The sequence below is a fragment of the Astatotilapia calliptera genome, chromosome 19 (assembly GCF_964374335.1).
Source record: "Astatotilapia calliptera chromosome 19, fAstCal68.1, whole genome shotgun sequence".
Lineage (NCBI taxonomy): Eukaryota > Metazoa > Chordata > Actinopteri > Cichliformes > Cichlidae > Astatotilapia > Astatotilapia calliptera.
In genome coordinates this window covers 30,062,295-30,203,369 of record NC_137440.1, presented here as the reverse complement: position 1 = coordinate 30,203,369, position 141,075 = coordinate 30,062,295, and the positions used below count along the sequence as shown (strand labels likewise).

Here is a 141,075-nt window from a genome sequence, read left to right as displayed (position 1 = left end):
ACTTTGTTCAAAACTGCGTGTGGATACAGCTCAGCTGAGACACACTTCCTGACAGGAGAACTGACTGGTTTAATTAGCCAATAGTTTGTGGCGTTCCATAGCTAGGGCGGGTTTAATCCAAAAGCTGGAGTCGTGATTGGACAGAAGGCAATCTCGAGAACCCAATCACGCTGCGTTATTAGTGAGAGGGCGAATTTGGAGCCTTTAGGAAGCCTCAATTTCCCCAGAGCCCGCCCACAGGTGATTCACATCTGTGGGGTGGAAAGCTGAATGCTGTCTTCTGCTGGCCACCGCGCTACCTGCCTGCACAGTGGGTCAAATCAGTTCGGCGTAGCACATGATATCCCAGAATGGCGTCAACAGCTCTGAGATCAGCGTTCAGGACCAAGGTAAAGTGCAAGTGGCAGCGTGTGGTCAGCTCTGATTGTTGACACAGTGTCCTGCAGAAGTTATGTCCGTGCATTCCTTTACAGGGGAGGAATAACGTTTTTCCTCAGTTCAAAAATCTTAAGAGGATTAAAAGTAATAATAATAATTTTATGCCTTCAAGAGCTGATTTATAACATGAAGAAAGTTTTTCTACTCGTGTTCAGCTGCAGGTGCATTTAAGCGCAAAGAAGTCTACCCGTGCACCTGCAGCCTGGACCGCATTCCTTCTCTCAGTCCGCTTCACTCAGCTTGACTTTGTCCCCATTTTCACAACTCCACACTCAGTAGTTGCACATTAATCTAATCGGCCAACAGGCTGCAGCTGGTTGACAAAATGTGCAAATGAAACAGCACGTTGTACTTCTAGGATGGATAAATACTGCAGTTTTTGCTACTTTTAGCGATTTGACTCCCTGCTGTGCCGCTTTCACAGGTTCCATTTAGAGTCGGCCGACTGTGCTACTCCTCCTCCTCTGTGGTGAGTGCTTATGAGTAACTGTTAATCTGGTAATACATTTCAGAGATAATCAACCCTACGAGTAAATGCTGATATCTTTCCTCACAGCCCACCACCAAACTGTTTATTGATGGGAAGTTTGTTGAATCCAAGTCCTTGGAATGGCTGGATATTCACAATCCTGTAAGTACTTCTAGTATTTCTTGGCAACATCCATTATTAGTTGAGGTGAATGTATACTGATGCCTCACCACACTGTGCTTGTACAGTATGGAGTTGCTTAACCTGGACATACTGGTCCAGACTGGTTTGTGTAGATGGGCATCCCACGTCAACATTTAGATTCAGATTTGGCATTATTGAATGAGCAGTATAAATTAGCACTTATTTTTAGTGTTTAAAAAAAATCCAGCTTAGAGATCATGACTTTTTTCCACTTTCACAGGCTACCAATGAGGTGATCACCTGCGTGCCCAAAGCCACCCAGGAGGAGATGCTGGCTGCTGTAGACTCATGCTCCAGAGCCTTTCGCTCCTGGTCTGAGACCTCCATCTTGGCTCGACAGCAGGTTTTTCTGCGCTATCAGCAGCTTATCAAGGACAATATTGTAAGTCACCGTAAGGTGCTCTGAAAGTAAAAACACATTCAGCCTTGTTTAATTAATGAATCAAACAAGAGCGTGGACTCACCGTTGCCTCACAGAGAGAGGTTCTTAGGTCTCCCTCTTCTCTCTGGGTACTCTGGCTTCCTCCCAAAGTTCAAAGACATGCGTGTTAGGTTAACGGGAGATTTTAGACTGGCTATGTCTCTGCGTTAGCCCTGCAATAGGCTAGTGACTTGTTCAGAGTGCACCCCACCTCTCACCATATGACAGCTCGTATCCAGCCCCACTCCAGCCGTGGGCTTGGATGGATGAATGAACAGATGGACAGACAGCATGTTAGTCCGTCCACAGTAGTTCAGAGCTCTTGTTTGAGTGAAACTTGACTTTAGGCTATATAGCTGATACAGCGTCCTCATGCGTTTCAGAAAGAACTTGCCAAGGCCATCACAGTGGAGCAGGGGAAGACCCTTGCAGATGCAGAGGGAGATGTGTTCAGAGGATTGCGTAAGTGTGTCTGACACACACACACATGCACACAATGTCCTTTTTGTCATTGAGCAACAAGTGGTTAAATATTTGCATTTTGTGTAGGCTCTTAACTCATTTACAGGAATCTGTTAATCTGTTTCATCTTGTATATGGGACAAGCGGGACAGAGGGTGGTTTATTACATGACTGATTCTGTGGAAGATTAAATTTTGATATTTTTAGGCCTTTCTATGATAGTAAATAACATGCAACAATTGGCCTGGGACAGTAAGGAGATGAGTTTTTAGTAATATGTGAACTAACAAAGTTGCTCCTGAAAAAATTATTAGTTCAAATTCAGTGATTTGATGTGGTTTGTTATGTCTGTTATTTCTTTCATGGAGATGATGTTTTAGATCATCTTCATATGCCCGGTTTTTTTATTGACGTAGTTGTATAAATTGGCTTAGAATAAAAAATAATGTATCTGTGACAGCTGGAGTTGTCATTATAATAAAAATATTTCATGTTTACATCATACTTGAATCATCGTTTTAATAAAATGCAGATCACGATATCTACCTTTGCTAACTTTATCCTGGTGTAGCAGCTGACACACACATGCTTTTGTTTAAATGTCGTGCCTGTGCACATAAATAACCAACTACTGCCAGGGGTGTTGAACATAAGGACAAAATCTCGTGAAATGAAAAGATGCCAGTCATCCTTTAATTGCTAAACCTGACCATACTATGGTTCATACTTCTTTCTGTGCAGAGGTGGTAGAACACACCTGCAGCATCACCTCCCTGATGCTCGGGGAAACCCTGCCCTCCATCTCCAAAGACATGGACACTTACACCTATCGCCTTCCCCTTGGGGTGTGTGCCGGCATTGCCCCCTTCAACTTCCCGGCCATGATCCCCCTGTGGATGTTCCCTATGGGCATGGTATGTGGCAACACGTACCTGCTGAAGCCCTCGGAGCGTGTGCCCACATGCGCCATGCTGCTGGCTAAGATGCTGCAGGATGCTGGCGCTCCAGATGGAACGCTCAACATCATCCACGGCCAACACGACGGTAAGAGCTGGTGGCTGTGTAATGTTACAGTAAGATGTAAAGATGTTCGACAAATAAGCTTAAAGCCTCAAATTACCGCCAATAAATCCTTTTTTTTTTTCTTTTTTTTTTTTTTAATCCATCATTCAGATAGAAAATGTAGTTATCTTGGCAGAAAAACAATGTGTGTAACAATGAAGATATCTACATTTGCTCTAAATCATAAACCGTAATCACCTGCCATTACTTAAGTCATCTCTGTAACTGTCTTCCTCTTACAGCTGTGAACTTCATCTGTGACCATCCGGCCATCAAGGCTATCAGCTTTGTTGGCTCAAATCAAGCAGGGGAGTATATTTATGAGAGGGGCTCTAAAAATGGCAAAAGGGTGCAGTCCAACATGGTGAGCAACAGTTTTAATGTCTGACATGTGCTTTAAACATCCAGAAGGTGGCAGCATTGGCCAACAGTTTCAAGTGTTTGTGTCGCCCAATGGTACTGAGGAGTGCATGTGCATGGTGCAGCTGTGCATCACATTTAAAAAGGCCCAGATTGCGAACTGGAAATGTTCCATTGCCTCACGTGGACTGAAATGTGGACCAAGTTTACAATGTGAAATTTGTAGGTCGTTTGTTTCTAATCTAATTCCCTGATTTTTATGTCCCTGCTTGTGACTAACCAGTTGCTGTAATGTGGAGATCAAACGGCAAAGGGCTAACCACTTCTTGTGTACTGTAGGGAGCCAAGAACCATGGTGTGGTGATGCCTGATGCCAACAAGGAGAACACTCTGAACCAGCTTGTGGGCGCGGCGTTTGGGGCAGCGGGACAACGCTGCATGGCTCTGTCCACAGCCATACTGGTGGGCGAGGCGCATAGCTGGCTGCCGGAGCTGGTGGAACGTGCCAAAGCTCTGCGCGTGGATGCAGGTACCACGCCCCATCGCCTTCACCTCGGCCTCTCCTGTTCTCCTGAGCGCGTTTCCCCCAAGGTCCTTTTTGGTTTTATTCATCTCGGGGCCACCCACACCGCCCTAACCTCACCTCTCGCCTTATGGCCTGTTGTAACTTCACATTGGGAGTCAGCTGGGCTTGTTGAGTCAGCCATGCTGCAAATTTGTGGCCAGATCTGCGGCTCGGGCCTAAATGGCGGTCTAGAGGATCAAATCCTATGAGAAAAGAAGTTGATGTGAAGTAAAATGGAGAATGAGTCTGTGTGTTTACAGCGATATGAAGTTTAATTTGTACATTACACAGGAAACCCGCAAGAATCCATTTTAGAGGGAGTGCCTCAAAGTGCCCCTTGTCCTGGCTTTTGTGGCCAACGAAATGTCAGTGCCCATAGTTTGTTCGCATCAGTCAAGTGACAGAACGTGTAACCTTATAGCTGTTTGTTTTTTGGGGCCCTGCTAGGAGACCAGCCTGGTGCAGATCTGGGGCCTCTGATCTCTCCCCAAGCCAGGAACAGAGTCTGCAGTCTGATCCAGAGCGGCGTGGAGGAGGGAGCAAAGCTGCTACTGGATGGCCGAAATATTAAAGTCAAAGGTTACGAGAACGGCAACTTTGTGGGACCTACCATCCTTGGCAACGTCACAGTATGAGGCTTCATGTGTTAAAAGTACTTGCACGTGAGTGATATTACAAAGATGTCTGCAGTCTGTGAAAGTGCTCCGTTGTGCGCTCTTTCAGCCTCAGATGAAGTGCTACACCGAGGAGATCTTTGGGCCCGTGCTGGTCGTTCTGGAGGCAGACTCCCTGGACAACGCCATCAGTTTGGTTAACAAGAACCCCTATGGCAACGGTACAGCCATCTTCACCACAAACGGTGCCACCGCACGCAAATATACTCACGAGGTGGATGTGGGCCAGGTGAGTGGCCGCTGCGTCCAAATGTGCAGCTCGTTCAAGGGAGAAAGGAGACATTCACGCCGCTCTGTCGTTTCTATGCACCATCTCAAGCGGAGAGAACATCATATTTGTTTGAAAGCCTTCACACATTAAATAAAAACAATTATTTTCCATGTTGAGCATACCCTTATTTGCTCCCTACCCAAAATGCACACCTTAAGCAACCCCCTTTTTCCCCTCCACATCCACACCCAAGAAAGTCGCAAATAGCAACAGCAAATATGCTTCTGTTAAATAAAAATAGGGATGCATAGAAACTTTTCCAGGTAGTATTCAGGGGAAGAGGGGAGTTGGTGGTGAGAATTGTTAAAATTAAATCTCAAAAGGGATTTCTAGGTGCGTATTTAACAGTTAAGTAAAAACATGGCCATCCTGTTTGTTTGCCTGTGGAGCCTAGTTATGCCCTGTGTTTGCTGTTCACATGTCGGGGAATGTTGTGCAGGCCATGTGCCGTACTCGTCTCCAAACCTCCATGCAACAAACATCTACTTTTCTGTTTTTTTTCTTTTCTCCCATGCACCTTTGCCAAAAGGCCCAAGTATGCAAACCTATTCCCGTTGTTTAAAACACACTAAACCAACCATGCCGTGCCTCTTGGTGTTTTCGCAACAAAACTTTATTTTTATATATTTTTTGTTTTCCTCCCTTTTTCGTAAGAGCACGCTTTGTTTTCACACATCAAATAAAAGCCACAGGTTTATCTCTGTTTTGTGCGATCGTGTAAGCTTGCTTTGTAAACAGCACGCACGTACCGCATCTCTCATCAGCTGAGTCTCACTTGTCCCTAGCAATTTAGGACCTGAGGGAATTGTTTTACAAACCTTACACTTATGGAAATGAAAGGGACAATGCTTGTTTTCTGCAGGTGGGAGTCAATGTTCCAATCCCGGTGCCGCTGCCAATGTTCTCCTTCACTGGATCGAGGGGATCCTTCAGAGGGGACACGAACTTCTACGGAAAACAAGTGAGTGGCAACTAAAACAAACGGATCCTGTCGTTGGGCCTGTGAGAGTAAAAACACAGCAGCTGTCTTAATGTGACGTAAACGCTTTTATTTTTGCTCTTCAGGGCATCCAGTTCTACACACAGATCAAAACCGTCACTGCACAATGGAAAGCTGAAGATGCCACCTTAAAAAGTCCTGCCGTTACCATGCCTACCATGGGACGCTAAATGCTCCATCCAGTCGCTGCTGATTACTCTTGTAAACCAGGAGACGTCAAACGCTCCACTTGCAAAAGCAGATTCATATGTCACCTGTGAATAGCTCATAAATACAAGTTATAAATAAATAATCCCCAGATTAAAAGGCTTTATATTAGATATGTATATGTGGCTATTGTGTGAGGGGACAACACTAAGGCAATCCAAAAGTTCTGTAACATTATTGGGTCAATGTCATTTCCAGAAATACAGCACCTGCTGAAACTCTTATACACTTGCTGTGTTTGTGTTTCACAGAAATGAAAGCTGCCTGGAGTCACACCGGTTGCCTTTGATTATGCTATCTTACACCTCTCCTCCCATGACCCCCTTTTCTCCTCTGCCACAATGAGGCATCTTCCTGTAAACGTGCCTCATGTTTATCCATTCATCAAGTGTCTTAATGTGCAAATGCTGCACCTGCACTGTACTGATACTCATCAAGCTTACGTTCTAGTATTGTGTATATGACTTATCAGATAAGAGAGCGTCAATGTGCTGACACTTTATATCAAATCTATCAATACACAGGCAACACTATAGCTCACCGGATTGAGCAACTGACCGATAAGCTGTAAATTTTACAGGCCTGGGTTTGAAACAGCCCTGAGCCATTTGCTGCTCTCTTCCAGCTTTCCAATCTACTTTCACCTTTTCTATCATAATAAAAGCTAAAACCCCTCAAAAATGACTTAAAAAAACATCTATCCATCCATTCTTTTTAACCACTTACCACACGGGTGAGTGTGGGTGGGGGGTCATTTGTACAGGTGACCCGGCTATTCAGCTTATAAGATGCTACTTCTGTTCCAACTGCTTGTCACATCCTTGCTGGAAGGCGCAAAGAAAGCATGTAAGTGGATGTAAGGTGTGTGGGCAAACTGAAATCCTCATGTCACCTGGTGCATATGTTCTTATCAGCACTCTGTAGTCACAAATAGATTTTCTTTCTTTTCTTTTTTTAAACTGAGGTACAACAGACAGAACGTGCAAAAGCACTCACATGCCACACCGCACATGCGTGCACGGTAAGATATTTTGAACAAGCACAAACAAACATCCTATATTCTAGTTGTGTTAACACTCTTGAGGAAACACGCAAGCACAGTTTAATGTGAGACACAGAGGCCACTCGGAGGTCACGTGATGTGTGTATCTGGCTGGGCGGCTGGCAGCGTGGACTCTGATGGCGCCGGGGTGCTCATGGTCGGAGGGGACAGCTCCTCTCTAATTCTGGAAGAAAGTCATCATCATGCCACTGTGTTGATAAATCACATGTAGGCACTCATGTTCTCACAGCCGCTGCTTTTTTGGCTAAACATGGAATGTGGGGACCAATAAATCTTAAAGGGCTTCTTAATTGCAAGGATGAGGCACAGTTTTTATTCTTGTGCATTCCTTCAGCGTCTTACCCGGCTACATCGTTCTCCGTGAAGCTCCTCTTCTCAGTGGAGGCCGGCAGAGCCACCTGTCGGCTGACTTGGCTGTCAGGAAGATGCGGAGTTGCGGTTAAATACAGAACCTCACAGTGAAAAGTCATGTTTTAGCACAGTGGTGTCTTTTCACTGAGGCCTCCAGCCTGTCTAGCGAAGGGGTTACTCCGGGTCAGCACAACGCACATGGATTTGCATGCTGCAAACTTCAGCTGCCAAATGTTCTGTGTTATTCTGCTGGTCTAGCTGCCAGACCGAGGTTAACCTGAATATACTTCTCCTCATGCCTGCCTTGCCCCTATACATCCAGCTCTCCTGCACACTCCTTCCTGAAAATCATGTTACCAGCTGCTCTCTGACCACAAGTGTTCAAAGAACAAAATAAGCTGCGAGTGCACGTGAAGAGAGGCCAATAGGGTGAAAGCAAATCGACGTGACCAGATGTTTGTTTCCAAGCACACGACTCTGCGGCCTGGGCCTATTTTTACTATTGTGCCCAGACTCTTTCTTCATTCTTTTTAAGCAGCTGCATGGAAAAGAAAATTGCTTGAAGCCTAACTGATGTTTTATGGTATCCTCTTCTGCTGAGAAAATGGCTGTTTAAAACATTAAAAAGAGGGAGGAGTCATCAGAAGCTGTGACTGAACCTCTGCACAGTGTCACTGCACTTTGTTCTTCAGAGTTAATTGCCGCAGCAGTGTCAGTTCATTCTGGGGGATTACAAAAGGATTCGAATGTATTAAAATCGGGATGAAGTCAATGAGCGAACAAAGCGTCCAGCACGACTTTTGCTAAGTCAAACATAAACAAATAATTGCAGCGTTTCATTACCTTTCTCTGCATCCATTCATTTTAGCAAAGAGAAGCCGGAGCACTTGTTCCTTTTGCTCCCAAGTGAGATCAGAGATTTCAACTTCGCTCCCCGGTTGATCCGTCCTTCAAGACAAGCAGATGAAATCACATTTCAGTGTCACTTTTGTTGTGTAAATTCCTTTACTCAATGAATATGAACCACAAAGATGTTTGCTGACCACTGAACAAGCTGGGAATCAGCACTAGTAAACATAAGGAATTAAAAATATCAGGAAGATACACACACCGTATGGAAATGATGAGAAGGGCAGGACACCTACCATGTCGCAGCCGCCTCCATGTCTGAATAGACAGAGTTGGTACTGTGGGCAGTTTTATGGAAGGTGCGGATGGGTGGGAACTTTATCTTTCCTGCTGTGGCTTCTCTAAACCTCCTACGATAACTCTGCAGTGCCTCCTGTCTGTATTGGAGCCTGCTGTCCTTGATCTCCTTCCTCACATGACCCAGTGCTTCATGGAAGAACTCCTCCAGCTCTTGGCGCTTTGCTACAATGGTGCTCGCCAGTTGCTTCACATGCTTCATTTCCTTTTCTCGCATCGCGAGCACTTTCTGCAGCTTGTCCAGCTCCACCTGGCTGGCCTGGATGGTGACCAGGTTCGCCTTCTCTTTCTTCTCCTGCTGCTCAATCTCCACGGCTTTGAGCTGCAGGGCCTCCTCCAGGGAAGCCACCTCGGCCCTCAGTTCAGTTAGCTTCTGTTTTTGAGTCCCCATCTGTGCTGCGTTGTCCTTTACCGTCAACTCCAGCATGCTCTAGGTGAGCAGGAAACGGATAACACAGAGTTAATTTTAGAAAATCCTCTCACTTTTATTCCAGTGTAGAACAAGGAACAGATATTGACTTGTGTTCCAGCCTGTTCTGCTCAGTGAGTGGTCAAAGTTTCAGTAAGCCAGGTTTACTCTACTGATTAGCTGTCATCATCAGAGGTAAGATTAATGTGCCCAGCATTTATTTATGTTTAAGAATCACAGCCAGAAAACGGCCAAGGATAAGCTACTTTATTTGAACCCAGACACCAGTGGAAACTCACCACAACCACTGACCGCTGAGAGGCTGGATAGTAGTCAGAAGATGAGGGGGGTGGGAGTGGGACCACAAGCAAAATACACAGGATCAGCACAAGTAAACAACACAAGGGAAAAACCACCTGAAATATATTCTGCACAGATCTGACAAGTGTTTCATAACTGAAAGTGATTTAAAATGTCTTTATGGAGATGAATGGCCTCTGTCCAGGGACTGCTGATGCCTAATAGCTACTCTGGTGTTTGCTGTCCTTTGGTTTAAACATACCTTGTCCAATGCCAGTGAGGTGTTTTCCTCAGTCAGTAACTTTGCTAACTTCTGCAGATCCTCTGCCTCCTTTATGTGATATTTCAGCTTGTCAATGAGGCAATCGCGCTCCTTGATCACAGAGTGCAAAGCATCTTTCAATCGCCTAAACAGTTTACAGCATAAAAGAGAGACACTGAAAAATGAATCAACAGTTATGAACACGCACCAGTCTTGATATTGTGTTCAGCAGTATTTGCAGTCAATTCCTAGCCTGCTGCAAAAAAAATATTCATTTATTTATTTGTGAAATACAGTCCAAAAAATGAAAATAAAAGTATAAACCCTGTCAGTTCTAAGATTTTGTGCATCAGTGTTTAGTCTTTATGAGCACTTAAAATTAGATAAACACAACCTCAGATGATCTATAAAACATGGCATATTATACTGAGTCAAGAACAACTTGGCTGATGAAGCAGTGTATGGGGAAAACTAAGTACTAGTTACACAGAGATCACGAGAGCAACTATCAGTCAGATGCTGCTACTCAAATGATATGAAATGTGACCATGTTCACAGAAGCAAAGGTTTTGGCAGTTTGTTCATCTGGTGCATTCAGATGTGTGTAGACACAATTCCAATTAGGAAAAATATCGGCAATGATCTCAGAGAATCTGGGAACGGTTATTAGCTCATTTTAAACAATCTGAAGTCCTTCTACAGTGAAGGATTGTTCACAAGTGGAAAACACTCAAGGAAGTTGCCAATCTTTGCAAAAGTAGATGTTCCAGCTAAGAGAAATTAAAAAAAGACTACTAAGGCCCCAGTTAGCATGTAACTTCTGTACAAAAACAAACAAACAAACAAAGTATTGCATCTTTGCCTCGTCTTTCTAAAAAAAGACATGTCAGTATGACTTCGGTTTGCAAAGATGCATCTTAGACAAACCACAAAACCTCTAGAACAATATCCTTTGGAGAAACAAGACCAAAATTGAGTTGTTGCCCATAATTTATAGTGCCACATTTCATGACAAGCAAACACAAGATATCAGCACAAATACCTCAAACCGACTGCCAAGCATGGTGGTGGAGGAGTGATGGTTTGGGCTTGTTTTACAGAACCTGGGCACCTTGCAGTCATTGAGTCGACCACGAACTCCTCTGTACACCAAAGTATTCTAGAATCAAAATGAGAGGCCATCTGTCTGATAGCTAAGGCTTGACTCGGTCATGCCAGTGGTCAGGACAATGATCCCGAGCACAGCATCAAATCTACAACAGAATGGCCAAAAAAAAGAAAAAGACTAACAATGACCTGGTCAAAGCGCCACCCGAGTGAAATGATCTTAAGCTGCGCATGAATAATTGCTGCAAACCTCAATAAACTGAAGCAAAATTGTAAAGAAAAGTGGGTCAGAATTCCTCCACAATGATATAAGAGGCACACGGTCACACAGTAACGTTATTTCTGCTAAATGACGATGGCAATTTTATTCATACAGCACATTTCATTATACTTCAGCTCAGTGTATTTTAAACAGACAATAAAGGTGGATGTACTTAGTTTTTCACACACTGCTTCTTTGTTCTGGCTTAGTTTTTGTTCATTAAAGGATGTCCTTGACGAATATGTCATCTGTTGATGTCCTGATACACAAAACTTGAATGTAATTCAAAGAAAATATTATTTTTACCATGACTGCATATTTCAAAGTTATTAAGTAGTGCATATTACAATAATATAATAAGGACATTTTCTTTTGTAAGCCTCGTAAAGTGAATTAACTGAATGACTGCACTTGACTTTTTAAGATCACCCACATGTGTCCAAAATTAAATCAATTACCGACACCAAGACCAAACCGACAGGACCACACCAGTATCAATGTAAATGTTTTATGAGCTGTAAAAAATAACTAAACACAGCAGAGGCAGTGCACATCTTATGGCCTCAAAAGTAATAAACTATGGTCTTCCACACACACACTTTACTTTTTCCTCGCTGCAGCATGGCTGAGGATGTGTTCCTTGGAACATGACGAGCCGGCGTGGTCAAAAAATAACATCAGTTCTAGCGAAATCTATTTTTATACATAATCACTCATATGAGTAAATTATTTTCTCTTTGCACTTTGCATGACAGTGCAATTTATAGAGCAAAATTAGACTGTAAAGTGACAGCAAAACAAACAAACAAACAAACAAAGGACTCACACAATGGCTTCACGGTGGTCCTCCGCCATCTTGGCCATTGTTTGACTACATGCCTTTGTTTCTTTCTCCAAGTGTTCCTGAAGGGAAATTTACAGCTTTTTCACTCTTTCAACTTTCAATATTAAAGCTTCTTTTTCACCAACATCTTTTGCACTTAGACATTTGTACCTGGTCAAACCGAGCATCAGATGGGAAAAAGGTCATTTAAGTGACTTTGACCATTTGGTACCAAATGGTTCTGAGTGTTTCAGAAATTGCTGCTCTGCTCAGGATTTTTCACTCTAGAGTTTACAGACAGCAGCCAAAAAACGAGAGAATTTGCAGTGAGCAGCGGTTCTGTTGGAGAAAATGTCTTGTTGATACCAGACATGAGAGAAGAATGGCCAGACTGCTTTAAGCCGATAGGAAGAGCACTTTTGGGACAAGGTGGAACGGAAGATTCACATCACAGATCTGCAGAAACTGTGTTGCTGTCATGTCAGCACCTTGTTAAATCTATGCCGTGAAGAATGAAGACATTTCTAAAACCAAAAGGGGGTCCAAGCTGGTCCTAGGAAGACATAGCTAACAAAGTTGACCAGTAAGTGTGGTTCCAAACCCGGGGGAGAATTTTTGGATTATATTCCTGACTTCCTACCATTTCTTTTAAGAACTGATCCTCCTTCTCTCTTAGGTGTTGCATTAGCTTCTTGTAAGCATCATCGCTGCTTTGTTTCATCTGGAATATGAAAAACCATGGTTACTGGTCACATTTTAATATCCTTACATGTAATAAGTATTTTTTTGTGTTTTTTTTTTGTGTGTCCTCACGTGAACGATATCCTGCTCCCTTTGGACTTCTATTTCTTTCATCTTTCTCATTTCTTCCTGGATCATGTTAAGCTCACTGACCTTTTGAATTAGACAAACACACACACACAGACACAAAAACAGAATCCTGGGTATTAAATGCCATGTCTCAACTGTACGCATAAATCCACTTAGACTGGATCTGGTGCAAACATCCCACAAGTGCAGCTTGTAATACTTAGGAAGATTTCATCGTGGAGTTCAAATGGCCAATGCTCTTTTGCAAACTGACTTCAGCACAGATCACTCGTGCTAAATACCTCAAGATGCTACTGTGGAGAAGCCAGTCTGAGCAAAATGTGACAAAATGACCAAAGTCATGAGAAACTAGAAAAACACGCACCCACAAACATGTACATGACGAGTAAATGAGAGGCTATCAACCATCTGATTACAACGTTAGGCCTAATCGTTATTCTGCAGATAACTCCGTTCGCATTCGTCGACTTCAGAGAGCCACTCGACAGTATTTACACAAGCTGGTTTGCGTCATCTGCAATTTTCACTGTGTGGGATCTATCAAGTGGTCAAGCCTTCCAAAAATACCTTCCAGTTTAAAGTTCACAGCGATTAGTACAGCCTAAATATGTCTTTTCCTGATGCTGCAAATTGAACATATGCAGGACAGTTATAAAAATAACTGTTTTAAAACACAGCTTATCACTATTGGAATAGTTTGGATAGTCATCAAAACATACATTACACAGAGATAAGCAGTCATACTGACATAGAAGCTATGGAATGAATGTTTATGTAAACAATAACCTACAAAAATTAGCTTTTAGCAAAAACTACTGAATCAGCCAACCTGATGGAAGGGGAAAGGCTGTTCCACAGTTTGGTTGCTAAAACATCAAAAGCGTGGTCACCTCTTGGTTTTAAGAACAGTTAAAAAACACTGATAACATAATTAAAGAGGCTGCAGGCCTGTAGTATAAGCCAGACCATGTAGAGTCCACGAAAAAATGAATTCTACATTTCACTGAAAGCCATGAGAGGGTGGCAAAAATAGGCCCTATATGCCAACGCTGCATCCTAGGCCAACTCGATGTCTTCCAGGAAGGATTAAGCATTCAGCTCATGTGACCTTACAGTAAGAAAAGGGCTGTAAACAGCATGTTTTGGGTCACATCTCTGGAGTTAGCCACAGAATTTTCCACTGACTGATCGTATGTGAGAGGTCCATACATTTATGTAACAGGCTTGTTTTAAGTTGGTCCAAACCAGGCTTCTTTTTTCATCCATCATGTAAAAAGAGCTGGAGGATGGAAAACAGCTGCTAGCAAAAGGCTTTCTGTACATTTTTTTTTGTCTCCACTTGTCAAGCAAGCAATGCAAAATTTCTTTATTTTAATTATAAGAAGCTGAGTGCAGGGATGGAAGAGTCAAAAGTTCCTTTGCATTTTAGCGTAAGGATATGTGTGATATGTGAGGTATGGTTAACACATCAAGACCAGCAACGAGACTGCTTTTCTCCAACCAAGCACTTTTAAATTATGCTTTTCCCCCCTGTAGCCACTGACGTGGATTTAAATAACATTGGACCATGTAACTTGGAATGTGTGGGGTTTGTTTTTTGCTTTATGGTCACTTTGTTTGGTTGTTTTCTTACATAATAAATATCCACATAATTGCACACAAGACAGCTGTTGAGACACAGCGCAGCACATTTTTGTGATGCTACAGGTTTAACACGAGTACAGTAAATCACAAGCTCTACTGGAGTTTTCTGCCATGTACATACTAGGCATGTGGAGCATGTTTCGTGGACCAGATGTGAAAGTGCCTGTCTTTCTTTTAGTGTGGCTGAGTTTTATATGAACTCACCAATTTGTCCTTCTCTTCTCGGGCAAGTGCCTGCTGAGTTTGTAAGGCCTTCTCCAGCACACAAATCTGTAAAGTGACAGTTTAAATCATCCAAGAAAACACCACATTGATCACTTACATGAGGGCTGTCAACCTAATTTTACATATTCATGGGCCACACACTGCACACTTTGAGCTTTTTTTAAACAGAGAGTGTTTTACTGTGAAAGATTACGACGGAATATTAGGGCCACATTAAGAAAGAAAAAATATTGTTGATCATATTGAGGGGCGATCGTGGCTCAAGAGTTGGGAGTTTGCCTTGTAATCGGAAGGTTGCCGGTTCGAGCCCCGGCTCGGACAGTCTCGGTCGTTGTGTCCTTGCAAGACACTTCACCCGTTGCCTACTGGTGGTGGTCAGAGGGCCCGGTGACGCCAGTGTCCGGCTGCCTCGCCTCTGTCAGTGCGCCCCAGGGTGGCTGTGGCTACAATGTAGCTGCCATCACCTGTGTGTGAATGTGTGGATGACTGGAAATGTAAAGCGCTTTGGGGTCTTAGGGACTAGTAAGGCGCTATAAATACAGACCATTTACAGGCCATATTAAAAAATAAAGTCAAAAATCAATTTTGAGAAAAATGTGGAAATTACTGATGTTTTTCCATATGTGAATATATGTGATATCAAAAAATCACAACAACAACAATTATAATAATATAATTAGTAATAACATTAGTAATAACACCACTCCCACCATCACTACTGCTGCTACAATTTCTACTACTTCTTGATAATAATGCTGAAAAGGAGAGGTAATTAATGAAATACAAATAGAAATAATGATAAAACGGGGGTGCTAAGATGGGAACTAGGAATTAGGACACTAGGCACTGGTGATTGTACAGGGTGATCCTCGTTAGGACTACCAAGGTTTTTGGGAGAGAGGTTGGTGTCATTATAGGGCAGGTCGGCAGTATTTTTGTTCTTTATTCAATAAATTATTTTTGTCTTTTATGGTGTTGTATATAGAAAGTAGAAATGATCCTAATCTACCAACTTTGATCTTAAATGGGCCAGTCCAGTAAATCTCCCCTTTCTGTTGGTGGAAAGAACTTTAAGTACACATTTAATCCTTGAGATATCTTCATAAAAGAAAAGAAGTGCAATTTCAGCAGTAAGTCTCAGTTTTCTACATATAAAGAAATGCTACAGTAGTAAATGACAGAAATCTGTCAGCACAACTGATAATTTAAATGTTGGTTTAAATTATAAGAAATTAATGTGTAATATTACTCAAAACGTTCTGGTAGCACATTGCCTAAACTATTATAAAACATAAAGGTTTGCTTAATTTACTTTAAATTTCTTATTCATTTTTTTTCCACTGTGGATATAAAGCATACATTTTTGTAGTAAATAGTGAAAAAACAGAAACTTTTCCATCATTTGATTGTTTATCTATGACTTGATTAATTTTGGCTTCATCTTTGGTCTGAAGTCTATATCAGTAGAAAAATCCTACATTTATGCCCTCCTTTCCAAAGTCATAGAGGGCCAGATTGGAGTCTTTGTTGGGCCGATTCTGGCCCTCCAGCCTTATGTTTGACACCCCTGATTTACACCTAACATATGAAAGTTTGACAATTTTGTATTAGCTTTTATTGTACTTTCGGTTGGCACTGCTTTAAAATATTCAGTTGAGTTATTCCGGGACCTTTTCCTCTTTAGCTGCCAGCTGTCTCTCCCAGTGGCCTGCTATATGGATCGCGTCTTTCTCCGCGTGGTACAGCTGATTGGTGAGATGCTCGTTTGCGCGTGCCACCTTCTGACAAGACTCGGTGTAGTCCCTCAGGGACTGCTCGGTGGCCTTTAACCTCAGCTCCCACAGGACGGCGTTGGCCTTGGCCTTCTCCACGTCCGACTCTTTGTCCGTTTTCGAGTCCCGTTTGCCTTCCTTCTTTTCTTTCCTGAAACAAAACCCAAAGAGGAGTTCAAGTTTCCGTTTGTACTTCAGCTCGGCTAACAACAACAAAACGCACACTTACCCGCCTTTGGTCTTTTTAGGGTTGGAGGCTTTATTCGTCGGCATCGCTGCTACAATTACTGCTACAACAACCGAGTGCTAGAACAAAGAGGAAAAGCTGAGGGCAAATAATAACACTGAAAGATGAGTAGCTCCAGTAACCTGCTGGGAATGTTTGGGTCAAAGGTTGTTGCCAAGGGCACGATGTAGACTTTTTTTTTGTATAAACTTTATTGATATGCAACAAATAGCTCGTTACAATGGTTGTGCTAGCCGTCTCCATCAATTCCGTTGTTTTTTATTCAATAGTAACAGCTGTTTAGTTTTTTTTTCTTTAAGAGAACCGAGTCCACAGATCTCCCGCCCACAGGGAAAGCGTTCCTGAGTCTGGGGTGGAGGTGGCACTGTTAAAAAAGCGCTGTATCCGTAGTTTTCAGCCTTTTATGATGAACAACCAGCAGACACTATAGTCACATAACTTCAGGGACCTACTTGGGACATGTGCATGTAATCTCCAATGTATGATGGTGCTTGTCTATGCACAGCTCTAAAAGTCAAAGGCCAAATCTTAAGATGGACCGTGAACATAATGGGGAGCCAGTGCATCTGGGTCAGCAACACTCAGAAGAGTCAGAAATCCTGCAGCTGGGTTCTAAACAACCTTGGGTGGTTCCAAGGAGGTTTTGCTTAGACAAAATAAAATGAATGCATGAATAACAATTTCCAGTTCACAGCCTGATACAGTGGCACTTAACTTGGCAATATTGCTTAAGTAATAAAAACAAGAGCAAACCAGAGATTTGATTGTCCAATGTGAAATCGGAGTCACAAGTTATTCCAAAGTTCCTGATAGAAGATTTAACAAATGTGGCAAGGGGTGCTAGAGTTTCCATTACCTTAGACACAAATCTGTCAGGGCTACAAACCAGGATGTTGGGAGCCTTCCAACTTTTAATGGAGTCTAAGCACCTATGTGAGAGCTGTTGCTCAGAAAGATTTTGGGGCTTAAAACATAACCTTGTGGCAAACCGTAGGCAAGAGAAGTGAAAGAGGATGTGTATTTAGAAGCAGCTACAGAAAGGATAGTTCATGTTCAGTATCTTTAACTGCTATTCAAAGGAGATTGTTGGCTTGTTAGTGATTTTTCTTTATCTTGCACTTACCTGCAATTTTATTAAGTATTCCTTGTTAGAAATAGGTGAACAAATATTATCCTGCTGGTGCAGTCATCAGAAGATGGTTACACTGTGATCATAAAGGCATGGACATGGGCAGCCAAGGAAATATCCCCCACACCTAATGGTGCCAGCAGCTGCTGGAGGAGAAAAGAAAGGAAAAGACAGAAAGAAAAAAGAAAACATAGACAAATTAAATGACAAGTTTTGTGCCATGTATTTTCCAAGAAAATTGAAATTCAGTCACTTCTGACCTAGTTTGATAGTATGATAGATAGATTATTATAAGTGTATTGCTACATTTTATGATAGTAAGGTGCAGATAAGATGAACATTGGCTCAAATGGCTTAAGCCGTGATGGTGAGCCAACATGTACAAGAGATGACCATGAAAACAAAGTACTTAGATGCCCCAGCAGTAACTTATTTATTTGTAATTAATATTCTTACATTACTCAAACCTGTGCCTGTATGAACTGCATGCTGGTCTGGTTTCACCCCTATAGAAAAATTTTATGTAGTTTACATGTAGTACTGTTCCTTTTCCTTTGGCTGCAAACATTATACAAGTTATTTATTGGCTGATTATTTTTTTAAAAAAAGAGTTTTTGCAATGAAGTGTCATAAAGGTGCTGTGTTTTGCTGTCGTTTGATAAATTAAAGCCAAAAGTTACAGATTCTTTTTCATTTTTGTGTTTGCAGTTTTGTATTTTGTATCTCCAACTGCAGAAGAGCACTTCCGACCTTGTTCTTTACAGGTAAAGTGTTCAGTTAGCTACTCGATGACTCAATCAATCACTGTCAGAGATGATGTGCAAATGTCTGTTCTGCTGAACAACGTGCAAGGCTGACATAGGACTGTCTGTATTTGTCACTTGTCTTGTAATTATAGTAGTCTCAAGCTGGGCACTATCAAACAGGATCTGTTTTCACATGATCTCCTCCCACATGATGACATGAGACACATTTGGCTCCTGTCAGCAGTATTGTTCATGTTGTCCTGAAAAGAACTGTGTTTTTTTCTTTGCTATCCCCACAGTTGTTTTTTGCCGAGGTTATGGGAAAACCACTATGATCAACATAAATGCAGTTGGCTTACATCTTCGAAGAAGCTCATCCAATAGAAACAATGTAAAGTTAGTGCAGGTCGTAATTCAAGCTCAAAACCACTGAATTCTCTCATATCATCTTGTTCAGCTTTCTGCAGGCAGGAGCCTGAGTGTCCAGTGCAAATTATTCATCAAATTGGAAAAAAAAGAAGAAAAAAAGAAAAGTAGATATCGCAATACGAGTTGTGTGTGGCTATACTGTAAGTTGAACCATATAGGGGCGTTCAGTGCTCTGGCATCGTGAACAGAGCTTGAAGACTAAATTTAAAGGTAATTACTATGACAGTGAAGAGAGCAAACTGAAATAACCCTGAACTTTTCAAAGCTGTCATTATCATTGGAATTGTAATGACAAGGTTTGGGTCTCTTCAATGGACTTGTTGGGGTAGGACACCCACAAACATGGCATTCCTGAGGGTAACATTGCAGCATATTAATGATATATTGCACAGTGTAGATTACAAAGCTGGGGTCCCTTCTCATGCTTTACGGTTTCAGTTAACTTGAACAAAATACCAAACGCCGAATTGAAACTACCTCTTGTTTAACACAGCGTCTTTGTGCTGTGTCATGCCATACAAGCACTGCACAGCAGGCGTATACAGCAGCAGTTCACTCTTGAACTCAGAATATAGCAAAAGATTATTTTTAATTACTTATTTTTTAAACTTTATTCTGCAATAATATAGTAATTTGTTTCTTAAATACCTGTTTTACATATTCGGTTAACGTGACATTTTACACGGAGGAAAATTCCAGTTGCACAACTTTAGTGGCAACATAAATATAGGTGTGTTGAAAACTAAATTGTCCTGTGATTCATGGCAGAAGCACTAAATGTCCCAAGGTGGAGTTGTCCAAACATTGCACATTATACATATCAATTGCAACAGTAGCCCCAGGATGTGTCTGAACATAAGCACCAATGATTTAAGAATAAACTCACTCAGCAAATAAAACAAAAATTGCTTCTTTATTATTTCTAATAGAAAATCTTTACTCAGGATTTGTTGACGTCATCTCATACAATTGCAACTTGCAGCCATGTTATAAGTGCGATATCAATGTGACATGTATGATCACATAGATGTAGTGAGAGGTCCTGCACATGTACGCTTTGATAGGGGCGAACGACCATTCTGGTGAGCCACAGGATTGAAAAAAGTAGCCACAGTATTTAGAAAAAAGGAAGGAGGAAAGAAAGTCCATTATTTTTAGTCCAAATTACAGTGTTGGAACAGTGCTTTGCACAGTTGAGTGTCCTGGGAGGGGAATGGCATGATGGGTGCACTCTGGTGCCAAGCCCCACCCTCCCCACATTGTCCTTTCCGTGGACATCCTGCACTTTCTTGTGCCCACTGATGGGACCTCTGCCCCCCCGTACCCTCCTGGCTGGGCAGGCCCATAGCTCGGTTTCTGCCTTGGTTGTTGCGTGAGTCAAAACAGGGTGGTTGAGATGGGGTCACTTCTCCAGGGATGCCTTAGTTGCTAGACTACCAGTGCCTTTTTTTCACATCTCTGTCCTCTTTCTGTTGATTCAAAGTGGGTGAAAAATATCACAGCTTGGTTCAAATCTCAGTTCACGTAAGGTCTCCGAGTTGCCTCTGCACTCCACTGATGTGGGATATCCTCTGCATACTCAACATTAACCAGGAAACACGTAACGCGAGAAAGCTTTAGATGATTCTCTACAGCATGGCTTATGATGGCATGCCAGCCGCCCACCTAAATTGGAGAAACAGCTACTCATGCATTCTCTCATGAAACGTGCCTTGCAGCCCAAATATTTTTTCCCTTGGAAAGCCTGTGGTTAACACAGAGATGAGTGGGAGTGAGATGATTGCTAACATTCTTTCAACTTTTATTTCAGCTGGATTGCAGGTCACATTTGCATTTTTTAAGGTTGGTGAAACAGCTGCAGCGGATTTCATATGGTGATCATAGTAGGATTGTGAAGAGACGGTCGAGGAGAGAAAATCTTTTACATTTTGTATATAAATACATATATAACTGCACAATTCACTCTGTCAGCTAAACATAATTTTGTAGATGTTGTACATAATGATAATACAATATAGCTATAATCATGTCCAGCTGTCAATCTGAAATAAAATGTTGCTTTCAAAGTAATTTGCTGTTCTTCCTAACAAAAATCGGGAATACTTACTTGGTAGAGGTTAATCCCCAAATTAGTGCAAATACGATCCTATAACAAAGACATTCAAAATGTTTCAAACTACAGTAACTGGTGTGAAACTCTGCAGATGTGCCAAATATAAACTTGCATCACTCCTGATTTAAGCAGCAGCAGCAGCATTTGAGCTCCTGTGAAGTAGTGAAAGTCCAGAGTTGTAGGATGGAGACATTTCTGAGGCAAAGTTACTATACAAGTCCTAAATGCACTCATAAAAGTATTTTGGGACCATTTCTTTGGAACTTTTCAGTGTGAGCCATTCATTTGACTTCTTTATAAACCCCTTTCTCCTTTCCTGAGGGATTTTTTTTTCTAGGGCTTTGGAATAACCAGTAAAGATGAGGAGGGGAAAAACACTGCCAAAAATAATCCTGATCATATACATATAAAAAAAAAGAAAAGAAAAGAAAAGAGGCAATGCTGTTGGTAGGCAGGTAGTCAGTCAGCTTAGCTCAGCTCACGGGAGGAGGGTGATGGTGGGGAGGGGGGGGACTCCTGATGGAGTTGGGATGGACCGCCACAGGATTGGTGGATGACTGCTCTGGATATGGCCCCGTGCCAAGGCCTTATGTCTTTATATACTGTAAACAGATGACCGGACAGTCCTGAGTGAGCATCGCATCCACTCTGCCTCTCCTCATCTCCACTTCTCTCTCTTTCCAGGGCCCCTGCAAGCCTTCCTTTGCCTCAGCATCCACAGGCTTCTCTTCTTTAATCCAGCTGACTTTTCACTCTGGCTGTGAAAACAATGGCCACGCCGAGCCTGCTCCTCTCTCTATACGTGTGGCTTCTGTCCGGGAACCTCTTAGCGGAGGCGACCTACTACCGCCACCATCGCTACATCCCCCACTTCTACCGCTACCGGGAGCACTCCGCCAACACGGAGAACCTCCTCCCCGAGGTATCCAACCCGGTGTCTGAAGTCTCGCCACCCCGTGTGCCGACCTACCCGGAGGTCCCCGAGGTCTTCCACCCGGCACCTGAAGTCACCCACACCATACCAGAAGCTTTCCACCCGGTGCCCGAAGTCGTGCACCCTGCACCTGAGCGGTACCACCCGCATCCTGCGCGTGATCACGCGCCTGAGCGGTCCTCTCCTTTCAACACGAGTCGCGTTTTCTATGGGATCATGTTTGACGCTGGGAGCACAGGCACCAGGATCCATATCTACAAGTTCATTCAGAAAGACCCCGGTAAGTGCACGGTTCCCTCTCCCTCCCTCCCTCTCTCGCTCTGTCTCTGAAGCAGTAGTAGGGATTTTGCACATGCTGCTGACTCCCACTCTGTTTGCTGTTAGGTCATTCGCTGTGTGGTGTAAGGACAGACATGCACCGACAGAGTGCACAGCCAATGCAGCTTCTAAAAGTAGATGAGACTTTTAATTTACCCGTCTGACTCAACTGTGTAGGAAGCAGACTTTTAAAATTCATGCTGGATGTAGGTCAAAGCTCCAGCCTAAATATCCACAGTAATTAAAAGTTAAAAAACGAAACAAAACAAAACAAATAAAGCTTTTCAGTCACCCTTTATTTTTTTTTATTACAATATGTCACATTTTACAGTCTGTCTGTTTTATGATCTGTTCACTGACTTTTTTATTTTCTCTCTCTCTTTTTTAGTTGAGCTTCCAGTTCTGGACAATGAAATGTACCACGCAGTCAAACCTGGACTGTCTTCTTACAAGGACAACCCTGAAGAGGTATGGATGCCTATTTACACCAAAGCTCTGTATTAATTACCAGGTACAATGGGGAGGCACCCCCCAACACAAACACATACCTTTAAGTCGTGAATCCACAAAACCGCTGGGATTTTCATTGGGTTGGGTTCATGTGATGTAAACACTGTGTAATTATAAAAATATCTGCTGCTTTTACCTTACCTTTGAGCTGTTTTTAAACACTGATCTCTAAAGAAATGTCCACAGAGTTTGAACGTAGGATTTTTTAATATATATTTTTACAAATATTTTTCAATATTTTCCTTGTTCTCTCTTCCATAGGGTGGCAACACCATCCGCCAGTTACTGAGGATTGCCAAGAAGACAGTGCCAGAGGAGGACTGGAGAAGAACCCCGGTGGTCCTAAAGGCCACGGCAGGTCTGCGCTTGCTGCCTGAAGACAAGGCCAGGGCTCTTCTGAAGGAGGTGAGGCACGTTTTCTCTCTGCCCTCAGACAGTTTGGCACAAACACCACCCGTCCCGCCAAGGAACGGGATGAGAAACCACTAAGTGCTTACAAGTGTCACAGAAAAAAAGGCAGCATGTCTGCCCGTTTGGTGGCTCTCATGTTGCAAAGAACAGCTGTTGTGGGGTTGTGTGGAGTAACCATATTTGTCATTTTAAGTATTATCCAGACTACTGTTCCAGCCGTGCATGTGGTTTACTTATCTGTCACTCTAAAGCAAGAGCGCACATTTTGTCTTCTGGGGTTTGAGAAGACTTTTATGACAAAGAGTGACACGCTTGATCATGCAGTCTACTATGATTGTACAGCTGAAGACATATTGAGTAGAATAAATCTTTTCCACAGGTACAAGAGGTGTTTGGAGAATCCCCTTTCTATGTGCCAAGGAACAGTGTTACCATCATGAATGGCAAAAATGAAGGTGGGTCATTTTTTTTCATTGCATCATTACCATTTGGACTGTTTATAGTATGCAAAACATTTTTATTTTCTTAAAAATTACGATTTTTGAATTGAGGTATTGTTTGACCAGGTGCTTTAACAGCCCCATTTACTGAGGACAAACAATGCTGCTCTTGTAATTCTTTTTATGAGAGTTCTGTTACTACCTCATTTAAGACAAATAAATATGGCAGTGTGAGCGCAAGCTGCCCCACGCCCTTTAATTTAGCGTGAGCCTCCACATCACTCATTAAGACACCCTCACTATGTTATGTTTCATCATAGAGTATGCGCTATTTGTTATCCTCACTTTATGAGTGCAATAACTTTTACATCTGAGACAACTGTAATTACCTGGATTGCTCAGCAGTCGTGCAAGTTAGACCGAAAGCTGCTATTTATGTATCAGCCTAATAAAGGAGAACCGAACTAAAAGTCATTCGCAGGTTATTCTGCGGGTTTAAAGTTGTTTAAATGGGCACATTTATCATAACTCAGCTGTAATCACTTCTCAGGGATTGACTCATGCTGACATTTTCACCCATGTGCTGTTTTAGGAGTCCTCGCCTGGGTCACAGTGAACTTCCTTACAGGTAAGACATTGCTTGTGTTTTGCTATGGTGGTGTTAGTGGTCAGCAGGCTCATATCTGAGGCTCCAGTGTACACAGAAGCCCTTCAGTGAAAGACTCTTGTCTCCTCTCTGAGGTTATGAGCTTGAATCATTGGTCCAAAACAGACTGCAAAAACAAGCAATATTTCCTCACGTTTTTCACACCGCTGTGATACCATCAAATGTATTTCACACGACACAGGAAATTCTAACTACAGCTTAGGAAATTAGTAGATTTATAACAATATGTACTTTTTATTACACCGACGATGGACTTAATCGTTCTTATCCCGTGTCCTGTGTTCAACTTGCTGCTTATTTGCCATTAGGTCACCTTTACTCCAACACAAGGAGGACGGTCGGGATTCTGGATTTGGGCGGAGGATCTACACAGATCACGTTCCTCCCGAAGTCAAAGGTGAATAAACATTTTTACATGTTAAATATACTTTTTTTTTTTCACCAAAAGTCCACGACAAAACTAAACGTGCTGTTGATCCAACAGAAAACTGTTCAGTCTGCTCCAACTAATTACATCGCCAACTTTGACCTCTTCAATCAAACATATCAGCTCTACACACACAGGTAAATCCAGGAGTGAGATATTTTTAGTATAATGCAAAGCAGGACATGCATATATGTCTTTAAATTGATCCTAACTGTATGTCATCATTATACAGCTACCTTGGAAATGGACTATTTGCAGCTCGCTTTGCAACTCTTGGAGCACTGGGAGCTGATGGTAGGGTGTCTTATAACTTTAATCATCTTTCTTGTTATTCTTTCATAAATGTATTGATTTCAAGACAAAAAAGCCTTTTTTAATGTTTGTTTTCCCAGGTCTGGATTGGAAAGTCTTCTCTAGCTCATGCCTCCCGAAAAAGTTCAGGGAAAATGTGACTTTTTCAGGAACCACCTATAAAGTTAGCGGGATTCCAGACGGTAAGATAAAAGCACTCTGAGGTTTCGATTGTATTCCCACTGCCTTGGATCCAACAATCCAAGCATTCCATTCCAAACTCTGGAACACAATAGCGTACAGTATAATACAGTCTCACATGAGAACATTTTAAAGTTTAACCTTGGCGCCGAACGCATGTTTTGTCATCCTCTCTCCCTCTCCGTCTTCCCTCTTGAACAATTATATTGCAGTCAACCTTGTATTTAAACGAAAAGAAAACTGTCAGTTAAGTTCACAAATAAGGCAGTCACTCCCATACCACAGTCGAGTAGCCAAAAGATGCTGGGCTTGTCCCTGAATTGTTATTTTTTTGTGTAACGAGCAGCTTGATCTGGCTTGCTCACAATTATGTGGTAAAAATAGACAGCACAACAGGGCTGTGCAAGCTGCCGCTCTTGTCAGCACATGGTTTTGCCGGCACAAGTGAGCCAACCATACCCATGGGGCTGTGTGAAACTTGCCCTTCTGGGGCTTCCCTGGTATATTATCTGGTAAGCCCCTAGCTTCAACCGCTGACTGACCTCAGAGTGAGGCTCCCAGTGTTCTGAACTGCATTCCTTCCATTGCTTCCTCTATGCAACATTAAGTCACAAATCTTCTTCCTCCTCCTGCTCTTTTCTTTCCTCAGGATACGCCGGCTATAAGTTGTGCTACTACGAGGTCATGAAGGTGATCAAAGGAATAATTCACCAGCCATATGAAGTGAGAGGCAGCAGCATCTTCTATGCTTTCTCCTACTACTTCGACAGAGCTGTGGAGTCTGGTCTCATCGGTGCGTAGGCACAGGCCAGCAACTCTTTCCATTATCTTTCATGTCAATTACCATGTTTTGCACAAAGTAGGTATTCAGATTGCACATTTGTTTTTGTATTTGTTCCACAGATGGCAGTCGAGGTGGTACGGTTGAAGTCAGGGATTTCAAGAAGAGAGCCAAAGAAGGTATGAGTTACACACGCTATCTTCTCTGGGGTTGGATAAAGTGAGTGAAACCGACAATCTTACAAGTTATATATATATTCTAACCGCTGAAACTTCATGCTGTAGAGTCAAGCAAAGGCTTGTTCGTGCCCAGAAGCTTGGCACACCAAACTGGCACAACTTATCCTGTCAAAAAAAAAAGTGTTACAACAGTAAAATGTAACAGATTATTTTCCTAAGCGCATTATGGAGACAAATTACAGGTCAAATGTAGTTTATTATAGAGTAAATATATGTTAACATTCCATTAAAATGCACAAGTATATTCAATTGACACATGCCATTCCTATCATTTTCAGTAAGTGACAGCTGTAATGTCCATGCTGAACCACATTTATAGCGAGCTGGTGTGTTATGTAAGGCTGTTTGTATTGTGAGAACGCTGTCACGTGGTCTGGAGGAACAAGTCTAGCTCAAGCTGGGCTGGCAGCTGAGCTGAGGATGTCTGTCTGGCCCTGGCAGGAGGGCACCTGACAGCCACACACCACCTGGGGGCTGACACATACTGAAACACACACACACACACTGTGCTCGGCTGTTTAACACCACCACCCACCCACAGCCTTGTGCTGACCTTGAGCCGTATTAATCGCACCTCTGTGATTATTCAGCCAACCAAAACAGAAAGGCTATCTTTTAATCATGCTGCACACAAGTTAGAAATGGTGGTATTTTTATGCTGTTGCGTAACATGTGAATCTTCTGTTCATGCCACATATAAAAACTGTGTTTCGATGTTTTTTTCATGTGTGTGTGTTTGCAGTGTGCAACAAGATGACCAAATACCGGGCAATTAATCCCTTCCTGTGCATGGATATGACATACATCACCTGCCTGTTAAAAGAGGGCTTTGGCTTTAAAGACAGCACGGTGCTTCATGTGAGTGAAATTAATTACAGACAGGTTTTTTACTGTAGCTATTTATAAAAACGGATTACAAAAACCTTCACATCCTGTCACTCTGTATTTTTAAAATCATTGTAAAACTAAATGGTTTTGATGGAGATCCCTCCTCTCTTTTGCTTCGACAGCTTGCCAAAAAGGTGAACAATGTGGAGACAAGCTGGGCCCTGGGGGCGACCTTTGACTACTTCAGAAACTTTAACATCCACTAAGGCGGGTCGCTGTTGCTGCAGCTGGCACTGAGAGGGACCGTCACTGTGGGGCTTCCCTTCCTCCATCAGCCCATCACCAACACACACCCACTCACACCATGCTTCCTTGCTCACCATGCCCCTCATCTCCTCAACCTCAGCACACTTCAAGAACTGTTGAAAAAGAAATCACTATTTTTTTACAAGGCCAGCTATTTCTACTGTATGTTGAGCTCATAACTGGCGGGCTGACTTTTATTTTTGTAAAACGTTTACCTTTTCTAATTCCCTCCGAGTGTCTAATCTGAAACAGCTTCTCCACCTACCTATAAAGTGCCTGACAGGTCATTTAGAAGCAATACAACAGGTCGTGGTACTTTGGTGCTCACTGTGGTCCCAGCGTACACTGTATAGTACAGTGGAACATTTAGAGACTAGTTGCTGGAGCAGCAACCATTGTTGTCTTTGTAGATGCTTGGAAATCCATTTCCTTTTCATGCTAGATGCAAATCATCTTCTAGGACCCCAGTTAATTTTCTCTAGTCTTAGACAAACTCAAAACAGAGCAGCTGACCATCATATAGCTTCCATTTACTTTGCAAGTAACACTTTAACTGCAGATAATGTAGCCAAGGTCACTCACCTTGATGTATTCTACAGCTGTACATATTCATCATTAGTGGTGGATTCACCATGACCCTGGGGCAGAGAGATGTGGAGAGATGCCTCTGACAGAGTGGGTTATAGATGCTGCTACTTAAATGAGGTTAAATTCCATATTCTTTTAGCGTGCAGTCATTACTGTGACATTAAAATATCTTATGAAGCAGGGCTCAATTACCTGGGGCCTTTGTGATGAACTGTACTACCAAAGGAAAAGAAAGCCTCATCCAGGGTAGACCATGCATGCAGATTCCTAATCCACAGCCAAACAAATACAGCAAAATGTTTTTGTAATAACATCTTTGAGAACTCCTTGTTGGTTGCTCAGAGTCATTTGTATTTCTTGTGAACTGTACAAATATTTAAATAACTGAAAGTTTATGTAAGAGTATTTTAATTATCCTCATCCAATATTAATGTTTAAACTCTTTGTGTAACCGTTTCGTAAGCCATGCCTCTACTGTCCTTTTAATATTCAACATACTCCAATAACTACTGCTGTATATACATAATGTAAACTTAGTGAAACTTATTTGGTAAGAAGTGCTTTTACATTGCAAAAACTTTATGCCGCACAACTGCTGCCAAATGCCTCTGTACTCATACTCATCAGTATCAGAGTACACTCATGCGTGACAATATGTACATTTGAAGTAAATCCAGTGAGATCATGTATGTGTCAATAAAACATGAAAAAACAAGCTTTGTGTATGTTTCAATATATTAAAAGAAAAAAGATTTAAATAATTTAATGTTAGACAGGCAAAGAGAAAAATAAAATTTTTATTATTTTATTGTATTTTTACATTACAACATTTAGAGCTGAAAGTCGCTGGAGATCCAAAAACGGCCGCTGCATGAGAGACGCATCATTTGCTCGCAAATGCCATGATTTGCTCCTGTGAAGTGAAAACAGACATGAACTTAAAAACTCTCCAACCCTCTGTTTCATGCTCAGAAAAAGCCTGTTATAAGCGAGCGGCACTGCAAACTCTCTACACAAGAACTGTAAAGCAGTGAACTCACAGCATTTAATGTGGAAAAAAAGAAAGTGACTTTAACTTTGTGCCTCCGCAGCGAGATGCCTTTACAACCCGTTACAGTTGTGTTGGTTTGAATCGCTTAGTATGGAATAAAGCCATTTCACATGAGTGGTCGGTAATAAAAGGGGTGTGAAAACACAAGCCACTGTCCGCTGCCTCAGGACCAGCCGTGCACCCCACCCACACACTTTTGGTAACACTAAATTTGAGGCTAAACTTAGATGCCATAGTAGTAGGTTGAGAACCAGTAAAATTATAGATGCTGCTAAAGTAAAGCTCCGTGTAATCAGAAAAGTGGGCGGAAGGTGGGGTCAAGGTGGAGGCGGGGTTTGTGCTTGACAGGTGGTTGATGTTATCTGAGCGATTTCCAGGTTCGCTAACATCTAAAACTAGAACAGACGGAGAGGCTTACTTTCAGCGTTGGGAGCATGTTGGTGGCCTGCAGACCGAAGGTGCGTAGGAGAACCACAGGCGCGGCGTTGGTGGAGTACAGCCGCTTCATGAGGTCGATGGCAGCCATCATAGGCAGATTATGCCGCTGACGTTCGGTTTCATATTCTAGCAGGTGCTGAATTGCTCCTGCACAAACACACGTGAACCGGGAGGTTAAAAAACTGAGAATAAATTCTAAGCCGAATAAGTCCGTCATGTGTTTTCTACATTAGCTCAAAGCACTGGCGCTACGTTAACTTTAGAACATCACATACCAGCATTTTTGTGTTTTTTCTATGAAAAGCGACTACATAGAGCTCCAGGAAAGAATGGGAAAAAAATAAAACATCAAATGAATGTTGCCGGAAAAGCTGATGCTTTTTATAGTTCACATCGACGGCGTGCGTTTGAGCTGGGGCAATGGAAAAGAGCTTAGTGAAAACCGCCGTGCTATGTCTGTTTAGAGTTCTCACTGACCCAGGTCTTTCCCGTTAAAGGCCGCCTGACTTAGGATCTGCGTGAGGCAGGCCACATCACCAAATCCCAGGTTAACTCCCTGACCAGCCAGAGGATGGACACGATGGGCCGCATCCCTGAAATAGAAACAAAAGACGAGTTGAGTAGTTCTAGACAGTACAAGTTCAAATCACCATCCCTTTATTAGCTGACTAAGCAAACAGTTAAAAGCTTTAAAGAGCAATTTTTTTCCAGGACCTTGTAATACACATTCTCCTTTATAAAAGGCATTAACATGCTTGAGCTGTTACTTTTAGTTTTTATTATCTTACCCAATGAGTGCAACTCTGTGTCTGATGTACTCAGATGCATGGCCCATTCCGAGCGGGAACATGACCCGTGACTTTGGGCCGATCCCCGCCACACTCGGGGGAAGCTGTCGAGGTGAACCTGCGGACGGCATGATGGCTGACAGAGCGCCTCGAAACAGCGAGCCAGCCGTCTCAATTAGGTCCGACTGGTTCTCATTACTCCACTGCCAGCGAGCAGACAGACAGGAAAGAAGACAAGAGAATGAAAAGCAGCCAGAAAAGAGAGAAAACAGACACCGTCCCCTTAGTGGACAAAGAAATTAGCTGACACAGGAGCAAAGCTGAACTCCAGGCCAGCGAAAGGGCTTTCTTTTTTCCCCCCCTCCCTAACTAACTGGTTTGGCAAGGCTTCGGGAGCTGGGCTAATTAAAAGAAGATGACGGTCAGGCTATGGAGTTGAATTAGCTCTGTTTGAAAAACATTCCATGCAGTAATGGTCGACACTGGGAGACCACAGGTTTAATTAGCAAACCAGGCCTAAAACCAAACGTGACTCAACCGTGGTGACCCCGTCCATAAGCAGGCCCAGTAAAAATAGCCAGCTTGGGAAAAAGGAGTTTCTCCAAACAGAAAAAATAGAAAGGTGCATCATTCCTGCAATGAAATATTAGTATTGTGTATACTTTGGGCTAAACAATGACCGTATTGTTTGCGTGAGCCACTTAAAACTGCTCATCGTGGAAGTGTATGGAGAACCTCGTGCCACATATGGCACACTGCATACAAATACAGACACTTTGCAAAATCTTACTGACAGACAGGCAACCTGAGTGTAAATACGACATTGGCAGTTTATGTATGAACCGAGACTTACAAAGGCAGAGTTGATGGCGTCAACAAAGCGCTCCTCATCCAGCTCGAGGAGCTCCTCTGCGAGTGAATGGCTGGTTGACCACACGAGAGAGCTGTGTGTGTCGGACAGCTGCATAGGAACAAAACGCAACAGCTGAAGTTTCATTAAATGCTCCTGTGACAGAATGAAAATACTGCAGCAGCAAAAAAAAATCCAGATATTACCGGTAACATTGCAATGGGTCCTGTTGGGAGGAACCTCTGCCATGCGACATTGTTCTCCGTGGGCTGTCCGACACATAAATTAAAACGTATTAAACAGCTGCATTGTTTTGTACAGCTATATTTGAATATCATAAACTGTGCATAAAAACAATATCATAAAGGTCGGGTGTATTGTTCTCCGACTGCTGACAGATGTGACATTAAAATTACTATTATAACAAAATCATTGAGCAAATCTACCAAGGAATTTACAATAAGGTTTGCTTAAATATTTAGGAGACTTATGCTCATTTCCAGCTCAATATTTTTTATTTTTGGACTATAGTAGAGTAGCTTTGCATGATTCACACTTCAGAGTACTTGGCCTTCACACAACCCCTCAGTTCACTCTCTGCCTGAGTGTTTAGAGCAGCTGCAAGGTTTAATATGAGCATCTGTTACTCTAACAGTATATATGTACATATACACCCACCAGCCACATTGTTAGGTACACCTGTTAGACTACTCATTAGCACAAATATCTAATCAGCCAATCACAGGGCAGCAGCTCAGTGTCTTTAGGCACGTGGACATGATTGAGACGACCTGGTGAAGTTCAAAGCGAGCATCAGAATAGGATAAAAGGTGTTTTAAGTGACTTTGCTCTGAATGTGGTATGTTTGTTGGTGCCAGACTGGCTGGTCTGAGTATTTCAGAAACTGCTGATCTGCTGGGAATTTCCAACACAAGCATCTTTACAGAGATCAGGCTGAAAAAGAGAAAATATCCACTGAGTGCCAGTTCTCTGTGTCAAAATGCCTGGTTGAGGAGAATGGTCAGACAGCTTTAAACTAATAGGAATGCAACTGTGCCTCAAATTTTTATTATTTAATTATCCTTTATTTATCCGGGTAAAAGTCTCGTTGAGATTACAAACTCTTTTTCAAGAGAGACGTGGCTAAGAGAGCAGAAGAAGAAAAAAATGTTCATTTCAACCAAATTATGCAGAAGACCATCTCTGAAAAGGTAACACATCGAATATTGAAGCTATTGAGGACCTAATAAAACGTCCCTTGAATGTACATATGAGACATAAAATAAGAACAAAACAAAAGAGCCTTCAAATTACGAGGATTTACATTGTGTAAATAGTAACGCTCACCTCTGATAGGTGCAGTGCAGCAACCACAGCAGACTGGTCATAATTCCACTTGACTGTGGGTATTCCTAATTCCCGCCTCACCATTGAGTTCGGTCCATCTGCACCAATCTGCAAAACAGATGAGTGGGAGGAAATTAATGGATTAAAAATGACACAACAACAACCACAGATTGCGTGATAAAATTAAACTGACCAGCAGCTTAGTCTGAAGAGTCTCTCCGTTAGCCAGCGTGACGCACACCCATGGGATGTAGTCTGTTTCCTGGGAAGGCATGGGCCATGTGTATTTCACCACCTTGGACCTGTACTTCACTTGTACATTTTCTAATAAAGCACCAGATAAACACACACAAAAATGGTGACTACTGTTCAAAGAAAAGAAAAACTGTGTTTCTCAAAAGAAATGAGCAGCTGGTGTGACTTTCTCACAAGAAAGAGATCAATCTTGGTCCTGTGAATATATCATCATCAGACACTTTTTCCTTTAAGGAAAGAAAGGATGGTTTTTGCCTGCAGCAAAAGCAGTGGAAGATCTATAAACCACCTCATAAAACACCACTGGTTTTCCTCGGTGGCATATAGAAGCTGCCAAAGTTCACATTTGACAGTCCTCTTAATGGTCTTGGCACGCCGCATTGCACTGACTAATAGTGTTTATCTACAAGCACACCAATCCACACTTCAGACACGCTGCCAGCTTGTTAGATTTTGCACTAAAACTGCTCCTCATCCTAAAATATCCACAGCTGGACATCGCAAAACATGTAAGGATCCAGATCGTATTCTGGCTCACGCTGACTTGGAGTGGTACCCATCCACAGACCAGTTTCTGCAACACTAAAGTCAAAAATTGGGTTTTTTTTTTCAGTGACTGGTGAGCAGGGCTTACATTGAAAACAGCTGGTGAGGAGTAGATTTTTCAAGTACATGTGCATCTTGAGCATAACAATCCCAAATGCTAAAAATGAGACAGCTGGTGGCACATGAGGCACAAACGTGATGTAACCGCACGCCCCTTTTGTTTGGCGCACAACGCCGAAAAGTGTTTATAAATATGCCACTTTAACTGTGGAGCACATAGCAGAGCTCAGTTTTATTTGTGAACCTCACAAAAGTTGGGACGCTGTCAAAGGCAATGCGGCGCTATACCCCGTCAGCGATTTAGCGTCTTGAGAGGTGGCACAGCCCGGGAGCACATGGCGGCTTTAAATAGGTCACTGGACCATTTCACGTGTCCTCGCAGGGTGCTGGAGCACTGGCAGTGAGGTTTAGATTGAAATTGCATGAAAAACAAGGATGGCTCCAAGAGCTTGTCTTTAAAAACAGTCACAGGGACAGAGAGAGAGAGTACAAATAAACAAAACCTGGGGACGGGATGGAATAAAAGTGGTGGCTTTAGCTGCCCGAGTCTGGCAGCAGGGAGATGGAATAGAAATCAAACTACTGTGTGTTTGTGTGTGTTCTGGGTGGGGGATGCTTCATGTTTTAATCATAATCTTACCAGACAGACTGTCCAGCTGTCTAGTGAGCGCGGCCACGACCAGGTCGTTCTCCACGATGTACGCCATCTCATCCTCCACGTTCTCCTTATCGAATGTGATCAGGGCATCTGAGCAGGCATCCCAAACCTAAATGAGAGACTCATTACGCCTGCGGTCTACAAGTCTATCCTTAAACGCATCTCCGTTTCCTATATATAGTAAGCAGAGAAATGGCGCTTCGCTTAGGCTGAACACATCAAAGTTGTTAACTGCCGCCGAAGGACGGCACAGCCTACATGCATCAAATGCAGAGCGGCAAGTGTCACGGGCAGCGCTCTGTGTGGACAGCTGACTTCAGCTTTAATGGAGCTCTGTGAGGCGCAGGACCAAATAATATTTTTGTGATGTGGATTTTTTTTTCTCTCTCTCAAACACTTTCTGGGAAACACAAATAACAAATGTCATGTTTGAGAACATTACAGAGTGAGAGTCAATATTTATCTGCGACCAAAAGTGGCAGAGTGAGATATAGTTTTAGGCTACTGTAATTCTAACCCTGAAAACACCGCTTTAGCTAAACGGGATTTTGGGGGGGGGGGGGGGGGGGTTGAAAAGTGTTTGTACAAGGTTGATCCTTTCCTGGATGACAGAACCCGTCATTCTGCAGTAATATGCTGCTGCGCTACTTTTTTCCAACTTGCCATAAAGTAGGAAGATATACCCATGAGAAAACCACTAATGGCAGTGAGTTTGCAGCTTGTGATAAGTGGTTGGGAAGAAAGATTTACTGAGACCAGCCCAAAAATTGTTTTGGTTTTGTTTAATGCAGGGTGAAATGATGCAGCTCCGGGGCAGAGTGAGTTCCTACTTCTTTTGCAAGACTTAAAGAAGATGCGTGAATAAAAATTTATAGGGAAAATGCGCGCGGGGAGGGGGGTAACGCCTCGTTAGCAAAAAGAGACAGAAAGGAAGAAAAAGAAACAAACGGTTTGCTTGTGTTTCAAATCTAAACCCTCGTCGCCTACTTTAATGCAGGGAAAGCCTGCTTTCTACAGTTGACCTGCAGAACATACTTTCCAGTGCTATGACTGGGATGTATATGACTGAAATTCAGTGGGCAAACAAGCCAAAACAGTGGTAGCAGAGTGAAGGTATAATGGGTGAGGTACACTACCATAATCACTGTGAGGCACTGCATGATGACATCTTAGGCCCAGAGAGAAACCCTGCGGTCGAGTGTTTGGTACACACCGACCACATCTTACAAGAGGGACCGAGGCTGCACCCACAGCTGTAAAGCGGGCTCGACTTTGCAGCAAACAACCACTCTCCTAATCTTTCATCTTCTTCCCGTTGTTCACATGAATCTTCATAATTAGAGGATTTTTTTGGGGGGGTATACCAATTTGAAAATGTCAAAATAATGTATTCCTCATAGGAAACATAGTTTTAATAAATAGAACTAGCATGGTCAGAGAGCCATCCTGTACTTTTAAATATGCCTTGTGTTCTTTGATGTTTTGGGGTGCTATAGATTGCACGGTGATACCGAAGGGGCATAAACTGCACAAAGGAATGAAGGAAATGCATGTCACGCGAAACCACCGCTTGGCATTTTAATGGGAACAATTACATTGAGTATTGTGTTGCTGGTTATTAAGAATGACTGAGCGGAGGCTGAGCGTCACAGATTTTTCTCTCCACAAATTGCACAGTGTCGAGATTGATGGATGACAGAAATACATCCAGTATGCCAGTAAATTACAAAGTCTGGAGGACGTGAGAAGGAAAAGCCGAACGGTGCAACAGGACGACTCGGGGAGATGCGCCGTGTTAAAGAAGGCTCAAGGTATACTCACAGTTAACAATGTTAACTTTAAGATTGACCTACCTGCATCTTTTTATAGGGCTTGAACCTCATCTTTGTGATGTGCTCCCATGCTCCGATACCTGACAAAAGAAAGAGGTCAGATTGGACAAATGTGGTTTGTGAAGTCATTCAGAGATCCACAGATGACTCACACAGACTGATTCAGGGAAGTTTGGATTTTTCTGCGCCTCAGTGTTTTTCTCTGCACGTTTCAGAGCAATTAACAGTAATGGGAAAAAAAAGTATGTGTGTGGATAAATAATCATAGTCATACTTTGGAAGTAAATATAACAAAAATGAATGCACATGTTTGCATAATGTGCAGAATGTTGTGACTAGGGTTAAGGACTGACACTTTTGGCAGCTCCAGGATCAACAATCAGGTGCAGATGTTGGATTGCGGGTGCATTTTTCCTTTGTTCAGGAGTATTAATTAAAGTAGAGGCATCAAACATAACATTATAAAGTGCTTAAAGGATGGCACAGATCATTCATTGAGCTCTCATCAGTCACTGTTTGTTTTTAGTAACCTTTTAATTTTTTGTGCAGGTGTCAGTTGCGGCCAATGATGTCAAAGCCAAACTTGACGTCTCACATTTACCCTTTCAAATCGCACCGCCGCATTCAACATTTTTATTGACACTACAGTCAAAATAAAAGTCTGTGATTGGAGAGGAAAAGTTTATTAATGGATCACTGTGACTGAAAACACAAATAAGATATGTGAAGGGCTTAATTTGAGATGCTAAGACAAACTTTAGGGTTTGTCTCTGGCACCTGCAAAAATAATGTTTATCACACATGCTCATACACTGGACTGCATAGTCTACCAGGCAGACAGGTAGGAGGTTGGCATGTGTAGACCTCAACCTGGATAAATACGGTTTAACTTACAGACATGTCACATATTGAAAGAAAAACTAACAAACTACCTTAATAAGCTGTTGGACCACATTAAATCTAGAACATCTTAAATGCAGCTTTTGACTGATTCTAAAAAAGAAAGTCACTGGAAATTTACTGCAGGGGTGAAACACCATACTTTCAAAACATATACCCTCATTCAGTGTTTTGATGACAGTGGCTGAGCATGCTGCCTAACACGCTAGTCTAAAATCTTCCATAGGTGTGTAATTAAGCTGAGATCTTGTGGCCGCAAAGCCCACATTATATTATTTATGTCAATGCCATCTTCACTAAGCAATTCAGTGACCCTTCCTGCCCTATGGGTGGCGGCATTGTCATTCTGGAAGAAACAACTCCACTGGGACTAAAAACGCTTAGTTATAATAAAAAGGTGATCACTCAGAACAACTTTGCATTGATTTGCAGGGCCTCTTCCCTGGATGTGTGATTTGTGACATCCTAACACATATTATCCCCCAACCACCAGTCGATCGCAGCAGATGGCTGTCCCACCTCGAGCCTGGTTCTGCCAGAGGTTTCTTCCTGTTAAAAGGGTGTTTATTGTTCCCGCCATTGCCAAGTTCTTGCTCATAGTGGGTCGCTTGATTGTTGGGGGATTGTTTCTCCAGAAGGTTTACAAGGTGGTAGTGAAACCTGCTATGATGTATGATTTGGAAATGGTGGCGAAAAAATAGGTAGCTGAACTAGAGGTGATAGCGCTGAAGATGTTAAGATTTCTATTGGTAGTGATCTGGATGGACAGGATCAGAATTGATTATATCAGAGAGACAGCTAAGGTTGAGCGGTCTGGAGACAAAGTTAGACAGGCAAGGATGTTTTGGATAGGTGAAAACCATTAATAGAGGAACTCCCAGGCAGAAGAAAAAAAAGAAAGATCACAAAAATGATTCATGGATGTAGTGTAGTAGGACATGCAGAGGGTTGCTGTGACAAAAACGGATGTTAGGAATAGGGTGGGATGCTGCCACGACCCCTAAAGGGACCAGTCGAAAGAAGAAGAAAAAGTTCTGATGACCACCTTCAGCTATTTTTAATGGATTCAAGACCTGAAGTGGTAATTTAGGACAAAGACTATGTTTAAAAAACAAGCCCATCAAGCCCAACTGCAATTACAGTGTCAAATCCCTGACTCTCCTTTTCCTTGGCTTTTGACTTCTTTAAGCTCAGGAGACATATTTAAACTGCAGTTTGGGCTGGACCAAACCTCACATTCTTAGCTGTACTACAGGGAAAAAAAAACTGCTAGGAAAAACCTCAGGTGATCCATTACAAAAGGAACAACTGTGGTTAAATACGATCCCTGCTAAAAATGGGTGACCAGCCAGTGTCTGATCCCTGGCTTACCTTGTGGGAGCCATTTAGTAGTCAAGGACAACAAACTTGTCACAGAAAGGAAATTACTCAGGATTATATTTTGCTGCATTTTTCAAGCAGATTCTGTTCAGATTTGGTTGTATACTGTACCACTGAGAAGTGTGGCGGAGCCTGGACTGATGGAGCTAACTCTGGTGCTATAGGTGTCCGGGACTTTGTCCATTAGTTTCTTGTTGCCGGCTTCAAGCAGCAGAATCTTCTTACCCTCCAAGTTTGGATCCAAACCTGTGGATGGAAAGTAAATGCATACAATATATAATATAGTTTAAATATGAGAGCACATGTGTAAGATTAAACATGTGTAATGAACCTGCAATTGGATTCGTTGTCCTGTGAAACGGATGCAATCATTTGATTTAGAGCTCTGACTGCATGTTTTAATACTCCAGCACATTTTAGAGATATCTTTTCCAGTATAGTAGAAAGTGACATTCCCTCTCTGTGAGAGAAAGAGTGCACTGCTACTTTGCACACCAACTTTAATCTGGATTTGGACAAGTTAACAGCAAAGTCTTGCAACACTAGTCGAGCACTCACCCAAGGAACATGCCATTGCAGATCCAACCATCCCTCCCCCGGATATAATTATATCATAAACATCATTCCCGTGATCTGCACATACTAATCCTCGCCTGGTGATTTTTATAGCAGATAAATGCTTTTCTGTTACAAAACACCGGCTGAGTCCGTTTAAGGCCAGCGACGCCCTCGTGAGCTTCTGCATGTTTCAGTCTGTCTTCGCATGAGAGAGAAGCCTCTGGATAAACAAAGGAAACAGTCCTGGGTCGGGCTTTGAAGAGTGTCATACAACAATTAAAGAGACAGACGTTTCCCCTTGAATGTGTCCTTCTAAGACCAACTGCGACTCTTCTGTGACACAACAACCATGTTGTGTTGACAAACGCTGCAAGAGGAAGTACTTCCGCTTTTACGACCAATCACAGAAGGCAATTTCCGCGGGTGGCGTTTCTGCCTCTGACCACAAACAGCGCTAAAGCTACCAGCACTGACAACTGGCTAAAAACTCTAAAACCTCTCTTCTGGTGGGATACAAAGAACTGTACCAACTTCGGGAGTCATTAGCTAAACAAACAAACTGTACTGCAACTACTGAGCGCTTGGAGGAATCTTCGACGCCGTGAAATACTTGTTAAAACTCGTCTGCTCCCAGGTTGGCAGCTCATTAGTACTCTCAGGTTGATTTTTCTGTGATTATATTGGTATTTAACGGGAACTTAAGTAGCAGAAGATGAAAAGGAAGTTTGTTTGTATAGAAAAAAAAGTATAAATCTTATTTAAACAAGCGCTATTAATCCTAAACACATACAACCATGTCGATGTTCCGCTGAGAGCGTGGTTGCCATAGTGACCAATTTACACAGCTCATACGCTGAGAGCAGAGCGCATGTGCAATGTAGTCCGTGGATGCAGGAATTTTTATTTGCGTTGATTAGAGTTATTTGATTGTATTTTCCCCTTCTCAGTTTATAGTACGAACAAATCCTAATTCCCTTATTGTTTATTTCATGAATTTTGTGGGATTACTAAAAAGAAAGACCTTAGAGAAACGTGTTCAGCAGAGTTTTTTAGCAGCAAGAGAAATAGTTTTTAATTGCAATGAAGAAATACACATTGCTCTCATACACATTATTCACATACATATTGTTTACTATTTATGTAGTAATTTGTCTATGTGTAATGTGTAGCTGTCTCAGTACTTTTGTCCTTATAGTGTATCACATTATTTCAGTAAAGTATTTCACTTTTTTCCAACTAACCATCTTCCAGTTTGGGTTCAGGAGACAGACACACTAGGTACTAAGTCCTGTAGTGTTTTTTTGGTCTTGTTTGTGGTCTCTCTAGGTTCTATTCCCTTCTCTTCCCCCTCATCCATTAACCAGTCTTTGCAAATGTTGGCCCCTTCCTGTGTTTGGTTCTGCTGGATATCTTTCCCTGTTAAAAGAGAGTTTCTCCTCCCACCAGTGACCAAGTGCTTGCTCACAGGGGCTGATCTTATTGTTGGGGTTTTCTCTCTAATATTGAAAGGTCTTCACCTTACAGTATAAAACACCTTGAAACAAATATTGTTTTAAAGCGTGGCTATACAAATAAAGTTGAATTGAATTTCCTGACAGTTGACATCTACTATGAGTCAATTATCAAAATGATTGTCATAGTTTTTATCAATAGACAAATAAAATATTAAATTAAGCATATCAGCTCCTAGTCAACATAGATATTCACAAGATTTTAAAAAATCTCTTTTTTCTCTTTTTTTTCTTTTCAATATCACAGGTATGAACGATAAGTTAAAGCTGGATACTTTGCTGGAGGATGGACTGCAATCAGAGTTAATGCTCCAGCTGCATCTTAAGGCTCTTAGAGAAGCCCTGAAACAGCAGCTGCAGGAGACAGAAAGGATACAGACGGAGGAGCTGGAAAAGAGGATTCAGCAGAACGCTCACCTGTCAGCTGATTCAAGTGAAAACCCAACAGAGTATGTTACCTCATATTATTATTTTATTTTTTTGCTTTCGTCCACTTAAAATTGACCTATTTCAAAGAGCTGTACTGTTTTACAGGATGACAAGATCTTCTTCAGAAATCCTAAACACTTCCCACAAACCCCTACAATCAGAGAGGCCCGACACCTCATCCTCTCCAGCCTGGTCATCTTTAACAGATGGGAAGCTTTGTTCTGTCAGGACTGAGCGGTTTCCTTTAGCTAAAACTTCACAGCTGATCAAAGAGGAGGAAGCCGAGGCTGAGTGTCAGAAGAAGTTCTCTGCTCTTCCTGTCCCCAGCCACATCATTCAGCCCATCTACCAGGACATGATGGAGCACAGAGAAAAGGAGAGGAAGGAGGCCCATGAACAGAGGAAGCAGTTCTTGCTTTCCATTCAAAAGCCTTTCAGCTTCCTGCAGAGAGAAAAGGAGAAAAGGGAGAAACTGCTTGCGAGGTTAAACCAAGTCGAGCAAGATATGAAAAACGGTGTTCGAGTTAGAAAACCATCTCCGAAAGAAATAAAAGACTCCCCAGACCCTGAGACAAAAGGTTGGTTTTCCTTTTCTGACTTGGTTTGGTTTTATGAACAGATGAATTAGAAAGGGTACTTAGTATTCATGTAACTGGGCTGTGGTCTTTGGAACCAGGTAAAGCATTCCTGTGACTTCTTGTCTTAGGCTGCATATAAGTAAGTTTTAAACAGCCAGAGTAATTACTATAAAAGCTTGAACTGGCAAAATTCTGAGATCAAATAATGAATTAAGACCAAAATCATGAAGAAATAGTAATGAAGCCCACAAATCTGAAAGAAGCCATGCTACACTTTAATAAACATTAGACATTGTGAATTTTTTAAGGAATCAAATTGAATTAAAATTCCCAAATTTAGTGTAAAAACCCTTTAACACAGTGGTGTCTAATGTTTTCTTTTTCTTTTGACATTCATGTAAAACCTTAAACAAAAAACCTAGTTGATTCAGATAAGTTTTGAGTAGTTTGTTAGCAGCATTTGATAGAACACCACAAAAGTAGCAGTGCTTATGTGCGAAGCTGTTCGAAAGTGAAGATTTTCTTTGTCCTCACTGGAAGCAAACTGGGTGATTGGCTGATTTTGATCTGTGTTTCTTCAAACTTTCATTAAGAGTTTTTAAATGGAAGATTTCAACTGTTATTGTATCATATTTGTGCATGCATACAGTACACTCCAGGCAGTGAATTGGCTACAGTGTATACCCTGTCTAACTTTATTTAGACCAGGAGGAAGTCTGCAGGAAAGTCCACTCTCAGGCGACTGCGAGGGAGGAGAATCCTACTCGGAATGGCCCGAAACTTCGCACAGCAGAGCGCACCAGGAAAGAAAAGCTGAGATTTTTGGATGAGAAGCCTAGTTTCCATCCAAAAATCATTCACGAGATCCCTGATTTCAGCATGTTGCACAAGGCCTTGCAGACAGAGACGCTGAAGAAAATGCAGAGTAAAGATGTGACAAAGTGTCAGCCATTTGTCCTGAGAACTTCATCTCGCCCACCAAGGCAAAGCAGGACGAGTCCGGTACACTTGCAGGTAAAACATGTTCATTGCTTCTTATTGGTATTTATTTCTTTAGCTGCTTTTGGACTTCAGTTGTGATATTACGTGCTCGTTTTAGTTTATGTTCTCTGAACATTTATGTAGTAGAGTTCATGTTTTAACTCAGATTTTTAGAAATATTTTTATTAGCCAGGAAAGAAATCATATTAAACTCAGTTTTAATGGACAATCTCTGTATTGAACCAGATGCACATTTCAGAAGTTTTTTTGAAGTGTCTCACCCCTGCTCTGCTTCATGGATAGTTTGAGACTTATCCACCCACTTTTTTTTTTTCTATCAAATCAGTACCCTTCTCTTTTTCTTAAGGAGATTTGCTCTGAGCCACTTACCTTCTTTAAAGCCTCTACTGTTCAGGATGTTATTCTGTTTCATTTTAATCTGTTCTTCTTTGACTCTGCAGTTTTTGGCAGCTCTGCAATCCAACATATTCCCGTGGTCCCACAGCACAGTGTTTATTTCACAAAATGTAACAAGGGAATCTGACCAGGTCACATTTTTGTTTCTGTGACTTTGAAAACAGCTTGTTTCATGAAATGAGATTTATTGTATGGTTTGAGGCCTTGTGTGTTATTTTTTTCGTGGCTTTGCAAACAAGTCTCCTCAGTTGTGGAATCGTATTGCTATTTTAAAATACCTTCAGCAATCCATCTTCAAAGAGGAATTATTCTTCTCGTGTTTCAAAGTTTTTCCGACTCATGATTTGTAACCTTTAATTCAAGTCGTGCTTCTACAGAGCCGGATCTTTTTTTAATGAGACATACTTCACGAGAAGATGTATATATACACTACCAGTCAAAAGTTTGGACACACCTTCTCATTTAATGGTTTTCTTTATTTTAATGGCTGTTTACATTGTAGATTCTCACTGAAGGCATCAAAACTATGAATGAAAACATACGCAATTATGTAATAAACAAAAAGTGTGAAGTAACTCAGCTGTTTTATATTTTAGATTCTTCAAAGTAATTGATTTGATTACTGCTTTGCACACTCTTGAAATTCTCTTGATGAGCATCATGAGGTCGTCACCTGAAATGGTTTTCCAACAGGCTTAAAGGACTTCCCAGAGATGCTGAGCACTTGTTGGCCCTTTTGCCTTCACTTTGCCATCCCTCTCATTCGAAACCATCTCTACTGGGTTTAGGTCAGGTGACTAATCTATCAATCTATCCTTCTTGGTCAAATAGCCCTTACACAGCCTGGAGGTGTATTCGGGGTCATTGTCCTGTTGAAAAATAAATGATGGTCCAACTAAACTGGATGGCATGTCACTGCAGGATGCTGTGGTAGCCGTGTTAGTTCACTGCCTTCAATTTTGAATAAATCCCCAACTCTGTCACCAGCAAACCACCCTCACACCAACACACCTCCTCCTCCATGCTTCATGGTGGGAACCATGCATGCACCAAAGATCTCAAATTTGGACTCATCAGACCAAAACACAGATTTCCACTGCTCTAATGTCCATTCCTTTTGTTTCTTCCCCCAACCAAATATCTTTCTGTTGCTTTTCCTTAGTAGTGGTTTCTTAGCTGCTATTTGTGTCATGGTCCTGGGCCATGTGGGCCCAGTATTCTTAGTTCTTTGTATTTTTGTATTTCGTTCCTTATTTAGGCCATGTCTTCTGAGTTGCCCTGTTGTGTTGTTCCCTAAGTGTTTTCCCTTCATGGCTCTCTCCCCCCTGTGTGCCCTCTATGTATTGATGAGCCCTCGTCTCCCTTTGTGGTTGTTTCATGTTTCCCCAGCCCGTTATGTCTGTGTTTTCCCCGTGCTCTCTCTCCTCCTGTCGGAACCTCTGTGCCTCTACATGTCATGTTCAGTTCACCCCGCCCTGTCTCGTTATGATTATCAGTGTCACCTGTGTTCCCCGTGTGTGCCCACTTTCCTCGTTTACCCTCTGTGTATTTCTGTCTGAGTCTCCCTCTGTTCGGCGTCGTGTTCTCCCTCATGCTGTGTGTGATTCCCCTGTGTTCCTTGGTGAGCTTTATGTTAGTTTTTCCCCAGTTTAGTTTTGTATTGTTTCTCGTGGCCAGCAATAAAGCTGTGTTTTTGAGTTCATCCCCGTGTGAGTTTTGCGATTGGGTCCTCATCCTGCCTGCCACACAGCCGAAACATGACAATTTGACCATAAAGACCTGATTTGTGCAGTCTCCTCTTAACAGTTGATGTAGAGATGAGTCTGCTACTGGAACTCTGTGTGGCATTTATCTGGGCTCTAATCTGAGGCGCTGTTAACCTGCGATTCCTGAGGGTGGCGACTCGGATGAATTTATCCTCAGCAGCAGCGGTGACTCCTGGTCTTCCTTTCCTGAGGCCGTCCTCATGTGAGCCAGTTTGATGGTGCTTGATGGTTTTTACGACTGCGTTTGGGGACACATTCAGAATCTTTTGCAATTTTCTGGACTGACTGACCTTTAGTTCTTAAAGTAATGATGGACTGTCGTTTCTTTTTACTTAGCTGATTGGTTCTTGCCATAATATGAAGTCTAACAGTTGTCAAATAGGGCTGTCAGCTGTGTACCAACCTGACTTCTGCACAACACAACTGATGGTCCCAACCTCATTAGAAGGCAAGAAAGTCCACAAATGAACCCTGAGAAGGCACATCTGTGAAGTGAAAACCATTTCAGGTGACTCCATCATGATGCTCATTGGGAGAAGGCAGCACTGTCAACAAAGCAAAGGGTGGCATGCAAAGACATGTTTAGAGTTATTTATCAGTTTTTCATTTGCTACATAGTTCCATATATCTTGCTTCACATATTTGATGTCTTCAGTGAGACTCTGCAATGTAGAGAGTAGTAAAAATGAAGAAAAACATTGCATGAGAAGTTGTGTCCAAACTTTTGACTGGTAGTGTATGTTCACTGAAATTTGTCTGGGTGGATGATTCACATGAGAGCATTAAAGGCTAAAAATAATTATACCAGTAATTAGGTAAGAATAACAGTAATTTTCTCTAATCCAAACTTTGTGATCAGGGAAAGTTTCGTCACGTCTTCCTTTCATGTGTCTTGTGGCTTTTGTAATTATCCAATTACCACAGTTCTGTTTTATGACGCTTGTCAGAAAGGTTAAGGCAGATTTTTAAATATTTTACTGACGTTGCAAATATCTACTGTACATTTAGCTTAACTGTTACCATATGTCTAGAATAATCACATGTAATTGTACTAAATTACCTTTTACTGTGTGATATTTCCGGAAGATCCTTTAGGATTTTTGTAAGTGATATGAAATTATTCCTGAAGCTGTTATTGCCATTAATCTTTTTATTTTTATTTTTCTGTAACTGTTTAGTAAGAGGTTCTGGAAGCGGTTGTTCTCACAGTAATTGTAGTTACACATAAAAACTAAACTACCAGTTTACACTTGTTGATGGCAAATGAGTTCATTTAATCTTGCATTAAAATGTCAGTCATTGTTTTAGTTAGGCTTGGACTCTAATATATGGAAATATACACTCATTGCCCACTTTGTTAGGCACACATATTAGACTGCTTGTCAGTATAAATATTAAAGCCACATTTGCCATCACATGGCAGTAATTCAGTGCATTTAAACATATATAGACATGGGCAAGATAGCCTGAAGTTCAAATCAAGCATCTGAATAGAGAAGAAAGGTGATTTAAGTGACTTTGAACGTGGCATGGTTGTTTTTGCCACACAGGCTGGTTTGAATATTTCAGAAACTGCTGATCTACTAGGATATTCCTACACAACTATCTAGAGGTTTTACAGAGAGTGGCCTGAACAAAAGAAGATATCCAGTGAGCCACAGTTCTCTGTGTGAAAATGACTTGTTGATGCCAGAGGTCAGAGGAGGATGGCCAGACTACTTTGAGCTGATAGGAAGGGTTGAAGAGCATCTCTGAATGCACAACACATTAAACCTTGAAGGCGATGATACTGAGGCCAAGAATATAGCCTAGAGAACATGAAAGCATGAATCCATCTTGCCTTGTGTCAACAGTTTAGCCTGCTGGTGGTGTAACAGTGTGGGGAATATTTTCTGGTCAAACTCTGGGCAACCTTAGTAACAAATGAGCATCATCGTTTAAACTTCACAGCCTGCCTGAGTATTGTTGCTGACCCTGTCCATCCTGTTATGACCAGAGTGGTTTCTTTACATGACAATGAGTTCACCTCCAATCACCAGAGCTCAGTCCAATAGAACACCTTTGTTTTGCAGTGCAACGGGAGGTTTGCATCATAGATGTGCAGCGGATAAATCTGAAGCAGCTGTGTGATGCTATCATGTCTCGTGTCAATATGGATCAACATTTTTTAGAAATGTTTCCAGCACCTTGTTGAATCTCTGCCATGATTAATTGAGTCCGTTCTGAGGATGAAAAACGAGTTCCAACCCAGTGCTGATAAAGTGTCCGTTGTGTCAACAGTGATACATTTTCAAAAAACATTTGAACTAATGAAGCTAGTCATGCTATGTTTGATGGAGAAAAGCTATTACATTTGCTCTCACACACATCTTTATGCTACTATTTTCTTCATGTTATTCAAATTCTTGAAAAAATGCCACATGATGGCCAACAGTTTGGTTTTGATTTCAGTTTTTTTTGTCTCTTCATCCACAGGCATCAAAAATGAGTAATCTCAGTAGAAGCAAGTCACTCGGGGCTTTAACGTTAATATCCACTGACACACTGCCCACATACATCACAGACGCTGTGAGGAAGCGCTCATTGGCCATCAGGTGAGTTGGAATATTTATGGATGACAGCAGATCTTGTCTCAGTGTATCCTAAAAGGAAAAAAAAAGACTTCATTATTGACGTATTCATGTGCAATAAATTTGTTTTTTCAGTAAGGATAAATGAGATTAATGAGGCTAATCTGTCCTTCAGTTAGTAATGCTGGTGTTCACTCCGGTGCTATTAAGCTTTTAACAATATAATGTCAGACACTTTGAAATAACCAAATAGAAAGTGGTTTGAGTTACATAATAACCGTGTAATCAGTATACACCACATTAATATACGAAGCTGATAGAAACACTATTTAAGTCTCAGGCCGTGTGTATGAAAAAATAGCCTATTTTGATATAATCTGTTGTCTACCAGATTAATGGAGGATTTTTGGAGCTGTTCAGTGAAAAGCCCTTTACTTACTTTCGCTAATGTCATGGTAAGCTGTGTGGCAGGCTAGGTTAGGACCCAAACGCAGGACTCAGAAACCAAAAGCTTAACTTCATAAATCTTTATTGCTGGAAAATACAAATGAAAACTAAGCACATGAACGCTGAAAGAAAGAAACAAAAGATGAACTAAACATGACAACAAACAACTAGAACCTGGAGCTTATGCAAGAACACACAGCAAGTGTGGAGAACGCGACAGCTAACAGAAGGTGACTGAGGACTTAAAAACACAGGCAGGATAACGGGAGGATTTGCAACAAGCGGGAGACACAGCTGGACCTAATCTGACATGACGAGACAAAGAAAAGGAAAACTCAATACACTGAACACGGAACAAAGATTATCAAAATAAAAGAGGAAGCGTGACAAATGTGTAGAAGAAGATACGCGAGCATCACAGTGTGACTGGGGGGAATGAAAACAGAGACAAGACTAAGAAAACACAGGATGAGACTAGACACTGAGGGAGACAGAATATAATCCCAAAGAACTGAAGGAAAACAAAAACACACCCCAAACATGTTGAAAGAATAACTAAGAACCTAAGAGCTACAACCTAACAGAAACAAAATGATCAAAAGAGAGCACTAAAGTACAAGAAAACCAAACATAGATCACTCAAAGAGAATAACTCAACTATTACAACCAAAACAGAACGCTCCAAAGCATAAACCCTGGATCACTGACAGCTAAGACCTGATTTAGACATCTCTATGTAAGTGCCCGACATCGTTGCTGGCACTTATGCTGGGACCTTTATGGGTCTCCACTCTTAGCTGTGGTCAGTTTGTTTGGGGAGGACAAACGTATATGTCCCTCTAGTTTTTCCACTTCTTTGTGCATTCCCTCACATCCATTCCGATTTCTGCAGTCTTCCTCCAGGAGTTTGTGACATTTGTGAGTCCTTGTGTTGATGCTTCAATTATTGTTCCTCATAGTGGGACAGTGATCGTTATTCTCTCAGGGATAAATTGAAAAACTTTGGCGGAAAAGTAGCTGGAAGTGCACCAGAGGACCCGAGGGTGCTGAACAGGACAGTCACAGTTGACCTGATGTGTACTGATGTTCACCTTCTGGGGAGGTGAACACCGGGTTGCTCTTAGAGTTTCAGAGTGGTTTATGATTACCACGTAGCTACGGTGACTCAGTAAGTCAGCATGGACCACTGGGGAAAAAATTAACTTGGCTCTATATAGTTTCAACACCTAAACCATGAAATGATCTGAAATGCAGACAATTTTTGCCTGAACAGAACATCAATGGAGATGAGGGATAGTCAGAATCAAGAGAGTTTGAACTGGTTGAGGAATTACCAAATGAGATCCCAAGCAATGAAGGAGAAAGTAACCCTCCATGCAAAGTTACTGGACCCACGCAGCAGCTTGAAAGAAGTGTATGACGAGAAACTACAGAACTATCGGTGAGTTCTGTATAAGTACGGCTATTTATTCTGCAGTTTTACATTTCATGTCACAAGAACCACACATGCCTGCTACAATAGTTAAAACTATCATCTCCTCTTACGTGAAGGGAGGCTGATCAACAAAGAATGAGGGATTACATGAGAGAATTACGGGAAATGAAGGCCCGAGTTAGTGAACGCCCTTATCTGTTTGAACAGGTGAAACAGGTAAGGAATGCCTGAACATTACTACATGCGTTAGGCGACATACGTTCAGGAATCTAAGTCTGAGTTTTCACTGGCAGAGAAATGCGAAAGCTCACGCAGAGCAGACATACAGAAGCAAACTGAAGAAAGCCGGGCTGAAGGAGCAGTTCATTGAAGAAAATGGAGACGGGCTCATATCCGAGGATGACCGCAGCACTGAAGACGACATTCGAAGCAGGTATGCAGCGTGAGAAATTGTAGCAAGTTTTGTTCATCCTGTGAGTAATACCACTGTGTCCGGTAAAAATATGAATAGCACTGCTGCTGGGAGAGCCAAGGACTTCATGTGGTTTGGTCATGTTGCATTACATAATTTTCTGAGCTTGCTCTACAGTCTTTAGAGAAAAAAAAAGACCATTTCCGTAGCCAAGTAAAAGTTCGATGTAATTACAATATAGTCATTTTCTAACCCAACATGTCTGATTTAGGGAAGAAAATGGAGGAGACGGGGAGAAAATTAAAGATGTGGGAGAGAAGAGCGTGAAGTCCAAAGGGGAAGAAATGCCATGATCAAAAAGGTTCAGGCGGCACAGAGTTTTGTGGCCTCGCCACGAGAAAACAACACCGTCCTCAAAAATGATTCATGTCGCTGCTGACTGTCCGCACCAAATGTTTGATAGCTTAAGATGAGCGGCTATAAATCACGAAATCGCAAAACAGCTGGAATTTGCAATCACAAATGGAAAGAGATAAAACTTTATAAAAATGTACATAAGTGATTGCTGTTGGTTTTACAACACTTTCCCCAAGGAATATGTAAGCTGTAGTTTTGAAGATGATGAGCATGTTGTTGCCAGAATAAATGGTTCAAAAATAAACTGAGAAAACCAGTTGAGCCCAGTTTGTCTGTAGCATTAATCAGTCTCCGTGTTAAAGAGACAATACTTAAATTTGCTTTAATGTAAATGCTTATATTCTAATGCTTACAGTTGCATTTTACTTTATTATTATTATTTTTTAATTCATGTTTTTACATGTTTCTAATGGCCCGTAAGAACACAGGGCATCTGACATTGGCTTTTCTTAGATTGTCGAGTTAAAGTTCCCAGTTATTTCTACAGCCACAGTGCCACCTAAATAAACAGTCCTTACCATGCGTCTGCATTCACACAAACCATCTCAGTGGTCTGCCTGCACATCCACATCAAATACTCTTACACACTGGCCTCGCTGTATCTTGTGCTTTGACAGCTGACTGCCAGGAATTCGAGACATCGAGACATTTTTACTTACCAACCACATGGGAGCGTTTGAATATTTTTACAAGCATAATCAATGGAGATCAGTGCACGCCCTTATGGGTTTGTTGGCTGTTGTGCCGTGCTTTGGAGTCAGTGTAGTAAATTCACATTAGAAAATATTAAAATTCATTAAGTGGTATCACTAAGCATGGTTTAAAACATAACACTTAGATAGGAGTTAACATAGTCTATGCATCTAGCGTGCATATTTATGCTGCACGAACTGCATGCAGCCAGCTGAATATTACTACAGTGAGCTGTAGTAATATTCAGCTGGCTGTCTTCAGATTTAAATATATTTGCATAATTGCAGTAAAGATGGCGACGAGGCTCGTGACCTCTAAAATACTACATGGTGCTTTTTTCTTAGCAGCGTTGCCTCCACATTAGCCATGGAATCTTGATAAGTTTTCAAGATTTCCGTCTGATTAATTTGCTTTCTAACCTCTATCTAACTCAGACCCACGAACTGCCAAACAAGTCCAGGCCCTTTTGGACTCCTTATATGGTCAAGTTCCTGGGCCAGTGTGAAAGAAGGGGAGTCTTGTGTGATGTTTGATGGATGCATTGATTTAACGCAATTAATGAACAGGTACATTTTCTAAATGCATCTTTATTTATTTTCCCACTACTAACTTATTAACATTTCTTTAAATGCTAGATTGAGCACTTGTATAAATTAATGTAACAGTTAATTAGTGTTTAATTGTTATTTCCTTAAGTGGGAGGAGCGACTACCTATATAGGCGCAAGAGCCCAGCGCAAAATTGTTTCTCAGCGGTTTGATTTAGTTTTGGATCATCATCTTTAAGGTGGGGCTATTTTTCATTTTGTTTTCTATTAAATGTTTTTATCTTCAGTTTGACTGATCAGTCTGCACTATAAATATGGCGCAAAAATCCACTGCTGTGAAGAAAAAATGGGGAATAATAAGAGACCAGCCTGTGGAGCTGTCGGCAAGCCTGTTGTTTGTGCCTCTGCCGCTCAGCCATCCCTCACAAATACAGAGAAGGAGAAAAATCCAAAATGTTGTCACATAATATGTAATAAATAATAATCAGACAGTCGCTTCTTTGAAAGCTCAAATATCACAGGATCAAGCTTCAAGGGCTACATCCTGTCAGGTTGTCATGGGAACCATGTATCCCTCCTCACTCTGCCACTGTAGTCCATTTAGGAGAAAGCTGCGCACCTCTGATTCCCCGATGCAAAGCTCAAAGCAAAACAAATTGCTTTCAACCTGTTAGATAATGTCTGAGCGGGAACCTGCATCGGTGAAACGCGATGGAGCAGGCGGCTGTGACATCTATTTAAACAAACTGCAGCCTCAGATATGTGTGGAGGCTGAGAAAGAAAGAAACACATCCCATTTAAATTAATGAGAGGCTGCACGCTTGGCCGCTGAATGTTATGATCGCGCTGTTTAAGGAGTGGCTCTGCTCAGCAGATGAACAATATAATTTCACCGAAGTGGTGTGTGCAGGTCTCTTATTACTCTAGCCGCTGTGCAGTATTAAAATTCCCACACATTTCATTTTTCAAATGCATGTGCTGCAAAATGTAGGCAGTTGGGGACACATCCGAAAATAGATAATGTGGGCCTTAAATGGATTTTACCTGCTTTACCCAGCAATTGCACTGCACAGCATTTTTGCTGTTGCTGTTTTCTTGCTTATTTTCACTTGATTACAACTTAAAAATCCAGTGGCTAATTTTTTTTGGGTTAAATGCAGTGCATGTTATGCGTGCAAGCAGCATCTCTGCATGTCTCAGTCCTCGGTTCACCTGCAGGAGGAGCTGTGTCTCGCTGCAGCTTATCTGGAGCAGCAGAGAGATATCCCTCTTTTTCTCCTTCAGCGGCATGAATAATATCCCCTGAGCTGGAGAGAGAGCATATCAAGAGGCAAACAGGAAGGGGAGAGAGAGAGATAGAAGCCTGTGTGACAGATAAGATTGTGGCACAACTTGTCTTCCTGACTGCACCGTGAGCTGGGGAAAGAGAGGAACAAGTGCACCAGAGTGTCAGGCAAGGCTTCTGCCTGCACACATAAACACTCACAGACACACACACACACAGAAAAAGACAGACCCCACAGCACAGAAGCACCAGAAGGAGTTCAGAGAGAAGACTGACCTCAAAAAGGTACAGTATGACTGTTTGTCTCGAGCTGTGCTGAGCTGAGCGTCTCTCCTGCACCAATGTCCCCACCCTTACACTATGTTAGCAAATTGCTCACCTGATGCTCAACTTTGTTTTGCAGGTGGATTGGCAGAAGTTTTGTCTGTGCGTTCCCTCGGATGCTATGGCCGTCCTCCAACTGATCGTTTAGAGGAGTTGAAGAACTTGTCTTGTTATTGCAGCCTGAGGTAGCATGGAGGAGCTGTCGACGAAAGACAAGGAGCTGATACGAGACAGCTGGGAGAGCCTGGGCAAGAACAAAGTTCCTCATGGTGTCGTCATGTTCTCCAGGTAATTTTCTATCATGATCAGCACGACATAAAAGGAGGCTGTTGTTTAATTCTTTGCGCTGGAAGAAAAGATCAAATATAAAAGCACTCAAAGCATAAGTGATAGGATTGTGTATTGTTGTTACCTAATAGCAGCAGTGTAAATAAATGTAGCACAGGTGTATATCCTTTCCTGCACACTTTCCACATGAACCACGGACCGGAGGCTTGACTTGTTGCTTGGCGACAGACTGCAATAATCCTGCAATTTACTCTGAGACAGCTGCTGCTAAATCAGACAGGGGATATGTGTAGATGTTTGCTTTGTAGACTGATTTTTATCCCTCTGTGAATATTTGAGGCTACACCATGTGTGCACACCTATAGAACAGCGTTGTATTTGTCTGTGTTAGACTGTTTGAGCTGGACCCTGCGCTCCTCAATCTTTTCCACTACGGTACAAACTGCGATTCCACACAGGACCGCCTCGCCAGCCCCGAGTTTCTGGAACATGTCACCAAGGTGAGCTCTGTTCACCGCATTAACCACCACAAGTACACAGACACGTTAAAGTTTCGTTTGTGGACAGTTGCGATGGCTCTCTGTTTCTCTTGTGGCCGTGGCCTCAGGTGATGCTTGTGATCGACGCGGCCGTCAGCCACCTGGATGACCTTCACTCCTTGGAGGACTTTCTGCTCAACCTCGGGAAGAAGCATCAGGCAGTGGGAGTCAGAACGCAGTCATTTGCCGTAGGACCAACATCTTATCGCACAACTCTGCCAAAGCAATTTCACGAGCGAATGAGCCGTGAACACTTTCTTCTTCTCTTTTTTTTTTTCCTGTGTGTTTTGCAGGCGGTGGGTGAGTCCCTTCTCTACATGCTGCAGTGCAGTCTGGGCCCGGCCTACACGGCACCGCTGCGTCAAGCCTGGCTCAACATGTACAGCATTGTGGTAGCAATGATGAGCCGAGGGTATGCTGAAAATGGCGAAGACAAGGCCGACTGAGGCGCCAGTAGTTGTCAAATCATCAAGTTGGTTGCCATGGAATAAGGTTGTGTAACTTGCAGCATTGTGGCTTCAGCTGCTGTACATTTGCTCTGTGAGTGGGGTCGCATAGCGTAGCGAACGTGTGATATAGTTACACATTTTTCAGTCGGACCAGCGAGTCACAGAGCGTGTTTTCTTTGCTGTGGATGTTTAGCTACCAGGCAGTGCTGTTTGTACAGTTTCAGAGTGTAAGCGGACTGTAATCTGAATGCCTCACACTGAGAAGAAACACTCGGGAAACTGTGGAAGGGTTTTATTTTGTATATAATGGCTTTGATATATTTACTCAAATGATAACAGTGACTGTAGTGGTGTTTGTGGTGTATCTTAAAAGAGTTGCACACTTGTGAAACACTAGCTGTTATTATGATTAGACATCACACACTGCTCAAACTGTGATGGTTACTGTGGCCAGCAAGGGCAGCTCTTTATCTAACTGGAACACAGTGATACTTAACAGAACGTGTGGGACAATGCAATGTGATTTTTCAGAAGAATATCAAAACTGTGTGTTTTTTTAAAATCGATATTACATTTCATGTCTTTTGAGTGACTTTGTCGTTTAACTTTTAAGCTGCTAGGATGAAGAAAAAACAGTTTTTTAACATTTTATTCAATAGATTCTTGACAAGAACTGTTTTACTCTCTCTGATAGCTTTCTTTAGTTATCCACGACTGTTAAGGCGTCCAAGTGCACCTTCCCCGACGTGGCGTGCGATGCGCTCCTCAGTCGAGGGTGTGAGTATTTCAGTAAGCTTCTGATGACTGTTAAACTAAACTTTAACTAAAAGACTGTTATATGACTTTAAGAGACTGAAAGTAAAATGGCATCTTGGAGGACTTGTAACATCTTTGTTCCTTGGCTATCAGTTTCCAGTTAATCTTAGTGTAAAGTAGTAATGGTGTATCGTAGTTGCTTAACTTATCAATGCTTATTAACTGCGATGATGTGGGTACTATTACCTCAGCTTTACAGGTGACAGGGATCAGTGGCCTGTTTTTCTCCAACTTAAGAGCTTCTGTGAGGAAGTGAAGCTGGAAATAAATATTTGTTTTGACTTCAGAAACCAAACCAACTTAAGTGATGACAATTTTACATTTAAATTATTGACACAAAACAGATGATACGGAGAAACTGTGCTTGACTGTATGTATGTGTGTAGTATTTATGCTGCCATAACGCTGTATGTATCATCAGTTATTTACATCTATAGCCAAGTAACTTAGCAACAGTGTGCCAAGTATAAGATAATAACACCACACAACTGTAAATCCAAGCTGCTGATATGTGTTTTTCCTCGCTTCAGTTTATATTTACAAAGTTTATTTTTATATTCTGAATTGTATGTGCAGTGAAAGAGCATTGATTTTTTTCTTGTCATATACAATATGACCTTCAGATACATTGTACTGTGTAGATTTCGGATAATGAACCCAATACAAGAAAACAATGTGGCAAATCTGTTACTTTTAATCAGGTTTCAGTTCAAAGAATAGCAGATATATAACCGCTATATTAAAAAAGATGTGTAGTTATTATAGAAGAGTATAAGAACAGGGCTTTTTTATTAATATTATGTGTTTAGTCTGTACTTTCCAGGCTGCAGGTATAATGTTTGTACCCTGGTTGTGTAGGTGCTGTGTCTATTGTCTTTCTTTTCTTAGTCTCAGTACGCAGCCCTATGCAGGTTGTTGTTCTCCGTGTTTTTAATTACCCGACAGTAAGTATTTTCAGCTGGCACAGCTGGCGTCTTTTTAACATCCAGATGTGTATATATTGGCTGTCTCGCTGTCTACCTCATCATTATCAGCTGCTACGCAACAGCGATGACTTCACCTAGTTATCCTTCAACCAAAAATTATTATTACAGTTAATACAAGCGCACACTCTTTGTAAACTGGATTCCATCTTAAACTTTAAATATGTCATGTGCTTACTTGAGGCTAAATAAAGTGATCTGTGGGTATTTTACTGCTTATTGAAGTCAGTGTGTTTTCCTCCTTGTCTTAAATGTGTTGTCACGGACTGATTACGATCGCAACACAGCGGTCAGGTTTTGAAATCAGTCACACAATGCCTGATTTGCTTCCCACTGACAGCCCATCTCTCAGTGTTACATAAGATCCAAACGTCGAATGGCTCATCGCCCCCCTGGCTTCCGAGACGAGGGCGACTTCAGCCCACTTACTCATGCAACTGCACAATGTCACCTCAAGTATGTTTTCAGAAATTCACAGTATCCATTGTGTTCTTCACAATTTGGATCACTTTATCTTTATTTTCCTTTATGCTTTCCTTCAAAAACGAGCAGAACTGTGCAGATTTTGGATGCGTTTCTACTTGAATGTCATCTAAAGCCAGAGTGATCAGATGAGTGGGGGCAGGCAGGAAGGTTATGATGAGTTACACACATATCAGCTCATTTCTCTTTTTTCTGTTGTGTCACTGTGAAAGTCGCTGTCTGCTCGGCTGATGGTGGAGCATCTGACTTGGAACTTACCCGTCTGTCTGCACTGCCAACAATATCCTTACCCTCTCTGCAAGAGTCTGCTGGATTTGTGTTGGCCTCTTGCTCTTGCAATATAAAAACCAAAACTGAACTTCATGCTCTCTCTCATCCCCTGGTAATGGATTGCAACAAATTTCAATAAACTCACATTGACTATATGTTTATTTCCTTCATGTTTTTTTTTTGTTCCTCTACTGCTACAGACTGACCTTGTAGCTTTTTGCTCTGAAGGCTGTCATCTGGGGAAAAAAAAGTCTGCGAGAAAAGACAACATACATATTTTTAGAAAGTCTGCAATGTGTTTTGGAACAAAAAAAGAGGGGGGGGGGGGTATTCATTGTTGTCATGGCAACTGTAAGGCGATGGTTGTATATATGTGCGTTTTTGATGAAGGAGAAAAACGTTGCATTGCTCAATCACTCACTCATCGTAAATCCTACAGTGGAGAGGTGTTGACAGTGACTGTGCATGTGAGCTCGGGCTAATAAGATTTGCTCCGATGGCGCTCTGGGAGACTGCAGCACAAGTCTGCCAAGCAGCCATCACAAGCATGAGAATGAGCTATCTGTCAGCAGCTGCTGAACAGCTACTCCTACTAAGAAGTAGTCTTTGAATTCCCTTTTCTGCCTGTCTATGGATCAGGCTCATTCCTGTGAAAGATGTAGCGAGAGATAATCTAAACAGTCAAACCTATAGTGTGACTAGAAAACAGATGGGTACTGCAGTTTCTCAAACAGGATAGTGGATTTATTTGGGATCGTGTGTAGCTGGTGAACAGTACAACTTGGGTGTACTACATCCTATTTACACACGATTGATCAACATCAGCAATTGAATTTCTGATGTCTTCTACAATTGGTAGTCCAGAAATATGACAAAGGGTATATTCTGAAATGGCAACCTCCATGGGTGATCAAACCAACTGTCACTAATGGTCTTTTGAGTTGCCTCCAAATTCAGTCCCCGCAGACCCATATATTTAATGTTATAGACTGTATATAAAAGATGGACTTGGCCATCAACCATTTAGCACTTTGGCTGGTGCCATGTTGGCTCTTTCTATCCAGAAATGGCCACATTGGGAAAAAGGGTGGAGTGCTGAGTCAGCAACTGTTGCTGGGAAGTTTGGTTAGCACAATCATCTCTACGGTTTACAGAAAATGGTCTGACAAAGGAAAAAATATCCAGTGAGCGGCCATTCCCTGAGCCTTGTTGATGTCAGAGGTCAGAGGAGAATGGTCTTACTACTTTTAGATGATAAGAACCGCTGAACCACTTGTCACAACCAAGATGAATGCACATTTGCAAACCTTGAAGCAGATGGGAAACAGCAGCAGAAGATCACAGTGGGTGCTACTCCTGTTAGCTAGGAACAGCGAACTAAGGCTACAATTCACACCAGCTCACCAAAATTGGATAACCAAAGACTGGAAAAGCATTTTCTGGTCTGATGAGTCTTTCTGCTGTAACACTTGGTTGCTTGCCTTGTATCTTCTATATATATCTGTATGTTTTCTTGGCATATTTTGGGCCATGTATGTCAACTGAGCATGATTTCCCTGTTAACACCTAGTGTATCATATTTAAGACAGACTGTTTTTTGTGAGTTTTTGAGACTTCTGCATTATCAGTGTGATTCCCCCCCCTTGAAAAAGATAAATAAAGAAATAGACAGGCATAGTAAATATGGCACAAATTAAAAGTCATATGGAAATTCAAATTGAATTAACCATCTGACGAATTTGTCAGATGGTTCAATAAACTCTTCATTTTCAAAACAATTGAATTTTCAGGCCATCATTTAATATTTTGGGCTTTAAAGAGTTAAACCTATCTTTTTCTGACCATGTCCATCCCTTTGTGACCACAGTGTGCCCATCTTCTAATCGCTGCTTTCAGCAGGTGAATGTGCCATGTCACAAAGCTCAGATCATCTCAAACTGGTTTCATGAAGATGAGAACAAGTTCACTGTATTCTAAAGGCCTTGGTAAATACCTGGATCTCAATCCACCTTTGGGGTGTAGTGGAACGGGAGCTTCACATCATCGCTGTGCAGATTTTGTGTGATGTTATTATGTGAAAGGTATATTACCCATTTAGACTATATGAAAGTGTAACCCCATTAGTTTACAAGTGTTTTTGTGAGTTTCTTCTTCTTCTACATCATTAATGTAGAACACACCTTAAGTCCTAAAAATAAATTGATCAATACATTTTTAAATGGAGCAAATAGGATACAAATTTAAACGTATATATGCAAATGAATATTTAATTATTTCTTTAATTTGTCACAAAATCTTTTGAAAATTTGAATTCTCTGGCAAAGAATTTATTATATAGGGCGTGACCTCTTTTTGTGACATCAAGTCACTTGACATTACTGCTGCAAGATACTTCAAATTTGATACCAAGTAAATACAGGGCCAGTATTGCAGATACCAATATTGATATTGTTAACCAAAAGAGGCAGGGGAGGGCAGTGTGTCATGATTTATGAAATAAATCATCATCAATTTGCAAATTCTGAACACATTCTGAACAAATCACTGTGATTTTTACCATACTTAATTTACCATACTTTCAGCTATTCATGTTTTTTAGAAACTGTTTTTTCTTTTGGAGATCTGGAATTTAAATGCACCTGTTTCCAAAGCACTTTGGTTCAGTTTCTGTTGTTTAAATGGGCTATAAATAAAACACAGTTTGCTGTCAACACAAAAACATTCAGACATTTTTCTTAGTGCGTATTTAACACAGTTCAGTGGGATGCATACTGAACTTAAAGGATAGAAAAATGTAATGTAATTATTACATATTATATCAATATTTGGATCGATCCGCCCACCTCTGCTTCACATTTGTTTGGCTTCCTCAGCTTAGATGTCTCGATCTGTGAACTGGGCTCCCTTACTGTGTTGGTGTTGTTGCATTATAATGCCAAATTCAAAATGCGTGCTCCAGTTGTGGTAAAGATTGAATTAAAAAAAAAATGCTAATTAGCAGTCTTTGAGCACATCTATAAAACCAGGTTTGGCAGCAGCTATTCCCAGGCTCCGACACAATCTGTGTATGCCCTGAAACCCTGAGTGATTAGCATCTTTGATGCCAACAAATGTTATGTAAAAGAAATGTATTGTAGACCTCTTCAGCCATATAAGGCTTTCCCTGTTTCCCTGAAACATTGCCTCAGATAGAAAAACAGTCAGCAGAGGGTTTAATCTGAAAGTCGAGAAAGACGCTGTGATGTAACTGAATATTGAGCTGCTGCTAACAGGTCCTTGGTGGTGGTGGTGGGGGGGGGGGGGGGGGGGGGGGGAATTGTTCTCTGAAAAAGGTTCACCCTTAAACCAACATGGGAAAACAAAAGGTCTCTACGGTGCTATTAAATTTGAAACTTAATACTGGACAAAAACCATGTTTAGAAGAAGATTGTGAGAAGAGCTGGAAAGTACAGCCACTAAATCGACATTGTGGTAATTGTGTTTTGCCAAGGGGAACAATGAACGTTCTTATATAAGTCAGTTGGATACTATAATATACTCTAGGGGACTTAAAATACTAACTTTTTGAGCTGCGTTTGTATGTTGACTCAAAGCCATATGGGAGTGACAATATGGTTGCAGCAGGAGGCAGAGACATTTTCTATTCTAAGCATCTGGACAGGGGAAAGCAGATGGCAGACCACAGACCCAGAGGAATTCACCTTTCTCTGAGAATCATGCCATCAGCAGTTGCCACAGGTGACGACGGAAATGTCATCCGTGGCATTTCCTCTCTCTGTCTTCTTTTGTGACTGTGCAATGAAGGAGTATCGTGCACGGTGGAAGTCTGGTATTTTTCCACTCTGCAAACTGTTTCATACAGAGAAATTCAACCAATCCAGTCAGTGCAAGATGGTTCATACATTTTCATTATTTTGATAGAAAAACATCTTTAAACAGCACAAGAATTTCCACTGTGGTTCGATTATGAAATTTACTCCTATATCCACACTCTGATGTGGTTTCAGGGCAAGTGAGCTCTCTAGTATGTACAGGTAACTGTCCAAAAAGTCATTTGTGTGAAGACCTTCAGTATGGGTAATAAGCCTGGAAATGAGAAGAAACACTGTTATCAGCTGGTAGATTTTAAATGAGTAGCTTAACTTTTTACACAGTTTCCTCCCAAGAATTAGATGGGATACTGGATGTGTCCATTAAAGCTGCCCTTACCTTAGCTTAAGAGAATAAGAGCAGATGATATCCACATTATTTTCTAACATAAATAAAAATATTTCCTAAATATCAAATGAACATTTGAAAGTACTGTGCAAAACATGTTTTTGCACATTTCCTAAAGGAATCGTATTCTTATACCAGCACACTCACAGCGGCTCTTCTATTTTCCACATGAAGTCTGACTCACTGTGTCTGAAAAAGCTTCCATCACAGACCACAGCAGAGAGTAACAAGAAGTTCATGGCACAAGATGAGTGGATTGAGCTGAATTCATTTTAATCTCAGATCACAGCACTTCACTTATAACAGATGAAAACTCATTAGCCTGACAGAGATCAATCTTGAACACAGCCTGTCCCTAAACCTCAGACTTCTTGGAGATAATAACAGCCCACTTTTACAGCAGAATAAAATCTGAAATAATGTACTTATGATACACATATTTTATAAACGAAGAGCAAAAAGCATCGGGCACGTCTGGAAACCCAATAGACCTCGGTTGGCCAAGCTGACTGCACATGAACAGACATGTCCGGATGCAATAAAACTAGTAAAGCATGGGAACGGACAATCCCTCTTCGCATGGCCATTAGAGCTAAGAATACCCTATTAGTTTTTATTTTGTATTTTTCAAAGGAAAGCACATTTAATGATCTGTGAAACGGGCTTCTGGAAGAGAAAGCCATGGGACATGTTTGCAGTTTGGAGACTGAAATTTTGAGATGCTCTTTGATGTTCTGTTTTTTTAAACTTCATGATCCTCTGCAGTGGCCACTTCATCTGCGCTCTGCTGCTAGCCTTCATCTACTTTATACAGCATAAGCTACTACAATTAGAGTCCCTGTAAAACGAGCAAAATACATGTCACTTTATAACAAAAGGTGCCATTAATGTTATATAAAGCATGACTATAAGTATATCATGATACACTCTCTCAGACAGAACAGAAAACCGATTATAACTTACTCTACTTAACAACAAGGAGCTACCTAACCCATAGCAGTCACTGTTAATCAAAGACAAACATTTAGAGAACCCCGTCATACATACGTATGATCCAAAAATAAGGTAACCGAGGAATAAAAAGGGCTTGATTGAAATCAGTGACAAGGCACAAACAAGTACACAATACAAAATATTGATACAACTACAAGCCACGCGCTCATTCTTAACCTCGCAATTAACCATTTTTATGACATTCACTTGCTTTCCTATTCTACAGCTTTTGATCCCATCACTTGGTCTTCAAGAACAGATGAGGTTTGCGCACTGGTCAGTGATCTGTTCGTCTTTAGGACTTCCTGTCCCACGAGTACGCAGGATGGTGTAAGCTTTGAATGAATGGATGACAGCTGAGCCAGTTAATATGCTGATGAAGATCGTGTGATATATTCAAAAGCTCTAGATAAAGATAAAGGTAGAGGACCTCGTGTGCAGATTGACTGTTAATATCTTAGTAGAATAAGCTCACATTGTATGTTTGTTTTATTCTGAATGAAGGACGCACTGGCTGTTAAAAAATTGAGTTTTGGGTTTGTTACAATTTTTATCTCTTGGTTGTTTCGTCCATGCAGCATATTTCAGGCCATGCTGGATTGTCACACAATAAGGGCGTTTTTTTTTCCCAAGGCACAGCAAAAGACATGAGTAAGAAATTAACATTCAGTCACATGAGAAAATCTTTGACCCGCTGTAAAGAGGATTTAAAAGAAAAACAAAAAGAACAAAAAAACCAACAGATTGACACAAAAAACATGAAGTTTAGCACATATGAAATGCATACCTCATTTAGACGATATATAATTAACATGCAGTGACGTGTTACATAGCATATGTCAACTGAAAACAGCATGATAGTGCTTTATTTTACTGTTTGTCTTTGCAACATAACAAAACCTAATTTCAGCAATGACCTATTTGACCAACATCAAAAAAACTGGAAAATTTTATAAAAGCTTTTGAGTTTAGCAAACTTAGCAAAACCGAAAAACTTCTTCTGGAGATTTCCATGTTGTTCTCCTGCAGTGGCACAAAACAGACTCCATGGCATATTTGGAAAATGATGTAATTTTAGGATGCGCTTCTATTATACTCCATTTCTTCACAACTTAAAGGAACAGCTTCACATTTTACAAAACACTTTCTTGCCTGCACTTTGATGTATATATTAGTACCATAGCAAGTTAGCTTAGCTTAGCAGCAACACACCATAAAGCAAAGTCTCTGCTACTTTTAAACCAGTCTCTGGTTTAAAACCAGAAACTAGCTGTTTCCCCTCCTTTCAGGTCTGTATGCTAAGCCAAAGATATTGTAATTTTGTTATGGGCTAAACGAACAGACTGCTAGCTATGCACAATGCTATACGGTCATGGTGAAAACCTTAAATGATCTACAACACATGGCATATTACACTCAGTCGTTACTGATTAACATAAGCAATGCCAAAATGCAGAAGCAGTGTAAGAAAGTACACCCTTACTGCTTCCTTAGGAATTAAAAGAGAAAGTAGCAGTCAGGTCTTGCTAATCAATGCACTTGATTAACTGATCGTCAGTAAGTCTGACCAACTCGGTAAAAGCAGAGATTTTGACAGTTTGCTGGTCTGGAGCATTCAGATGTGTGCTAATGCAATGCCAAGGAGGAAAGGCATCAGCAATGACTTTCGAGAAAGAACTATTGCTGCCCGTCAATCTGGGAAACGTTAGAAGTTTTTCCAAGCAATTTAAAGTCCATTATTCTACAGTGAGAAGTGAAAAACATTTAAGACAGTTGCCAATCTTCCCAGAAATGGACATCACAGCAAATTCAACCAAAGGTCAGACCATTCAATCAGAGAAACTGAAAAAAAAAAACGCAAGAGCTACATCTCAGAGTGACCAAGTAGTGTTTGGGAAGTGTTGCCAGGGGAAAGTCTCTTGTTTCTAACAAGAACATGGCAGCACAGCTTAGATTTGCCACATTGCTTCTGAACAAACTGTGAGACCCCTGGATCGATGTCCTTTGAACAGATGAGACTAAAGTGGAGATGTCTGGCCTCAATCCACAGTGAAAACCAACCACCTCAACTAATTGTAATGGAGGGATGAGGATTTGGGTTTGCTTTGCAGCTAAAGGGATCTGGGTATGTTAGAGTCACATATGAGGCCATCTGGTCGACAGCTAAAGCTCGACCAAAAATGATTTGCATAATAGGCCAATGATCCAATACAAAGCAACAAATCTACAACAGAATGGCTGAAAACGAAAGCAATCAGTGTTGGCCCAGTCAAAGACCAGACCTCAACCTGAATGAAATGGTGTGCATAAATGAATACCTCAATAAACTGAAACAACTCTGTAAAGAAGAGTGAGCTATTATTTCTCCAGAATAATATGAGAGACTGATGCCATCGCACAGAAAAGAATGACTGGGCTCCTACAAGCTACTGAATCATGACATGGATTTAGTTTTCCAGAGGACTGCTTCTGCATTTTTGGCTTAGATTTTTTTTAAATAAATAATGACTTGTTGTAATATGTCATGTGTTGTTCATCCTCGGTTGTATTTATCCAATTTTGTTACCTTATAAAGACACAACTTTTTTTATTATGTCCTGATAAATAAAACCTCAGAACTGAAAGACATTTAGTTTGTTTTTGCCATGACTCTGTACTTAACCAGTGTATACAAATGTCTCCCTGGGGCCAAGAGATCTAAATTTCAGAAGGTAAACTACAGGTTTTGTAAAGAAAACCAAGTGCCTGCCTATTTTCTGTGTAGACTAATCCAGACGCTACTCTACAGTGCAGCTACTGCACATGCATTCTTTAGGTGGACTTGAAAAAAAGTATTATAGAAATAACTACTTACCAGGGTGCCCGTGTGTCTACAAGTGAAGACAAGATTCTTGGCATCAACACCCCACAAAGTTACTGGTTCTGCCTGTAGGCTAGCCCTTTCTCCATGTTTCGAGTCCCCAAGTTTCAGTAACGTTACACAAAGACGTAACAATGCTAACAGTAAAGTGAGTTTGACGTTTAAAAGTACTTTCCAAACTATACCCTATATAATGCCCTCAGAGTATCTCGCTACGCCTACCAGAAAATTAGTGCACAATCAGTGGTCATTAGTTCCAACCTGTGCTAAGCTAAGCTAACAGGCTACATGCTTTATTTTCTTACCAAACTGTGAGCAAGAAAATAGATAGCAGATTTCCAAAAAGCTCAAGCTATTCCACTTTGACCATATGTACAGTCGAAACATAATTAGGTAAGGTTTTGATTAAGATGAGACATCTCTGCAAATCATTGTACATCCTCGATTCCTCCCGCCCCCAACCCAAAGCACAATATCAATGACACCAAAAATACTGTAGCAAAAATATCAACCTTATATTGATAATAGTTACAAGCTTCAGGTTGAGTCAAGCTGTTTGCGCCTCCGTTTAGAGCGTACATATATTACGGTACATCTCTGAGTTACATTTGGCCCTCCGTCCGTCTGTCTGCTGTCTCACTGCAGATGGCTTCACAACTAGCTGCCCTCACCCTCAGCCTTGCCGAGCTCTGCTACAGAGGAACCAGATATCACCTATGCCCAAACCCCTCTGTCAGTCTGTCAGGGCAAGCCTGTTCACACCACCCACTCTGATGGGAACTTTCGCCTCCACTCATTTCCAAGCGACACAGCATGGATAGAGTATCTCTGACTGAAACCATAATGCATTTCTATTACAGTCTGCATCACTTGTAACCTTTTTAATTTGCAAATTAAGCCATAGAAGAAGACAGAGTCCGTATCAGCATCTGATCATTTAGCTAAAAGAATCTGTACATTTAGCTTGGTGTTATGTTCTGTTGAGCTGTGTCTGATGGGTTCGGCAGATTGTTTAGGCAAATGGCTTTCTTCTGCAACTGTGATGTTTAAGAGCATTTAGCTCCTGTATTCTCAGGCTCCGTTACTCTTCAGGCTCTTCAGCCTTACTAGCAAGCACAGTCTAGTCTCAGAGTCCGAGGCAGCAGCGTAGTTGGAGTCTGAGGTCAGTGGTGAAAACGCAGCATTGCGGCATTTAGTAATCTGTGTTCTTCAGCTGAAGGACACGTAGAAGTCAGTTTTGGGTGGAGATTTGGTGTTACTGGTAGCCCATGGAGCTGTCCATGAGCGTGGTGGAGCAATAGAGGTCTGGTGGGTCTTGGAGCTCAGTCTCATGGGTCTGGGTGTGTTCCCCCTCTCCTTCTTCTTCCTCCGCTGGCCCACGGTTTGAACTCTGAGAGCTGGCCATGGCGCCATAGCTGTGGTGGGCTGGGGAGGGCATCGGAGTCAAAGCCAGCTCTGGCTCCAGCAACACAGATGCCACAAAAAGCTGAGGGAAGCAGATCAATGCACATTTTGGAATTGTGTCATCCAGTAAATCACTTTATTCACAGGCAGTGTGTGCCTGGTTTAAAATGGGAACAAGAGACCTTTCACATGCTATAACTTGCTTTGACCACTTATCTATCCCACATGGAGATGGTTCATCAAAAAGCTCTTTCAACTTCTTTCTCCTGTGAATTAACAGTTCAAACATCCTGAGCTTGTTACTATTCCCATGTCATGGATATTATATTGGTTGAGTTTTTGTTATGTCCCAATTAAGAGAAAAAGAGAAAAACTATGTTGTTATAAAGTCAAGATGGAACTTTTTAGTGATATATTTGATTTTATTTGGAATAACCCCAGTGCTTGTCTTCTGAGGTTGATTCTTTCACAACCTTAAGAGCATATACTTCCTGCCATAAAAGACATCTACAGGAAGCGGTGTCTGAAAAGGGCTGGGAAAATCATCAAAGACCCCAGTCACCCATCACATGGACTCTTCACCCTCCTGCCCTCTGGGAGGCGCCACAGGAGCCTCCGGACTAAGACCACCAGGTACCGGAACAGCTTCTTCCCCACAGCTGTCAGACTCCTGAACTCTGCCTCCTGACATCTGACCCACGTTAAACTCATGGACTGAACATACACACACCCACAATGGACAACTGTACCCTCAAACACACAATAATAACATGGACTGAACCACCACTCACAACCACTAGCACTTTATATACCTCTGTAGAAACTATCTACACCCTCACTTATCTTAACTGCACTACTGTATAGCTCTGTGTAAATAATCATTCTGTACATTCGATAATCTTTAATCCTACAACTGTTTACAACTTGCATAGTTCCCATTTCTGTATAGCTGTATATCTCAGATTCTGTAAAGTTATTTATTTCATATTCTGTATAGTTTTTCATATTTATAGCCTGTACATAGCTTGTACTCACTACAGCCTTTACATACTTAGTTATAGAATATTCACAACATACTTCATACCGTGTACATTATAACATACCATAATAGACCCATTTCTGTAATATACTCACATATCTATATTATTGCTAATATATATTGTAATATATCTATATCACTAAAGCACTTCTGGATGGATGCAAACTGCATTTCGTTGCCCTGTACCTGTGCATGTGCAATGACAATAAAGTTGAATTCTATTCTATTCTATTCTATTCTATATGGCTCTCAGATCTCATAGAAAACTAAACAATTAAATCTCATTCAGTGGAAATCTCATCCAGCACACAATCCACTGATATATTAACTTAAATAACGTAAGCCTTCTCTGTCACATTTAGGTCTCTCTCCAATAATATGCTTTGGTTGTGTATTGGCCAACAGAGAAAGAAATGGTACTGTACACTGGAGGCGGTGGTGGATGTTACGGTACTCCTGTCTGCATCAGTGAGCGTCCCGTCTGGCTGATCAGACATCTGAAACAAAAGAGACAATGCATGGGAAAAATATTAGTTCAAATTCAGTATAAGTCATCTTCAGCTGATTTTGTCTCTGTGACACTTGGTGGCGCTGACCTGGTAGCTTGTTGACTTGTCTGGTTGCTTCCTAAGGCACAAGCGGAGGAGGTAACAGACAATGCAGAAGATGTGGGACACTAAAGTGAAGAGGGTGATCGGATGCATTGGACCTGTGACAGTGAAGGGGAAAAACATGAAAAATTACAATATTACAGCATCCTGACAATCCACCGATCTTTATGAATTTTTATGGCAGGGATATTTACCTAATCGGAGCACGGAGAAGAAGAGCAACCAGAACATGCAGAGAATGGGAGCTACAATGACCTGGCTAATGGCTGCTCTGTGGATTCGCTGGTTGAGTTTGGTGGGAACATAAGCATAGTAGATGTTGTATCGATCGACCATGTGCTTCAGGATCGCGTAGAGCAGACCTGGAAGAAAAAAGTTAAACAAAAATGCACTGATGATGATGTCTGCAACATGAAAGAGAGACAAAGTTATCTGATCGATGTCAACATCACACACAGGGTTTGATCAATCTAATGAGGATTGTGATGTACAAAAAGCAGAGTGTTTGTTTCCTGAGTCCAAAATGGGACTTGATGGGATTAAATAGCTGAAGGCTCGGGCTCCCATTCTACTTTTGGAAACTCTAAGAAAAACAAATAAACCTGCAGTAAGTGATTTGTTGTATTTTATGATACTAAAAGGTCTGACAGATGTAATGGGATGTGAGCACTCAAGACTTTGTATGTCAGGACTAGGATTTTAAATTAAATTATGGATTTAAGAGAGGAAATTAAAAGATACTAATACGGGATAAATATGACCTCAAACTCATTTACATCATAAAACTTTGAACTCAGACCAGACCAGTGACAGATATTTAACTAAACATCTAATCCCTGGGATATCCTTTAATAGAAGAAAAGAAATGCAACTTCAACAGTGTGTCTTGTTTTTTTCTACGTGTTAAATGTACAAATTTACAGGAAAAGAAAATGTTTGTTAATTCACAGAAAATTATTCTTATTTATTTTATAGTTTTAAAGTTAGAAGATAGAAATTTATGCATTCATTCAAATTTTTCCAAAGCCTTTTGGTGAGTCAGATTTTTGTTTTTGCCAAACAGGTTCTTGCCCCCGGGCCTTATTTTTTACACCCTGTTCTAGTCCCTGTTTTTGATCAATTGGAAGCTAATTTTACATTTTTTGCCTTTAAATTAAAAAAAAAAAAATCTGTTGTCTTGGTCTTCTTTATCAAATGAAAACTGAAATCTAGAAGAAAGAAAAAAAGCAGGTGAAATGCAAGCAGACACAGAGTTTGGTGTATTAAAGGCGGCCTGTTTTTGACTGACGATTAGATTGCAGAAGTAAATAGAAGCTCGGTGAGCGCCGGGCAGAGACAGGAGCAGAGTGGGCGTCTGGCTCACAGCTCGCTGTGTCTGAGTGTCTGGGACTACAGCAGCAAATTCACACAGTCTGCATCGGACTGGCAGGCAGCAGAGGAGAGTGAGGTTACAGTACGAGGAGACACAGCCTTACACAAACACGACTGAGACGGGACGTGTTGGGATGCAGATGGCTGAGCAGAGAGGGTGAGAAGAAGAGGTAGATGGCTTTACAAGAGTGTAGTTGTGTGCTGCTCACCAAAGGGTGTAATGATGGGACACGTGATGCTGTAGGTCATACTGACAGCAAAGATACACATGGTCCAGGCGTACTCAAGGCCAAACTGGAACTCATAAGCTTGACTCTGCAGAGACAAAATAAACACAGCTGGCTTCTTAAAGTTTAAACCAAACAGCGTGTTAAGATGCCAAGATAAGCACCAAGGCTCTGCTTACCCGTTTGACATGAATCCGCTCAGCTTGGGATTTTGCAAAGCAGAGGCGCAGTGCGTACACCGTCAGTGCAGGGATACGTAGCAATTCCATAGCCGTGCCAATCAAACTGGATGTAATTACGTAGTTTACAAAAAATGCACCGTTGTCAGGAAGAAACACACACCTGCATTAAGACACAGACAAGAAGTGGGCTGCTGGAGATTCTTTCTGAGACTCAGTTTTAACCAAATAATTTCCAAATAACAAATAAAATAATAATAAAAAAATATACATCAGATTTCACTTTGGCTCAAAGTCATCTTCTTGTGCATCTGTGCGGTGCTTTCCTGTTTTTAGCTCGCTCTCAAGTGAAGGGACTCTGATGAAGCTGAAAGCCCCATTATCAACACTAATGTCCTACAGTTGGACAAAGGACCGCAAACTATTACTGCAGCAAAAATCAACTTTTTTACCTGCAACCCCAGTAAAAACCAGAATGCAATGATTTAAAAATCTCCTAAAGCCATAATTTATTCACAATAGAAAAAAAACATATTGAAATGTTTAAACTGGGAAAACGTCCCAATTTGAAAAAAATATTAGCTCATTTTGAATTTGATGAAAGCAACACATCTCAAAACTACTAAAAAGAAACAGCTAGAAAAATGCTTTGCAACTAATTAAGTCAATGGCAACAAGTCAGTAAAAGAAGAAGGTGTAAGAAGATTTTTTGACATACGTTGCCGCCATCAAATTCAAATGAATTCATATTTTCTGAGGTTAAACATTTTTTTATGTTCTATTGTGAGTAAAATATGAGTTTGTGAAAATTGTAAATCATTTCATTCTGTTATTATTTATTTATTTACTTCCACAGAGTGATCTAAAAAATAGCACCTGAGCAGATAGCAGTGTGTAGCTGCACAAGAAGATAATCGTGGAGTGGAAATAATGTGTTTGATTGCACTTCTCATTACATTTTTTGATCTTACTGAAATTTTAAATCCTTCTCTTCCAGGAAGTTGACATCAAAGAGCCAGGTGAACAAGAGGTCAAGGCTAGAGCAGAAATAAAATAGAAAAAGTGCATAAACATTACAAAAAAGCCACAAAAACCCAGGAATAATTCAAAAGAAGTAGATCAAAAAGGGAAATCACTGTAGATGTACCTGGACAGACCAAGTGAAGGCAGGATGATGACCATGAAGACCAGCAAGAAAAAACACTTGTGCATCGTCACTTGATTCTCACCAGATCTGAGACATGAAATGATCCAATAAGATGAGAACATGCGATACATATTTTGCAACATATATCTAAAAAAACCACACACACACAAAAAAAAAAAAAAAAAAAACCACAAAAAGAAAAAAACAACATAATAAATTCATGAATTAAAAGCCCAAAATGGAAAAAACAGTTGACTCTTTGTACCCATTAGCACAAACTACATTTTTCACTACAGTAAACAGTTGATTTGCATTCGGTCCTTCACACATCACGCCTGCACAACACGTTTGTGGGGGTGGTTATGTAAAGAAAGGGTGCTTATAGGTTGTTCTTATGCACACTTGTTCTTCCTCCTGCTAGTCACCGCACATAGAGGAAACGGTGCACGGTGACTACTGTTCATATCATTATCCTCGCACGGAGATCTCTATGACAACCTGCCCAGAATAACAGTGCAGGGAGAGTGGCAGAGAGAAGGAGGGAGAGAGAGGGGAGAGAGTAAAAAGAGCAAGAGGGTGAAAAAGAAATAAATTAGATGGAAAAAAAAAGAGGAACGCTGATAGTTGAGAGGAAGAAAAACCGCTGCAAGTAAACGAAGCAAAATATCCACATTTCTATTTCAGATGGCTGAGGAGAGCAGTAGTTGATGACTACCCAGTACCTGGTCCAGTGGGACTCAAAGAAGGCGGAGTAGTAGACAACAAAGGGCAGGAGCACTGAAAACGCCCACAGCAGAAGGGTCGGGAAGAACTCTGTAACGACTGGGCTCTGCATTGGACAGCAAAATGGCGATTGATGAAAGTGAGGAGGTTCACAATGGAGCACAGACGTCAGTAAGTTTAAACTGCTCTGAAACTCTAACCCTCAGACTCTCCACGGGCCTTGTGACGTTGAACTTGTCCATGGTGTTGACGATGATGGCAGGAGTGGTGAAGAAGAAGAGCAGCAAGAAGAGGAGGATGTTGAGGAGGACGCAGCGGAGCCACCACCGAGATCCACACACTGACAGGTTTTCCCTATCGATGGGAAAAATGACGAGCCTCAGTTACCAATCATCCAGCAAGATGAACACAGTTAACATATTACCCTTCTCTGATGTACATGTACTTTATGTTTTGACATATGCCTGAAATAGCCGGATGAGTGGTCTCTTCTAAGAGCGGTCCAGCGTACTGGGTAGAAGAGCAAGTTTAAACCAGCTCACTTCAGCTCCCAGTCCCTGCTCGACCTCTCAGCCTGCGACTGCCACAGTTCATGCGTAGACACAAACACACTGCAGTCAGTCAGATGTGAAGCTCAAACTGTGAGCCTCCTTTGATTAATCCCCATACATATGCAGCACTCACTTGTTACATAATCTCTGCATTTGCTTTCTGAGATAAGAAACATGCACCGCAGCTAATCCAATCGTGGATGCTGATTATGCTTTAGACGGTGTTTGAGATCTGCTACTTACAGCAAACAACATACCGATAATCTTAAATGTCTTTGAAGTTGAAACTTATGAAAAAGAAGCAGGAATAGCAATGCTAATGCAGGCACCGATCGCTGAAACATCCACATTTTGTGTTATTTACATAGTGCCTTTCAAGAGATGGTGGATAACTAAAAAGCAAACACAACAGGAGAATTTAAACACTGACAGTCAGATAAAACCAGGAGGATTTAAAAATAGAAGAACTAAAACAAATGAACAAAAGCAAATTTAAACTAATGATTCTTTCAGAGTCCAGTTGATTCCAGTGGGGTCCACAGCCAAAGAAGCATCGAGTCCTTTTGCCTTGAGGAAACAGCTATCAAGGCCTGATCCAAGGCCCTCACATTCCCACTGGTATTATGTGTCTGCAACAGGTCTTTAATATGAGTGAGTGCCTGTCCATGCAAGGCTCAAAACATCATCACAAGAACCAAATTTTGAGTCTGATCAGAAGCCAGTGTAAAGAAATCAGCATCAGCTGTCCAGTGGCCCACACACATAAGCTCAACATGTAACACACAATGAGAGAGCGAGCGAGAAACCTTATTTACTGGAAGAAAAAAAAGGTCTGGTGAGTCTGCTGGAGTACACGTTACGTTGCTGTCTGATTGCAGTTATAACACCAACAAGGAAAATGTTGTACAGACTTAATTTTAGCCATGTTTCATAGCTGGTAGTAAAGGGAGTGACTCAAAGCTTCACTAAGTACTACACAGGGTACAGATTCAGAACCAAAGTTTAACATAATACCATAAAGAGCCAAGCCTTTCATCACCTGTGGGATGGATATAACCTCTGTTTGTCACTATTCAGCTGTAGAAAAGTATTCAGCAGAACAGAAACTTTTGGAACATTCAGAAACTTAAACAAACACATCATACATATGACACTGACGGTAGACTTTAAAAGTGACTTTATATTTGGTTGATAGACACAAAGTACAATTAGCATGGGGCCCGCAACAGAAACTTGGGGAACACCACAAGACAGAAATACAGCTATACAGAGTTATTACAACCACTAAGCAACAAAGGTCTGCCTGAGAGTCATGAGAAGAACCACATCAAAGCTGTTCCACCAACTGCCCGAGCTTCTAAAACCAAAATTACGGTGATCAAAAGTATCAAAAGCAACACTGGGATCAAATAGTCTCAATAAGCAACATTTGCATGATGCATACCTCAGCTCTAAATTGGACCCTTTAGGTCCAACTTCACAAGCTAAAGCTGCGCAAACAAGCATGACTAAAACCCACAGAATGTTGATCTGAAGTCTAGTCTTGATCCACAGGTTACCAGAGATACCAAATATGTCAGGCATAATTACAGGGAAATGTGTCTAAATGATGCACAAGTCATGTAAAATTGGACATTGTGCTCAAAATGTGTTTCTGTGTGATTTCCTTTGGCTGCTCCAGCTTCCTACCACAGTCAGTAGACAAGCAGGTTAGATTAATACATTTCTCGTGGTGTAGATGTGAATGGGTGTCTGCCCAGGGTGTACCCAGCGTGTGTGCTGGAATAGGTCACCATGGCGATATGAAGAGATCAGAATGACTCACACAGCTGTCAATTTGGAAAACTGAGACTTCAAAGACAATCAGGAGAAAATCCAAGAGTAGCTTGAGCTTTTAAAAGACATTAGGGCACAAACAAACGTGACAGTTCTCACCATATAATATCACTTGGAGCAGGTGCGTAGCTGACGTCCCATTTGTGCGACTGCACCACGGTGCTGATGCTGGACTGCTGGGGCCTGCGACGACAGTTCACGCGACCGTAGTCCTTCACAATGCTGGAAACCAAAACAAGATGTTCAAAAGGCATTGCATCACTACTCAGCAACGTTACCATGAATTATGTGGTCACTCTCTGCCGTGACTGCATCTGTATGATGAGAGAACCTATCAAACACAGACCTCAGTGTCACGCTCTTGTTTACTCACACAGCAGTCATCCGCTCATCGCGAAAGGTCACAAAGGCGATGCCCAACCTCTTCATGGTGATGCGGTTCTTCTCAGCATTAAACTCATCTGTCCGCTTCTCTTCTAATTCACTGTAGTATTGCTCTGCATCCACCTGCAGAAAAAAAAAAGAGTTAAAGGATATGTTGCTCACTTCATCTTTCACTCTCAGATTTACACTGGCAAAAATATCACATTGCTGCTTGTGTTTACCTATTTTTGCATCGCAGTGCCATCCAGTGGTGATTCTCTTCCCATGCAGTGCAATTAAGTTGCAACTGTACACAGAAGGATATGAACAAATCTTACCTTTTCAAAGCCGCAGACGTCACAGCAGAAGATCTGAGCACACGGATGAGTCTTGATCATGATTTTTCCCTCCTTCTGGGCCTTTGTGGCAAAATACAGCCTGCCTTTCATTGCCTTGCGCCTGAAAAACGACAGTGTCCTCAGACAAGAGCCATATGATCAAAAACTGTGATGCTCCAGTCCGTAAAAGCCGCCGTACCTCTCCAAGTCCAGCCTCATTAGCTTGTGGACGTCAAAGCAGAACCGGATGTCGGTGACAGTGCAGCTTGGGTAGGCCTCACTGGTGAAAACAAGAAAAAATGTTCATTATAAGGAATTTTCTAAGTGTGGATGTGCATGAATAAAATGATAGACAGCTCTCCAATCAAACACAGGAAGATTATTTAATCTAATGAAGAAAACGTGTACTGGAAATGTTTGGTGATGAGTCCTGGGTCAGAGATCTCCTTGGGTATGGAGGTAATCATCAGTGTCCGAGCCACCTGTAATAAATAACACAATATAAATAAATCCGTTATACTTTCTTTTAACGGCTCTAGGGAAGCCAATGCCAGGTTGTTGCCTATATAGTAGTAAACTTCTCTGATCCACAGAGATCAATCGCAGTTTCATTGTTAAGGTTTACATGTTAAGGATGGAAAAGTTTCATTAACTTTCAGATGGACTGCCATAGGACTTTGACTTAAAACTTCTCAGGATGATCCATAAATCGATTTCTTTTAATACAAGAGTACTTATTCCTTTTTCCATTTCTTTAGTTTCTGATGAAATGTTAATAGTAATGACAAACCCACCAGTCCTAACTGCACTAATCAGAGAACGCAGGCATGCTAACATGCCAAACTAAGTGGGTGAACAGTTGGTGGTTTGCAGAATCCTTTTATAGATCTTTATAGTCTTATTCTCTGAAGACAAATGAATAATAAAAAACAATGATATCATTATTGATCACCAATGGAACGCCCTATTCTCTGCATTTAACAGAGGAATGCAGCACCTAGGGAGAAGCCAGAAATCCAGAGCACGTCGGTCTTTACATTTAATTTTGTTTTAAAATATTTTTGCTGTGTTATTTTTTCTTGTATTTGATTTTTGAAACAATAAAAAAGACCTTTTGGTTAGAATCTCAATAATTTGACTTTATCTTTTGCTGGATGGACCTTGATGGTATAAAGTGTGACTGGATGATGACAGACCTTCTCATCTTCTCTGTATTCCAGCTGCAGCGAATGGTGAGCCATACACAGCAACGTGATAATGAAGTAAACCAGAGCCAAGACGCTGTGCAGCCACAGAAAGCTGTCCCTTCAAGGAACATAAACAGAGCAATTACAGATTTGCCCAGGTTTGCTCGCGGCTCTGGGATGCTTCATGAGATCTGATGTCATGCCTGCATTGCTGGACTTACTTTGCACTAACATTCGCCAGGGTTGTTCTTCCAAAGTTTTCAGGACTGTCTCCTGTAGAGATAATAAAACGTGACACAAAGCGAGACGTTTTAATTTCTGTAATGACTTAAAAGGAAGCCCCTCCCCTCTTTTGTCTGGGAGAGGCCAAGAAATGAAGCAATACTAAAATGTTTTCCATCCAGTCAAATGAAATATCAGCCATCTCAATGAAGTTCAAGTTCAAACATGCCTAACTGCGCTGTTTTAACTTGGGAACCCTTTGTTTGCCGTCACCATGGCAGCCTGCCTATGGGTGTTGGCCATTTTATTTAATGATGGTGACAACCACCAGTAATAAAAACATTACTGTGGACAGCCCCACTCCTCATAGACTTCATCCTGTAGTGGAAAGGCTTCCTCAACACTTCCTACAAAATAAGCACACAACTGCCAAAAAGGCATTTCTGTTGCTATTTAGCAGCCTGTTTAGTGTGTCGCCCCACCCCTGGCACCTACATGTGTATGTTAAGAGGAAATTAAGCACTTTCTATTTCTATAATCAGACTTGGGCAAGTGCTTGATGACTTGCCACTGGTGTGCCAGTGACTCCCTTTAGATGAAGTGCAGCCTTTGTGCATGTAATCAGTGTTTATTTTGGTTTCACTGACCTTTTGACTTGTTCCAAGTTTTGAAAGAGATCGGGTTGTTTTAAACTCAGCTGTACCATGAATTGTTAAAAGATAAAGTTTATGTGCATTTAACCGAACTTCTCTTTTTATGAAGAGTCCGGTGTGTTGTTATCGGAGGTTAAGGATATCCCTTGACTTTTCAGTGAGCTAGCTAGACCATCACTTCAAGACCAAAATACCCAGGAGGTTCCCGGAAATGTTGACCGGCAGGATTACAGCCAAAGACAGCAGGGTAACCACTGTCATGAGCAGGATGATGTGGCGCTGGAAGGACAAATATGTCACGGCATCAATGCCACATTTACTTCGGATCTCCTCATCCCTGCAACAGAACAAAGAAGATGCATTCTCAGAATCTCAGAGGTTTTCCACGCAGCGTGATAAACATGCACATTTTTCTTCATGTGGCAGTGGCTCCATACAGGCCGAACCTGGATAAAAATGACCCTCACAGCTTCTACCTCATCCTGAGTAAAAAACTGTGGCACCACTACTTTGGTGTCAGAATCTGTGGTTACCAGATCAGGGAGGTTCAGGAAACCCAGTGTCATAAAATAGAAAAAAAGGCATGAAAGAAAAGAAGTGCACGTTGGTCTCATGGTAGCCCACACATCGAGAACTCACAGGGTGGGTTTGCACTTCGCCTGGGATCCCAGGGTGAGCCACTGGCAAAGGAGAGCTAAAAACAGAAGCACCCAAACTCCACCATAATACTATGGAAACCATGGATACCACCGAAATTGCTTTTTTATAGCTCTAAATCTGTTGTGTGGAGTCGAGACCCGAGCAAGTGCAAATATTCAACAGGAAACCGTGGCACCAGCGGTCGCATGAGCCTAGACTCTTTTGTTTTTTTTAAACATTTTCTTTGCTAAGTGAGATATAAGACCAGACTTTCACGTTCAATGGTGACATCAGCTTTGAAGACAACAGGCTGGCGAAGGGTTGGAAGCCAAGATGAGAGGAGGATGAAACAATTATAGGAGCAGCTGCTTTAGGTTTACTTACTTCATATGGTAAAGCGATGACAGCCATGAGCAGAAGCCCTGAAAAAAAGAATGGTTATTGAAGACATATTACACGTTTCGGCAGTTATATATCTGGTGACTTGTACTCAACCTCCATTTGAATAGTAACACGGTCTGCAAAGTGACACAGAGATGGAGATTTAATAGGTCTGGAGCTGTAATCAGTTTACTGCAGTCTCAGCTGTGTGCAGGCACAGCACGATGACTCCAGTCTGACTCTTTGACTTACACTGCTATAAACATGCAGGGAATGACCTCAGCCTATCACTCAGGTGCCATGGAGTCAGAGACAGACCCGCTGAGTAATGATCCAAACTTTCCTCTTACAACTGTTGACTTGGTGCCATCTTGGTGGTGACGACTTGAGGACTTATTATGGAAGCTCAGGATGGAGCTTTTTTAGACATCAGTATATCACTGGGAAATTAACTGTGACACCTTGGTATAATTAGTGTAAATACACAAGAACATAATCAGGAAGACTGGCAGACTGTCTAACATCAATGTTATTGGTAATGATAGTGTTTCTTTAAAATGAGGCCCTCTCCTTCATAATTTGCAGTGTAACGATGACTGGAATCTGCCCTTTTCCTCCTCAAACACGGTGCCTCTTTGCCCTAATTACACTATTATAGTGCATAAAAATATGCTGTGGTATTTTTAACCACTAGTGGCACTGTAGAGCCATTCGGTGAGCAGACTGATGTTTTTGTTTGGATGTGTTTTGCCGCCAAATGCATGAGAATACACATGCACGCCACAAACATAAAGCTGAACATGGGTCACTGATCAAGAGAGAGACACGTGGAAAGGGTCAGCTGCAGCTTTTCAGTGCAGTTGTGAACTGGAACTAAGTGCATTTAGTCAAGCAGCTTTCTGTGCTTAAGTACAAATTTTAGCCTCTTTTGATTCTTCTCTGCTATATGTCACTTCAATGACTTTTTTCCTGCTACAGTTATCTGACTCTTTTAGTTACTAGATACTTTTTAAATCATGATTTTTGCACGCAAACACATAAAAAGCTTAAAATGTTAATGTTTTGTTATGAATTCAGCTGCTCAACAATTTATACAAGCACATATGAACTCATTCATCTGTTAGCCAGTAAGTCAAGTGAATCAATTACCAAAACATTTGCAATAATTGTTTAGCGTGCCTAATGACATCTCGCAAAAATAAAATAATTGGCAGATTAATCCACAGTGAAAACATTCATTCGGTGCAGCTGGATACGAAACATTCGAAATGAGCACCAGTTGATTTGCTGCTAATAATAAACGCCTACTTATACATTAATGCATGAGTGACAATATTCAGATGATATAGTATCTAATTCTACGACAGTCACACAGCACATTCATTCATGTTAAGCATCCAGATCTTTGTTGATAATACTTAAATGCTTTTTGCATTAGTGGGGTTTCTGATGCAGAGTACTCCGATACTATTGTATTGATTGTATTGATTATCCCATTATGAGCCCCCTTCCTGGTTTCAAGTGCTTTGCAGAAAAAAAATTCACAGTGAAAAATTAAGTACACCATCTGATTTAGTAGCTTTAGTTCAACAACATGACTTCATCAGTATTTCACATCATCCTGTATGGACTTTTGCCCTCTTTTTTTCTTACAATGTTGCTTCAGTTGATTGACGTTTGTGGGCATTCTTTTATTTGCAGCTCTCTGAAGATCCCACCACAGGATTTCAGTTGGGTTGAGGTCTCGAGTTCGAGTGGACGACTTTCACTCTTTTCTTTTTCACTCATTCTTTTGCAGATTTGCTGCTGTGCTTGGGATCATTGTCTTGTCACGTGTTTTGTCACAATTTGGGCCAAGCTATAGCTGTCAAACAGACGTCCTGACATTTGACTCTAGTACTCTGGTATACAGAGAAGTTCATGGTTGAGTCAATAACAGCGAGGTGCCCAGGTCCTGAGGTTGCAAAACAAACCCAAATCATCACCCCTCCACCACCATGTTTGACAGCTGGTAAGAGGCATTTGTATTTTTCTCTAAATGTGGCACCGTGCATTATTTCCAAACATCTCCATTTTGGCCTCATTTGTTCAAAGGACATTGTTCCAAAAGTCTTGCGGTTTCATCGGATGCAATTTTGCAAACCTAACCCAGGCTGTTTACGTTCTTTTTACAGAAGAGGGGCTTTCTCCTGGCAAACCGTCTGAACGAGACAGACTTGCTCAGCTTTGTGTCTAATTGTACTGTCATGTACTCTGCTGTACTCTGACCTTGGGTTTAATTTGTTGGGATGTCCACTCCTGAGAAGTTAGCTCACATCTTCCTTTTTCCCCACCACATGACTGCATGTATTTTGACCTAGATTGTCCAGAGAAAAAATTCCATGGCAAAGCTTCTTCGTGGTCAGAACAGAAGATTAAGGGGAGCTTCTTTCAACAAAGATGAGGCACTGCTCTTTTCTGGGCCGGTAATCCAGTTTACTAGCTCAGAGTCAGCAAAAACTGCTTATTTAAAAGCATGAAATAACCAAAGAACTGACCAACGTTTGGCAAGTGTGTTTTACACATTCACCAGCTTTAATTTATCACATGTGACTGCTGACTGCTAACTCTCCAAACCCCTAATAAGCACATAAAATATTTTACTGCTAGTTTTTCCACTATGTTCAACAGCTCATCTCTTATTTGGTACATGAGTATGCGGTGTGTTCGTCATAACTTCTGCCAGAAACTGAAAACAACTGTCTGCTGTGGCTTTAAACTAGTCTGATGATGTGAAATAAAAACACACCTGAAATGCAGAAGCAGAAGAAGAAGAAGCAGGAGCAGAAGAACAACAAGAATGTTGCAACACGGGAAATAAATTATGAGGTATCCTTTGAAAAATGTAAGATAAGATTTGAGCATACCATGTCCTTGGTCTCAGAGTCAGAGGGACTGGATTCTGAAGGCGACTTCTCTTTCTCACTTGGTTCTCCATAAAACAGGGATGTGAGACTGCATAAGGAAGAATACACACAAAGAAACAGAATCCTGGTGATCATAGCCGGACATGGCTTTATTAATACACCAAGATGTACCGTAATTGCTGCAGTCCCTGTACCCATCTGGGATCAATCTGTGCATACACAGAAGACATTAAAATAATATAACATGTGGTCCAGTTCACATGGTGAAACAAGTGCAGCAGTTGAATTTGTGGATTGTCTCTGTGGGCTATAACACTGACAGTTCAACAGGATGTCAAATTAAGCAGGGTAATTGAATTACAATGAGAGACGACCGCTTGGCAAAGAGAACAGATGCTGCTTGCCCTCAAGTGCTACGAGGGCATCGTCGGTCAGGCAGGACTAATCGAGCCCACATTCCCCTGAAGAGGAGATTCGGAGCGAGCACAAAGAAAACTGCTGCAGAGTGTTGCATGAACCTGGATGGAAAACATTAACAGTGTTAAGTGAGCTGGTTATTCTAAATTGACCATAGGTGTGGATATAAGATAGATAACATGCTTAAATGTCCAAATCAGTGTTTCCATTCAATAGAGAATTAAGCGAAGAATAAATTCTGACCATCCCATGAAATTTTACTTTCACTGTTAATATAAAACAAATACAGTAAAGTATTATCAGTGTTTCAAGTATAGCAAGGCAGTTTGCCACCACTTACATGCAGCAGAGGGAGCTAGAGCATCAATTCTCTCTCTCCACTGAGGCTTCTTACTACATGTTAAAAGTTGCCATAGCTGTCAGAGTTTAACTGATATTGTTGAGTGAGAGATTTACCTGTCATTCTCCATCAGCAGAGCCAGGCGGCCGTAGTCCCAAGCAGCTTTCCTCAGACATGAGAAGATCAGCAGTAAAAACTACAAACACAGAAAAACAATTTTACACAGTCTCTGTCCTCATTATACTCTAGATAAAATATCTCCTTGATTCTGTTTAAAATCACTCGAAAAAGCAGTCTACAACAACAGATTCAAAATGCCACAGCATTAATGAAGCATTTTTTGTCTGTATGCTATGTGGTCCAGAAATAGATCAGCGAGCACACGCGGACATATGCTGTTCAGTGAGGAAAAAAATGAGCGCGGTCAAGCTGAATACCTCCCATTTTCCACAAATGGAGAGCAAACTGAGCACAACAATGAGGTCCAAAATAAAACCCTATTCAATCCTGTACAATAGTGGATTTGTGCTGAGCTTCCCTGATGAAATATCATTGAGCATAACTGGACCGTGATGGATGAAGGTTGACAAACGCAGTAAAAGTGGTGATTAGAGCAGGGCGATATGGTCAAAAATATTTATCACGATATATATTTGAAAATTTGCGATAACGATATAACTGACGATATAATTGATGCGAGACAAAATACAACTCCACAACATTACTAGCGCAAAAAGACAACCTATCATTTATTTTCACTTAAAAATTAAACAAGAAGCTGGTTTTTATGTACATTAAAGCTTTATAAAAATGTAACAGTGCAAATGCAAATTCCTTGCTGAAAGTTTAACCAAAAGGCATTTCCAGTAGAAATGGGCTGACATATCCTGAGCATAACCATGTATAATATCCACTGAAGTTAAAAAGAGGTGCTTTGCAACATTAAACTGCAGTGTGCAGTACGTATTTTTCGGACCATAAGGTGCACGGGATTATAAGGCACATTAAGCGAAACAAAGCAGTCAGATAAATCAAACTTTATTAAACTCATTCTTCTTGCTTCCTCCACTTCTGTACCATTAATTCATTAATGTTGAATTCTCTGGCAGCTGCTCTATTCCCATGTTGTTGCAGTATATTAATGACTAACCTCATATTGTGGATGGATTATCTCAGTTGTTCTCCTGACTGAAGTTTGGTCCTTTTACAGCATCCTGCCATGCGATTGCATTTGTCTCTAACCATGAAGAACCTTAACGTTAACTTTTATAAGTGGAAAAGTGTTAGTGTTCGTCCTCCAGCTTCACTGTTTATGTTATGCTAACATAGCTGTGTTGCTAGCGATCACGTAGCACATAATTATATACCAGCTAGCCCAACTTCAGTAACCCTACAAACGTCACTGCTGTTTAGTTTCCTGTCTTCATTTATGTTGGAAGTGATAGCAGAGCTGTACGTTTGATTTTTTTCAGAAATCTCTCAGTCAGAACATGCAATATCATGTTTAGGTAACTAGCGAAACTAGCGAGCTAACTTCCGCTAGCTTCCTGCTAGCTTCTAACTCCGTTAAATGTAATACATTTTGTTTTCATGGATGCCTGGAAGTTAAACTTCATAGTTACACCTGGTAAAGCAGCAATGCTGATCGTTTTATTAAAGATGAAAGAATTTAGACAGTTTTTAACTCTTAGTGATGCTGCAGTGTTCGTTTGACCTGAAGCATACGGAGTTTAGGACCCAGATTACTCCCAGATTTAAGAGCATCTTAGTCCGACAAATACGACAATAACAACGGCCGCTTGCATGTTCTGCAAAAAAATGTGCTTTGTCGTGTATCTGACAGACAAACACCAAACCAGTTCCACATCACTGAAGTTGCACCATTTTTACAAACCAATTCTGGTTCATCTGTTTCACTCAACAATCGGCCATGTGCGTATGAAAACAAAGGCACTGCGCATGCGCGTTTTACTCATATTCTATCGCGATATTTCATTTTCCTATCGTTGCCTAACATTATACCGGTATTACCGTGAACGGTATAATATGGCCCAGCCCTAGTGGTGATGACTGTTTGATTTTAATTGCAGCAATTAAATTATTACCTCATTTGAACATAAAAGACATTAGGTTTAGTGGATAAGGGGTGACAGCTGTGCTAATAGGAAGAAAGCGCCCATGAATGTCGAATGATTCACTCTAAAGCCATGCAATGACAATCAAGAGGACTTGACTGGGGCTTGTAGATGAATAAACAGCCTGTGTTTACATTAGCAGTCAGGGCACAATAAGAATCTCTCCATTATCTCGTTTTGGCCCAGCTCTTCCCAGTTGTTTCGGTTTATTCTGTCTTTATGCGTGGGCACGCTCTCCTCAAGTCCCACTGATGATTTATTCTGTATGATGATGGAATTGATGCAGAGGCGTGCTCCCGTCACCTGGGGGGAAGCACGCTTTGACTCATGCTCGTCATTAAGAGACAGCGCTCAACCTTCGCTGTTGGCTTGACAACCAGGCATTGATAAAAATGAGCCAATTAAAACATGGAGGTGGCAGATGGAGAAGTCCTATCAGCGCAGAGATCAAGCCTGACGAGGCCTGACAGTGGAACTGAGTTAGCTGACAGCTGAAAATGGAAGCCTATTATTATCTGGAACACGGGAGGAAAAGAAATGCATCTGTGTTTGTAAACAGTGCGCACGCTGTATTATTCTTTGCAAAAAAGGACGTTAAAATGTGCAGATTTAACTTGACGTCTATGACATGTACATAATGTGTTTGTATTTCTCTCTGTTCTTGTACATAATTATGCAAAACCCAGACAATGAGGAGACAAACAGAAAGCATTGAGCTTTTGTTTTGTTTTTTGCAAGGCGCTGGTTTAGTTTGGGTTTATTTTTCCAGCCTTTTCCTGAAGAGAACTACAAATTAAAAATGCTTTAAGCCATTATCACTGACATTCACGCCTACACCACATTTTGACTGTCCTAATAAATAACTTGAATGGTGATTCTGCATGTATATCCCGGGAACAACATCGGAGATCTCTATTCAGAAGAGCGCAGTCCTGGGAACAGCTAAGACACTGCGCAGGACCCTGAAGCTCCCAGGCCTCTGGTAGAGGACCCGAGCTTGAAGGATAAACCGCCCGCAGGGGCGTGCTGGGTGTGTGTGTGTGTGTGTGTGTGTGTGTGTGTGTGTGTGTGTGTGTGTGTGTATATATATATATATATATATATATATATGAAGAAATCCATGCATCTAAGAACACAGGAACCCCTCACAGAAAAGTCTCTGTCCTTGGGCGTCAATTACTGCTGTTCTGTAAGATGCTGCTGGTGCCGCAGATATGCGCACAGGATGACCTTTTGGTTCAGGCCCCTCACGCACGCACTGTAGCAATATTAGACACACAGAAAAGGTTTTCCTTTGTTTTTTTTTTAAAGTTCTATTTTTGGCATTTAGCCTTTAGTTGATAGGACAGCGCAGTTTGCCCCAGCCTTTGGTTTATTTCAGACAAGTGGGCTGTAGTGCAAATTCAATTTTTAAAGAGTAACAAAGTCTACAGAAGGAGGTTGGAGTGGTGGCAGAGGTGGGACCAAGTCATTGTTTTGCAAGTCTCAAGTAAGTCTCAAGTCTTTATCCTCAAGTCTCAAGTCAAGTCTCAAGTAATGTCAGGCAAGTCAGAGTCGAGTCTCAAGTCACTGGTGTAAAAGTCCGAGTCAAGTCACAAGTCTGAAACTTTGAATTTCAAGTCCTTTCGAGTCTTTAAAAAAAAACAAACGAAAAAATAATGTTGCAGTTATGCTAAATGTAAATATTAGACCATGTAATTTTAAAATCTGTTTTTCTCAACACATACAAAATAGTGAACTTAGAAAATATACACAAATTGTGAAATTGCACCTCTTTAAAATGCAGCTCAATTAAACCTAGCTCCAAGAATAATTTTCACCGACAGTTCTGAGATAAGCTGCATGTTATTCTTGGATGCGGTTGTAGGACCAGCTTTAAAATCGCATGACAAAAATATCATACACATTAAAAAAACTGTATCACCAACGTAGCCTGGACAACATTTGCTAGTTAGATGAAGTCAGCTATCTCATCTTAGCATATTTATATGCATATTTATAATCATACGGTTCTTGGAGTGAGTGCACACACTCATGAAGTTTAGTAACTTCCGGTCACTGCAACAAGCCCAGGTACAGTTTACCGCCGGATGGGTGCAGGACCTTGAAATGCACCGTGTAGAACGAAAGACCATCGTACGTATCATAAGTTTACCAGTCTCACAAATCGTCATCATAAATACACATTCGTTAACAGTTTATTAATAGGACCTTTGAGCTCAACGGTAATTAATTAGTAGTGGAAATAATTTCTGGTAGCATCACAGAAATGTAGCAGTGACAATAATATTGTATGCTGTAATCGTACTGGGCAATTAGTGATACAAAAAACCTGTTTTATCCTGTGAATAAAAGTATATGTTTTTGTCAATGTACCATAATAACAGAAGCGAAACGCAATATTGTGTCAGGACAATTCACTATTTATGCACAATAAACAAAGGAGCATAGCGCGACAATTTCTGTTCAGCGCCAGACTTGCTTGTAACCTATATCACTAATTATGTTATGAAAATAAGGTATTAACTACTAAAAAACACTGACCTTCGTGTAAATGCTTGGAGCAGACTAACCTGTGAGCTGGTGTTCTGGGACGTTATATTTGGTCTTTGAATGGCTGCAATCCAGGCCATCCGTCGCGTCTTTGTTACTTCGGAAACATGGCTTGAACAATTTCTCTTCAACGACATAATCCGATAACAACCGATCTCTTTACCCGTCGGCTTCCCGTGGCTGTCATGCGACCGGCTATTGCAGTTAATAATACAACGGCTTCTTGACATTTTTGTGTTTCTTTTTATCGCTGTATAACTGATTTTAATTGAAAGCCTGCGTGCGCTAGTACCGCTTGCCACGAGTTCCCAGAATCCTTTGCGGTTCTACCCGTGAATGACGTCACATTTTCAATCTCTATATAATATGCATGTTAAATTTTATATTTGGGGTAAAATATCAAGTCTTTTCAAGTAAACCGGTCCAAGTCCAATTCAAGTCCCAAGTCATTGGTGTAAAAGTCCAAGTCAAGTCACAAGTCTTAGAACATTTTTTCAAGTCAAGTCTAAAGTCATAAAATTAATGACTCGAGTCTGACTCGAGTCCAAGTCATGTGACTCGAGTCCACACCTCTGAGTGGTGGTAACAAAACAAGTCACGACTCTTTGACGTTACATGCAATTGTAAGAGTTTTGGTTTGAAATTTGCATAATCAATGGGATGTCATGCAATTAGTAAAAAACATGAAGCTTTCTGTGTGTTTCTAGCTTTTCCAGGACACATGAATCAGTGTTTGATATCCTCCTGATGCTCCTTGTTTGTTGAATGATCATGCGGAACAAGTGGGAGTCAAGCTTTGGATCACAAGTTTGTCACCAGGGAGACTGTGGTTTATATCCTGTTTAAGAGCTTTTTAAAAAGAAAAAACAAAACTAATGGAGTTGGGTCCCTGATGTGTGACCCAGGATTTTGAGTTTTGGTAGTTTCCTTGTGATTTTTATTATTTGTATTCTGTTATTTTCTTATTGTTAATGGTTCCCTATTTGTGTCTCTAGGCTAGTTATAGATGACTTTTGGTTCACTGGTTCCCTGTCTGTTCCCTTTCTGTTCCCTTAGTTTCTTCTCTGGGTTTTGTCCTGTTGTGTCTCCTTTGTGAAGTCAGTCGTGTCTCTGTGTTTGTTTACCTTTTTGTCTGTGTCAATTTTGTGTTGAGAGACTGTCTCGGTGTTAGTTAGATTTCCTGTTTTATTGTGAAAGTTTCTCCTCTCATGCGTGTTATATGTTGAGTGTTACTTCCCTTGTTTTGTTATTACTTATTTGCTTTTGAAATTCCCACCTGTTTTTTCTGCCCTCATTAGTTATTGTCTCCCTTTGTCCTTTGTCAAGTTTTCCTTGTGGCCGTGTCTTTCCTAGTATCATGTTCTCCTTGAAGATGATCTGTTTTTGGATTTTTTACTCCTGTCCTGCATTTCTTTTGTATCTTTGTAGGAGTTCAACATTGAAGCTGCCTTTTGAGTTAACCTTTTATCTTTGGAGTCCTGCGTTTGGGTCAACCTCCGTACACGGTGGATAGGTTTGAAAAGCTATGGTAGGTTGAGTAAAGGTAGTGGTGTTATCCTGGTCCTGCAGCAATTGAAGGTTTTTATTTTTTCAGTGCTTTTACTTCCATTTGGATTATAGATTGTGCATGCACAGATCACAATAATTATGCAAAAGACTCCATATGCAAAGTGTTATACAGGATATAGTAATTCCCACAACTTGCTACTGACCTTGTCAGAGTTGTAAGATTAGGTAGTTTAGTGCAGATGTTACGGATTTTGGCTCTAAATATACAAAAGGGGAAGGTGACACAAATATTATAAACTGGAAGATGTTTATGTGCTTTTACCAAAGCTGAAGGATTTATAATTTGGGAAAGAATAACTTTCAAGAATCTCATTTTTATTTTCATACAAAACTCCACTGTTTCAGTTTCTCGAATATAAAGATATTCTGTTTTTTTCACGCTCAGAGAAAAAGTCTCTGAACAATATTAGCTGTGAGACAAATCACTGTTTACTTTCTGCTGGACAAAAAGGGAATAGTGAGTAGATTAATCAATATAGGAATAGATAATATCAACATAGGACTTGAAATAAGTTTATCTCTCAATTTGCCATGACGCTACAGAGTTACAGTATTGTGCAAAAACCTTGGGATTTCCTAATGTCTTTATACTTTGCATGAAAATTGGAAATAGGTGTATTTACAGAAACTTGCGCAAACATATGTGGAAATAAAGTATATTTTTGTTTCATTCTCTGTCAAAATGATCTCACACTGTTCAGTAATGTTGATGCCCAGGCTGTGGGGAGGCTAATCCATGACTGACAGTTTTCCATTGTGTGTTCTTGTATCCAAGTATGGCCCCTGGCAGTGTGTTTGGGATCAGTGTCATGCTGAAAAAAGAAGGTGTTGCCGTATTGTCTGACAATACTTTTCTATGTTCATAAATCCGTCCCTATCACCACCGGCTAAAATAGACCCTCAATCCATGACCGAGCCTCCTCTACATTTTATAGGTGGCTGTAGACATTAACTCTCTTCTGAACACCACCTTAACCTCCTAGGACCTGGTGTCCACATATGTGGACATCACATTTTGGGTTGTCTAGAAGAAAATACTACATTTTGCTCTACAAGGGCCTGATATCCACTTACGAGGACATATACTGCAACTGTTCTATCGAAATTTAAAGTGAATGTCCTCATGTGTGGATCTAACTTTAATCAGAAACAAAAATTAGGTAAAAGAAAATAGCAAAGACAAATTTAAAATGCATGCCATGAAAGAGTTAGGAGGTCAACTATTCACAGTGATTTGAACTAAATTGGGATTCATCAATCCAGGCCTGTTATCACTGATTTTTTTAGTCTAGTTCTTGTATAATTTGGCATATTTCAGCCTTTTCTCCCTGATTCCCTTCCATAAGAATGGCTTCTTCACAGCCACCCTTTCACTGAGACCATTTAGCAAACAGTAGATGGATCAACTCAAGGGCCAGATGCATCTCAGTGAACGCTATTCATCTGCTACCTGTTCTTTTTTCCTCCACTTGCCCAGTTTTATCAGATTTTATAAGGACACACTGGACACCACGCTGATTCATGTCAGGTTTTCCAGCTAATAACTCTTTGGGAATAACCTTGTTGATGCAAAAATAAGATTTAATGCCTGTCAAACTGTATTATCTTTGGCATTTTTCATAAATTCAGATAAAGAAATGGGAACAAATTCTGTTGTTGCCTAAAGATACCATTTAAAATTGCTTCCTTGCTAAGCTATCTGTAATATCTAGACACAACACTGGCTCATCTATTGAGTTAGGTGCCTTTTCTATGCTTTGAATGACTCATAGGTTACTGTTAAGTGGTTTAGCAAACAAAAAAAAAAAACATGAGTTGGAAAATGATTGGGTACAAAATGGGACTAATAATGAGTGAAAAATCAGCCAAAAAAGCCCAGAGACCTTCACAAAGCTCAGGTAACTATTACTCAGGACCAACGTAATAAAAATGACGAAAAGTCTGGCTCCTTGGAAAGAAAATGCAATGACATGAAGGGTGGCTCAAGACTTTTGCATGCTACTGTGACTTTGTTGTATGATTGCAGCGGTTCCCAAACTTTTTTTGCTGGGCCCTCTTTGTTTTACAAGAAAAATGTTCGCGGCCCCCCGGGTGCGCGCGCACGCACAAATACATCCTCCAACCACACACGCCCATATTTTGCTCCATTGCAGTTTATTTCACACCTCAAACATTTAGTAAACAATTAAGCAAATACAAGTAATCTGTAATAAATTACAGTAGTAATAAAATAAACTACTAACTCTTTTACGCTACGTCCGCACCTACACGGGTATTTTTGAAAACGCAGCTGTTTCGTCCACACGTAAACGGTGTTTTGAATCACCGATAACTGAGATTTTTTTAAATCCTTTTTTTGCGTTAACGTGTGGACGAGGAATACAGAGTTCGTCACGCAACGTCAAAGGTATGTGCCTTTTTTCACGTCAGCTGTGCGCCACGTTATTGTTTACATGAGAGGAATTGCAGAATGGCAGATAGAGACAAAATACTGTTAATCTGACTATCTTCAGGTTTTACAGGCTTACATACACACACGCAGTTACTGTCCCTCCATTTAGAAAGGCAGAGGCGTCACGGTGTCATTATTTTACATGTAGTTGTTTTTTCCTGTGTAATAATATTCAACATTGCTATCAATACATTTTTCCAAAAAAAAAAAAAAAAAATGCCTCTCTGTGCAAAATGGGTTCAAAAACATAAACAGCTGTGGGATACTGTTTGTCCGTGATTTGAACCGGGGGATTAAATCGTGGCAGGATGAGCCTGATAATATTTGTATCCCGCTGTAACTTTACTGTATAAAGAGCTAACATCTCCAAAATGTAGGAGTAGTTAGTAGTTGTTTTGGAAACATATTCAGCATATTCGGGCGCCCTGTGCTAGCAGTGTCCAAGCATTTTTTTTTTCCCCTTTTCATACCGCGCCCCCGATGCAATGGCTCTGCGCCCCCCCTAGGGGGCGGGCCCCACACTTTGGGAAGCTCTGTATTATTGTGTAGTAATATTGAGTGTTAGTTAGTTTGGTTGAGTCTTTACCATCCAGATTACGACATTGATGACGAGGACCGTGGGAACCCCACCAAATGGCAGACCCTGGAGGACGCTGCTGTGGGAGTGCGAGCGGTAGCATCTCTCAGCTGTGCTGTTTTCATCCCCAAAACGTTGCAGGAACCCCAGAACATCTAGCTCCACGGGCCTCGCCTCCACAGGGGAAGCTCTCGTCACGAACAGCTCAGACTGAGCCATCAGCAATGGACCATATCTAATGGGAAATACAGATGAGCATCACTTACAATGTGTCAGCCATAGTATTTAAACTAATGCTAATTTAGCATTATCTTAACATGTTAATATTTAGCATTTAGCTAAAAACTCCATTGTAAAAGCACATTTTATTACATGTAAACTTCATCTGCTTAACAAATAAGTTTCCTCATTTTTGAAGATGAAAGGCTTTAAAAGAGTCACAGGTGGTATATAAACTACACTTACACAGCAGTGTTATATACCTAAAGTGTGCTAATATTAGCTAACAAGAACCACCTTCATACTTCAAGTTAGGCGGTAGCACCCAATCCAGCTAAATGAGGAGTTTTACTTCACGGTTTATGAGCCAACCTTTTCATTTTGTGTGATAAATAATGTGGCAATTCATCTCTCAAAGAATACACGGGTCACTCTAAACAGCTTTAGTCTTTGTTGTTATTGCACCCATCTTTTGAATACCCAGCCTCTGCCTGTAAAGAATCAGAATGACACTGTTAGTTAGCAATAATCTGTGAAACTGGAAGTTCATTCACTGACTCACTTTCATCAGACAAGTGCCACACACACTCTAAGTGCAGTTATGATTGCATTTGCAAGGATCAGTTTAATGAGCATCACGGTCCATTAGCTACAATTGATCCGTTTGCTCCTTTTCTTTATCAGACAAATGGAAGTAGAGATGCTACATGAAAGTGACAAACTGGATAACAGATTTACCGGATGCTCTTTAGAAAAAATACAAACAAGCCCAACAAGAGTTAACAACAAACCCAACTGCAAGCTCGAACAGATTGTGAAGCGTGCACAGGATATGATCACTCACACTGCCATGACCACAGAATGAAGGCCTGAACCATCTGTCCTCCAGCACACACCATCCTCATTTTCAATCAATACAGTCCCCACTCCCAGCTGCTCGACTTGTGTACACTCCTTACTAAATAAACATTCGGAGGAAATGGAGCCGAAACGCAGTGCTGACAAAGTTCCGCGTCAGTGCTGCAGATTCACATAAACGACCAGATTTCATGGTGAAAATAATATTCCACGAGATGTTGTTGCTGTCACAGAACGGCATGCTCTGTAGTAAATACGCTGCGTGAGTCGCAGTTGGAAACGGCAGCCAAGAAATGAAAAGGTACCAGAGTGAGAAAAAAGGAAAGGAGGCTAAAAGCCATCAAATTGGCAACGATTACTGAACCTAATCTAGGGATGATTTATCGCTGCACCAATGATGTCACTTCTTGAGAAGCTCCATCACAGCTTTCTGAAGCATTTACCAAACACCTCATGTTGTGCACAGCAAGATTTCTCGTGTAGGAGGCGAGCAGATCAATGGTAGTGCTGCCCGAGTGTTGTACGTCACACTCGGAAAAGGTCTGAGGAGCAGAAAGTTAAAAATATAACCCAGGAAGGGCTTGTGAAACTGTATAGCTTACAGTCAATATTCAGATGCTGTCAGATACAGCAGCATCCTCCCTGTGGAGATGACTTGGAAGGAGATTCCCTGAGGACTGGTCACAAATTGAATCCATAACATACACACTCTGTTTCATAGATCACCTTTTCTCCCTTTGCCAGTGATGAATTTGAGCCATTAGTATAAACAAAGGGATTGTTTTAGCGCTAAAAATGGACGAGTAAACAAATACATTTATGGCACAAAGAGCGAACGCTGTGCTCTGACTAAACAAACACAGAAACTCCTACTGCCATTAAGTAGTTTGTCACATAAATTATAAGAAATGAGTGTAGTTTATACCTGCAGCTACTGGATGATGAATTTTTGGAGATTATTTTTGTCCAAGTTGTCTGATTAACAGACTAAATCTAAGTGGTTTATTTCTACAACAGCTCTATCCCTTTTGCAATCTTCCTAACAGAAATGATGACCGCAAGGTAAGTATAAACTGAAAACATGCTACGTTTTACTTTGACTTGCAGAAGCTTATACACACCTCTACTGACCCACTGAGCTCTCCCCCCTTCCTTTACCAGACAAGTCACTTACTTCTGTTGCTGCCGGCTGCTGATGCAAACAGTGAAACTCTTCTTCTGCACCTCAAGGACCGGGCAGGATGCTGAAGGATACAGGCTGACTGTGGAGTGGTTTTGCACAACATTTGGACAAACGTCACAGCATGACTCAGCAGTTTAATGCTGCGACTCCATGGTTATTCTTTTCTTTCCTAACCCTCGTGCTTAAACGCTCAGACATGCTAATGCTGATCCCAAGGTATCCATTTCTCCTCCAGCTTATTTGACTCTGCAAATCCGGAGTCTTTTTAAGCCTCTCCCTCTGCTCCCACATCTCTCCTCCTCCGAATCAAGCTTCCAAGCCAACGCAGCAGATTACAAACTGATGTTTGGCTTGTGAAGCAGTGTTGTGCTTCCCGCTGGCAGAATGAGTGGTATCTTTCCTCTGTGCTCAGTGAGACTATTATCATCACAGATGCTGAAGTCAATACAGGAGCCGTGAGCTTCTGATGAGCTACACCTAAGTTTGAGTCGGGCAAGCAGAAAAAATGGCAAGCTGTAAAGAAGAAAAACCTAGCTCAAGTCATCTAATCTGCTCAGTGCACCAGAAAAACAGCTGATGGATGTTTGTGTTTGTCTGTGCCAACCCTAACCACACTTTGGGAGAGCAGCAATATCAAACTAAGGCAAACACCTGAACCCAAATATCTACTGAGATGATCTAAAACATAACACTAAATGTGATTCGGAACATTTTTGCTTTTGTAACGGTTATTTTTACATAGTTTAAGAGCAACACTGTCACATTATTAAATATCTGAAATGCTTCTGTAGTGTTGTTTACAGTAAGATGTGTCCACAACATGGGAAACATAGGCATGGTTATTTTGCTGGCTTCAGTCTGTTTTTGTGAGGTAGGACTGCATTAAACTGCCAATAAAATTCACATAACTGCACTGTTAAGATTAAAAAGTCTGCACTTTCCACACAAGTTGAGACAGAGACTCAGCGAGGCTGCGTCTTATTGCTACGCCATCTTAAACTGGTCATGTGATTTGGACACACCAGCGGGTTCGTTGACTCCAGAGGATTAGAGAGGAAAGAAAAAAAGACTGACCAGTTCAGCAACACCAAAAGGCCTGAAATTCACAGAAGACAACTAAAGTGGATGATGGTAGAATTGTTTCCATAGTTAAGAAAAACAACTTCTCAACATCAACCCAAGTCATTAACACTTGAGAGACAAAGTGTGTCAGTCTACAATCAATTAATGCCTTCATAAATATAAATATAGAGGTGCAAACCACCGGTTACACTCAAGAACGCTGGATTAGACTTCGCCAAAAAAAACCTTCTAAAAAAGTCTGAAAATTCATATCAGAATTCAGAAGTATAGAGAAGGAGAGAAACAGCTAATGATCTGAAGATTATCACATCATCTGTCAAACATGGTAGAGATAATGTTATGGCATGAGCATGCATGGTGGAACTGTGTCACTGGTGTTTATTGTGAATGTGACTGCTGTTAGAAGCAGTCGGATGAATTGTAAAGTGTCCGTGGCTGTATTCTCTGATCAGATTGAGCCAAATACAAAACTGATCAAATAGGGCTTCACAGTACAAATGGACAATGGTAAATGGCCTGTATTTATATAGCGCTTTACTAGTCCCTAAGGACCCCAAAGCACTTTACATATCCAGTCATCCACCCATTCACGCACACATTCACACACTGGTGATGGCAAGCAATGACCCAAAGCATAGTGCAAAAGCAACCCAAGACAAGGAAGCAAAGAAATTGGATATTCTTCTGATCTCAGCCCAACAGAGCATGCTGTTCAGTTACTAAGTACAAAACTGAAGGCAGAAATATAAAAAAAAAACAAGCACCAACTGAAGGTCTGGTAGAGCATCTCGAGGGCGAAAACACTGCAATTAGTTTTGTCTGTTGATTCTACACTTGATGTACTTGACTGCAAAGGATTTTAATCCAAGTATCTTTAAAAAAATCCTTATATCTAAAATTATGCTAGTTTGTCCAATTGCTTTTGAACATTGAAAAATGAGGCACTGTCTGTAAAATGTGATTCATAAACAGTGCAATTTATTTTTTTAAATCTCCTTGAATTAAAGGTAAAAACTCTGCATTTCAAACACACGTTGGCTATCTGATTTAACATCTGCTGTGGTGACGTTCGTGATAAAAACTACATAATCTCAGTCCAACACATTATGGACCTAACAGTATTTTTCACTGTGATATTTTTTGTGTTTTAGAAGTAGTGAAGGTTAAAGGAGGCTCCTAAGAATGAATATAACTCAGTGTGATGTTTTCTCAAGTCATGAATGTACAAGTGTGTGTGTGTGTGTGTGTGTCAGACAAAACAATTTCACTGTTCATCAACAAATCAATCACTTGCGGTAAACTGCGATTCAATCCAGACATATTTCATGCCCTTACTAATATTATTTTGATGAAACCAGCTTCTGGATTTTTTTCAAAAGACTATTTTTGTTGTGTCATTACCTACAAATTATTTGTTAAAACACAAAGAAAAAGAACCTCATATTGAAACACTGATGGTAGTATTATAAGCAAAAAGCTAATATTTACATGTCAACAAGCTCAATGATGGTGACAATGCAAAAATGTGCTAATTAGCACTAACCCTTTCACTGGCACTTTATTAGGTACACCTGTTCGACTGCTTGCTAATGCAAATATCTAATCAGCCCAACAATACGACCTCTTGAAGTTCACACCGAGTATCAGAATATTGAAGAATAATGATTTGAATAACCTTGAATGCAACGTGTTTTGTGCACCAGACATGCACCAATAACAATGAGTATGTCAGACTGCTGATCTTCTCAGGATTTTCACACACAACCATTTCTAGGGTTTACAGATCACGGTCAGAAAAAGAAAAAGCCAGTGAGCTGCAGTTTTCTGGTTGAAAATACCTTGTTAAAGTGAGTGATCAGAGGATAATAGCCACTTTGAGCTACTAGGAAGCAGTGTTGGGCAAGTTACTTTGAAAAAGTAATTAATTATAGTTACGAGCGCGCGCAGCTGCTTAAAGCTGTAGCGTCCAGATTACTTACAGCTACTTCTGTGCAACTGATATAAGATGCGGTAAGCTGAAGACAGCTTCAACCGTCTGTTTGTTGAAAAATAGTAACGGACCGCATTTTCTTGTTAGTAACTGTAACGGCGTTGTAACGATAGGAATAGTAATTAGTTAGATTACTCGTTACTGAAAAAAGTAACGCCGTTATTCCCATCACTGCTAGGAAGGTAACAGTAACTCAAACATCCACAACAAATGTACGCAGAAGAGCATCTCTGAACGCACAACACAAACTTTAAAGGACTTGGGCTACAGGAACAGAAGAGCACACTGTAGTCCACTCCTGTCAGATAATAACAGGAAACTGAGGCTACAATTCGCACAACATCAGAAAAATAGGCCAATGGAAGACTTAGCCTACCTGAGTATTGCTGCTGACCCTGTCCATCCCTTATGACCACAGTGTACCATCTTCTGATGACTGTTTCCTGCACTATAACACACTATGTTGCAAAACTCAAATCATCCCAAGCTGGTTTCCTGAAGATATGTCAACGAGTTCACTGTACTCAAAAGGCCTCCCCAGTCACCAGATCTCAATTCAGTTTGGCACCTTTCTGATGTGGTGCAACGGCAGATCTGCATCTGACAAATCTGCAGCAATTGTGTGATTCTATCAAATCAATATGGACCAAAATCCAGCACCTTGTTGAATCTTTGCTATTAAGAATTAGTCCTGAAGGCAAAACCTGTCCAACCAATTGAGGGTTGATGGGAATCCCACTAGCTCGAAGACACTTGATTATACTCTTGTTGATCTCTCGATGGCACTAGAGGAGAAGTCAGTGGGTTCACCTAAGTGAGTGGAATCCATGTTGACAGGGACATGAATGTGTGAAGCAAATTTGGCATCAATAACTATTAAACAATCACACCAAAAACAAAAATAACAGGTGGTGCTAAGAAAAACAACAGGGAGGCTTCCAAAGTCATTAGGATCCATTTTCTGTGCCATGAATCTGGGCCAAACAAACTTGCATTGTCTTCCACCATATAGCGCCATATCAAAGACACTGGATATGCTGGGCTGTGAAAGCAAGATAAAGAAATAAATATTCAAACCAAGTGTTGGCATCCACTATTAGCTTTTACTATCCTTTAAATAACTGTACCATATCTCTTCACAGATGATTTGTCATGCTGAAATAAGAAGCTGCTATGATATAAAATCCATGTCAGGGAAAACCGTAATCTCTACATATAAATTTGCTTCAGAGAGGCTGGATTCTAATTCCCAGCTGCACCACAGGCTAATAAATACCATAAAGTATTTGGTGGACAGTCTCTGTATAACTTCCCATTCCTTCGTAAAACATTCAGCTGGATCAAGATATATCCCCTGCCTGAGAGAACGAGAGAGCGATGGGCCCGTTTTTCCTGAGAAATGAACTATATATAAAATGTAAACTTCTGGTGACTTCCAAACCTCTGCACCCAATCAACTTACTGTCACCATAACTATGATATAACCCCGAGTACAATTTGCAATCGCCATAAATAAAACATTCACGACTTCAGAGGCGCGCTTCTCCTCTTGACTGCACTGACTGCAGCCTTGTTAAACATTTTCCCCCTGCCGCTGTTCTGTTTGTGTTTGCAAAATATGCCCTCTCTGCGCGAGACGGCCGCACCTGCACAGACAGGAAAGATTTGACATTTCCCTTATCGTTTGCTTTTGTGACGGCTCGGAGCTGGTAGAATATGCATGAACTTTTCTTTTTGTCAGCCGTGCCCTGCAGGGTTTTCTGAAGGTGAGACCCTAATTAGCAAAATCCTAGTTTTTAAAAAGTGTTTTGCATAAAGAATCTCTCTTTATTTGACTTTTAAAAAGCCAATGAAACTGCATGAGAGAACACATAGTGGGAGATCTCCTCCGACCTTTCATGCTGAGATGTATGGGATAAAGTGAGTGGAGGTAGACAAAAAAATTTAACAGATAACTGCCACTTGACTCTGATGAAAACCTTAAAGCTACAATGGAGAAAATTCGTAGCTTAATAATGGTATCACCTAAAAGACTGTAAAAAGAGAGGGTTATGTAGAGAGAGCTAGGTTACCATGATAACCAGACTCTTTCCTTTTGTAATGCTTCGTACTTCAAGATGAGATGGGGAGTCAGTGCAACCTCCAGTCTGGCCTCAAACTTCAAAGGAGGATCATATTTTTCTTTTATATAATCTATGCGTTTGCTCTCCTGTCAATCATGTTGAAGGGCAGACAGTGAAACAAACCTCAGTGGCTGAAGCACTTATCGAGAATCCATTCAAGCTGAGAAGCTTTGGCTTCTGTTTCTCTGTACACTGCTTACAGTGACCCTTGGCCACTGGCATCAGATACAGATGACTTGAAGCCTGCTTCCTGCAGCAGTCCAAGTCCATGCAGCTTCTCTAGTATCTTATTATTATTATTATTAGCAGCTTCTCTAGACGATTTATATGCTGTTGCGATATCCAGCAAGGCTAGAGCCAAACACTATTCTCTGATGTAAATAAGCCTTAAAAATTTAACAAATTAGGAAAGGCTGATGATAAAAAATTCAGCTTTAGAGCAATCTGCTCTGTAAGGAATACCAAAGTTTTATCGCAGGGTCTGTAGTGAGTGATGTAGTGAAGACTGCATTTTGCTAATTTTACTAATTAACATACAGTCAAAGACCAGAAGCTTTGGAATAATGTTCACTGGACAGATGCAGCATTCATATTTGGTGCCGAGCAAGGATAGCTGTTCAATAGAAGAACACGATGCCAAGTTTGAAGTGTGATGGTGGGAATCTTTTGGTTTAGGGTTAACCAGTAGCCTTGAAGACTGACCTTGCAGTCATTAACTGAACTACAATTTCTGCATCATGTCAATGCCTGCTTTAGCTGTTGGCTGAAAATGAACAAGAAATAAAAATTTCAACAGTGCAACAATTAACAAAAAGCAAAAACAAATGGAGCACGGCAGTAATTATGTTCATAATTTCAGGTTTTAGCCTGTACAGTTATATTTTCGTCTATTACCTGCATAATTCCCAGTAACATACATGTATTTTTTCCACCTCACACTGGCATTTGACAATCATTGCAGCATTTGTAATTGTGTGACTTTACACCTTGAGTCAGTTTATATTATTCTGTCTAACCCCCTGTAGTAGACAGGGGTTAAAACTGAATGCCCCCTGTAGATTTCCCCCCGGTAGTTTTCCACCAACACACTCAAAAGCAGCTGTGGTACTTTTCCTGCAGGACATGGTTAAGCCCTCAAATAATCCAACAGAAGATCAATAATAGCTTAATAATTTCTTATCAAAGCAAAGTCCAGGGATGAAAGTGCATTTACAAAATCAGGAGCATAATAATGTGAGCTCTTCGGCTTATCGGCTACATTTATAGATGGCAAGTTCTGCCTGAACAATCGAAAATTAAACACATTCTGATTGTCCATCTCAGTGCAAGACATGCAAGACATTCTTCATTAACTTCACACTGAGCTAGTGAGTTGAGGACATTTCCATTATTATGTGGTGCATCTGATTGGTAGACTGTTGCTGTTGTGACAGGGATGTCATGTGTGAATGCATCTTATTCCTAACTCTGCAGGAGCTACATCCTCTGCTGTGAAGGGTTTTGGGCGGAGGATGTGTGGATGGGCAGCCCTTGTCAGACTCAGCCTGAGGCTGAGGAGGATTGGGGCGGAGGTTTTAATGCAATCTGCTCACCACCTGCTCAGTGGAGGGAAAGGGAGGGGGCTTTATTCTTTTCACAACTTGCTCGTTATCACATCAGACACACAAACACAGATCACTGAGGTGTGTCTGCTCAGAGTTCACAGTTAACGCACCGTCCGCTCCCCACCCAGCCTCCTTCCGAAGGCTGAATGAGCCTTTGCATGACTGGAGCGATGACTGCACACACAGGCTATCCTCAACAAACCTAACACCTGCTTCCTGTCTGGCTGCACATGCTCAGAAGGCCCCGAGAGATTGTGGTTGTGTGTCTGCCTTGCTGTTGCTGTGTGGACTGGGCCAGTCCTTATTAGGACCAATGTAGCATCTGTGATTCTTGGCTCTAAGATATGAATGCTTGATTACACTGTACCTGACCTATTCAGTAACCACAGAACCTCTCTGAGCTGCATTTTCTCTGCACACCACACAGGATGTGGACGATTCCACCCACAGCTTCTTACACTGCAAATTCTCCTGTAGATGATCCTAAAACTGGGCCTGTGAGAAAACCTGAGCCCCAATCAATATAAACCTCACCTCCACGTCAACCATAAAATCCTGTCTGTTGGAAAATATTATTCTGGACAAACGTCTCTGTCACTATCTAAACCATATTTACATAAAAAAGTAGCATTTAATTACTTGGCACACAAAAAATTGCCAGGCAAACAATCAGCAATGGTTTAATCAAAGAGAGACTTACGGAAACAGATATAATTATCAGCATTACACACTATATAACCTATACATGTACAGTCTATTTATTTTAAACACCACAGCTGCTTGAAAATAAAGCTGAGTGCAATATATGCACATATTACTGTGGAAAACATTAATAAAGAACTTTAATGGACTTTAATTTGTTGCAGATATCCAGATCATTTTAATAAACATACCTGCGGAGAATAACATATTGTACTGTGTGACCAGCAGTTCATAACAAAAAAGGAAAATATTCACATTTAAAAACACTGCAATGAATATATAGCATAGTTGCTTCGAAATATTTGATTAATACGTACAGATTCATCTGATAACTAGAAATTGAAAATTACAGCATCTGATGCTGTTTCTTGCTGCTGTGACCTCTCTGAATGTCTAAGGAGGTTTATCTGATATGAATGCTAGCCCACAAAAGGCACTGTCAGTATGAAGTATCAAAAGACAGTCTGACATTTATGTATGACTGTGAATATCTGATACTCCTCATTGTATGGTAAGTTTATGGCGGGGTGCTTCTTTGTGAAAATCTGTGCACAATACATCAGTGACAGCGCTGCATGCATCAGCATCACTGTGATAGACCTCGGAGGAACAGCAGTAAAAATTCACAGCTTGAATCTCAAATAGCAGGGCGCCTACTTTCTACTAAAGACTTCAAAAGAACAAAGCCCGAGCCAACAAATACTGTGGTTAGATGACAGGTGGAATACAAATGGAGTTTTCGCAGCTAACTGTGGTATCATCAGCCTTTGCTTTGTTCTGATATTCTGTTTGTGTTCAACGGTCTGTTAAAAGGACAGCAAAGGTTTTCTGACATTCTTATTTCCATCTGGCAGTCTGGTATGTGGGGTGGTGGGGCTGAGGAGATGACCTGCAGAAAAACATCAAATATGTGGTGCAGTCATGAATGTCTGGTGCACACAAGCCATACCTGCACTGCATTTCTCACTGTGAGAAACTGCATGACTACCACCATCATCAGCATTACTACCAGAACAGAAAGAGGGATGGTTCACTGGATGACCCGTGTTTTGTGCTACACAGTAGCAATCTGTCTGCAACATGAGCTATTTCTCTCCGATCCCTGACTCAAATATGCATGTAACTCCCATTCATCACTGTATTAAAGGTGGCACGTCAGCACAGTCATCTCTTTTTATTATGGCCTGACATACATAAGGATCTACTTTGTTTTTGTTGTTTGTTTGTTTTTTAACCATGGCTTTATATTAACTGGTTAAATAATAGATATTCAATTCAATTCAACTTTATTTATAAAGCACCAAATCATAACATAACAACTGCCTCAAGGCACTTTATATTGTAAGGTAAAGACCCTACAATAACATCACAATAATGTGATAGGATACAGTTAATCCTGTAGGGGCCATGAGATATGAAATACATTAGCCAGGTCTTTCAAAACACAGTGTTTGGTTTTGGTGTAGCACACCAAGAGGTATCACATAATTTGTCTTCTATTTACTCCACCTGATTTTGGTACATTTAACATTTGCAATATTTAAAACTTGTGCAAATTATTGCATGCATGGTATTAATCTTCACAGATTATGCTATGCTTTTCACTTCTGTCTAATCTCAAAACTGCAAAGAATCTCATCTCATCTACTTGCCCAGCTGGAGCTGTCCTCCTGCTCGTGGTGCTGAAACAAATACAAAGAAACAGCCAAACACAAAGTATGCGGAGAAAATGAACACGAGGCTTAACGTGGTTTAAGACTTGCTCTAACATACGTCTCAATATTGTCCATCCCTTTTGCACCTGCTCAGTGCTACACAAGTGCACCATATCCGTATCACTACTAAAAGCCCTTGTTCAATCTCAGCTTAGAGCCTTTTGAAATATTAATGCCTGTGAGACACTTACTGTGCACTCGTATGGATCAAATTTTAAAGGAACAGGATAAAACCCTGCAACTAATTTACAGCACTTTGGTAAGAAACTATGAAATATATACATATTTTATACTGAAGCAACTGATCAGCTGCAAATTTAGTCAATGTTCTTGTCATCTAGGTATGAATTCGATCACACAAATACCTACTATCTGTTTGTCTAAAACACTGAGGTAAAAACATATAGTTTCTCCCCTTCATTTAAAGCATCTGCAGTGATTCTGAAGTCCTTGATTTTCAATAACGACCTTTTCACACCCGCAAGGCTTTGTTTAATCCAACCTGTGACACTAATTCTGACCCTTCTTGATATTTCTGAGATCTCTCTGAAAGCGCAATACCTCTATTTATAGAACACGCATAATTGGGAACCTGGAAACAGGATAGGCCTCCTCTCTAATTAAGGAATAAACAACACTAATTGCCATCATTACTATCATTCATCTGGTGTTATCAAACGTGATGAGATGTGCATATATTGAGTCCTGTAAGATTACGCTCTACATCTTGGCTAAAATCTGAATATCACCATTCTAAATGTATTTTCCTCCCAGGCTCTCATTAGGGTTTGACATATTGTATTCCACTAAAATGTCAAAAGTCCATAGCAAATCTGGCATTTTCAAGGCCACCTGCTTTCAGCACAGTCGGGTGGAAATGTTACCAGATGTCAGTTTAGTACTCTGCCCAATTTCCGAAAACAGAAAAAACACAGTCAGAAAAGGCTAGCTTTACTTACTGTAAAAGCTCAATGTACCTCAAGAATCACATTTATTTTACAGGGTAACCCTTGTGTTAAAACCCACATCACATGTAGTAGGATAAGCATCGAATCAACAAGTCACAAGAAGTTGACCGGTATCATTTTTTTCTGTGCGAATCCAACAGAGTCCAGATTGAACAGCATCAGGCTACACAGACAGAGGGTGGCAGCATGAATGGAAGTCTGAGGGGCTCCTTATTTTATTAAAAACGGGCTCCCCAAGTTACACATAACGATGCTCACTCAAGGTTTGCCACGCAGCTAAGTCCACGAGGAACAATCGGGAACAATAGGTGTGACAGAGAGGAGAAATGATGCACCTGGTTTGGGTGTAGGAGTCTGACACGTTGCCAGAGACAGGCTCGTCCTCACCACCACCAACACCAACACCACCACCACCACACTGTACCGTGAACTTTAAGATATTTATAAATAAAGGAAAAGGTATTGCTCTCCGTAATCAGACATTTTTATCGACTCTCGGTTCCCCCGCTTACTGCAGCACTCACAGCAGCCTGCACACCCACCTTCCTTCAGCTCCGTAACTTGATGAAAACGATTGCGCCACTAATAGCGCAGTAAAGCCTTCCGGTTTGCATTTCTATCACTACAGGCACGCACGGCTTTAATATTTACCTCACTCACCTTATAAAACTCCCTTATCGCTGAGGTCCGGCGGTGATAGAGATGCTGCTGATCTTTCTTTAACGCCAAGAAACAAGAGAAACTCCCACCTTCGCAGGGGCCGTCTAACAATTAAACACCTGCTTTGGAGGCGTTAAGGGACCATCAAGCAATGGTGATGCCAACAAAATTTCATTCGTTTTATTCGAAGTTACATAAAAATATATTGACCAGACATCCACCTTAAAGTTAGCTAGGTCGATTTAAGTGGTTAAATGAATTATATATATTTTTAATGTTAATTTTGAACACCAAATGCACAGTAATCTGAAACTGAATTTTACGTACTCCAGTTTACATCCCACAAATACAAAGGCTTATTCCATTTAAGACAGAAAAATATGTATATTTTACTTAAAAAATACATGTTTTTAAATATATTAAGGAAAAATATTTGAAAACAATTAAGCATTATTAAATTAAAGCTACTTTGTTTTTTTAAAATATACATTTATCATTATTTCTATATTTTGCATTCTTTATAAAAAAAATCTACAAAAACTTTAGAATATATCACAAGTGTAGATACAAAACAACAACTTTTATATACAGCATTGTTTTGTGGGTACAACTACTCAGTCACTATTCATCTGTCAGTGGGTTGTTGCTCTTACCACACACCATTTAGTAAACCTTTTAAATAGTTTTATTGTTCTTGATGATGATGATATTTTTGAAGATATTTGACTTGTTTATGTTTTATATTATATTATATTATATTATATTATATTATATTATATTATATTATATTATATTATATTATATTATATTATATTATAATATAATGTTGCATGTTGCGTATTATGTTTAGTTTAATTTCTGATCACAGGATATTTCACTGTTGGCTTTGCCTCTTGTTCACAATGAAATTGGAAAAAAATATTTGTAAATACTTTGGTTCCTATGAAGGAATGAGGTACAAAAGATTTTAAAGCTACAATCTAATATTTCACAGGAAAATTTTAAAAAGGTTATATTTATTTACCTGTGCTCCCTATTGCACATGCTTTTATTACTTTATGAACACATATAATATCTCCTGTTTATAATGTTGTATGTGTTTTTACAGACAGGTGTCTTTTCAAAAAGAAATCTCAATATAAGCGAGACAGGATTTAATATTAACAATAATCTTATGTTACCTTAAAGGAGAGGTCTCTAGACTAAAGTAATGAAATGAAAGCTCTTTAGAGACATTACTCTAAGGATACTGAGGATCTATCTCAGACTTAACCTGGTAACAGATATGATGCAAAATGTATTAGTGCTCAAGTTAATTGTACTTTAAATAAAGACAAAATAATAAAAAGAATATTTGTTTGTAACAGGGAGAGGCCAATACCTGACTGATAGTGGTCCATTGGGTGATGGGTAAACATGTAGACTTGCCAATGGAGTTATAATTTCCTGTTATATTGTGAGATGTTGAAAATTGATGCCTTTATGACTCCTGCACAACAAGATGTGTTTTAGTATGGAGTGTTTGTGAGAGTCATGTCATGTTAACAAAAGAAATCAAATGCATTGAGCTGCCTTACATCCTGTGAGTAAAGCTTATTTTATTGAAATTGCTAAAATTAGCTTATGGACCTCTACGCTAACAGCATGGGACGTCAGATAACTGAGGATACATTGCCACCTACTGAATTCTTTCTTTCCTGCATTGACCCTAAACACTGCAGACTGTTCACATGCTGTAATAATAATAGTTGTTCACATGGAAAGAAAGTGAAGGATTAATCTTATAAAAATGTACTATTATATAAATATATACTTTTTGAATGGATGTATATGGACTTAAATATGGGGAATTAACCATGTGAAAATAATAATACTTGTTTTGCTTTGTTGAAATTTCTTTTTTGTCTTGTTAACAGGGACACGTGAAGAAAAAGAGGAACACAGACGCATCCGGACCAGCAGGCGGCGGTAGACAAAGGAGTTAATGTGGTGATGTAAAAACGACGTCAGTGCCTCTCAAAGAAACCTTCTTGTGTGCGTTTGAAGAAGCTCCTGAGCTCCGAGGCTCCGTAGTGCTGAAAGGACAGCTCCTCCGCTCTCTGACATCTGCAGGTAGGCAGATGCGTCGCGCCATGGAGATGAAATTATGGGCAAATAACATTACTGGCGCAATCATTAACATACTGGAAACGATATAATGTAATTCTGAAAGAAAACAGAACACGAAGGAGATGGATAACTACAGTTATATTATAAATGCTTTCTGTTTTCTGTAGCATCCACAGTGTCGATGCCCTCTAATGAGGGACGTAAAGACCAACTTTTAAATTTGGTCTGCGAGACCGCCCTCTTTCCTTTTCGTCGTTTGCTATCTTGTGATTTGCAAATCCTTCAGTGCTGCAGGTTATGCGATGACAGAGGGAGGGATAAGACATTACTGCTATTCTCAGTGGCCCCTGGGAGTCCCCCACCCCCACTTTGCTCAGAAATTAGTTTTTAACTCTAAGCGGCAGGCTTACATTCTCTCTTCTATTCACATTTCTGCACTGTGCTCTTTGTAAATGGTTTGGATTCAGTGTGATTTATTTCAGGGTTTCAAATTGTCAGGTAAAGAGCATTCAGTAGTAGACATAGAACTAAACAGTTATCCCCTGTGAACAAGCACTTGGACACAATGGAAAGGAAGAACTACCTGATCTCTCCTCAGACCAAACTGTGTCCTTGGAAGGGTCATTCCCTCCAATTTGCTACTATTTAATTCAAGTATCTTAATGTAATAATCTCCCTACAAGTAAATGACTTTACTGCTGGATTAAGACTATTGATGCCCCTTAAATTGCAAACAGCACTGCCAATTCTTTAGGTACTTAGCAATCCTCATAAGCTGAGAATTTGTTTTGTCTATTTGCTAAAACTGTACTATAGTATCTTCTGTTTTGGCTGCACGTTTGTGTTTGCATCTAACATGAAATTGGTAAAAAGTGTTGAGAGTGATTCATCATGAATACCTGTGTTTGCATACAGAGACCTATTTTCAGCAAATGCGTGTTTGATGGCACCTCGTGTTTCCTAATGCAAGTTTGTTATATTAAAAACCTGATTAGTCATTAGAAAAACCATTTTCCAATTATGTCAGCACAACTGAAAATAGTGTGCTGATTGGAGAAGCAATAAGTGCGGCTAAATAAGTGCCTGGATTGGCTGTCTCAGTCTGATTATAGTCTCTAAATTTAAAAAAAGGACTGGAAAATGATCACTTTGTCCTTGCTTTAAGGAATAAAAGTTAATCCATGCAGTAAATTAAAAAAAACAAAACAAAAGAGAGAGAGAGAGAGCAAGAACAGATTTTATAAAACAGGAAGTACTGCTCCCTCCACAAAACTGTGCAAGCATCAGGGCCTTTACCTAAAAAAGGATAAACACCCATACAAGCCAACGTGAGGTGGTTTGTAAAGGGAGTATGATGCCCATGATGAATGAATCTAAACCTCTGACCACAACTGTGTTCAGCTCTCTACGCATGCTCAGTTAGACTTTTAGCACAATAAACTTGAACTAAGTAACATAATGTGCACAGAAAGAGCGGTGGTTGATGTAAACAAGCCAGTTTATTCAATTTATTATCATGTTCCATTTAAAATGATAAATCATTTATGATTCCACAGACCATTAGTTGTGATTTAGACCATTTTGGGTCATTGTTCTTGTTATATTAGATACAAACAAACGTGCTTTGCTTTCAGAAGAAAGAACATTTCAAACTGACCAGAAACTTCTGCGCAGTTACGTTTACAGTTACTTGCACTTGCACTGCTAACTGTGTTCTTTGCTCCCACACAGATATGTTCACCCGGATGTTAAAACTGAGACTTCTCAACGCTGTAGCACCTGCGTACTTTTTTACGGCTACAGCAGTCACCTTCATTTTTCACTTTGGCTTCTTCATTCCAACAATTTTCCCAAGTCAGGGTACATCACTGGACGGGTCCAAAGTTTTACATACAGTTATTTTCCTTTTCTTGATGTTCAATGCGTTAGGGAACTACATAATGACTATTAAATACCCAGCTGAGAGTGCCAACGAGACTGTGATTCCAGTGTGTTCACCTCACTGCTCAGATAAAGTGGACGCGCACTACCTCCTAAACGGCCGTCACTTCTGCAAACTTTGCAAGAAGGTTATCCTTAAGAGGGACCACCACTGTTTCTTCACTGGAAACTGCATCGGCAACAAAAACATGCGCTACTTCATCATGTTCTGCATCTACACATCCTGCACATGTTTATACTCTTTGGTTCTTGGCGTGGCCTTTCTAACAGTGGAGTACTCTATCTCTTTTGAGAACCCCCTGACCTTTTTGACTCTTCTCCCGTTCTCCACTGGTTACTTCTTCATGGGTGAGTTTTCCATTAAAGCTGATATCGCAGAGGGGACACCAATTAACAACTCAATATTTTTATTGTTGGAGTCTGCTAGAGTTTGCATGATTCACAAACTGGATCTTGGCGCAGCCTCTCAGTTCATGCACGTTCAGCTAACTTTGTCCTGATTAGATGCCCTTTGCAAACAGAAGGTTAAAACAGCACGGCGGCAGGGCTTTTGCAAAGCTAGGCCACACTAATGATATTTGCTTTCACTGAGATCAAAATGGTCTTAAACTAAGCATTTAGGTCAGTCTGCCTGAGCTTCAGGCTAACAGGTATTACTTGTATATACACTGACCTCATTTAATACTCTTTTCTTTACTACAACCATCCACCATTCTAACAATAATATATGCGACAGTAATTTCTCCTCCTCAATATCTCCTCACAGGAACAATCTCAGGCCTGCAGTTGTTCCTGGTGCTGATGCTGTACGTGTGGCTGGGCATCGGTTTGGTGTGTGCAGGTTTCTGTTGTCAGCAGGTGCTGCTGGTGGCCCGGGGGCAGACATGGTGTCAGATGCAGAGAGGGCAACTTGCAGAGAATTTCAACCCCTGGAGAGCTAACCTCAAGGACGTCTTTGGCACCCGCTGGATGCTTGGTCTTATACTGCCTGTGCAGACAGTAGAGACGTGCTCTGAAGACGCAGATGCCCATAAAGAGGACTGAAGAAAAACCTCATATCGTAACAATAGCTCCTCACAGGTCAAAAAAGTGACACATGTTGTAGAAAATGCTGTCTAAAGACCCATGTGGGGAACGATTTTGAACACAGAGAGGATGCTTTTTGACGTTTCAAATAGTCTGTGAAATAGCTGTTAGCACACATTCCTTTAAGGACAGGAGCCATACAAGCAATGTGAAATAAGCGTGTAGTCTAAGTGTATCCTTTAGGTAGCCTTTTAAAAAGGCAATATTAAGACAAATAAGTTGGTCATTTTTGGGAATCCAGCAGTTTTACTTACGCTACTATAAACGCTTGCATCAAAATATAAAGATGGCTTTGCATGCCTTCACAGCTTTGCAATTTTGTATTATTTGACAGCCTGTGCCATGCGGTGCTCTGAGATTATCAAAGTGCAATATTCTTCCACACATCCTATTAAGATGCTACAAAGCGCCGTTCAGGAAACTCCGGGTAGTTTTCGTGACAATGACTCTCGTTTGTCGTTAAGGGCTATCAGACAAAGAAGCCGTTTGTCTGCAGCATAAACTGCCGGGCTTGACAATACTGTTGTGACAATTACATGTTTAGCCTGATGTACTCTACTCAAAGTAATGTGACTCAGGCAGTGTGAAGAGGGAATGCTCCTTTGGAAAATGGGTGGGGAAGATGATTAATATTCGATTATCCAGGGTTATTATTCACAATGTGCCATAAAGTCATTTCTTATTTGCTTATAGCTGACCCCAAAGATGAGGTATTCACTACACTGCTAATAATAAGGCGCTCTGCATAATAATATTATTATTAAGGACTTTTCACTGTTATTCTGCGACTCCAGCTACAAATACACTGCTCATGTCGAACAGGTTTTGGGTTTCAATAAGTATACTTTCTAGAGATATTTTGTCTATTCCTGTTATACCAATAAAAGTATTCAAATCACAGCAAGTGATTAATTATTGTCTTTAATAATGACACACTGGTCTTCCAACAGTTTTACACGAAGCACACTTGACAATATCAGAAAAAAAAAAAGTATCCAAACTGTAATAATTTGCCACCCTCCTTTTGCCCTTTTAAAACCAAGACTGCTTTTGATTCATTTTTAATATTCAGGTTAATTACTAATGTTGGGGTATGCAAATCGTGGTCCTGAAAACAAATCAAAGTGAACCTAGACTTAATATTTAACTTGTGCTTATGATTTCTATACTGTAACTTTGAATGCATTATCTAACCACACTGTGGGTGGTTATACAACTTCAAAGAAGAATAAATCTTTGGAAACCCTTAAGTATATTAAACTTTCTCCCAAATTAAGCTCAAAAAGAAATAAAGAAATCTTAGCTGCTCAAGCATCGACATAACATACAACATTAACTTACCGGTAAAAAAAAAAAGAAAGAGGTGCAGGGCTTCTGATAAACATTTATATTCACATTATCTTATGCTTATGTTTAGAGGCAACTCAGAAATCTGAGAAATGAAACAAAACAAGCCCACTTCATTGTTTTAAAGTTTAAATTAATACTAAATAATAAGCAAAAATTAAAGCAGGAATGAACATGAGAGCAACAAATCCAAAGGCAACACAGTTATATAGCTACAGCACATCACCTGCTACAAGCTGTAGGTATGAAGTTTCTATTTAATAATAATAATAATTAAAAAAAAAGAAGCTTACTTTACCAGAACTGGCCAAATCCGTGCAATAATCTCTGTTTACAGTATTCACACAACTTTAGTCTTGGTCAGAAACATCATTACAAATAAATAATACTGACACCAAATAAACTTCCATTAAACGAAAAACAAACTGTTACGATTTAGCAAGCCATCTGAACTCTCTGTGAATCAGACACCGTTTGAAAAGACACTTCCTACAAAAGATGCATCAGCTCTATCAGTTTGATTTACCAGTTTAGAAATAAAGGATAAAGAAAAACAAAGATCACAGGAACCTGCTGACTAAAGATGAAAGATGGATTTGATCTAAGAAGTAAATAACCCTCATACTTTCTCCACACTAGCAACATTCATGCCACGTATAAGGAGTAAACCCCATGTGTCTTTGTATGTGCTGTAAGGCATGCATTAATGCAATCAAGTAGGGATGCACCGATATATTGACCAAACATCATTACGAACTGAAATCAATCATGTGGATGACCACTGGCTTCTCAGCACGTAAGACAACACTTATCAAAGTGAGAGGCCAGTGTTTATCTACAGTGTGCCATCAATTTTGAGCTGGTTTTAATGAGAAAAGGTAGCGTGACAAAGTATGAAAGAATTTTAAACATTTGCAACTTTTCAACAAAACAAAGAGAAAAATAAAAACGTATCAGCCTGGGCTATCGGCTAAACACTGGTGTCAGTACTTCACAATCAGTGCATCCCTACACTTAGGAGTTTGACACAGAAGCCATAGCCCTATTGCAAGTGATACTTGCTATTTTGAAACAGAAGAGGCAAGAAAATTCATTATAGGCAAGGGTTCGAAATACAAGCATGCTTCCTAACTCCCATCTCATAAGAACGGCTGCTTCGACCTCAGCACGATCTGATGTCAGCGTTTTAGTGTCTGTGGACCGATCACATTATTGCGTCACGACTGTGCAACTAAGAGAAAAAGAGCAAATGACTCTGCCCTTTTCTAACATGCAGTTAAAACTACAACTGCAACCCCCCTTTTCCCCATAAATGTAGCTATGTAGTTTCATTGCCTAAGCTTAAACCAGCAGTGCAAATTTCTGCCTTCCTCTTCTGGGACTGAGAGCAAAAACACAAACGCTTGTTAAGCATGCCAATGATATCTTCTGCTCTACTAGCCCAGTCACTGTTGACACTGCTAAGGGTAAGAAGTAGAGGAAATGTCACCACAAGCAGCAAATATAATTACTGCTATCCTGTGAAGATGTTTGGCTGGGCAGATCAGCACTATATGACTGAATATAACCTATTCATCTACCCTGATATGTCATCTATACAGACTTTCTTGCTCTTTATGTCACATTTTCTGAATTCCCATTCTCCAACTCCGTAATGATATTTAGGTTGGAGACAGAAATCCCCTTTAGGGTTGCATCTGGAATAATAACTCTGCCAAATCAAACATGTGGAACTACCCACTGTGGGGACCCTTGTGACAATGGAGCGGCTGAAAATAGCTTTTGACTTCCCATATCACTTCTGCTGGTTTTTCACAATCCTTTATCACGAAGTTGCAGAGCTACTGCATCCCAACAATGTGACCGGTCGTTTGAAGTGACGGTTCTGGAGTAATATCAATTCTGATGTCGTCGGAACAACAACATGCAATATGAGACAGACCTTTAGTTTTATATCCAACCAGCTGCTCCAAAACTGTCTAATTTCTAAACTTTGCTGCAGAAAGTGATTAATACCTACAGCCTACTGATAAAGGTCTGAAAGCTTAAAGTTTAGTTCAAGAGTATATTTAACACAATTTATCCACATTTATTAAATCCCCCTGTGGCCTCCTGATTAATCCTCGTCTCCAGATTCAGGACTACTGATTATGTCCGTACATATTTTAAGCTAGGATGCTCTGCGGTTTCGCCCCCCACTGTTCCTTTTCTGTGTCCTGGAGAGAAAGCTGGAGTTTAGTCCAGAGTTGTGGGTTTCCACTGCTCAGAGCCTCCAGCAGCAGAGTCGTCTGCTCCTGAAGCTGCTGCAGCTGGTCTTGGGTGCGCTTATTCTCTTTGATCAGCTGCTTTGTGCGCATGGTGATCCCCAGCAAGCCGGACTTGTTGAGTATGTTGTAGGTATTGCTGAAGCGCTTCTCCTTATTAGTGCGCATCGAGTCCTCATCCTCGAATTCGTCATCAAGCATCCTGTTGTCTCCTGCTAGAGTCCTAAATTCATCTGTGTAGGAGGGCAGGGAGCTGGTTCCTACCTGTGAGGAAAAAGACTTGATAAGCTGCTCTTGACTCTGTGCTTGGTTTGTTGGTGCTTCAAAGTTGGATGTGGTTTGGGCTGTCATCTGCAGTGCTGACAGGGGGCTGGGGGTGCTGTACACCCTGTGGCCATGATGATGCCTCCTCTGTCGCTGGTTATATCCTGCTGCTGTACTCCCCCTCACCCTTGAGGATCCTACCCTCTTAGTGGGTGTGTCCATGGGATGCGGGGCAATTTTGGGATATGATTTGAGGATGGGCATGTAGCTTTTTGACTGACGTGTGTTTTCAGAGCCAGTCTTAGGAGAGCTGTTGTTGTCATTTGATAGCATGGGTTGAAGAAGAACCACTTGTGACTGAGGCATTATTTCCAATGGTGAAGGAAAGTTCCACTGTTTTTCTGCTGGAGCTGTGGATGATTGCTAGAAAATAAGAAAAAAAACAAACAAACAGACCTTTAATGTTATAAAACATTTCTTATACTATCTATAATATGGTAGCTGTTAAACATAAAGTGCATGACAGAGTTACAGGGTTATAGTCGATGATCTCAGGGATTGTCAAGCTTCCATTTATATTACATTTAATGTGTCTGGTTAGTTCTGCTGTTGGCATCTCTGCATTATAATAAGATACTTGAGAGGCCTCTCTTCCACTTTGAAATGGATGAATGACTTAAGTGTGTCTGTGTGTTAGGGGGAGGACCTGCTACACTGAACCATCATCATAATATCAAAGTGAGACAAAACAGAGGGTGTTTATATCTGTTGGTTTTATTTAAACGAGAGCTCCATGTGAGTGCTTGCCGGGTTCGCTGTTTATCTCACGCTTTCAACTTTTGTGGGTGTATGTGTGTGTTTGTCGGTGAAAGAGGCCACTGTGTGTGGTGAGAGCTTTGTGTAGAGTGGTGAGAGATTTTACACAAGTAAACACAGACTGAACAACTTAGGAGGATTGTAGCCCCCCCCCAAAAGTTTTTTTTTTTTTTTTTTAAAGGAGAGGCAGCTATAGGTAATGATGTAATAATGTTTTCACTGTTCAGCTAATAACTGTTCTATTATAAACTCTAATTATGGAAGGCTGAATCATCATCAAACAGTAGCATTATTGCTTTTGGTGTGTTTGGGGTACAAAGTATGACTTACTGGGAGTGGATATTATTACCTCAGTGAGTGCACATTAACCCACCACCAATTCAGCAGCATTGATATCACTTTTGCTGATCTCAGAGGATAGCACAATTGAATTATAAAGAAAATTGCCCAGCCCCAGATCATACACAGTCTAAGGAAAGTGTTAAAACACAACATTACCCACAACATGCACAGACAGATCTGAATGCTCAATTTGAGTTAATAAACTCCATCCAAAATTAAGCTTTTAACTAATTTCTCTAAAAGTTCAGAGTACAAAACACTCTGAGCCAAACAATGCTCCATTGAGCACTAAAGCTCAAAGACAATATAGCAATAAAACACTCTAAGAGTAATGAAATACACAGTAGTCTGTTCAGACAAATATTGAAATATTTTACCTGCTTTAACACGAAGTTGTTCATGATGATCATTGGAGACAGTCCAGTGTATGAACCTCCCATCACAGCCACCTGTGGACCAGTTGGCTCCTGGCTGACTATTGACCCATTTCTTGCTGCATCTTCAGAGTCAGTCACTTCGACTGTGCTGAGGTACTCCGAGCTAGCATCTGAGAGGACAACACGACACATATATGAGGCTCATCATGTTTAAAAGAAAGGCTTCTGCTCTGTGTGGAAAAACATTAGCTGTATGAAAACAGTGGCAGATGTAGATAAATATCTGTAGCGTGTCTGAAAAAGGATACTATCATCTTAATGTGAAGGGCTAAATCAAATTCAGGTCAACCCCCATACTGTAAATAACCTACATAGAAAATGTGACCTAGATCTCCACATTTGATTAGGGTCGACCTTGTTCATGAACTGATAGACATTATTTGTAATTATATAAAGGCTAATTATATCCCAGGTCAAGACACGTGTTCTTTCAGACAAAATCAAGAATATTTTGCACAATCACAAGACTTAAAAGGCATGCTAGTTTTTTTTTTTGAATGTAAGCAAATCAAACCTGAGAAGCCTGAATCTCTTTCCAGGTCTTGTTTGCATGTTCCAAGGTGCGATGTCCGGGTGAACGGCAGAGTCCTGTGACTGCCTGGTTGATTAAACCGGTTCATGATGGTCTATCCAGGAGAAAAACAAAAGAAAAAAACAAAAACACATGGACAGACGAAGTTAAATAACTGCAACTTAATTTCTCCAGGACAGTCTTATGCAAGTTTGTGATACAGTTTGATGACATTTTTTCTTTATTTTTAAATCCATTCTGTGACTTGGGAAGGAGAGAATATTAAATATCTATGAGTAGCATGTCCATTTTAAAACAGTAATATTCCATTTCTTTGGATTTTTTTCATGACAGGTGACACATTGTCCTATTTGGCTATGGAAGACATTGAGACTTTTTAAAGATCTTTGGCTACAGACAGATGGGTCACAATGATTGTTTTTGCTAATAATTTACACATTTTAAAAACCTTTATAAACTACAATATTTAGGCCTTAGCAAACCTACCTGTTTCACATGTCATATCTTACGTGACAATCTAGTTATATAAAATATAAATTAGGAACAAATAAATAAACAGCAGCCAATTATAATTGTAAACAATCACAAGATAAAGGTGGCCACTCAGACACAGCAGGGCCAAGGCTTCAGGTTGTTCCCTTAATTTGTCCTTGCCTATAATTTTTTCATAGTAACTCATTACTATATACGATTTACAGTGTATAATGACTAAAAGCACAACAGTCACAGTATAAACACTCACCTCTAGTTAATACGTAATCTGTCTTTTTAGAGCTTCTACTTTGAATTGTTTACAAGACTGATCATCACTTCACGTTTAAGGCCTGTACTTTGCATTCATACTGTACATGACTGTATTTATTTTTCAACATACTGAAAAGAGCAGGCGCACACCCACAAACGGGATTACGTAATGTTTTAAGCTGCATAATAAACAGATTAAAACATTATAAAAGCGTATTATTATCTGCCTTACGTCTCCCATTTTACAAACTCGAGCTGAACGATTGGATGAAGGGCCTGTGACCCTCCCACAACCACTCACTGCGATGGCTAGTCATGGCAAGACACACTTTAAAAAAACAAAACAAAACAATGTCGTACTTACCCAGCAAAAACAACAAATAAAGAAGTCAGTGCAGACAATCATTGTTATAAAGCTGGGATGCTGACCAGTCCAGCGTTTATAACTTCTTAACTAGCTACAGCTAGCATTGTTTTGCTATACACGCAACTTTGTCAACATTGGCCGTTAACGTCAAACAACGTACGCGACACAAACACACACACACACACACACACACACACACACAGCTTTAGGGTTACACAAATGTGCTTCTGCAATAACAAAATATGGAAAGCAACATTAGCTGCTGTCTGTATCATCGACAGTATGTTTTATCTGTTTACTATTCATTTAGCTGGGTAACGCTAGCTGCTAGCTACCTTAGCTTTAGATCAGAACTCTTGCTATCACGAGATCGATAAGCAATATGAGTACCAGCATAATTTCGACAAACCTTACCAAGACGTCGTTTGCTTCAAAGCGAAAATCCGACTTTAGTAGCTTGAAAATATGTGGCTAGTTAAAGCCACCCAACTCCCGTGTTGCTAACGCCAGCTCTACTTATGTGCTCTACAAAATAAACGCCCTCCACGCGGTCTTACAGGTAAACACAATTACGTGCGCGCATTCACGCAGATATGGTTTTAAACAAATCGGTGACAGAAAATCATTTGCATTTAAGTATTCATGCTGTGAATTAGTTTGTTATGGAATACATTTCTGAAAGTATTAAATAATAATCATATTTTTTTAAATCTTTTTTTTAACAAAAAAGCACAAAACACATTTGCAACTTTATTGTCTGTTACGGCAACCTCCTGGATAAGTTTCTAAAAGTAAGTAAGGGTTTTCAGATGATGGGGTTATAAGTCCAGTTTTTAGTGGTTGTAATTTAGGTGGTTTTAAGAAGTGTACTTTTAAGAGCTGTGACGGGAACAACAACTCCCTGTGAGACACTATTAAGGGCTTTAATAACCTGATACATAAAGGTTGCTACGGAAACGGGTGAAGTACATGTTTTATTCTTGGGGTTGGCGAAAGAGGAGCTTGTTTTGAGACTTATGCTCTGATGGGGTTACGCTATGGTGTGCGTAACCCCATCAGACTAGTTGTTTAGGCTGAAAAACGTCTTTTTAAAAAAATCTACCGTGTTTGATATTTTAGCCTACAAATGTAAACGGCCTATCATATAGTTTGCTATTATTTGTGATAATGTGAAACAGATTAAGACTGCCAGCAGTTGGTACATCTATTAGGATTGCCTACTGGTATATAATTATTGAATACAACTGGAATTACTAAACAATTACACAAGACAAGCCGACAATCATAACAGTTTTATTACAAAATAAATATTTAAATGAAATAAAACACTACGTCAGTCAAAATGCTATTTTTACATTTTCATAGATTTTCTTTATGTGATACATGAAACAAACAAACAAACAAACAAACAAACAAACAAACGCCATTTAACATATCTACGAAACTTCATCCCTTCCATGTTGCAGTGTTTCTAGAAACAGAGGATGACACCTGTGGTGTGGGATTATGGGATTGTTGAGTCACCAGTTGGACACAAGGTTGTGCTGTTCAGCTGCACACAGCATATGGGATGAACATTTGAGACCGTAACTAATGCTTTTACATGTGGGAGCTCAAGCTTGGAATCTAATAAAAAAAGATTTTGAGGGCTTACATGATGTTTTAACGGCTATAAAAAGCAAAAATAATTTGTATTCAAGCTTTCCCCTGTTGCTGCAGCACTCCATACAGTGCAATTACTTTTAACCTGTCATAGCACTGTTTTTAAATTTCAACTTTAAGAATTTTTATTCCGTAGACACGCCGGTGAGCTGTCTGGAGTGTACCCTCTTTCCTGTCCAAGGTCAGGGACAGGCAGGCTCGAGCCTCCTCCACAACCATTACTTTGACAAGTAGATAAGACAATGTATACTGGATATATCCCACTGGAATACTTAAATCTGAATTCACATTTCACTTATTTGCTTACACGACAGTAAGAAACACGCCACACCAAATATTCCACGGCATTCAAAGGAAGCCTTGTGGGTATTAGTTGTATGGTCCTTGATATGTTTCAAGTACAGGCACAGGCAGAGTGAAGTAGTGTAGAACGTGCACCGTATGTTATGTCCTTGTGACTGACACTCGAGGAAAAAATGAGTGGTTTGCCAAAAACTGGGTCCAACCCTCTGATGTGCACTGCCCCTCTGTACAGTATTTAATTCAATCTGCATACCTCAAATACCCTCCTGAAGGCTCATGTATTGTCATAGAACTGCAACCTGTTTACTGTGAGCGACTAAACAAGCAACGCATGGGTATTTGGTCCTGAGTTGGAAATGCATGATGGGCGAGCTGAAATATCCGAGGATGTTTTGATCAAAATTATAAATGAAAAAATTGAAACGAGGAATTTCTACTCTTGCAAAAACATGTGTGCTACTCAAACATAAGTGTATTCATTATTTTAACACGAATGTGCCGGTTGCCGTTGATCTCGCCACACCCACTGTGCATCCATATGTTCATTTCAGATGAATGGGCCAGATAATCAAGATTAGCCTCTTGTTAGGAGAACATCTGTATGCTGGATTCCATAAATATGGAAAGTTTGAAGTTTTGGGAAAATCTTCGCTTTATGAACATTTCTGCTAAATGTTGTTTTCCCATTCAGGTCACATGATGCTGTTAAAGAGTTTGATTTATACACAACAAGCAATTATGCAACAATGGCTTTTGGAACAGATCTCAGATATGATGATGATCTGATTGCAAAATACTTTAATATAGAGGTTTAAAAACACTTTCCATAAACACTAGAGGGAGACATTTCCTTATCGCATGTACAAAGAAGTTGCACATCAAGTCCACAAGGTGTTCTCTGGTCCAACTATATTAATAAATATAGACTTTTCTTCTTTTTTACCTGTGTAACCTTCTTTTAAATACCAAAGGATTTGACAAATAATAACCGATACAGTAATACCTAGCATAAAAAGAAGACATCAGTCTGTTTGGTTCTACATTGCACTGGCTCCCAGGGATGTCCATTGTTTCAGGCTTGTAACAGCAGTGTTTCCACCAGTCAAAACGCACTTCCTGTTAAACCTTGTCGTTACAAAAACACCCTGCCCATCAGCATAAGGGCATGTCAGCAAATCAACCCAGCTGTTTGAGTCTCTTGCTGCAGACACAGTATTGATAGATGAGTGAAGGAGACTTTTGATGCTCCCACTGGGCTGGAAACAAATAGTGAGCCACACTGCAACAGGGGGTTGGGTCGCCACTGCAGTTACCTGCGAGGAATCTGGCACCTGTAGAACACAAGTGATAACGTAGCCTCTGTTAAAAGCTGTAATAAGATAAAATGGTGGATATGTGAACGTTTTCTCCCCCCCGTGTGCCCCTCACCTGTCACATTCCTTCTTTTTTTGTCTCTCCTTCCTCTTCCTTCCTCTTCGCCTTTTCCTGAACCAAGAACCAAATTATAAAAAAAAGCTTGCGTTTTTTGACAAATAGCAAAATTGATATTGTAAGAATATTCCCTTACTTTGGAACCTTCACAACAGGTTTCCTGATTCTGAGGGCAAAGGTTTCGATAAATTAACATGAATGTCCAGGTACAACATTTAAAAGTCTGTGAGAGTCACCCAGTCTTCTAGAAGTTACGTTTATGCTGCCTGCTATTAATGACCAAACTCGATTAGCAGATAGTGTGTCGACAGTGCAGGAATCTTTAGGAAAACAACTTTATTTTCTGTTAGGTATTCAATTCAAGTTTTTGGAGATGAATCTATGAGAAACATAAACATGACTTCCAGGAGACGGGGTTTATATTTTTCATACTTATCAATAACTTATGTCACAACACCCTTCTTTTTTTCTTACCTACATTCACATGTTTGATGCTCCACAAACGTCATCTCAACATATTCTTGACCTTGTTCTGATGGCCTGATTTTCAAAAGCTGGGAATGGAGGAGGGGTGGAGGTGAAACGGAGATTTGTCAAAACGATCTCATGAAGCGCTCACAGCTACGAGTTATAACTCACACTTATGTTGCACAACACTTAGGTCTTACCTGCATGGTAACGTTTGTGGTTTGAGTGGGATGACACTCCAGGTTCTCATCTCCGCAACAGCCAGCGCACCTCACCAGGGGAACGCAGGAGGGGCTGTAGATGTGCTCCACCTCCGATGGGTATTCCTGCACCACCTCCACCAGCTTCTCAATGGTGCGGCAAAAGCTGCGACCCCAAACTTTTTCAAACACAAGCACTGTGAATAAGAGTAGGCAAAGTATAAAGCAGTGCCATCTTTTTTCTGGGACTTCTCTGCATTTTTATTTGGTTAGCGATCAGTTTTTCGTCTTACTGTGACAATATCGATCGTATTTGACAGCTAAAAAAGCTAAACTTAAAGATGATACAGTTCTACACAAACAGTACTGGTAATTAGCTCAGTAATCCAGCAATGATATGCTTTCATGCCCTGTACACAGAAACCTATACACCAGTATGTATCCTGTTTTCATTTTCAGGGGGAAAGAAACATTTGTTTAATGTACAGTGTGCTTTCCTGTGGGAGTACATGTGTGAAAGTGTCCTAGTTGCTTTGGGGAGACTGTGGAGGAAGAACAGGGACAACTATGGCCAAACAGAGAAGTAAGAGAAAACAAACACTGGGAACATGGCCATGAACAGAACCCTGCTGGATCTGGAACTGGAGTTGCCCCGCAGGCACCTCTGGGACTGTGGTGACCCTCAGAGGTCACCAAATGGAGCCTTACACTACAACAGCTGTTTATAAAAGCAGACAGGCTGGGAGGAGACGGCTGGGGAAGCATCCATGGTAAGGAGATGAGGCCACGAACTGTAATGTAGTACAGTGCAAAGGGACAGTTCAATGGCCAGTTAGTGCCTCTTGAGTGGACTGCATGCCTTCTGCTGATCTGGCTCTTAGACGTCCATGCAGTCATTTCTGCCTGCAAGTTCTACCAGTGCATTCCTCTTTAATTAGCATTAATGTATAGCAATGTAAGGGAGCAAAAGGATATGAAGAGAGAAGGTCAGCAGTTGAGTAATCGTTGCTAGCCTAGACATGCTCTGCTGCGCTCTATATTCAGATGAAATTCGATGACTAACCAGCATGCAAGAGTAAAGAACTAAGTCATTTGTATTTTTCAGCATTGTGTGACGAGCACAACGAGGGAATATATTTTTGTTAAACTCTAGTCTCCCCCTTTTGTTTTCTCTAAACCACAAACACTGTAGAAAATACAGCGTAACAAAAGAGTCAGAGCTACTCTCTCGAAGAAAGTTTTATTAACTCATTTTATCCAGGACATGCAGACTTAAAAGCTTAAAACTTGAAGAACTCCTTACCTTCCATTGTACTGTTTATACTTGCCAAGGGAAGACTCTGAAAAACACAAAACGTGGGGATCCAAAATTATCATTTGTGGTCTGACAGGATGTGACAGCGAGCCTCAAGACTGACAATGAAAGTGAAACAGGTACTGGCAATAAGCCAGAAACATTAAATACATACCTAAACATGAACAACATTATATAAAACTAATCCAAACTGTTAACCCACCCACTCAAATATAAACACTATTGCCTACAACCTTTATACACATAGAGAGGTCAGCCTGCCTTTACACTAACGTCTGACACCAGTGTTTTCATCCTCTGGTGGCGATAGCTGGAACAACAGTACACCAAAGTGGAAGGTCATTCCCACTCTGTTGGGGATGAGTCTTTTGGACAGGCAGCAGATAGAGGTCTTCATATATATCTACAGTGTGCCCAACTGTTTAGGTTCAAAACCTGTTTCCTGTGGTGTAACATTCAGCTCTCTATTTATTTTCCCATTGATTGTTTCCTCCTCCGTCTTGATTTTTTCCCATAATCCCATGATAAACAGAGTGAATTTTTCATTCGCCTGGGAAAACACAAAACCTCTGGTTGACTCCATCTCAGGAAGGGAAATCTATGTTTGATAAAATACCCTCCGGCAGAAGTGCAGGATAGGCGGCAGACAACCTGCTTCCGCAGATTCTCCTCGTCACTGGTGTTGGACTTGAGTTTCTCTATGACACATGCCGGATCACATTCATAGTGTAACAATGTTTTTGTAGACAATAGCAGTGGGACAAATGATACTGGAGCAAAAAGTCTTCATGCAACAGCAACCAGCCTGACAAGGACTTCCTCGAGTGATGGCAATAAAGACTGTTGCTTTATGCACCATCTGTGCTTTGTTGAAATCCATCCTTTTCCTGTTATGAACCAAAATTAGTTTCAGGATGAGGATAGTATCTGTCAGCATACTGCTGTATTCATCCTTCCCTCCCCCCTCCAAACAGTGTGATTTAAGAGGAATGTCCCGATTTAATGATGATGATGATGATGCATTTACACTTGCAAACATTTCAGCAGTTCCCGTAAAACTGTCACTGACATGAGTGTCAGAAACTGACCTGTCCTCTGAGCTGCACAGCGTTCTGTATTAAAGACTACAAATATCACTCAAGAGTCCTTTCTGGGCAAAGGGAGCTGTTGAGGCATCTTCCCTGTTTTTCAACACAGTTGTTCTTGTTCTTCTGGCTAAAATCTACAGCTGTTGCTATGATTGCCGAGTTGTTCTATGGTGTAGCATCCATCGGGCTGTGTCAGCCTCACTGAAACACAGCAGGATATAAGCTCTACTTGCAGAATATTCTTTAAGCACAGCATGGGAAAGTCACAGTTCAGTTCCAGTTATTGTCAAAAGTTGCTTTCATTTTCAGGCCCATTGAGTGTATTTTACATTCAATGGCAGGCTGATAAAATGAATCTTGTGTCCAACGTTAACTGGCATAAGATCAGCTTCCCCTTTTCCACCCTTTTGCGTGTCGTGGCTGCTCCACATCACAAGGGTTTTTTGGCTCTGGCCTCACTTGCCTCTCTGAACGTTTTGAGGTTTTGGAGGATTTTCTAACCTTGGTCATGGGTTAAGCCTCGACATGATGAGGAAACATCTTTGGTACCCTTTGCGGTGGAGAGCAGAGGAATGAGCTGCCCAAAAGAATCCACCAGATTCTTAAAAAGGCTTCATGAGGATCCTCACGTAGCAATTCCCTCCGTCTTATGCACTTAGAGTGTTAACTGTATGATTCATGGTGACAGGGGGTGATTAGGCTCTTGTGGAAAGGGGGACTGTTTCACATTAATAAATGTGTTCAATGTGTCATTAATCCTAAAAGCATGCTCGCTTTCTGTGCAGTCCTGAATGTTTCTTACATTTTGTTCCCTGGTGACCTTTTTCAGGGAGTTTACTTGTCCTCAATCAGAGTGTAACGTTACCATGTGTCATTATCATTTATTGGTTTCATAATGTGGGTGTTAGGACCTTTGAGACTAAGTGTGATTAAAGGCTATAGAAATAAACTAGACATGACTAGACTAAATTCATCTGTTCTTGGTTTATAACCCAATACTTCTCCTCTTTGTCAATTGTATTGGAATTTTCACTTGTATGTACAACATCTGGGTTTTTGCAATTGACAGAAAGTGCTGAAATATCAAGAAGGAATTAAGAGCAGAAAATCCCTCCTCTTTTTACCATTACACACAAGCAGAAACATCCATTCTGTCTTTCCAGTAAATGAGTTTTACAGACTGTTTCTGTCTAACACAAAAAAAGCTATGCTTCATAAAATGGATTAAATATTCTGGGCTGTAGTCTGACACAAAGATTAAAATTATAGTCTTATATTTTATAGACTCTATATACAAGACTTAAACGTTGGCAATACATAAAAACTAGCAACAGCTTTGGAGGGTCAATTCATATACAGGTACATATGTGAATGTATCAAACAGGTAAAGAAAAGTCCATGGATTACATTTGATTTGATTAATAACGGCCCATCGCGTCCTTACTTTTAATCCTAATCTTAATCCACCATATAAAGAATGAATGAATGCAAATGTGTACTGTATGTTAATAGAGGAATCAAAGATCAGGACCTAACAATTACCATCATTATCAACAAACGATTAGTTTATTTTGAAAATTTCAGAAAAAAGACCAATATAAAATTATATATGTTATAAAAAATTGTACTGATTGGATTGGAAACAACATGGCAGTGCAGTGGCTTGGACTCTACAGGTGTGGTGACTTTACATGGTCTACATATGCATGTGTTATTTTCCTCCATGTTCCAAAGATAATGGATGCAAAGATCATTTGTGATCCTACATTAGCTGTAGGTGAATAGTTGCTTCTCTCAGTGTTAGCTCTGTAAAGCTGGTGTACTCCATCTCTCAACTAATGTTTGATGGGACACGCGTAAGCAAATCTTTGATCCTAGCAAGATAAAAAAAAATATTGGGATGCCACATCTCCTTTAAGCTTTATGTAACTGGTAATTGACATTTTATTTAAACATAACTTGGACCTTTCAGTGATTAAGTGCCTAAACTTTCCAGCTATTCCTGTGCCAGAGAAACCTTTCTTACTGCATCTACAAGGTTCCATAAGTAACACACCCTTGTTTGGCTACTGTAGTTGTACAAAATGCTTTCAGGTCTTGACATTTAGTACTTTACGGTGGCGCAGTGTGCTTCAGTATTTCAGTAATCAGCTGGAGAAAGCGAGTATGGATTGAGTTGTCTGTAGTAGTTGTAGCTGAAATAAAACATTGTTTATAAGGTTCTGTTCCTACTACTGCTGGTTAAGAGTTTGTGCTGTACTCTAGGTCAAATCAGAGGACCTGTTGCGTCCCTGGGCTCCTGCCATTGGGCCGCAGAGGCCCCAAGCCTCATTACTCTGCAGTCCCACACAGCTGAAATGCGTCATCTTTAACCTCCTTGCTTATCCCATCTGTCAGAGGAAGGGCAGCGTGGATAGGGAGCAAACCTAAAACATGATGGGGACCCAGCATAATTGTCAGAAGATGTTTCAGCTTTGAGGGTCAAGTGGGGGAGGAGGTAAACAGCAGGTACCCATGGCCCTCTGCCAGAAAAATCTGGAGTCCAGCCAGCTTATTCCACAATGTATTTTTCATAAGGAAAGAACAGGATGGCAGATCAAATACAAAGGTTCCCAAACCAATTTAGGGTTATTAGATAGAAAAGCCTATTCTGAAGGCTTGGAGAAACTGATGCAGACTGGAGGTTAGGTTCGTCTTCTCCAGTGGATTGCATAAGAGTAAGGGTGGGGCATGCTTTTGTTTTCCAGCAGAGTGAAATGGAAGTTTTCTAAAGGCGGCTATAAATCACAATTAAATGCTTTCACGTCATTCCAGTATTCCAGTATAAAACAGTAATAATTAATCATTATCAGTAACCAGCGTCCCATACATAGATTGTTCAGATTTCACAAAGTAATAGACGTCTATCTTAAAGCCTGCAGTAAGATTTTCTTTTCACATGCTGGTAGGGCGTTTTAGGTTATATCTCTTGTGGTTGACAATACAATAGGATTTAATTCATACTATTCACAATGGAGCCAAGACTCTGAAAGGAATGAGTGTTTCACAACATGCTTGTATTTCCACCATTAGAAAGCCGACCACATTCTACAGTTTTCGGCTGAAAAACAACTTTTCATGTGTTATTCTGCAAAAAATGTTGCCATATTACATGCAGTTTTAATGCTGACTCATTGCTTCTGTTGACTAAAGATTAGGTCATCTGATTAGCACACATGTATCGTTGGATCTCCTGCTTTGATGGTATTCAGGCTGTAGTAGTAAACTGTAGTCCTCTAGGCAGTCCCCTTAATCTTTGACCATCTGACAAACTGTAATTGCTTTTACATTAATTAGTTCAGTCAAGCTGGATAACTTGACTGACTGGGTTTGCTAAATGAGGTAAAGAATGACAGTAAACTAAATGAAATGAGTAAATATAAGTAGTCTGGCAGTTGGGTGATTCTGAAGACGCATAACAAGGGAATTTTTAAGTGGACTTATCTTGTGTTTCTTTATTTTCTCTCACATATTTTGGTACAGTGGTAGAAGTTTGCATAAATCATAACAAAGGTTTTAAATTTTAAATGGTCAAGAATACGTACAAGTAATCACTGTAAGCCAAAGTCTCAGACTGCAGACGGCTTTAAATGCTCATTTTCTTTGGACAAATTTTGTCTACTCTTGTATCTGTATTATGTCACAGAGGACGTGGAGCCCTAACTTGGTTTTCTCAGGGAGGCAGCCAATCAGAAGGGGGGACAGTGGATACTCAATAAGTTAGAAATGATGCTTTACTGATCTTCCTCATGTGCCCTTTATTGCTAACCAGATTCCACGTCATCAGCGCCATGGCCACAACATTAACTCATGGCCTTCTCGTGGAGCATGAAGTCACTCTCTCCACCACTACAAAAAAGACCGGTTCTCTTTTGTACACACATGGCGGGTCAGCTTTTGACAGCGGTGCTATTACAGGACTGAGAAGTACCCAGTCTCTAGGTGGTCACTGGATATAGCCAAAAGACTGAAAAACTTCATTGGAGCATGCGGTAAACATTCCACAGCAATGCCTTGAATCATCAGAGAGACTTTGAAATCACGAGTTATTCCACATGTAAGTACACAAACACACATAGATCACACAGATTCAAACAAAAAAGTAGCATAAATAGGCATGCATAACTGCCAGATTTCAGAATAAATGCATTTTAATTGATTTTATGCATACAGCTAAGCTAAGTGTTCTTGCTGGGAGATAGATGAGACTCACTGACATCGTCATGTCTGCCCTTTACATTAAATATGGTGGATCCATGTGCAGGCAGACCCATTCTCAATTTGGAGCCACATGCACTGGATCCTGCTGCTGAGATACGGCAGAAAAAGAGATTTGTTGTATGAAAGCTGACAAAAAGAATAGGTATCGTTTGTGCAACAACCAAACCAACCCTTTTCAAGCCTAAGTGCTGAAGTTTGAAAACAATCCTGCTTTTTTTGGCATTGCCGTCTAGTCAAAAAACAACAAGAAGTAAAATAGGATCAAGTGATGAGGGAGAGGTAAGGGTCGGCATAAATTTTAATTTAGATAACCACGATTTCCCCAGTATAAGTCCATTAATGCATGCATAAATGTCTCCCCAAGGACGCACACAAAAACACACAACCACTGTGTAAACTGTGCACCCTGTCCGCAAACATACACACACGACAAGTCTTGAGATAAGCTGACCGGTGGTAATTGTGGTCTCCATTACAGTAAACGCTGTTCTGTAAACCACAGTAAATTACATCCAGATGGGAGATTAAAGCTAGCTGAGTAGACAGCTGCCCTGAGCACAACCACTCCTCCTCCTCTGTTGGAGGAAGGAGAACTCCATATTTCCTGATTGCGATTGCAACTCTCCCCTGGGCTAGGACATTACAACCAGGGAGAAGTACCACAACAACACAGAGGGGCAGTCAGCAGGTCACCACCACTGCAGGGACTCCCGTGCAGACATCTGATCTACACAGGAAGATGTGCTAAGCGTAAGACAGAGTAAGCCACGGCGGGAAGGGAGCAGTCGACTTAATGTTTGATTATACATTTGCTCTTTGCTCTGACTTGAACACAAACACATGCGTGCGGTACAGATGGCCAGTCTCAAGTATTGTTTTGGTGCGGAGGGTGATTTAAAGGAAACACCTGTGTGGCGTCATGTCCTTATGAATACAAAAGCAGAAGCTGAGGCTCACTGCCTTTAGAGGCACAGAAACACGGTGTACCGATGAAGTGATGATCTTCATCAGAACTCTGGCAATAACACATGGGTTAGGCATAATTTCCCCATATCTGTTATACAATTTAAAAAGTCACTCAAAGAATTTCATAATTGCATTTCAGTGAGGCATATAATCCTCAACCTTTGCTATTTTTTTCCACAGCTTCATCATAACATAATCACAAAAATATTTTTTCAGAAGTTGACCAAAATTGCGAGCTGTGCACATGTCCAGATCTTCAGGACATGAGTTATTTCACCTGGAAATGCTGCCAAATGCCATTCAGGTTTGGTTCTGTTTATGCAAGCATGAAATACAATCACTACGATCAAGAGATCGGCTTTGTACGGAGAGCATTCCAGTGGTTTTGATCTAACTCAGGGATAGCTGTCAAATGAGCAGGAGGCAACAGGTATTTAAAAGCAATGTATAGGCAGGTTTCACAGTAGTCCTACTACTGTAACTTCAGGTTAAAACACACACTGTACTGTACATGCAGGTCTGCCAATAATACAGTAAATAGACGACTGCTTTGTCCCAAGAAATACACTGTACAAAATAACAAGAGATTTGGCTAAAACCAATAATCTTTTCCATATACAGTACTTCCCATAAAGTAATATTAGGTTTACTGAACTCTGTTTGTAGTTCATGTGTAAAACACCTGGTGGATGGCATGGAGCTTGTACTGTATTTCATAAAAGGGTGACAAAGCGGCCACTATTGTTGAGAAGGGAAACCCAGGTGCTTCCACCCTCAGTGACAAGCCACAAAGCTTGGAAGTTTGACCTGCTCATTTCAATGGGAATCAACATCAGCAGAATACACCTACTGTTACAGTGTTGATTTATGATAAAAAAAAATACTATTTACATACATCTTTTTATACTACGCTGTTTCCATTTTCTCCGATGACACCATGTCACCATGCTTCTAACATAACACACCAGTGTTAGTGATAAAAGTTATCACACCACTGATTTGCAGCATGGGATTACTACAAGGAATAGCGAGAGGTGGAGAGATGGGTGTAGCTAGGCTTTCGCTGCGAATCACAGCCATCTGTCTTTAGTCATCTTATCCCTTTTTATGGAACATAGCGAGATAGCAGAACACAGCCTTTAATCCAGCCAATCTTTTCCTCTTCACTGGTTCTTTATATCTCTTCTGTCTTATAACAATTACCCAAGAACACTGGGGAAAACACTCCTTCTTTTAACTTGCTGTGAACTACTGATATATGCAGTAATGATAGACTCGCCCTCTGTATGTGACACTCATTCACACACACACAGACTACACTATAAATCTCATGCAGGACGGTATTAAACAGTTGAAGTCAACTCCAGCTTCTCTGCTGTCCACAGCTGTAATTGACCACATGATTCACAGCTGTGACAGTTAGGAAAGCTAATCATTATTAAATTATTGGTCTGCGATTCCCAGACACATGTCTAGTGTCTGTATTTCCAGACATAACTTGGTGTGTGAACTTGTGAAAAGAGCTGCTGGTTTGAGTTGAATTGTATTGAAGCAGGAAAACAAAGAAAACGTTTAAATTTACAAATGATCAGTAAATGCAAATAAGTTTTCAGCAACTGCAGGGATCCCGAGGTCAAATCTTCACATACTGTATGACATCTAATTGGTCAGGTTAGATGTTTGATCTGTTACATTGGCCATCAGTCTTTGGGTGCAGCAGAGGGCATCTAACCTGCTACACACTGAGGCCCCTGGATTTTGTCACTCCTGTTTTGACTAACCGGGCCATGAGCTGATTATGAGGATTAGAGGAAATGTGGTAAACTCATGCCTCTCCCACTCACTCTCAACTTAAGCAACAGCTGCAAAGTCTCTGGGTTTGGGAATCTGGTGGGACATGGAGTTTTTTTCCAACCCTGAGAGCCTGGCTGAGTCAGCGAGTAGTACCTCTATGTGAGGCCTGCAGCTTTGCAAAGGGGAAGGGGGTGTTACTTGATTCAACAGGAAAGCAGCAGAGTATGAAGTGTGACACTGGCAGTGAATGGACAAGAGAATTGCCTGGTTTTGCATTAAACATAAAAGCCATCAGAGACAGCTGAAAGTCCCCAGCCACCTTGGAAGGAAATCAGAGACTGAATAGGTTCAAGGGCTGAAGCATACGGTGGCACAAGTCCGAATGTTCAATGACACATCTTCTTACAGGTATTTCTGGCACAACACAGGCCTCTGAATGACTCCTCACTCCAATTTCACCGTTTCCCCTGTTCTGACAGACTTTCATTAAGAGAATAACAGGCGACGCCAGACAACAGAACAGACCAGCTTTGTAGGCCGATTTAACTCCTGACACTGATACGGCTTCCCTGAAATTATGCTTTTAATTGAATTCCACATGCTCACACTGGTTCATCTTCATTACTGTTATTCTTGGCATAAAGCAGTTAAAGAATGCTGCCTTCTCTTCGTGTCCTTCTAAGAAAGCACAAGAAGGGAAAGCTGCAGGTGCCTGCAAGCTTAACATGATCCAGTTTTACTAAATACACTTTCAGACTATAAGCAGCTCCAGGATCTGCTACATCTACTACCTGGAAAGAAACACAGCAATCTCCCATTTAGAGAACATATCACCAACATGACGACCAGAGTGCTCCCCTTGATGGAAATTTATACCGAAAAAAAGATCCCACCATAGCCTACAAGAGTGGGAATATAACATAATCCATGTCTGTGAACCTAGCTTTTAAAGTATGATGCGGCTGTAATTATGAGCTTAGCAAGCTTTGCAAAGTATAACAGTGAGTCACCTTGCATCATTTGCTCCACAGAGAGAGTGATGCAGTTTGTCACGTTTCATCTTATGAATGAGGGGTGCCCGATGGCGCTCATTCAAAGCAGCATGAGAAAGAACAATAGATCATTATCACTTGACTGGCTTCTGATGACTCGAGCGTTTCATATGTAGGTTACACTTTGAACTTAAACGAGGCTATTAGCAGACCTAACAATAGGCGCTTTATTTATCATTCTATAACGAGGTGCATTATTTGCTACTTTGCTGGGTTACTGGTGGACAAAGCAGACACAAAATAAACCGAGCAGCGTGTGAAAATCTCAACCCAAAGTCTCTGTGGTTTCAGTGCAAAGTAGGAGAGGAGGGGGGAGAGTGGGGGAAACAAGCAATCCCCTCATTTTGCTTCTGAGTGTAAAGTTTCACCGAAGAGTGCAACGTCCTACCTGTGCAGGTGAGAACTGCAGATAAAGCGCCACCACAGTCCCGATGACAAAACCCAGTAACATTTCGTGACGTCTGTGCGTGGAGAGTGGCGATGGCTCCCGATGGAGATAGTGGCGGAAAAAAAATCCAACAAAAGTCCCAAAATACTCAGAAACAGAAGCAAACAGAAAAAAAACTCGCTGCCAGGGATTTTCCAAGTCATCTGCTCCCGGTTTAGTAGCGCGGAGAATGAGTGGAGTCACGTAGCTCCGCGCGTGTAACCTGATGAAGTAGATTGTGCTCACTAATGAATAAGGCCCCTCAGGAGAAAGTGGAGGTGACGAGGAGGCAACACAATAATACTTTAACAAAAAAAGGAGAAACTGATAAATATTCACATTTACACACTTTTTGTGTCTCGTTTTCCTTTAATATGAGCTTAAAAACGGATTCTGTGGAAATAAAAGCGTGAACGCCAGATGTGACGACGCATATTCAGTGAGCAGCTTTCAGTCCAAGATCTCCAAGTAAGGAATCCGCTTCAAAAAATCACGCATGAAGTTGTGCCAACAACTTTCAGTTTCCAGTCCTCCTCTGAGCTGCAGTCAGCAGAAAGACAGAGAGAAGCACTTGCGTCTAATTGCTCCGCGCCACCTTTTCACAAGACCGTTTAATCTCCTCCCCTTTTGTCTTGGTCTCTGCCCTGCTGCATCTGTCTACATACAACTTACTGATGACATTTTACAGCTTCCTCCTTTTAGCTGCAACATAAAAAGGTAGTTTATTTAGTTTGTGATGCTGTAGTGCAATTCTAGACTATACACCGCAGGTGATTTAAACTATAGAGCGTACACAGAAACATCCTCCGAGTGCCTGCGACATTCTGTGAGCGCAATTCAGGCTGGGTAAACATTTGGAGATCTTTTAACTGCTGACATGGATGGTAGACTCATTGCTCGTGCACGGAGATTTTCCTCTGAGTCTATTTATTCAAGTTTGCAAAGGCAGAAAAGGGAGATTCCTATTCTGTTGACACACAGGCTTACTCTTCAGTGTGGGACTTCTGTGTTTGCAGAAACACTGGAACGAGAGGATTCCTTGTGGGCTTCCACACATTCCTTCAGCAGTGCTCAATGGCCGCACTGGCTCTGCTATTGAACAGACCACACTCAGGAGTGTGGTGTCTCTAAACATCTTAGACACTTAGACACCCCCCACCCACCAGCTACCGGCTATTCCACAGAATCAGTAAGAGCAAACTATCAAAGCTGATGAAAGACGTTTCACGCTCGTCTTTTCCTGAACTGTATCTCCAGATGGCAATGATGGATGTCTCTTGAAATTCAGGGACATGACAAGAAAAGCAAACATATTCTTCAGGGAACTTGACTCTGCAATTACTTTGTTCTCTGCTGCTTTTAAATGTGCAGTCATTGTCTTGATAGTCAGCGGTTTTTTTTTTAAACAATATCGTTTTCAGACTGTCTAATTATCCAAAATATTCTGCAATATTCCAAATGCAGATGTTCAGACGCTGTTTCTCCCTCTTAAGTTGAGAAAGGGATACCTCCAATTTAGAAAAAGTTCTACGTAAGGCTATAATAACAGAGTACAAGAGATGTTCATGCCTTTTTAAAAATGTTTTAGAGAAAAGCTAAGGGTCATAGCATCTCCTCCCTGCTATAGCGCAGGGACAGCATGCATTTTAACAGAAGTCAGAGCGACTCTCACCATCATCTCGCCATCTACTCAGTGATCTATCTGTGTTTTGAAAGGTGCACCAGCTGATAGAACCTAATAAGCTCACTCAAACAGTTTGGACTATAAATACATGCTGATAAGACGAGCAAACAAGGTTTTACTGATAATGTACTCCAGTCCAGTCCAGTGGAGATGGATCTGTCTGCTGTCTGAAAGTGAAACAACTTTGAGGCCCCCGTTGCTTTTGCTGAAACCACAAAGCTTGATAGCGGTAACCACATGTCTCCTCAATTCTGAGATAAACGATGTGATTGGAGAAGATTTAATATTCATTCATTTAAAGATTTATTTTGAAGGGTGGGTGTTTTAAATTATTAATTTGATGAAATTAAGTTTTAAAACTAACTGAGATGCTGTTTTCTTCTTTCTTTGTAGTTAGACTCATGACGATCAAGGAATGAGGCTAAAATGTGAGCTAAACGTCCTCTCTAACTGTGATCTAGCTGCTTGGTTGAAAGAAGGTAGGCTGTTCGAACAAATAAGCCCAAATGTCTTTTGAAATTGTGAGGACCAAATGGGTGGCTCTCAGGAACTGGAGTGCAAAAGCGAATAAGAGTTCCCTGTTGCTGTTGACCCCTCATTTTCCAAGATTGCTGAGTAAAAGTTAAACAGATGAACAACATTAATGATGTCCATTCATCATTGTTGGGGCGACTTTGGTTTCCTCCACAGTGAGGCCTTTAAGGGGAACGCTGAGAGGCAGAGAGCCCCTTACTTTGAAGGATCTCATTAGAGGCCTACAGGGAGACCAATGTTTCTGCTAAAGACAGAAGTTGGTCGCACTGTCACAGTGAATCTTGTGAATTAATTCATCACTCGGTGATCATCTTTGATTTAAATGATGTAACTTAATGTTGCTGTACATGTTGCTGAGTTCATTTCCTGAAAAAGGACGAAGAAGAAAAGAAAAAAGCAGATGCATGAGAGCGGAGAGGACAGCTCCAACAAGAGGATTCTGTGAGATGATGTAACAGGATTTTACTCACGATGGACCACCTGGACGGCAGACCCAAACAGGATATGGTAATATTTGACACTTAAGCTCCCTCTTCCTGTCATTAAATTAGCTGTGACGAACTACGGCTATTTTTTTGCCTGCAACAACTGTATTATTGTAAAGTACGTTTGAACGAAGTGGAAAATAGGAAGTGCTTCAGCTATGAGTAAAAAGCTGCTTACCTTCCCCTAAGGTGATTACTGTTATATCACAACACACTCTTTCATTTCAAACATGTCAAATCCTGTTTACACATCTACGCTACACTGACATATTTGTGTCTCAGGCACGGTCCAAGTTTGTCAGGTGCTTTCCTGTTTTCTTCTCCTGTCTGTTCATGTGTGAGCATTGTTTGATTTTTAGGAAGTCAGTCAACATGTTAACAGACAAATGGGAATTATTTTGGTCTGTATGTCTCATGAACCAGTCACTGCAAAAATCTCCACTAGATGCTGTTTAACTTTACACAGCTGTGTCTTGGACATCACAATGTCAGTTGGCTGTGGCAACCGCAGGCTAAATGAGGATTTAATTCTTGATGTCAGAAGGAAATGTGACTCCATTTGTTCTCACTGATTTATTTTTGGGGCCATTATAGTCAAACATCCAGCATTCAATCAGTCATGAACACAAGCTTTCATTGGCTGCAACGGTCGTACCAAAAGAGTTGAAAGAATTTAAATGTTTGGAACCGTACTTATTTCTTATAGCTTTCTTTTTTAAAATATAAATATAAATAACACTGCTGATAACACTCTTAGGTCTGTGAGTTGAGTAGACGCTTCAAGTCAATGTGAAGCTAGGAACCGAATAGCCTAAGTAGCAAAAAGTCTTCTGTGGGAATCAAAAAGGAACGAATAAGTGACAATTAGTGGTTTTGCAGGAAGTCCCGTGCTGGATAATCATGGTGGATGGGTAAACATGTTGGTTTACAACTTGGGACAGCTCTTAACTTCCTACAGGAGCCCTGCTCAAAAATGAGCATAGCCTTTGTTCAGGCAGGCCACAAAGCCATGCTCAATCCCAGCTGATGTCACTGCCAATACAAATCCGCTGATGGCTCAGCCGATGTGTTACGAAGCATCCAAATGGCAAATCTCACACAAGGCTTTAGTCTGTCTGTCACAGCTAGTTTACAACTCACCAACATCAAAGTCCTTCTTTTCATACCGTGTCTGACTTAATCAGTCCATTGTCAGTGATGCCTGTACACAAGGTTTTGCTGGTACCCTCCCTGCCTCCAGCTCTCTGAAGAAGCAATGCCCATGCTTTAAAAAATGAATCCAACACATAAATGCTAAAACCTGCAGTTCCTCCACTGGCCACTTGAGGATGGAGTCAAAAGCCAGTCAGTATTCCCAGACATCATCCATCCTCTTCTGCTTATCTGATTCAGGGTCACAGGGAGGGCTGAGTCTATCTCCACTATCACAGGGCAAGAGGCAGGGTAGACTCCAGACAGGTTGCCAATCTGTCGCAGGGCTAACATATAGAGACAGACCATCATTCACACATATGGCTAGTTTAAAATCACCATTTAACCTAACCCCATGCATGTCTTTGGGAGGAAGCTGGAATTCCAGAAGCAAACCCACACAGACTCACTCTTCTTAACTTCTTGCTGTTAAGCAACAGTGCTAACCACTGCATCACTGGGGGCTAGTCACTGCATTACCATCAGAGGGTAGAGTGGGTTGTCTGCCAAGTGGAAGGTTGACCGATTGATTCCCTGCCTGTCCAGTATGAACAAGATACTGAACCCCAAGTTGAGTGTGAATCTATGCACAAACGTTAGGCAAGGTATAGAAAAGCTTAGGTATAGGAGGAAAAAGTGCATGTGTGAATGGCTTGCACTAAAGAGTGCTCATTTAAAGTGGAAAAATACTAAGTGCCAGTCCATTCACCACTTTGACACCCACCAAATATCCAACTTCAGCTGCAAAATGATCATGTTTGCAGCCTGGCATAAAAGATGATTTTAGCCTGAATAGCTATTTCCACTTGAGAGTTAAAAGGCACCCATTTCGATTTTGTTGAGGCTTTAAGTTAGTTATATAATCTCTAAGACTGACAGGTGTGCAAAAAGTAGCTACGACTGCCTCATAGGCTTCATTTTTGCTACTTTAACTTGCTGAATTGGACCAATATACCATGTCAGTGAGGTTATGGTGAGAGAAATTCTAGTATTTTATTAGTCAGTTACTTAGCGCTAAATAGTAATCTGTGTTTGTGTGCTACACCCTTAAACTTTTAGGATGCATTTTGATAAACAAGTTATCTGTTGTTTACCGATAAATTGACATGTTACCATCTTGTCCTATTATGGTCACTACTGGCTCTAAAAAATAAAATAAAATAAAAATATCACCATGCTAAAATGCATTTTTTACATCACCAAGAGGTGATTTCACAATGGCTATTTCCATCATCTTAATACAGTCTATGGGCTTTCTGTGTATACCTGTTTTAAGGGAGGGGAGGTCCTAGGGCAGAGCTGTGCTGCCAGATACAGTATAGGTTACTGCAGATGGGGGAAAAAACCCTTATAATTCATTAATTTATTATTATTATTGTTTTTACATATAATATAAAGACTAGCTCATATTCAACAACTTCCACTGAGAGACAGGCGCACAGCCACAGCAGCACTCTGAAAGGAAAGCAAAGTGTTTGTCTAAGATAAAATTTCATCACCTCCAGCAGCTGGAGGCAAAAAGGGCCTTGTGTAATACAGAAAGAAAAAAACAACAACACTGTGATTGAGTTATCTCGGCTTCTGTCATTGCCAGCTGTAAAAGCTGTAAGCATTATAAATGAAGAACACGCAGTGCAAACTGCGCGGAAGTGGTCCCGCAGTCAGAGAGCAGGTTATAATTCAGGCTCGCAGTCATACTCTAAACTCCATTAAGAGGTCCCACATGTGGAGCGCATTCACGTCTTCATGGGCCGACACTGTTGGTGGCGGTTCAGGCTGTGTCATTAAACAGATAAATGAGATGCTTTTAACATCTCCCTTATGTTAAAACACTCTCCTCAAATAATAAGTACAAAATTATGTTTAATGTAAATCAAATGTTCATTTCTTCAAGCTCCAGCAGGTGTGCTGCTGCAAGCCTCGAGTTATTCTGTAAACACGCTTTCTTGCGAGCTTACACGATATTTTCAGCTATCTGACATGTTATTAAAAGAGATAAGGGAGACTAATGGAGTATACCTTTGAATAGTGAATGTTGAATCTGAATTGACTGGCAGGGAGAATAGAGTTATTCCTAGAAGACGGAGCACTTAAGTAAAGGGGGTTAAAGACACTTAAGCAAACGTAAATTCAATCAGACAGCGAGATTTACTGGACTGAAATCACATTCAAGCACTGCCGTTTATTTTTTCAGGTTACTGCATGTTTTTTTTAAAAACCTTGGGGGCTATGTGTAAAAGTTTTAAAAGGTTTGCTGACAAAATACACACTCACATCAGCCACATTAATAAAGCAAACCTTAGTAAACTGATGGTAGCTGTATAACATTTCTGCAAGTAGTTTAGGAATTAATCTTTTAATAAGCTAAAATAAGCACTTCGACAGTGGTCATCAGTGACAGCTGACTTTAAAACAGACTCAGTGCTTCTCTTTCTGCTTCACTGATGTCAACTAGTAACAGTATAAACCAGCACAGGCAGCTCGGGGATCAGGGACAGTTTATTATAGGGTTTATTCGGTATCCCTTCACAGGATACACAAATGAGTTTGTTACTGATATTCATCGCTCTGTCTCCTGCATGTGCTCTGTGTTACTGATCATCCTAGCTCACGGTTAATGACTAAATTATGAAAACAGACAGAAGTGACTTCATCTCTGACACTGTGAAATAGAAAACAGTCAGCACAACCTCTGATGCTTTTTCTGCTCAGTCTTAAGAGAAAATACATCTTTAATGATGATTGGTCTCCATGCTGAGTGATGTCTGATCATTAAGTGGGGGATAGACTTATTTGCTTTGTTAATTAGAAGCATACATGTAATCAATACCACTATTATAAAAATCCCCAAAAGCAAAGACTGGAGGCATAGTGGAGGTGGATAATTATCATTGGACCTGATATGCAGAATATCAGGAACGTCGTAGGAAAGCTGGAACGACGCCTTCCTCTCAGTTACTGAACCCACGGAGACTCAATTTCAAAAGCTAAAACTTTAGAAGCAGACATGACAGACCTTTAAAGTTTGAAAAGTACAGAAGCAAGCAGGCGGTGACCTGCGCAAGCGTTAGGTGAAGTTCATCTGTGCACAACTGTTTATATAAACTGTAGCCAAGCAAAATTGTGCGCTGAGATTTATTTATGTGTAGAAAAATACATTTACTCAAATAGATATAGCTTGTAGAACAAGAAACAAGGAAACTGGAGCAGAGCAGTGAGAGAGTGGGTGGAGGTCAAAGAGCTGGGGAAAGTTAATAACTTGAAATAGTAAATATACATCCAGCTGATGGGAATTTGGCAGCAGCGCAGTAAATTATCATCAAATGATCCACTTTGTTTCAAAATATGCCCGCTGTATACTTTCTGGGACAAAAGTTTCAATTACTTAGGACAATGTGTATGTTTATTGTTTTACTGCTGCTATTAAGTGTCTGGTCTTAAAGTGTTGCCGTCAGGAAGATGGTGGAGACAGCTAATCTCAGATGGCGCTCTGCCCTGAGGGGACAGATAAATGAGGACCACCAGGGTGGATAAAACAACCAGCGAAACTGGGTCTAGGATGATCGTGGACTTTATTAACTTAAGTTAGAACAAATGTAGAGAAGCTTGACCAACGCTTTTTGATTGATATTCTCACATTAGTCAACATAACGAGCCTCTGGACTCAAAAAAAGAAAGCGTTCGGGCATGTTTCTCTTTTTTAAGGAAACATTTTCAGTAGCTGAAGTGTAATTTTCCATTGCCCTGAAAAGGAAAATAATCAAATAAACACACAATTTCCAGGACGGTGAGGCTGGGGTTGTGAGAAAGGAGGTTAGATGTAATTCTTTTCATGCTTTGCAGTTTCTCATTTAGTCTCTATCACAGAGGAAAAAGCATCAGCTAAGCCACTCATATGCCTCAAGTTCTACATTGCACCACAACACATTTAAATTCCTGTAACACATTTGCAGAGATTTTAGTAATCCACAGCGCTTAGCTGAAGGATCTGTTGCAGAACTTGGAAGTTTTTTCTTTAGAAACAAACCGTGAGGTCCTTTTAGTATCCATCTCTGATGAAGAACAGAACACAGACATACTGTCTGTAAGGCTGTGACATCCCTGAAATATTAAATGTGTTTATAGACTATAAAAAAACTGCTACCAAAGGAAAATGTTTTTTTTTTAAACTACTGCATGATCTGCTTGAAAAGTGATTAAAATTGAAATCAGACCCGATCCCAGCATTAAGGCCAACAAAGTTCAGACCATGCGTTTTGTCTCCATGTGCAGGGGCAGATGTGAAAGAATTAGTAGGTGTTGTGATAAGCTTTGAACCACCGTGGAAAGTTATGGTGTTGAATGAACACAGACCACTAACTGAGCCCCCACACCCCGATTCGGGAACGAGTGAAAATGTGCAGCGCTAATCAGGTGAAAATAAACAGAGTCGCACCCCCAGGCATCATGGTAATGAGAGGAATGAGTGCAGGATGTTGAGGCCTAGACACCACAGTGAGCCCGTGTTCGTGCTAGTTTTGCTACCTGGATATCAGCATTTCCTCACTAAATAAAACTTGTATGAGGAAGCAATAATAACTTACGCTGTTTATGTGTATCTGTGGTTTGTTGGGGGGAAGACAGGGTCACTCACTCAAATGGATTACTCTGGATTAAAGCCAACAATGCCTTGGAGAGTCTGCACACAAGCTGTGAGCCTTAGAGGAGCCAGTGTACTGTGACTGGGGGACTCCATCCCGATCTCCAGGATCGCGGGAAATTTCCCATAGAGATGAGGAGAAGCAGATGTCTCTCTTTTTTGGTGTCACACAGATTCCGTATTTGTTTCCCTCCTTCATACAGTCGAACCTGGGCCTTCTTCCCCCCCAAGGGATGGGGGAGGAACACGAGCACCATGGGAAGGGCAGCTGTCCTTGAGCCCAGTCACATGACGGGGGAGTCCTTTTTGTGGGAGGCACTGGCTTTAGGTACAGAGCTGTGAGCACATGGAGCGAGTCCAAGAGCTCCCAACTTTCTCATGGAAAAAGGCAAACAAGAAAATTTGATAAAAGCGTCATGCTCTGACGATTCCCACTTAAGATGGACAACCAGCACGCTTTTTCTAGGTGGACTGGGCTTTACTATTTTGTTCCCAATGTTGATATAGGGTGTGACCCCTGACTTCTGCCAGGAAGAAGAATCATTGATATCAGATGGGACCCACTAGACCACTCCCCCTCTTCTCATCGGGAACCTTCTGGAACTTGTACTTTTACAAATATCCTCTCTGGCTCTGTGTAGTGCACCTGCGACTCCCATGGGCCCTATGGCTTCCCCAGAGCCCGGTGCCTTGGCTTCTTCGGCTCAGTAATGACGTGAATACCACGGCTTGCAGCGTAAGACAAACAGTTGGTCAACTGCTGGCTGTTTGGCTGTGGTTTGTAAACAGATCAGCAGGGGGAGGAACAGTTACTCCCAGTGGAGATGAGACTGACTGACTATCCTGAGGCGGGAGAGCAAAAGGACAAGATACAAGGCTTATAGTTGTCTGCTAAATGTCCATGTTGCCTTGCCATCGGCTGAGATAAGGTTTTTGGTATGAGACTGTTTAGGTGGCCAAGATCATCCTTCAACCAAAGCATTTAGATTAGAGCACCCAATTTAACAAAAATCTAAATGCTAAAATGTTTAAAATGTGTGAGATACCGGAATTCCTACGAGGCTGCTCCTTCCATGACCTTGAAGTTTAAGAGGAGGGAGCAAGCAAGAGACTAATCCTTCTGGAGATAAATGAATACCTTCTTCAGTAAAAAGAATGTGTTAATAAACAAGTTATTTAAAAAAAAAAGTTCCACTTATTTTCCATGTGTGCATTTTTTGTTGATACTGCATAGTGAAATGTCGACAACACTGGAGAATTTGTGGAATTAAAAAGACTGATAGCTGCTCGATACTCGTGGCATAAAAGTGAGAATAACTCTAGAAGGACATTTTAGCATAACAGCATTTGAGGCAGAACATCAGGAAATATCAAAAAACCCTCATGAGCATCTGTGCACAGAGCGAATCTTGGTTACATTCCTTTTAAAGAGTATGTAAATACACTACAGCCATCTCTTCACCGATGCTCCTTTTTTTGAAAAACACGTTTCGGATTTTTTTGATAACAGCTCCATCACAGTGTCAAAATGTTGATGCAGATTAAACAATGAAACCAAACAGATCTTGGCAAATGTTGACTATAAAAATCCCTGCAATACATCATGCTGTAATGAGCGAAGCACATGTCAGGGTAAAAGTGTGAGTCACGGTCGAAAGTTTTCGAGGAAGATTACTGACCCTGGCGGTGTTAATAAGGCTGTATATACTATGTGCCTCTGTGTTTAAGTAGAGCTGAATGATCCGGGATTAAACGGAGGCACGCACGCAGATGACAAACTGGTGTCGATGGGGTTTGGAGGCCAGGCTTGTACGCAACACTTTCATATCAGCAGGGTGGCTCCGGTGGTCAGTCATCAAGTGTCTTTGTGCTGGTGATCAAAGAAGATTGCAGTCTATTGTTTACCATGCTATTCTCTCAATATACAAGAGGAAGCACTTTAGTACTGAACTCATCTGTCATCCTGACACATCTTGCAACTCAACAATTGCAAATCTGCTCTAATGTTCCTCTGTGAAGCATTGGGGTGTCTCCA

The 141,075-nt window shown here is 40.8% G+C and overlaps 11 protein-coding genes across 19 annotated transcripts in view; 5 read left to right on the top strand and 6 right to left on the bottom strand.

Annotated features, from left to right (window-relative positions):
- The window catches only part of gstz1 (glutathione S-transferase zeta 1), a 2,711-nt gene extending 2,641 nt beyond the window's left edge, over positions 1 to 70 (bottom strand). The window contains exon 1 of one of the 4 annotated variants that reach the window (XM_026151915.2): positions 1 to 70. This exon is cut by the window's left edge and continues 113 nt beyond it. The gene's annotated coding sequence lies outside the window, so the exon portion shown is untranslated. The other 3 variants (XM_026151913.2, XM_026151916.2, XM_026151914.2) reach the window with 3 other exon arrangements.
- A 151-nt stretch (positions 71 to 221) lies between these two features.
- Positions 222 to 6,357, top strand: aldh6a1 (aldehyde dehydrogenase 6 family, member A1). The gene is made up of 12 exons (XM_026151911.2): positions 222 to 389; positions 863 to 907; positions 995 to 1,069; positions 1,332 to 1,493; positions 1,916 to 1,994; positions 2,736 to 3,038; positions 3,299 to 3,420; positions 3,756 to 3,945; positions 4,429 to 4,610; positions 4,705 to 4,884; positions 5,789 to 5,887; positions 5,992 to 6,357. Exons 1-12 carry the CDS (start codon positions 351 to 353, stop codon positions 6,094 to 6,096), a joined length of 1,581 nt encoding a protein of 526 aa, XP_026007696.1. The 5' UTR covers positions 222 to 350; the 3' UTR covers positions 6,097 to 6,357.
- Positions 6,020 to 16,766, bottom strand: bbof1a (basal body orientation factor 1a). Its single transcript, XM_026151912.2, has 11 exons — positions 16,618 to 16,766; positions 16,287 to 16,539; positions 14,596 to 14,661; positions 12,730 to 12,810; positions 12,557 to 12,637; positions 11,920 to 11,996; positions 9,725 to 9,869; positions 8,693 to 9,183; positions 8,391 to 8,495; positions 7,539 to 7,610; positions 6,020 to 7,359 (listed from the first exon to the last, which is right to left on the bottom strand). Exons 1-11 carry the CDS (start codon positions 16,659 to 16,661, stop codon positions 7,266 to 7,268), a joined length of 1,509 nt encoding a protein of 502 aa, XP_026007697.2. The 5' UTR covers positions 16,662 to 16,766; the 3' UTR covers positions 6,020 to 7,265.
- A 4,905-nt stretch (positions 16,767 to 21,671) lies between these two features.
- Positions 21,672 to 28,708, top strand: entpd5a (ectonucleoside triphosphate diphosphohydrolase 5a). Its single transcript, XM_026152910.2, has 13 exons — positions 21,672 to 22,266; positions 22,693 to 22,772; positions 23,076 to 23,219; positions 23,605 to 23,680; positions 24,258 to 24,293; positions 24,641 to 24,729; positions 24,817 to 24,896; positions 24,992 to 25,053; positions 25,152 to 25,253; positions 25,901 to 26,044; positions 26,155 to 26,211; positions 27,014 to 27,129; positions 27,282 to 28,708. Exons 1-13 carry the CDS (start codon positions 21,822 to 21,824, stop codon positions 27,363 to 27,365), a joined length of 1,515 nt encoding a protein of 504 aa, XP_026008695.1. The 5' UTR covers positions 21,672 to 21,821; the 3' UTR covers positions 27,366 to 28,708.
- A 63-nt stretch (positions 28,709 to 28,771) lies between these two features.
- Positions 28,772 to 39,498, bottom strand: coq6 (coenzyme Q6 monooxygenase). 2 transcript variants are annotated; one of them, XM_026152017.2, is made up of 12 exons: positions 39,447 to 39,498; positions 38,210 to 38,344; positions 35,840 to 35,898; positions 33,969 to 34,095; positions 32,661 to 32,791; positions 32,468 to 32,575; positions 31,327 to 31,389; positions 31,124 to 31,231; positions 30,271 to 30,473; positions 29,960 to 30,075; positions 29,463 to 29,629; positions 28,772 to 28,906 (listed from the first exon to the last, which is right to left on the bottom strand). In XM_026152017.2, the coding sequence occupies exons 1-12, from the start codon at positions 39,481 to 39,483 to the stop codon at positions 28,877 to 28,879; spliced, it is 1,284 nt and encodes a 427-aa protein (XP_026007802.1). In that variant the 5' UTR covers positions 39,484 to 39,498; the 3' UTR covers positions 28,772 to 28,876. The 2 variants fall into 2 exon arrangements, with proteins under 2 accessions (XP_026007802.1, XP_026007801.1); XM_026152016.2 differs by lacking the exon at positions 39,447 to 39,498 and adding an exon at positions 38,657 to 39,066.
- fam161b (FAM161 centrosomal protein B) lies at positions 39,151 to 49,880 on the top strand. The gene is made up of 9 exons (XM_026152015.2): positions 39,151 to 39,290; positions 40,415 to 40,616; positions 40,702 to 41,174; positions 41,878 to 42,188; positions 46,814 to 46,932; positions 48,629 to 48,796; positions 48,907 to 49,006; positions 49,084 to 49,223; positions 49,474 to 49,880. The coding sequence occupies exons 2-9, from the start codon at positions 40,417 to 40,419 to the stop codon at positions 49,553 to 49,555; spliced, it is 1,593 nt and encodes a 530-aa protein (XP_026007800.2). The 5' UTR covers positions 39,151 to 39,290; positions 40,415 to 40,416; the 3' UTR covers positions 49,556 to 49,880.
- A 2,381-nt stretch (positions 49,881 to 52,261) lies between these two features.
- ngb (neuroglobin) lies at positions 52,262 to 53,884 on the top strand. 2 transcript variants are annotated; one of them, XM_026152018.2, is made up of 5 exons: positions 52,262 to 52,429; positions 52,548 to 52,756; positions 53,148 to 53,256; positions 53,364 to 53,483; positions 53,589 to 53,884. In XM_026152018.2, exons 2-5 carry the CDS (start codon positions 52,659 to 52,661, stop codon positions 53,739 to 53,741), a joined length of 480 nt encoding a protein of 159 aa, XP_026007803.1. In that variant the 5' UTR covers positions 52,262 to 52,429; positions 52,548 to 52,658; the 3' UTR covers positions 53,742 to 53,884. The 2 variants fall into 2 exon arrangements, with proteins under 2 accessions (XP_026007803.1, XP_026007804.1); XM_026152019.2 differs by having other exon boundaries at positions 52,289 to 52,429; positions 52,648 to 52,756.
- Positions 53,885 to 60,766: 6,882 nt separating this feature from the next.
- On the bottom strand, positions 60,767 to 103,414 carry tmem63c (transmembrane protein 63C). Its single transcript, XM_026151819.2, has 23 exons — positions 103,293 to 103,414; positions 90,197 to 90,422; positions 81,018 to 81,097; positions 80,145 to 80,232; positions 77,242 to 77,279; positions 76,413 to 76,555; positions 75,565 to 75,616; positions 75,353 to 75,461; positions 74,565 to 74,638; positions 74,356 to 74,436; positions 74,157 to 74,277; positions 73,829 to 73,962; positions 73,555 to 73,677; positions 71,269 to 71,422; positions 71,068 to 71,174; positions 70,346 to 70,432; positions 70,170 to 70,235; positions 69,199 to 69,361; positions 69,002 to 69,107; positions 67,616 to 67,783; positions 67,407 to 67,519; positions 67,236 to 67,307; positions 60,767 to 65,853 (listed from the first exon to the last, which is right to left on the bottom strand). Exons 2-23 carry the CDS (start codon positions 90,404 to 90,406, stop codon positions 65,623 to 65,625), a joined length of 2,520 nt encoding a protein of 839 aa, XP_026007604.1. The 5' UTR covers positions 90,407 to 90,422; positions 103,293 to 103,414; the 3' UTR covers positions 60,767 to 65,622.
- Positions 103,415 to 105,284: 1,870 nt separating this feature from the next.
- zdhhc22 (zDHHC palmitoyltransferase 22) lies at positions 105,285 to 109,328 on the top strand. Its single transcript, XM_026152481.2, has 3 exons — positions 105,285 to 105,404; positions 107,133 to 107,690; positions 108,109 to 109,328. The coding sequence occupies exons 2-3, from the start codon at positions 107,135 to 107,137 to the stop codon at positions 108,384 to 108,386; spliced, it is 834 nt and encodes a 277-aa protein (XP_026008266.2). The 5' UTR covers positions 105,285 to 105,404; positions 107,133 to 107,134; the 3' UTR covers positions 108,387 to 109,328.
- Positions 109,329 to 111,790: 2,462 nt separating this feature from the next.
- cipca (CLOCK-interacting pacemaker a) lies at positions 111,791 to 116,146 on the bottom strand. Of its 2 annotated transcripts, none has more exons than XM_026152480.2 (4): positions 115,951 to 116,146; positions 114,413 to 114,524; positions 113,839 to 114,008; positions 111,791 to 112,726 (listed from the first exon to the last, which is right to left on the bottom strand). In XM_026152480.2, the coding sequence occupies exons 2-4, from the start codon at positions 114,516 to 114,518 to the stop codon at positions 111,941 to 111,943; spliced, it is 1,062 nt and encodes a 353-aa protein (XP_026008265.1). In that variant the 5' UTR covers positions 114,519 to 114,524; positions 115,951 to 116,146; the 3' UTR covers positions 111,791 to 111,940. The 2 variants fall into 2 exon arrangements, with proteins under 2 accessions (XP_026008265.1, XP_026008264.1); XM_026152479.2 differs by having other exon boundaries at positions 115,956 to 116,114.
- Positions 116,147 to 118,289: 2,143 nt separating this feature from the next.
- pgfb (placental growth factor b) lies at positions 118,290 to 131,113 on the bottom strand. Of its 3 annotated transcripts, none has more exons than XM_026152592.2 (7): positions 130,469 to 131,113; positions 120,909 to 120,945; positions 119,606 to 119,802; positions 119,412 to 119,491; positions 119,074 to 119,103; positions 118,935 to 118,991; positions 118,290 to 118,837 (listed from the first exon to the last, which is right to left on the bottom strand). In XM_026152592.2, the coding sequence occupies exons 1-7, from the start codon at positions 130,529 to 130,531 to the stop codon at positions 118,816 to 118,818; spliced, it is 486 nt and encodes a 161-aa protein (XP_026008377.1). In that variant the 5' UTR covers positions 130,532 to 131,113; the 3' UTR covers positions 118,290 to 118,815. The 3 variants fall into 3 exon arrangements, with proteins under 3 accessions (XP_026008377.1, XP_026008379.1, XP_026008378.1); XM_026152594.2 differs by having other exon boundaries at positions 130,857 to 130,964; XM_026152593.2 differs by lacking the exon at positions 119,074 to 119,103 and having other exon boundaries at positions 130,469 to 130,675.
- Between the last annotated feature and the right edge of the window lie 9,962 nt (positions 131,114 to 141,075).

Coding starts and splice junctions, on each gene's coding strand:
- tmem63c (XM_026151819.2), bottom strand. CDS start 90,406: ATGGCTCAGTCTGAGCTGTTCGTGACGAGAGCTTCCCCTGTGGAGGCG. Junction 76,556..77,241: donor TCATCGCTTTACCATATGAA/GTAAGTAAACCT, acceptor GTTCTGTTGCAG/GGATGAGGAGATCCGAAGTA. Junction 75,462..75,564: donor CTGGCGAATGTTAGTGCAAA/GTAAGTCCAGCA, acceptor TGTTCCTTGAAG/GGACAGCTTTCTGTGGCTGC.
- coq6 (XM_026152016.2), bottom strand. CDS start 38,843: ATGCAGAAGCTCACGAGGGCGTCGCTGGCCTTAAACGGACTCAGCCGG. Junction 35,899..38,209: donor CTCCGCCACACTTCTCAGTG/GTACAGTATACA, acceptor TTCTTTTGTCAG/GTATCGGAGCATGGGAGCAC. Junction 32,576..32,660: donor CTCTTCAGACTAAGCTGCTG/GTCAGTTTAATT, acceptor TCTGTTTTGCAG/ATTGGTGCAGATGGACCGAA.
- zdhhc22 (XM_026152481.2), top strand. CDS start 107,135: ATGTTCACCCGGATGTTAAAACTGAGACTTCTCAACGCTGTAGCACCT. Junction 107,691..108,108: donor CACTGGTTACTTCTTCATGG/GTGAGTTTTCCA, acceptor ATCTCCTCACAG/GAACAATCTCAGGCCTGCAG.
- pgfb (XM_026152592.2), bottom strand. CDS start 130,531: ATGTTACTGGGTTTTGTCATCGGGACTGTGGTGGCGCTTTATCTGCAG. Junction 119,492..119,605: donor CCACAAACGTTACCATGCAG/GTAAGACCTAAG, acceptor CTCCATTCCCAG/CTTTTGAAAATCAGGCCATC. Junction 118,838..118,934: donor AAAAAGAAGGAATGTGACAG/GTGAGGGGCACA, acceptor TGTGTTCTACAG/GTGCCAGATTCCTCGCAGGT.
- fam161b (XM_026152015.2), top strand. CDS start 40,417: ATGAACGATAAGTTAAAGCTGGATACTTTGCTGGAGGATGGACTGCAA. Junction 42,189..46,813: donor CGAGTCCGGTACACTTGCAG/GTAAAACATGTT, acceptor CTTCATCCACAG/GCATCAAAAATGAGTAATCT. Junction 49,224..49,473: donor GAAGACGACATTCGAAGCAG/GTATGCAGCGTG, acceptor TGTCTGATTTAG/GGAAGAAAATGGAGGAGACG.
- cipca (XM_026152480.2), bottom strand. CDS start 114,518: ATGAACCGGTTTAATCAACCAGGCAGTCACAGGACTCTGCCGTTCACC. Junction 114,009..114,412: donor AAGAGATTCAGGCTTCTCAG/GTTTGATTTGCT, acceptor TTGTCCTCTCAG/ATGCTAGCTCGGAGTACCTC. Junction 112,727..113,838: donor ACAACTTCGTGTTAAAGCAG/GTAAAATATTTC, acceptor CTTATTTTCTAG/CAATCATCCACAGCTCCAGC.
- aldh6a1 (XM_026151911.2), top strand. CDS start 351: ATGGCGTCAACAGCTCTGAGATCAGCGTTCAGGACCAAG. Junction 3,946..4,428: donor AGCTCTGCGCGTGGATGCAG/GTACCACGCCCC, acceptor GGGCCCTGCTAG/GAGACCAGCCTGGTGCAGAT. Junction 5,888..5,991: donor CGAACTTCTACGGAAAACAA/GTGAGTGGCAAC, acceptor TTTGCTCTTCAG/GGCATCCAGTTCTACACACA.
- bbof1a (XM_026151912.2), bottom strand. CDS start 16,661: ATGCCGACGAATAAAGCCTCCAACCCTAAAAAGACCAAAGGCGG. Junction 16,540..16,617: donor CCTAAAAAGACCAAAGGCGG/GTAAGTGTGCGT, acceptor GTTTTGTTTCAG/GAAAGAAAAGAAGGAAGGCA. Junction 7,360..7,538: donor ACGGAGAACGATGTAGCCGG/GTAAGACGCTGA, acceptor ACTTTCTTCCAG/AATTAGAGAGGAGCTGTCCC.
- ngb (XM_026152018.2), top strand. CDS start 52,659: ATGGAGGAGCTGTCGACGAAAGACAAGGAGCTGATACGAGACAGCTGG. Junction 53,257..53,363: donor TTCTGGAACATGTCACCAAG/GTGAGCTCTGTT, acceptor CCGTGGCCTCAG/GTGATGCTTGTGATCGACGC. Junction 53,484..53,588: donor TCAGAACGCAGTCATTTGCC/GTAGGACCAACA, acceptor TGTGTTTTGCAG/GCGGTGGGTGAGTCCCTTCT.
- entpd5a (XM_026152910.2), top strand. CDS start 21,822: ATGGCCACGCCGAGCCTGCTCCTCTCTCTATACGTGTGGCTTCTGTCC. Junction 26,045..26,154: donor TGTGGAGTCTGGTCTCATCG/GTGCGTAGGCAC, acceptor TTTGTTCCACAG/ATGGCAGTCGAGGTGGTACG. Junction 26,212..27,013: donor CAAGAAGAGAGCCAAAGAAG/GTATGAGTTACA, acceptor GTGTGTTTGCAG/TGTGCAACAAGATGACCAAA.